Source organism: Diceros bicornis, chromosome 35, assembly GCF_020826845.1.
Source record: "Diceros bicornis minor isolate mBicDic1 chromosome 35, mDicBic1.mat.cur, whole genome shotgun sequence".
Classification (NCBI taxonomy): Eukaryota; Metazoa; Chordata; class Mammalia; order Perissodactyla; family Rhinocerotidae; genus Diceros; species Diceros bicornis.
The window spans coordinates 25,835,647-25,979,825 of NC_080774.1; the positions used below are offsets into that span (position 1 = coordinate 25,835,647).

The following is a 144,179-nucleotide window of genomic DNA, read 5'->3' on the forward strand; positions in this document are numbered from 1 at the left end:
CTGGGCCTGTTTACCTTTTATTTGCATGTTTGCTAGTATCACCTCTAACTAGGGCCTAGGACTCAGGTCGGGGACAGTGACCTAGAGAATGCAGCCTCATCCTCCCAAAGGGAGCCTCTGTCAAACCGCCTCAAATAAAGTTCCCTCTGCCCTGGGGACAGAGCCCGTGATGGGCTAGGGCAGAGCATGGACAGAGAAGCCAGCTGGGTCTGGCTCAAGGAAAATAGCTGATGCAGAGCTCTGTCTGTCCCTAACATTTACTGAACACCTACTATGTGCCAGGCTCAGGTCTAGGGCTCAGGATACAGCACGGACAGGCAGGGTGCCCATCCTCATGGGGCTGACACCGTACAGGAGAGAGGGTCAACAAGTTGATAAGAATAAGGCATATTATGGTGTGTGACAAGAGGTGACATTGGCAAGAAAGAATGGACAAAAGGAAGCTGTTAGAGGTTTTTAAGCATGGAAGATTTAGAACCTGATTTCAGCTTTAGCAGAAAAAGTCCAGCTTCTCCAAAGATGATGGAATAGGAGGCAGAGTGAAGGCAGGGGGCCCAGTTAGGAGATGGTGGCATAATGCACATAAAAGAATGAAGTCTCAGGCGAGTGCTGCTGCAGTTGAGACAAAAGGAATGTGGGAGAGAAGGACTAGATGGGAGAGGGTGTCGGGTTGAGAACTCAAGCCCATCCCTGCGATGGAAACGTTAACAGCCTCCCAGTCTGGTTAAAGGGTGTCACGGGAACGCTCTCCTCTCCAGACAGCACACGGGACTCGTGGGACCCATCGCTGTCCTTCACTCCTATTCCCTGAGATTTATTTGAATGTCACTTTTCACATGGTGAGAGAGAGCTGGTTACTTGCTATTGAGTGAAAGCACTTGGGGTCCTGGACAGAGTATTTTAGAGCATACGGGATGCACTTACATACTGAAAGAGATGTTTGTATCTAATTAAAGCACAGGTTCAAAATCCCTAGAGTTACTTCGGAAAATAAGAGATGAGGTGTCAGTATGAGCAGCCTCTGGTTTGGGAGTACAGGGGAGTGAAGGCTGATGCTTGGCACAGGCAAGATGCTACTGAGGTGTCATTATGGGCTAGGACACTTGTGGCTACCCCAGCATTGGGTGCAGGGGCAATAAAGGTTGATTGAAAAGCTTGAGAGCAGTGGAAAGGCAGGATTCTGTGTCTATGCGAGGGAAGGAGAATCCAGCCTCCACCCAGGCTTTCTTATCCACCTCCCTCTTTGCCACCCTGCTCCCTCCTTTCCAGGGCAGTTTTCCCAGGTAGTGGTGCCTCTGCTGTTCATATGGCTTGAGGAGGCTACACCATCCCAAAGACTCTGTGCTGAAATTCTTTGATTTGTTTTGTAGAATCAGCTATGTGTACCCTGCTCCTAACCCACTCACTGACTCGTCTCCCTTTGTACCAAAAGTAGTCTGTCTGCAAGATGGAGCATAGGAGCCTGGGGTTAGAGAAGCAAGGAGACGTGTGATGACTCACACCATTGAGGCATCCTCAAGAACAGTGTTAGAAATAATTCTCTCTCTCTCTCTCGCTCTCTCTCTCTCTCTCTCTCTAAATGTGTCTGTGTGTTCAGTAGCTGTCTCTTTGTCCAAATTAAGATGATTTGAGATTAGAGAGACATTTGGAACATAATCCTAAACAGAATACCAGAACTATGGAAGGTAATTTTGAGATGCCCAGAAAAAGCATGTTAGAAATACTTAGAAAGGGATGATTAGGCACATGTGTGTGGTGATGGGTTGTAATTAGTATTTGGGTGGTGAACATGATGTAACCTATGCAGAAATAGAAGTATAATGATGTACGCCTGAAATTTATACACTGTTATAAACCAATGTTACCACAATAAAAAAATAAATTAATTTAAAAAAAAAGAAAAGAAATACTTAGAATCTTAATATCTGTGGATATTAAATTCTAATGCTACTAGAAAATAATTGTTGGCATTGACTGAGCACTTATAATATGCTAATACATTTATATGCATCATGTTATTTCATTTTCATAACAACACTTGAAAGTAGGTACTATTCTTAATCCCATTTTATGAGTAGGGAAACAGAATCCACTTTTGTAAAGACAGAGCCAGTCCTGTCCCCAAAATGAGCCCCAATCATACAAGATGCTCTGCAGTAATTTGAGAAAGACCTTGCACTATAATGAACATCAGGGATGGCCAACAGGCATCCTAAAGGCAGTGCCTTGGTATCCCACTCCTTTGGCAGTTACCCCACACTTTACCGCACTCTTCTCCACTCTGCCGAGATTTGGCCTCATGGTTTTCAACTCAGTGCTTCAGCAAGACCCTGCAATTTTTATTTATAATTGTCCCAAATGAATAAGTCTGTTTTTCATCCTTTAACTTCATCTATATATATAAGGTTATTGAAGGATATTTTATGATATACACTGTGGAGTGAGAAAAGGACACCTCAGAATGGTGAGTACATAATAAACCCCCTTTTGTAAATATGTCATGTGTGCACAAAAAAAATTTTCTGCAACAATGTGTCTCATTCTCTTGGGTTAAAATTTAAGGTACCGTTTGGTGATAATATCTGTAATTTTTTAATACAAACTTATTCTATTGCATAATTAAAAGTAAAAAAAAAAATCCCTTAAAGACATTCTGAGATGGGAGGACTAATAATATTCAGTCAAGAAGTACACAATTGGTGAAATGCTTCTGAAGCAACCAGTTTCTACCCTTGTTCTGTGGCATGGCTCATTCCATGATAAAAAGAATGAGTATTTAGGTTTTAAGCAGACCACTGTAGGACCTCTCCTGAAGGTCAAAATGCCACCAAGACTAGAAATCTGTGAATTTTCACACCATGCTCAGGCTTACAAAAGGAAGAGAATGAGAAGGTATCTGGGAGCTTGGTAAAAGAGAACTGGGGACAGTCTGTAAAACGAGAGAATAATCAGGCATCCAAAAGAAAAAGAGAAAGTAAAACCATCTTTATTTGCAAATGACGTGATCTTATACACAGAAAATCCCAAAGAATCCACGAAAAAATATTAGAGCAAATAGCAATTGCAGCAAAAGTTGCAGGATACAAAATCAACATGCAAAAATCAGTTGTAATTCTATATACTAGTGTCTTGACATGAGTACAGCCATGTTTGGCCACTCCATTGACCTATAGCCACCAGCACAAAAAGAAATATAAAAACTGCTTTCTGCGTGGTGGGAACTGGCCCTTCTCCCACGGAGATAGTTGCAATGCGTAAAAATTTCAAGGCCCTTCAGGTGCCGCAGCCTGGGGCAGACTGGCCATCTGTGCTGGGCTGGGACGATAACCAGGGTAAACAATGCACATACACAACTGCCAGGCTGGGATGATAGCCAGGAGACTCAGTGCACGTATGCCACTGATAACGGTTTGTGCATGGGAACACTGAATGCATGCTCTGTAAAAGCTTTGTAACTGCTTACTCTGGGAATTATTGATGCTATAAAAAACTGCTGGAAACCGAGGCCTGGTGAGAGTTCCACCTGTGGAAGGGACACCTTGCCCAGAACGTGTGATTCCCACCCAGCCGTGTCAATTGAAAGGACTCTCCCGGCAGTGGGGCGTGGATGTTGTGAGTAATTGATTTGCTGTGAATAATTGATTTGATGTGTTCTCTTTTCAGTCAACCTGGTGTTTCTCATTCCGGTTGATTTGTGTCATTTCCCTTCAGTCGACGTGGATGTTTTCCCTTTCCAATCGATCTGATGTTTTTCCCTCTCATTATATGATCTATTCCAATATGCTGCTATCTCAGTCAATGTGGATGTTTTCCCTTTCCAGTCGAGCTGATGTTTTTCCCTCTTATTATTTGACTTATTTGGATCTGTTTGCGGACTATTGCCTTTACTATCCTCTATATAATAAAATACACCTTCAGTCCATTTGTTTGGAGTGGAAAGTTTCTTTTACATCTCCGATTGAATCCCCTGAACCTCTCATAACAACTAGCAATAGGCAATCAAAAAGAATATTAAGAAAAAAATTCCATTTACAATAGCATAAAAAGTAATAAAATACTTAGGAAATAAATTTAACCAATAAAGTGCAAGACTTGTACCCTGAAAACTGAAAAGCACTGCTGAAAGCAATTCAAGAAGACCTAAATAAATGGAAAGATATCCCCTGTTCATGGATTGGAAGACATAAAATAGTTAAGATTGCAATACTACCCAAAGTGATCTACAGATTCAATGCAATGCCTATCAAAATCCCAATGGTCTTTTTTGCAAAAAATGCAAAAGCTGATTTTTAAATCCTTATGGAATTGCAAGGGACCCTGAATAGCCAAAATAATCTTGAAAAGTAAGAACAAAAGTGGAGTTCTCACACTTCCTAATTTCAAAACTTACTACAAATCTACAGTAATCAAAATAGTTTGGCACTGGCACAAGGATAAACACGGAGATCAATGGAATAATATTGAGAGTCCAGAAATAAACTCCACACATCTTTGGTTAATTGATTTTCCATAAGGTTCACAAGAACATACAATGTAAAAAGAAGGGTTGTCAGAGGTTGGGAGAAAGGGTAAATAGTGAATGACTGCTTAAAGAGTATAGGTTCCATATTGTATGATTTGTTGAAGGGACTCTTCAACAAATGGTGCTGAAACAACTGGATGTCCACATCCCAACCTCTGACAACCACTAATCGGTTTTTGACTCTATGAGCTGGCCTGTTGAAGTTATGTAGGATGAATAAGTCTAGAGATTTAATTTACAACATGATGACTATAGTTCATAATACTGAATTATTGTTATAATAATTACTGGAAATTTGCCAAAAAAGTAGATTTCACGTGCCTTAGTACAAAAAAATGGTAATTATGTGAGATGATATGTTAATAGCTTGACATTAGTAATCATTTCACTCTGTATATATATATCAAATCATCATGTCATACACCTTAAATATACACAATTTAAAATAAAAAATCACAGAAGGTCACCAGGGAACACCAATGCCCAGGTCCACAGGCCCTGAGTAGATGTGCACCTGGCCCATGGTTACTGTTGTGTGACATCACAATAGCTGTTTCCTTTTCAAGTAACTAAATGTGCTGGCCTGGGGCGATTATTTGCATACATAATTTCTTCTGTAGGGTTTAGGGACCTATAACTCCTGGCAGGCCAGAAAGTTGTAAGGGTTGCAGAAGAAATACCTCTTTGGGAGTGTCTACACCACTGCCTGGCCTTGGCTCTTCCTCACCCTCCTCACTCACTGCACAGGTCAGAGAGAGACTCTCTGAGCTTTGATAGCAGAGAACTGTGGAGATATTTTCTGTCCCATCATTGTCCATGACTGTTCCATGACATTTCTGTCTCTATCATTGCTTGCAGGATTCACTTCCCAGGCTGAGGTGATTCAGGAAACTTCATTGACCACAACTCCTGGAGGGACAGTCACACTGACCTGTGGCTCCAATGCAGGGGCTGTCACCACCACTAACTACGCAGACTGGGTCCAACAGAAGCCAAACCAGGTTCCCCGAGGTCTGATTGGTGACAACACCTATAGAGACCCAAGTGTCCCTGAGAGATTTTCTGGCTCCCTCCTTGGAGGCAAGGCTGCCCTCACCATCAAAGAAGCCCAGCCTGAAGATGCAGCCTTTTACTACTGTGCTCTCTGGTTCACCAATCGCTACCACAGTGACAGAGCTCAACAAAGAAGTGAGACACAAACCTCCTGGCTCAGCTTAGTGCCCTGCCCAAGCCCTTTCCTCTTCTTAGTTCAGAGGCTGGTTCCCGGCTTGGGCCTAAGGACAGTCAATGATCATGACTCAGAAAAAGTAAGTCACACTTAGTTTTTGAGCTTCAAGGTTATAACTGCTAAACAAGAAAAATTACATCTCATTCCCTTTCTCTCTGTGGGTTGCTGGCACTGTTCTCTTCCAATAATAATAATTTCTCCCTTCTTCCTTAGTAAGAAGAACTCAGTAATGCCTGCTTTGACACACAGAACTGTGGCTACATCTCCCCATCTCCCTAGCTGTGGGTGGGGATGTGACAAAGTCCTAGTAAACAAAGTATAATCTAAACTTGGTGTAGAATTTGTAGAAGGCTTCTTTTAAAAGACAGGATAGCTCTGCTTTGGTATATCTGTATAAGTTCCTACTAGACAGAACCTTATGCAGATATCAACTACAAATTGTTGACAAAATATTAAAAAGCAACTATCGAAACAACTTGGACAGTGAAGAAAAGCAGAAAGATCCTGGATGGAAATTGATACTTTGAAGAAGGGTATGGTGAAATAGAGTTTTCCAAGTTTTATGGCTTTTAGACTGAAGTCAGTATGAATTGGCATGGCTAAAGTTCCTAAAGAAAACCCACAGTCTATCTGGTTTGTTTTGTTTTGTTTTGTTTTGCTGAGGAAGACTGGCCCTGGGCTGACATCCATGCCCATCTCGCTCTACTTTATATGTGGGACGCCTGCCACAGCATGGCTTGATAAGCGATGCATAGGTCTGCGCTCGGGATCTGAACCCACGAACCCCGGGCCGCCAAAAAGGAGCACACAAACTCAACCACTACACCATCAGGCCAGGCCCCACAGTCTATCTGTTTTGAAGAAGCAATCCACAGAGTTCAGAGAAACCACAGCCACTGGGAAGGAAGGAGGGAATCCTATAGAGAAGAGAGCCACAGAGGGGAAACTTGAAATTTGTGTATAATTTCTGCCTAAATCTCTGAAGCAGGCATGTGGGTGGTAGATCCCGAGAAGTGTAAATAAGAACAAAAGGACTGACTGAGATTTGAGCTTCCTACCATCCAAGAGACAGAGTTTCCAGTGTGAAACCAACCAAACTATTATCTGCTTTAAAAATCAAAATTACTTAAAAGAAATACAACAAAATCCAAAATCAATACAATATAACATTCATAAAGTTCCAAATACAATATCAAATTATTCAGCATCAAAGAAACATGAAAATGTGTCTATTTCTTATGAGCAAAGACACTCAAGAGACAAATTTTGAGATGACCTACATGTTGAAATAAGCAAAGAAAATATTTAAAGAAGCTACTATATCAAATAAAATAATGTTCCTTAATTGTAACAGGACTTTTCGCGTCATAGTAGAATTTCCCCATGTCCTCTTATTTGTTTTTTATCTAGTTACAATCTGTCTCCTCCAGCACTTCTGACACTCTGCTCTGTCTCTTCCAGATACTCTATCGTTCTTTCCACCTCTAGCTGCACAGTCCCCTGAGATGTGGTGCTGTTTTCTCTGTCTACTCATGGCTCACTTTCCAGACTTGGGGCTCCTTGAACAATGGGCATTTTGAGCATGGTGAGAGGTGCAGGATTCCCAACCCTGGGGATCAGCAGTGAATGAGCTGGCAGGTCAGTAGCGCTCTGTTGAGCCCAGGCAGAAAAGCCTCTGGACCACATGGACTCCTCTGCTGCAAATGCAGTAGCTCAAAGAGCCTCAAGGATGTGGAGGCCTCAGTCCCACCTCCATAGGACACCAGAAGATCTACCACAGTCTGGCACCAACTTTCTTCTTGGAGAAGAGGAGAGTACATAGATCTACACGTACAAAACTTTGCCAGAAGCCCCCATTTTCTGATACTCGTTCTTTTATGTATCCTGCTTGTCCCCAAGCTCACCTCATACTCAGAAGGAAAAGAGCTCTGTCTGTGCTCTTCCTCCAGGAACCTGGTGTATGAACATGACAATGTGTCACTCAGTTCTCTCCTTCAGAACCAATACTCTCTTTCCTCCAGCTTCCAGGAGTGTTGGCGGCTGATGGCTCACAGACAAATTTTAGAGGCCCATCATATCAATGAGGTTTCCAGGGGGCCAGTAGTCTGTGACATGACAGGACATGGCCTCCAGAGTAAGACAAATTATTGCATCCCACAATTCCCACCCTTATGAGAGACTCACACACTTAACTGGCCTCTTCATCTTCTGTCAACGCATATTTCACTGTTGGAAATACTGCTCTACCAGATTAGGAGGCACTAAGACATAGAGGCTACTAAGCTTAAGGTGGCCCAGAGCAGACAACGGCTCCGAAGCTATGAGGCACACAGCCCTGCCATTTGAGTCCTATGACCCAGCTGACACAGATACACATACACACTCACATGAAGTATTTGGCCAGCCCTAATAGAAAAATCACAATGCAGTCTTCTAGTTTTCTGGAGAAGCAGAAAACTAAACACTATTCAGAAATAAATTCTGAAATGCTACTGGGCCCTGGTAGAGATCCAGCATCTGACCATGTGATGATTAACTGTCTATGTGGCAAGGTATCCACATTGGAGTAAAGAAGAAAGAGGCAGTGATTCATTCAGGCCTCCCCTTCCCAACATTCCTCCAGCCAGTTCCTACCTCGGACATCAAAGGCACTGAATTTGACCTACTGGAGAACTAAAAACTCCAGACCTGAGGGAACAGGGGTTGTGAACAGGGAAAGACATACCAGAGTGCATCTTTCCATCTGTGATATGCTCACTATGGACACCAGAGGGGGCTGTGAGCTAGGGCCTGGGAAAGCAAGTTCAGCTGTGAAACGGCCCCCCAGGCCCTGGGTCCCACTAACACATGGTCACTGATGTGGAACAACCCAGTAGCTGTCACCTGACCATGTTGCTGAGTATCCCTGAGATGGGAGCTCATTTGCATGAAATTCTCACCCCCACAGGGTGATAGGAGTTATAATGAGAGCTGTGGAGGCTATCTCTGTCCTGAGGGGTCTTGAACAGCACAGCACTGGGGTGTCTACACCATAGCCTGGGCGCCACTCCTGCTCACACTTCTGGCTCACTGCACAGGTTAGGAGGCACTTTTTGGGCTGGGGGGGTGGGGAGAGGAGAGGCCACACTGCACTTTCATGCCCCTGCCCTTTCTCCTGATCTCTGATCTCTCACCTGTTTTCAGGGGCCACTTCACAGGCTGTGGTGACTCAGGAATCTTCACTGACGGCAACTCCTGGGGGGACAGTCACACTTACCTGTGGCTCCAGTACTGGGGCTGTCACCACCAGTAACTATGCCAGCTGGGTCCAACAGAAGCCCTACGAGGGACTCCAGGGTTCAATAGGTGGTATCAGCAACCGAGTCTCAGGGGTCCCTGCCCGATTGTCTGGCTCCCTGCTTGGGAACAAGGCTGCCCTCACCATCATGGGGGCCCAGCCCGAAGATGAGGCCGAGTATTACTGTGCTCTGTGGTTCAGCAACCGTTTCCACAGTGACAGATGCAGGTGGGGAAGTGAGACACAAACCCCCGGGCTCAGCCTCACACTCTGCTCCTCAGTGTTTCTTTTGTGTGTGTGAAGAGCTGAACACAAGGCCTAGGACGTGTGTCTGGCATGTGAGAGGGACATGCGTCTTTCTGAGCTAGTGGGCAGAGTGTGGTAGACAACCACAAAGACAGTCCCCAGTGACCCCCACCTCCTGGTATTCATGCCCTTGTGTGATCCCCTCCCTTGAGTGTGGCCTGTAGTGAGTGACAGGGGTAGTGAGTTTGAGGATTTCAGGCTGACCAAAGAAAAGATATGTCCACAAGATGGCAGTAGCCCACAAGGAACTTTTTTTGGGGGTACTTAGACAGGTTAGGTAAGAGGGCAAGTCCCTCACAGCTGTAAACCTTCTAAAAACAGTGGCTCAGGGCCAACATCCAGAAGAGGGCAGAGAACTCCCAGGTGAGAAGTGAATCAGAAAAGGGCTTCCATGTCTAGACGTCACTCAGCAGCACAGCCAGAAATCTCTGGGTCAGAGAGCTACGAAGACATGCAGTTTGGGATCTTTTATAGCCCAGGGTTTTTCTCACTTATGGCTTGCAGATGTTGAGTGCAGTTTCACAGGGTACGCAAAGCAGGCAGCCTCTAAATTGCTAAAAGTACGCTTACTTGGTCTGTATTTAAAGCAATTGGATGTGTAAACATTTGATTTGGGTACAGACGGGCTTGAGCTAATGGCTCAAGCCTGCTGTGAAGAAATAAACAACATAGTGGGCCAATATGCAGAGGCCACGTTTAACCCACTTATATAACAACTGGATTCTAACAAGCAGAACACAGAAGTAATGGGATTTCACCTCAGAAAGCAGGTTACAAAAAGATAGTGGTCTCGCTTGGCTGCTTTCTCTTTGATTGCTTATCCTGGGGGTAGCAAGACACCCTGCCTGACGCAACCCCGTGGAGAAGCCCACATGGTGAGGACCCAAGGCCTGCCAATAGCCATGTGAGAAAGCAGATCCAACTGCTCCAGCCAAGCCTTCAAATGTACGTGGACCCTTACTGACAGCTCACCTACAACTAAATGAGAGACCTGGAGCCAGGGGCACGCAGCTAAGCAACCCCTTGAGACCTAACTCACAGAAACTATGAGAAAATAAATGTTTATTGTTTTAAGACATTGAGTTTGGGGATCATTTGTCATGCAGCAATAGATAATTAATAAAGAGATTCACTGATTAAAGTCTACAAGGACAGTTCGATTGTGGAGAGGGAGACTGAGGCACTGCAGGGGCACATGGAGCACCTCCATGGGGACACACTGGAGCCTCTGCTAGGCTGTGTCAAATGACAGGCTCATGATCATGAGGACAAGGAACTCCCTGGCCTCAGGACAGATGTGTTCTTCAGCACCTCTGTGAGTGTGCATGGCAGTGACCTGGGGACATGTCTTCAATAAGATATGGACAGAAGATGAAGTTTTCCTGGCTTTTTCAGCTTAGAAAAAGGAGAAGCATTCACATTTTTACATAGGACAATGGTTTTCAGCAACAATTTAGCCTATTGAGTGCGTAGCTTGCAATTGTTATAAAGGTATTAAAACGGGGAGATCAGTCAAAGAGTCTGACCTCATGGGGCACCAGACTAAAAGAGAGGTAGACAGGTGCTAAAGCCCTTGGTGGGGAATGTGTAATACTCAGTAAAAAAAACACCATATATATATGGTCTGATGGTCTGTGCTTTGAGTTGCCACAGTTCCCACCTCCCTAACACACACGTACACACACACATTTCTTGTTCCAGGATCCTGACTGAGCTGAGAACTTCTCCCTTCCCATAGCATTGTCCTTTCTTTTGTATTACCAGGGTCTGGCATTTGAGTTATGCTGACTTCCAATAATGAACTGAGGAACTTCCTATCTTTTTCTCTCCACTAGACATACTTAGTTTATTTGAGAGTGATTTCTTCTACCCGTGTGTGTGTGTAGTCTGAATACATATACGTGTTCTGGTACATATTTGGGCTCATAAGAGAAATAGATATTTGCATCCTGACTTATTTGCTTATTAGCACACTGACACTGTTTACATTCTCACTAAATATTCTTCAAACATAGAGTTTTCAACACTATATCAAATGGATGCACTCCAATGTATTTAAATAGTCCCTTAATCACCATTAAGGATAGATAATCCTTAGTGTGTAGATAATCTTCCATTTTACGCTAATGTAAGAAAAAAAGCCTCTTGGGGCCGGCCCAGTGGCACAAGTGATTAAGTACTTGCGCTCCGCTGCGGCGGCCCAGGGTTCGCTGGTTTGGATCCCGGGCATGCCCCGACGCACTGCTTGGCAAGCCATGCTGTGGCAGTGTCCCATATAAATTGGAGGAAGATGGGCATGGATGTTAGCCCAGGGCCAGTCTTCCTCAGCAAAAAAAAAAAGGAGGATTGGCAGATATTAGCTCAGGGTCGATCTTCCTCAAACAAACAAACAAACAAAAAAAACCTCTAATAACTGAAGATGTTTATCATCCTTATCAATCTATTCATTTGAGAAATATTTATTGAGGACATAACTAATAATTATGCCAGGAAAATCAGTACAAACAAGAGTGTCCCTGGTTAACTGGGGCATATAGTCATCCAATGCATATGTGTTGGGTTTTTCCTATTAATTTTATTTTTTAATTTTAGACAGGTTTATTGAAATGCATTTTACATATAATAAAATACACTCTTTTTATGTGATCATAAAAAGTTTAGCCAATTTTAACAAATGTGTCTGGTTATATAACCACACCACAACCAAGATACACAACATTCACCCCAAAATGTGTCCCTGTTCCGCTTTGCAGTATCACCTTCCCTAAGTCCCCAGCAACCACTGATCTGTTTTCTGTTGCTACAGTTTTGCCTTTTCTAGAATATCGTCTAAATAGAATCATAGAGCCTGTTGTATCGGACTTCTTACCACAATGTTTCTGATATTCATCTGTCTTGTCATATGTGTATCAATATTTTTTCCTGAATATAATTCCATTACATGGATGTACTACCATTTGTTTATCCAGTCACACTGATGAACATTTGAGTTGTTCCCAGTTTGGGGTTATTACGCGGAAAACTGCTTGGAAAAACACATGTTTTTGTGGACATGTTTTTATTACGCCAAGGTAAATATCTCGGAGTGAGATTGCTGGGTCATTTTTTGTATTCCTACCAATAACGCAATGACGGTTCTAGTTGCCCCCCATCCTTGATATGGTCAGTCTTTCAAATTTTAGCCATTCTAGTGGTGTAGAGTGGTATCTCATTCCGGTTTTAATTTGCAATTTGAATTTATCAATATCTTCATCTTCCGCTAAGTAAAGCAAGCACTTCAGCAAGCTCTCAGTCCTTTTTGATTCCACTCCCAGTGCCTAACCCCACAGCATCTTTACTCCACAGCTATCTTTCATTATTTTAGGTCCAGGTTGACATGAATGATTTTTTTTATTCCTTCTTCCTCCCTTTCTTCTTCCCTTCCTCTCTCTCCCCCCTTTTCCTCCTTCCTTCCTTCTTACTTTTTGCCCTTGCTTCTTTAGATAATAAATCTGTAGGAATTGATCCTTAATTCCCACATCTCTTGTCCATCTTCACTTACTGGTCTAGTTCAACAAGTATTTATTCAATACCCACTATGAGTTAGGCCACTTTCTAGGTGCCAAGGATACAGACGAATAAGCGCATGGATAATACATTCTAAGAGGGAGAAACAGACCAGAAAGATAAATTGTGTAGTATGTTAGAAGGTAAAAAGTGCTGTGCATAAAAATAAAGCATAAGAATAAGGAATGCCATGGGGGGATACAATTTTAAATAATCTGGTCAGTATTTGTGGTCAGTATCTGTGGTTAGAGGTCACACTAAGATGATATTTGTACAAAAATTTGAGGAGGTGGGGGAGCAAGCTATGCAGGGCACTAAGGACCAAACTGTGAGTCTTTTAGGGCAACAAATTCTCTTAATAGTTTGTTACATTATTCTTCCATGTATCTTTGAGAACATTACACTTATTTTAAATCTTGATATTTAATTAATTCTGATTCATGTTGTTAAAATGTTCATGACTTATTACAGTGTGTGCAGTTCTGTAGGTATCTGTTTCCTTTTGTGATCATTCCACAGGGATGTCAGCTATTCAGATTAAAAAGGTATAAGAAGGCACTAAAGCTCAAAACTTAGCCTGAGTGACTACTGTGAATTTAAGCAAGGAGGAGTGATCTGCCCAGGAATAGAGCCCAGGCTTTATAGTGCAAGAGAGTCCACCCTCTTCTGTTGCTTTGCCCCACCTAGGTGACTATAGGCCCCACCCCCAATCTCCCTTTATTTCCTCCAGAGATTGATGTTTACAACTTGGTTCTTTTTTTCTTGTAAATTTAGGGCCTAGAAGGGGATGGGGAGTGAAGGAAGAAATACTCAAAAGACTGCCTGCTGTGCTGTTGACTCCCTTGGCCCTATTGTTAGGCTGTAAAGTCAGTTTGGCCTGAGCTGGAGTTTTTTTTGTTTTGTTTTTGTTCTTAATCTCTCAGTGGTGAAAACATAGGCAGCAGTCCAGCCAGGGCAGCAAGGAGGAGAGAAAAGAGCCCAACTCCAAAGCTCTTTGGCCAACTCCTGCCCTCACCAAGAAGCCTGGTCCTCTAGTCCTCTGTACCAAGATGCTGCTTTCCACATCTAAACAGGTCTCTGCTGCACTGATTTTCACCTGGTCCTCCTTCCCTTTTTTTTTTTTAACATTATTTCCACAGATTGGTGTTTGCCCCTCTTTTCTGAGGTTTCTCCATGGATGAGTTGGGAGGTGTGGTTTGCTGTTCTACTTCAGCCTCTCCTGTTCATGCTTCAGACCTCTGCAGAAGGACTTCCCTTTCCATTACCTGCTGACGTGCTCTGGTTAATGCCAGGAAGGATCTTCTAATTGCCAGCTTCACAGGTGCAGTTTACTTTTCACCTGATTGCTCCTTCGCCAGCAGTTAAAAGTACTGGCATCTTCTTTCCTTTTTTTTTTTTTTTTGTGACGAAGATCAGCCCTGAGCTAACATCCATGCTAATCCTCCTCTTTTTGCTGAAGAAGACTGGCTCTGAGCTAACATCTATTGCCAATCCTCCTCCTTTTTTCCCCCCAAAGCCTCAGTAGATAGTTGTATGTCATAGTTGCACATCCTTCTAGTTGCCGTATGTAGGACGCGGCCTCAGCATGGCCGGAGAAGCGGTGCATGGGTGCGCGCCCGGAATCCGAACCCGGGCCGCCAGTAGCGCAGTGCGCGCACTTAACCGCTAAACCATGGGGCCGGCTCTGGCATCTTCCTTCTTGAAAATATCTTTTCCTGTAAGTCGCATGAGAGGACTCTTCTGTCTTTCTCTCTGAACTATCAGCTTCACTCTCCTTTTCCTTTCCTTCTATCCAGGCCCCTCCAATCCATAATTCATCTAGAGTGTTTTCATAAACTACAAGTATGCTCCTGACCCTTTTCCCTTCAAAAGTCACACACACCATTGTGGGAGATCAAAATTGGCCACTGTAGGGGAAGAGGGAGAATGCCCCTCTGCCCTTTCCCTTAAGGTTCTTATGGCTGGCCAAATAATTAAAAGACAGGTTAGCAGGAGAAAATAATACCAAGTTTAATAACTTGTATACATGGGAGAAAGCAGGGACACTGCGTTTCTCAACACAATAGCAGAAATTCTCGTCTTAAATACCATCTTCAGCTAGACAAAGGAGGATGTTGGGGGTGGGCGGTGTCAGTTACAGATTACCACTAAAGCACTGTAAACAAGGGTAAGGTTATTATGCAGATTTAAGGCCTCACCTTCCACATTGATAAGTTTCTAGAAATGAGGTCATCCCCCCTCTTCCCAATACAGAAAGGGAGATACCTTTACAAATGGAGATTTCTCTTATAAATGTAAATGTTTGTTTGGCAACTCCTCGCAGGGCCATCCAGAGAATGTGGCCAGAGAGACAGAACTTCCAATAAAATGGGCTTGTTGGTGCCTTTTCTATTGTAACATCTATTTTACATTATATTACAGCCATCAGATAGAAAATCTGTTGCAGGAAGGAGTTACTATGTCAAATTCTTTAGGCCGTTAGTGGGGGAAGTCAAATGTCCGTCAGAGAAAACAATCAAGGTAAAGAGATAGATTTCAGGGTGGCCAAATCTTGATCTCCCACACCACCCTGAAATATGTCTCTTTACCTTGATTATTTTCTCTGATGGACATTTGACCTCCCCCACTAACTGCCTAAAGAAATTTAACTCTTGGTATGGACAGACTGGCAGGGTCCTCACTAAGCCCATTGTTTTCAAAGTTCTGTTTACCAAATATTTACATTTGTAAAGGTATCTCCCTCTGTGTGCTAGGAAGAGGGGGGATGACCTTATCTGTGGAAACTCGTATCAGTACAGAAGGAGAAGACTTAAATCTACATACTCTTGTTTATTGTGCTTTTCTGGTAATCTCCCATAACTGACTCCCCCCACCCCCAACATCCTTCTTCTTTAGCTGAAGATAATATTTAAGATGAGAATCTCTGCCATTTTGTTGAAACTCACTTTCCCTGGTTTCTCCCATGTATACATGTTATTAAACTTGGTATTATTTTCTCCTGCTAACCTGTCTTTTAATTATTTGGCCAGCCATAAGAACCTTAAGGGAAAGGGCAGAGGGGGATTCTCCCTCATCTCCAACACCATCTAAAGCACCAAGTCCAGGGCCAGCCCCGTGGCTTAGTGGTTAAGTGCGCGCGCTCCGCTGCTGGCGGCCCGGGTTCGGATCCTGGGCGCGCACGGACGCACCGCTTCTCCGGCCATGCTGAGGCCACGTCCCACATGCAGTGACTAAAAGGATGTGCAGCCATGACATACAACTATCTACTGGGGTTTTGGGGGAAAAATAAATAAAAATTAAAAAATAAATAAATAAATAAAAAATAAAACATCAAGTCCAAACTCCTAATTGAGACATTCTCAGCCCGTCTCAGTTTCTGTGACCCAAATTCTCAGCCCCACCCTGCGGTCCAGCCAAGTCAAGTCACTTTAATTATTTGGATAACACTTTTCTTTCTTATCTCTAATCCTTTTGTAGGATGATCTCTCATCTAGAAGGCACCATTCAACCGACCTCCCCGCAGCACCCCAACTATGTCTATCTCCATGCTGGTCTTTCCCAAAGGTCAAATTTCGTTCAGATTTTACCTCCTCTAGCAAGTTTTCTTTGACCTCTCCAGGCATATTTACCCCACTTACTCATGTATTACAATAACATATTTTCTGACCTATATTTTTTTTCCAGTCTTTTTTCTCAAGGAGACTCTAAATTCCAAGAGAGCAGAATTTTTCATCTTGTGTTTAATAAGTCGTAATGATTTTATAAAGTTGAATGAATAGATGGATGACTATTTAAATCCTTTAGTTTCCAAAAGCTCTATCATATCAGTGTCGCCATGACTGGAATCATCCTGACGTACCCCAGAAAAATCCAAACAATCATAAGCTCTTATTGCAGAGATGCTCCAGAGGTGGTTGTGCTGCTAGACTGTAAACCTCTTCATAACAGGAGCTGTTGCCATTCTGCTCTCTGATATATTCTTCCTTGTAGCTAGAATGCCTCCTATAAAGGAGCCGATGAGCTTTCGTTGAATGAGTGACCTCAGGCATGAATGTATGCTTGAATGGCAGGTTCCACCCTCAGGGTGCACCCAATTGTTCCGTTTTAGTGGGCAGCTCTGCCCACAAGAGTGAAAAAAAATCCAGGACTAGGCTCTCCCTGAGCCTTAAGGAAGAACATTTCTTTTGTGCCATGGTCAAAATATCTTATAAGGCCAGTGTTTTAAAAAGGCCTCATCAGAATTGACAGTAGTCAGAGCGTGTGAGTATCTGTATTTCTGTCACTGTCAGCAATAAACACGTGTTTCTTTTGTGATAAAACAATTTTGACAAAAGTATAGAGATGGAGACCACACTAGTGGTTGCCAAGGGACAAGGATGGAAGGGGGTGCACATGTAAAGGGGTAGTATGAGGTGATTCCTTAGTCATGCTGGAACAGTTCTATATCTTGATTGCGGTGGTGGTTATGCAGATCTAGACATGGGATAAAATTGCCTTGAACTATACACACACAAATGAATGCATGTAAAATATGGTGAAAAGTGGATAAGGTCTGTGGCCTAGATAACAATACTGTACCAATGTCAATTTCCTGGTTTTATATTGTGCTATATATATAAGATGTTACCATTGTGGAAAGCTGGATGAAGGATTCTGTGTACTATTTTTGCAACTTCCTGTGAGTCTATGATATTTTAAAATACACTTTTTTAAACAAGTGTTTTTCTGGAAAATATAACCCACAATTTGGAAATACAACAAAAAGATAATTGTATGACCCTGGAATGTGACACTAGAGATTTTTTTTAAATAGTCCCATCTGACCTTATCAGAATTTGTAACTTTATCTAAGAATTGATTATGGCCCAGATATTTTACAACTGGTGAATTTAGGTTAACATGTAGAAAACAGATTAGAAGTAAAGTAGAAAAGATAATCTCAAGGGCTATAGTTTTAGGATTTTTAACCAGTTTTGTATTTAATTTAGCAAATCTACTTTAGCTATTTATTTCAACATTTTTCCCCACTGATTATATAAATTCCACTTCCTTATGTCCTTACTGAATCAGCTTTGCCATTCTGTTTGCTCCTTCATTAATGGGATACATAAATGTGGCATGTGCTCACTATTTATATGATAATTATGTTTTCAATAATATGAGAATTATGCTTTGACAGTACTTGGAGATACAACTGAAATGTGCTCAACTCATGAAGAATCACTCAACTCAAGAACAACGTGACAAGTGTACTTTCAAGATCCTTTATATTTCTCTGAACGTCATGATTCATGAAGTTTTTATTGAGACATGGAAAATAGCATTCATTTTCAGAGCTTGTACATGTCAAAGACTGACGGTGTATCTAACACATACCTACTGTTCACACAGAAATATATGTATCCTCTCACAGAAGTGGCAGCTTGGGCTGTCATAGTTTAATGACTTATTGCTACATAAAAAGTAAAATGTATGTTACTGGAAACTTCCTTCTTGAAAAGCCATCAAAATGTAGCAAGCAAAATCTGTGAAACATTTTTTATATTAGAGACCAATTTCACCTAATATGCTTCATCATGGTGAATCCTGAAATAAATCAGAAATTTAATTTTGCTTCAGGAAAAAAGCCCATAAAAATTAGAAAAGAAGTAAAATTGTCTCAATATTTTAAGATATTAAACATCTCCAAATTGGTATAAACATTCAAATCAATCTTAATAAAAATTCCAGTGGGTTGGCAGAAATTATTAAATAATTTTAAAATTATATGGAAACATAAAGGACCCATAATAGCCCTGGTAATCTTGAAACTTCCTATAAAGCTACAGTAATTAAGAGCATGTGGTACTGGTGTAAGGATAGACAAATAGAGCAACAGAACATAACAGAGTTTAAAAATAATCCAACACTTTATACCGACCGTATCGTATACTTGAAATTTGCCAAAAGAGTAGAATTTAAGTGTTCTCAACATACACACACAAACACACACACTAAAAGGTAACTATGTGAAATGATGAATGTGTTAATGAACTTTAATTGCGGCAATCATTTCACAATGTATACATATATCAAATCATCATGCTGTATACTTTAAATATATATAATTTTGTCAATTATACCTCAATAAAGCTGAGAAAATAAACAAATAAATGAACACATTTACAGTCACTTGATTTTCAACAAAGGTATCAATGAAATTCAATGGGAAAAAGTCTTTTTAAAAATGGTACTTGAAAAACAGGATATTTGTATTGAGGGGAAAATGGATCTTTGACTCCCTACCTCAGACCATACACAAAATTAATTCAAAATATAGATCCAAATGTGAAAGCCAAAACAAAAAGCTGCTAGAAAAAAATAAAGAAAGAAAGAACAAGAGAATATTTTCACAACCTTGGCATAGATAAGGCAGAAAGATAACAAGGATACAAGAAAAAATTGATAAATTGGACTTCATAAAAAATAAAAGCTACTGCTCATCAAACAATACCAGTAAGAAAGTGAAAGGCAAGCTATAAATTGTAGGGGAAAAAATCAAAAGAATTAAAACAATGTTTGTTAGTTGAATGAAAGAATGGATGACCACTCACTCTTCCTATTTCCCATCACCATTCACATTCTCTTGAAGAAACCCCCAGGAGGCATTGTGCATTCCCTTGGAGGTAAGCACGGTTTGACAAACTCAGAGCTTCAAATGTAAGGGATTCTGGACTCACCAGCCCATGTGAAAGGTTGCCTCATCAGGCAAACTTGTCTCCTAGCAAGGGAGCTACTATCTGAGCAGATTTGCACAATGCACCACACACATATTCCTCACCCAGGGCATTCAGGAGGGAATAAAAGAGCCAGTCAAGAGCTCAGCATCAGCTGTGGTGGCCCGTGGATCCTTGGGACATCCGCTTCATAGCCTGGATTCCTCTCCTCCTCCCCCTCCTCCCACTACTCACTCACTTCCAGGTTCATGCAGATTTCAGAGACTGGTCTTTGGAGTCATCCCCCTGCTCTCATTCCTCATTCGTAAAATGTATGTGCTTTTGGGTTCAGGGGCCGGTTCTCAGCCTGTAGTGACTCAGGAGTACTCACTGACTGTGTTCCCAGGAAGGACAGTCACTCTCACCTGTGCCTTCAGCACTGGAGTGGTCACCAATGATCACTATCCATCCTGGTTCCAGAGGCAATCTGGCCAAGTCCCCAGAACACTGACTTACAATACATACAACAAAAACTCATAGATCCCCACCCAGTTCTCAGGCTCCCTCCTTGGGACAAAGCTGCCCTCACCTTCTCAGGGGCCTAGCCTAAGGATGATGAGGCTGAGAACTACTGCTGGCTTGTTTGTTTATACAAGTAGTATGAGTTAACAATTCTGAATTCATGTAATGTGCTTTCTAGAACTGAGAAAATAAGAACATATATTGTAGTTAATAGGAGCTAGTGTTCTCACTCAAAGAGAAGGGAGATATAATATGGAAAAGCAGCCTAGAATGAATCCAGGAGTGTCGGAAATAAGTAGGAGGTATCAATATAAACCCTTTTAATAGATATGGAAATCTATATGTATAATGTATATACAGTATATATGAGAACCCAAAGAGAGGGTTCTTTTACAAGATCAAGCACTGGATATAAATATCTGTATATAAAGAATATGTCATTACCACTAGGAAGTGAATGCAGATAGTACAACATGAAAAGGGTGTTTCAAAGCTTCTCTTGAGCATGTAGGCTCTTCCAAACAAAGGAAGTTCTAGTTACAGCTTTATCCCGGAAACAACACCAGACAAGTCCAGAGAATATCTCAAGCATAGCATAATGGCTGGTTTACTAAATTAAACTACTGGCTGCAAACATTACTCTTACCTGTGTTCATGTAACTTTGTCATGTAACTTTGCAGTTCTTCCTATAGGACTATGCCTTCCATCCTCCTTGACTTTGGTCTTGGCCATGTGCTCCCTTGAGCAATGGGATGTTTTTGCACCAATTAGTTGGTCCACTTTTGCTGCTTTTATTACCTAAAAGACCTTGTCCTGGGTAGTTTCTGGCCCTTCAGTCTGGGCTTCAACACAAACACATATGTGAGTGATAAAAGCTTATATTTGTGGTTGTTTGTTATGTAGCAATATATGACTGATACACTTGACATAACGCAGACACTGGATATTGCTCTAGTGAGTGAACACATGCTGGCTTGTATGTTTAAATAGCAGAGGGCAGTCATTAATTTTACCAACTCAGCTAAGAGGAAGATTCATATTTGGTGCAGTTTCTCTGCTTCCAAGAGCAGTGGAAGAGTCTAGGACTAGGATAGTGAGCACAAGCAGTTGAACAACCCTCCTTTTATGCTGCCCTTGCAGCATTCTAACAGGCCAAGAAACTTGGAGATGCCTCATTGGAGGTGACTGGGAGTGATAAGAGGCTGGGCTATATGGGTGATTTAATGTCTATATTTATATATGATCCTTTTTTTTTTTTTACCATTATATGTATCATTCTATTGTCTAAAATGGATATGTTAAATTAGAAATAACTGCTATAATTATTTTATTTTTTTGTGAGGAAGATCAGCCCTGAGCTAACATCCATGCCAATCCTCCTCTTTTTGCTGAGGAAGACTGGCCCTGGGCTAACATCTGTGCCTATCTTCCTCCACTTTATATGGGACACCGCCACAGCATGGCCTGACAAGCGGTGCCTCGGTGCGCGCCCGGGGTCCAAACCCGGGCCGCCAGCAGCAGAGCTCATGCACTTAACGGCTATACCATGGGGCCAGCCCATGCTATAATTAAAACATTTAATAACATTTAAATTTTAAATTAAAGATTAAAAATGTATATATTCTCCAAAGTCCTATCAGTCAAAGAAAACTAAAGAAATTTACAGGTGAGAATTGAATTGCTATAGAAAAGAAAACTTTAAGAGAAAAATAAAGGAATGAATATTTATAATCCCCAAACATTGCATATGTGTTTTCTCTACTCTTATTCAGCCATTTTGCCAAATTTTTAATATGTCTCCAATTTATTTGCTCTTTTATCTCCTTATGTTTTCCAGTTCTCTTTATCACATGGAGCCCCTATTTTTAAATTTTTCAACAACAAAGTGTTAGGGGAAAATTAATAATTGTTTAATCTAAAACCCTCATTTTTATAGCTATATGTCTTGGGCTCAAACGTTTATCCATCTATCCATCCACTCAAGCAGCAACTCATCCACTCAACCAGCAAACATTTATTAAGGGCCAGTTCTGGGTAATACATTGTACAGTAGTCCCCCCTTATCCATGGGGGATACGTTTCAAGACCCCCAGTGGATGCCTGAAATTGTGGATTGTACCAAACCCTATATGTACTATGTTTTTTCCTATACATACATATCTATGATAAAGTTTAATTTATATATAGGCATAGTAATAAATTAACAACAATAACTAATAAGAAAATAGAACAGGTATAACAATATACTGTAAGAAAAGTTATGAGAATGTGGTCTCTCTCTCAAAATATGTCCTTGTACTGTACTCACCCTTCTTCTTGTGATGATGTGAGATGACACAGTGTCTAAGAGATGAGATGAAGTGAGAGGAATGACGAAGGCATTGCGATGTACCATTAGGCTACTACTGACCTTGTAAGGATACATCAGAAGGATCATCTGCTGCAGGTGAATTTTCCATTTAATATTTTTGGACTGTGGTTGATTGCAAGTAACTGAAGCCACAGAAGGCGGAACCGCAGATAAGGGAAAACTACTATTTTAGGTTAGTCTAGGAAGGTGAAAATACAAAGACAAATAAGAGAGGTTCCTTCTGTCAAGGAGATCACCTTCAAAGATATTAGAAATAAAGTATAAACTCATATGCTAATTACTATTACAAAGAATTAACAAGGCTTTTTGAAAACTCAACTGATAAAGTAACCACCCTTTTTCTGGGAAAATCAAGGTAGAGTCCACCTAGGCAGGACATGCATCTGGGGAGTCTCAGAACAGGAGGGGTAAGCAGATGTGGAGGGAGTAAGGGCATCTCCAGTAGAAGGACTGTGTGTTGGCTATATAATGCATGTTTGTGTCTCCCCACAAATTCATATATTGAACCCTAACCCCTAATGTGATGGTATTTGGAGATGGGCTTTTGGGAAATAATTAGGTTTAGGTAAGAGTGGAGCCGGCATGATGGGATTAATGTCCTTATAAGAAGAGAAAGTGACTAGAGCTCTCTCTCTGCCATGTGAGAATACAGCTAGAGGCAGCCATCTATAAGCCAGGAAGCGTGCCCTCAAATCTGCCAGCACCTTGATCTTGGACTTCCCAGACTCCAGAACTCTAAGAAATAAATGTCTGTTGTTTAAGTCACCCAGTCTATGGTAATTTGTTATAAGCAGCCTGAGTTGACTAAGACAGAAATTGGTACTGAGAAGTGGAGTACTGCTGTAACAAATACCTAAAAATGTGTAAGTGGCTTTGGAACTGGGTTATGGATAGAGGCTGGAAGAGTTTTGAAGTGCACGCTACAAAAAGCCAATATTGCCTTAAGGGACTGTTAAAAGTGATTCTAGTGAGGGCTTAGGAAAAAAAGAAGGTAGGTAAGAGACAATTTCCATCTTCTTAGAGAATACATGATCATGTACAGAATGTTGGTAGAAATATGGACAGTAAAGGCCATTCTAATGAGGTCTCAGAGGGAAATGAAGAATATGTTAGTGGACAATGGAGAAAAGATAATCCTTGTTATAAGGTGAACTTGGCTGAATTGTGTTTGTGTGCTAGTGTTTTGTAGAAGATAGAATTTGTGAGGACGAAATTGGATATTTAGCTGAGGAGATTTCTAAGCAAACTATTGAAGCCAAAACTTGGTTCCTCCTGATTGCTTATGGTAAAATAAGAAAAGAGAGAAATAAATTGAACAAGCACTTGTTAAGCAAAAAGGAACCAGAACTTAAAGATCTGGAAAGTTTTCAGCCTATCCATATTGCAAAAAATGAGAAACCATGTTCTTAAGAGAACACTAAGGGTGTGGCAAAGCAAACACTCGATAAGATTAGTATCACTGACTTAATCAGCCCACCCCAGCAGGAACACTGCCAGCTGGAACTGAAGGGTATGGAGATAGGATGGAATAAAGAAGGCTATTGGACTTTTAGATCCTACAGGACTGAACAGGCACTATTCTTCAAGACGAGGGAAAAAGGACCCCAAAGGCAATTCAGAGATCATCAAGGCTACCACCTCTGAATTATTTTCAAACCTTAAAATCTAATGGGATTTGCCTTGCTATGCTTTGGACTTTAGATGTTCCTTCTCTTCTATTTCTCCCTTTTGGAATGGGAATATCTATCCTATGCCTGTCCCACCATTGTATTTCAGAAATACAAAACTTCTTTGGTTTCACAGGTTCACATCTAGAGAGGAATCTGCCTCAGAATGAATTGTGCCTCAAATCTCACACGTCTGATTTAGATGATATATAGATAAAACTTTGGACTTTAGACTTTAAAATTGATGTTGGAATGAGTTAAGACTTTTAGGGCTATTGGGATGGAATGAATATATTTTGCATATGAGAAGAACATGAATTTTGGGGGGCCAGGACGGCATGTTTGCATCTACCAAAAATTCATATGTTGAAACCCTAACCCCTGAAGTTCTGGCATTTGGAGGTGGGGTTTTTGGGAGTTAATTAGATTTAGATGAGATCGTGAGGGTGGAACCCCCATGAAGGAATTAATGTCCTTATAAGAAATAAGAGAATAGGACTAGAGTTCTCTCTCTTCTCTGCTATATGAAGATACAGTGAGAAGGTGGCCATCTACAAGCTAAGAAGAGTGCCCTCACCAAGAACCAAATCTGCCTGCACCTGGATCTTGGACTTCCCAGCTTCCAGACTGTGAGAAATAAATATTCATTGTTTAAACCACTCAGTCTTTGGTATTTTTGTTATAGTAGCTGGAAATGACTAAGACCGTTTGGCATGCAAAAGGACAAGCAGCTGTGAAAGGGCTACCAATGACCCTGGGCCATAGAGGAAAGATGTGGGCACCACTGACTTGTTCATGATAAGGAATGAATTGCTTCTTTTTCTTGACTGCTCCTCTATGCTCTCCCAAACTTTCCTTTTAAGTTAAATAACATTGAAAAGGAAAGGTGAGTATAATATAACAAAAGTAATAAATGGCCAATGTAAAAATTGTTTAAAACAAACCACCCATGACATACAACTATCTACTGGGGCTTTGGGGAAAAGAAAGGAGGAGGATTGGCAATAGATGTTAGCTCTGGGCCGGTCTTCCTCAGCAAAAAAAAGAGGAGGATTAGCATGGATGTTAGCTCAGGGCTGATCTTCCTCACAAAAAAAAGAAAAAAAAAACCACCCATAGTCTCACAGCTTAGAGGTAACCATTGCACATATTTTGACAACATATACCTCTCCAGGTTTTTGTGTGTTTGCTTGTTTCTATGTGAGATGTTAGTTGGGCTGGGGCAGGGGGAGGGGTTAGGGAGAAAGTAAGGAAGGGAGAAGGGTCAAACTGCAATATATCTCATAATCCAGTCTTCCATTTAGTAACACACAGTCAACATCTCTGCATGTTTTCAAGTATTCTTCACCTATTTAGATCATTACTTATTCATAGTATTGTAGGGATTTTATGTGTTTTCTCTATTACAAACTGCACATTGTTGAACTTCTTTCAAACTACTTCTATTCCTATAACAACAGTCATTTCTTTTGTAAAAACTCCTAAATTTCTAGCTCAAACCAAGTAAGCAACATTTTGTGCAGATCTCATTCTCTTACCACAGAGCTATGGGCAGAAATTAAAAGCAAATAATTATAATAAATTAGAATAAACAATAAGCACCTCCCAGATTTTTCAAGTCACAAAATCATTTCCTGCTTTGTACTTAAAGTTGAAATCCCTCCAAAGTGCATAAAGGCTCATCAATCCTTTCTAGGATGCCTTTTTTACTGATGTGGCCAACTGACCTGCTGACAGTAGTATAGTATAGAGGTCTGCTAAAACAGAAGGGCCTATAATCCCCAAACCAGGATGTCACACTCACACATAGCAAAAGCTACTGAGGCAAAGAACTTACACAAAGCCTCATCATAGGCTCTGGTGTCTCCTACCAAGGAACAGCACTAGGAGGCACTGTCGTCCTAAATCAGGACAGTTTGTGCATCCCAGCTTTTAAATGCTCCAGATTTCCCTTTCTTGTCTAGGTACCTCAGAGCCTAACATCTGTGCTGGACTGGCACAGTCAGTTTTTGGTTATGTGTCTGTATTTTCTATTTAAAATGCTCTAGGAGCCGGCCCCGTGGCACAGTGGTTGAGTGCACGCACTCCGCTGCTGGCGGCCCGGGTTCGGATCCCAGGCATGCACCGATGCACCGCTTGTCAGGCCATGCTGTCGCCACGTCCCATATGGAGTGGAGGAAGATGGGCAAGGATGTCAGCTCAGGGCTAGTCTTCCTCAGCAAAAAGAGGAGGATTTGCATGGATGTTAGCTCAGGGCCAATCTTCTTCACACACACACAAAATAAATAAAATAAAATGCTCTAAATTATGCGCCTGCCCGGTGGCGTAGTGGTTAAGTTCACGCGCTCTGCTTTGGCGGCCCAGGATTCTCTGGTGTGGATCACTGGGTGTGGACCTACACACTGCTCATCAAGCCATGCTCTGGCAGCATCCGACATACAAAATAGAGGAAGATTGGTACAGATGTTAGCTCAGGGTCAATCTTCCTCACCAAAAAAAAAAAAAGCTCTAAATTATTAAAATAATTATCATTTTAAACCAGAGGTTTATTCAACTTGAGATTCAAAGTAAACAACTTCAAGTCAGATGGTCATGAATATAATTTCTTTACTCACTCAAAATACTCAGATTAACAATTAAGACCAAGTAACACCAAAACTGAATACAGACAATGAAGTGGATTGTCAATAATAACTACAGAAAGAAGTACAAATGGCAATGAGCAAAGAAGAAAAAAGCAATGAATGTGGGTTGGTCTGAGAAATACAGCGGAAATATCAGAAAATAAGTTTAGGGGCCGCCCCATGGCATAGCGGTTAAGTGTGTGCACTCCGCTGCTGGCAGCCCGGATTCAGATCGCTGGCGTGCACCAATGCCCTGTTTGTCAGGCCATGCTGTGGTGGCATCCCATATAAAGTGGAGGAAGATGGGCACAGATGTTAGCCCAGGGCCAGTCTTCCTCAGCAAAAAGAGGAGGATTGGCAGATGTTAGCTCAGGGCTGACCTTCCTCACAAAAAAAAAAAGAAGTTTTTTAAAAATATAAAAAAATAGATAAATAAATAAGTTTTCTTTTTTGTGTGTGTGAGGAAGATCAGCCCTGAGCTAACATCCATGCTAATCCTCCTCTTTGCTGAGGAAGACTGGCCCTGGGCTAACATTTATTGCCAACCCTCCTCCTTTTTTTCCCCAAAGCCCCAGTAGATAGTTCTATGTCATAGTTGCACATCCTTCTAGTTGCTGTATGTGGGACGCAGCCTCAGCATGGCCGGAGAAGCGGCGCATCGGTGCGTGCCCGGGATCCGAACCCGGGCCGCCAGTAGCAGAGTGCGCGCACTTAACCGCTCAGCCACTGGGCCGGGCCCAGAAAATAAGTTTAAGCAAGAGTAATTTGCTAAATTAATGAGGGGTACCTCACATCCTTGGCCCAAAGAAGCCACAAGGAGGTGCTGTGGATCTTCTCAGAGGCCTGAAGGAAGTTTCAAGTGGTTCAATTTAATGGACACTGGGCACTTGTTCAATGGTCCCCCTGAAAGGTTACAGCAGCTGTTTCCTCCCATGGGGCAAACCAAGAGCTCATAGCCACCCCACACCTCCCCTGGACAATGGAGCTGCTTCCTGGGCCAAGGACCCAGAACGGGGGGGAGGGGAAAGGGGTAGTAAAAGGATGATGGTTAAGGGCTTAGATTTGCATAATGTATCACACAAACACCCAACCTTGACTGAAAGAGGTGAGGCGGTATAAAAGACTCATTAGAGAGTCCAACACTAACTGTGGAGCCAATGGGTCCTTAGAACATCTGCACCACGGCCTGGACTCCTCTCCTCTTCCTTCCCCTCCTCAGTCACTGGCCAGGTTCATGGAAATTTCAGAGATCAGTATTTGAAGTGATTCTCTCTGTCTTTCTCCTCATTCCCACTGGTATCTTGTGTTTTTTGTTTCAGGGACCTGTTCTCAGACTATGGTTACTCAGGAGTCCTCACTGACCAGAAGAACAGTCACTCTCACCTGCAGCTCTAGCACTGGAGTGGTCACCAAGGGTAACTATCCATAATGGAGCCAGAGGAAGCCTGACCAAATTCCAAGGACATTGATTTATAACACAAAAAACAGACAGTCATGGATCCCTGCTCACTTCTCAGGCTCCTCCTGGGAGCAAAGCTGCCTTCACCCTCTCAGGGGCACAGCCCAAGGACAAGGCTGAGTACTAATGTTTGCTGGCATATCCTAGTGCTTGGAACAGTGAGAGACCCAGATGAGTAATGAAGGCATGAATCTACCTGGGCTGAGCCTGGGTCTACATATGATCACCTAAATTGGGTATCAAATGGATAGACATTTTAACTCTCAAGGCAAGCTAAATGTTAGCAACTCATAGGGGGAAAAAAGTCAGGGAAAGGAGGCTAGAATGATTCAGTGAATGTTTTGGGAGAAGACGGGTCTAGGAAAAACAGAATCCAAATATTTTGCCAATCCATAGGGAATAGAAGCTGCACTAGATCAAGAGTTTATGATAAAATATTTTTTCCAAAGAAAGCATCTCTTGAAGATGTAGTTCAGACTGCTAGTAGCAAAGAAAACAAGCTCCTCGTTTTATATAAGTAAAGTTTTCTAAACAATGCAAGTTTACTGCATAAAATATGGAAAAAGCACTACCTACCCTGTACAGACCAAAATAGTTCAAAAGTTGGATTACTAAGGAAGTTACTATTACATATTTTCTCCACAGTTCAGATCACAACATATACACAAATTTGTAACGTGCTACTTTTACTTCATATTAATCTCTTTAAAATATATGTGTATATTATGCAGCTATTAAATGAAAGTACCAGTGTTCAATTTTCAAGCATTTAAATTATTTCCACTTTCTATAAGTAAACTAAAATCTTGAATTTTCTTGTATGCTAAATTTTTTTATACATAAACATTCATTCTGTGAGTTTTTATTGAATTTATAAAAGCTATCTATGAAAGAATATGATATTACTGATTTTTAATTCATATTTTGAAATAACTTCCAGAAAGGCTTATACTAATTGACACTCCTTTCATCACACTTTCACTGGTGTAGACATAATTTCTAGAATATTCATTAATAAGATACCACTGTTTTAATTTCCGTGTTTGCCATTAAGATTCAGAATTTTGTATTTATTTATTAACTAGCTATAATTTTTTTATGAAATAGCCAGGTTTTGTCTTCTTTACAATAATTTTATAACAGTGCATCAAAGATTTTTCTTAGTAATCTCTAGAAACACTTCAGAAAAGATTTTTTCTAATTACCCCTTTCATAATTTTAGGCAACGATTTTGCCAGCTTATATGCCATAAAACATTGTGAGCATGTTACATTGTCAAAAAAAAAAAAAAGCAAGTTGAAGAAAACTGTGTATAAATCAGTTATCTAAAAAAAAAAATACTAAAAAAAAATAAATTATCTGAAAGGCTAAAAAACAATCTGAGAAAAGTTGTTATACTTTTTTTTATTTTGAACAATGTGAATATATTATGTATTCAAAGTTTTTAAATTAATGTACTTACTTCTAAAAGAATCTCATCTCAGACTTGTCAGTGTCAGCCACAATGGCCCACTACAGAGTGTGAAAGTAACACTATGACCCTTAACTCGGTTTTATCTGCATTCCTTGTAAAGCATCATAAAAACGTCTAAAGTTCCATTCTCCCTGTGGTAGCCTCCAAGACAGCCCCCAAGGATTCCCCAACCCCTGGTATTCCCACTCATATGCGGTCCACTTACATATTATATCAAGGTTGGTCTGTATAACCAATAGTATACAACAGAAGTGATGGTATTTCACTTTCAAGGCTTGGTTGCAGCTTCTTCCTTACTCTCTCTTGGACCATTCACTCTGCTAGAAGCCAGCTGACATGTCATAAGGAGCATGTGACAAGGGACTGAGGCCTTCTGCCAAGAGCCGTGTAAATTTAGAAGTTGATTGTCTTCACCCGTTCAAGCTGCTATAACAAAATACCACAGATTGGGTAGTTTATAAAACAACAGAAATTTATTACTCACAGTTCTGGAAGGCTGGAAGTCCAAGATCAGGGTGCCAGCATGGTCGGGTGAGGGACCTCTTCCAAATCACAAACTTCTCATTGTATCCTCACATGGTGGAAGGGGCTAGGGAGCTCTGTGGAATTTCTTTTATAAAAGCACCAATCCCACTCATGAGGCTCCACTCTCAGGACCAAACCACCTCCCAAAGGCCCCAACTACTAATACCATCACTTTTGGGGGTTAGGATTTACACATGAATTTGGGGGGACACAAACATTCAGACCACAGCACTGACCCTGCAGCCCCAGTCAAGCCTTCAGAAGACTGGAACTCCAGCCAATATCTTAATTGCCACCTCATGAAGGCAGCTGAGCCAGAACCACTCAGCTAAGCCAATTCCAAATTCTTGACTCTTGAAAACCATAAAATACGTTTGTTTTAAACTGATAAGTTTGGGGTAATATTTTATACTGAAAGAGATAACTAATACAGATTTTAGTAGCTGGAAGGGGAGTGATGCTGTAACAACTACCTGAAATAGGGGAGTGGTTTTGGAACAGGGCAAAAGCTGAAAGGACTTGGAGGAGACTGTTAGTGCAAGCCTTAGTAAAAAACAACAAAACACTTCGAGAAGGTTCCAGTGTGAGGAAGTGAGGAACATGTTATTAGAAAATTGAGAAAGGGGTTATGTAGTGGCAGAAAGTTTAGTAACAGTATCACCTGCAGTTATATAAAGTAGAAAATGTATCTAATCAGTTGAAAGTCGTGTACCTAATTGAGTTACCCAGCTAAGGAGATTTCCAGCCAGCGGGCTGAAAGTGCTGCGTAGGTTCTTGTTGCTTATAGTACAATGTGAAAGAAAATTTAAAAAGCTAAGAGAAGAACTGTTAAGCAAAAAAGCCAGAACTTGCTGGTTTTGAAACTTTCTAGCCTCTTCATATGGCAAAATATGCTAAAATTAATGGCTACCAAGCAAAGAATATACCCAGGGCACTGAAGAAATGTGGTCTAAAGATGAAAGTGTGACTATAAAATTCTTTGTTAAGGCTCAGAATCAAAGGTGATGCTTCAGAGCACCATTCAGTCAGGCCAAGGCTCTGTAAAGAGTTTAAGTGTGTGCCTCAGAGATTGCCTCACACAACAGGGCTTCTAAGAAGCTTAATGGTGTTTGTTCCTTAGCTATCTCAGCAGAAAACTAAGACAGAGAAGGCCTTATCTTGAAGACATGTGTAGTTGCGGCTTTGGAGTGGAGTTTTTTGGTGTGAACATCAATAAGATTAACAGGAGACACATGAAGTTTTTAGGAGAATATATTTGAAGAAATGCCACTAGCTTGGACTGAAAGGACCAGAGAGAGTACAAAATGAAAAGAGAACTTTGGACTTCTACCTTCTACAAACAGGAAGCAGGCTGAGAAAACTATTTTGCTATAACTATGCGCTACCTTTCAAAAAAAAAAAGCAGAATCAAGAACCCAGAGATCAAAGCCAAGAGAATTTCTAGGCCTTGAGTCCTCATCAGTGAACTGCCAACATGCACCTGGTGGGATTTCAGAATCGCTACTGACTAGTGACTCCCATCTCCCTTCCGGCTTTTGAACAGGCGTGTCTATGAAGATTATCCTGTCTTTCCCACCACTGTATGTTCTGTGTGGATGTAGGCAGGCAAATAACTCATCTCTTTTGTTCACAGGTCTTCAAATCTAGAGGAACTGTACTTGAGATACCGCACATAAGGACCACCACCCAAGGATCTGATTCACATCTGGACCTAACATAGATGATGAGATTCTGGATTTCAAGTTAATGCTGTAGAGGATGAAACTTTTGGAGGTCTTGGGAGGAGATGATTGTATTTTGCACATAGGAGGTACGTAAATAATTTGTGGCTTGAGTACGTACCCTGGTGGTCTTAAATTATGTTCCAAATTCTTCCCTTCAGCTTAATTACCCTCCCCTTGATATGTGGGCTGGACTTAGCAGCTCACTTCTGATGAATAGAATATTGTGGAAATGACAGACTGAAACGTCTGAGACCAAGTCACAAAAGGCATTGCAGCCTCCTTGCTCGCTCTCTTGGCTCACTTGCTCTAGAAGCCAGCTAGTCATGTCTTGAGAACAGTCAGGTAGCCCAGCAGACAAGCCCACATGAAAGAACTGAGGCTTTCTCCCAACAGCCAGCAATAGAACTGGAGTTTTCCTGTCAAGAGCCAAGTGAGTGAGCCATCCTGGAAGCAAATCCTCCAGCCCCAGTTAAGCCTTCAGGTAACTGCAACATCATGAAACCCTGAGCCAGAACATCCCACCTGTGTTGCTCCTGGATTCCCAAATCTCAGAAACAGTGTGGGATAATAAATGTTTTTTTAAGCTGTTAGTTTTGTGATAATTTGTTATGCAACAGAAAACTAAAACACTCCCAACTTTGGGCTGTCTTTAGTCCAGAGGCTCTGCCCGTTTAGTCCAGTTTTAGCAAGAACCCTGCTGGGTCAGTTTAGGAAAATCTCCCACCCTTGATATTTGATCAAATTCCTTATGGCCCACCCTCAATATCTTATCACTCTGGCCTGCCTTCAGCAATAATCCTGTCAAGTCAGTTTAGCCAGAATCCACCTTACTCTGATGATGTTTCCTCTTAGTAATTTTCCATCCACTGACACTCACCCTGCTTCCTTGGCTATAAATCCCAATTTTGTCCTTGCTGGAGTCAGACTGAAGCTCAGTATCTCCCCCCTATTACAAAACTCCATTGTAGTAGTCCCCCTCTTGAATAAAGTTTTCCTTACCATCTTTAACAAGCATCATGAGCAATTTTTCTTTAACATTTCCAAGTTTTGTTACTAGGAATTACTCTCAAATGAATATTTTCATACCTTTACCTTTTATACTATATTTATTTTGGAGGGATAAATTTCTGGAATTAAAACACTTCATATTCTTACCATACAAACAAAAAACATCCTTTCTTTAATAAATCATGTAGTAATTTGAAAAGGATGTGTATATAAATAGACACGTCAGTGTATACACACACACATACCCTCACAGCTCCAAGGAAAACTTAATTACTCAGTAAACTATAAATTAAGACTAAAACATTCAGCCTACAAATTTTTAAATCTTTGGAATTATCTTACCAAAAAAAGTGTAAGAGAATGAAAACTTTAATAAAAATGAAAATATGCATCAAAATATTTAAGATTCAGACAAAACTGTAAACAAAGGTAGGCAAAGTCTTAAATCCTTTGTTAAAGAAAAAATAAAGCTTTTAAAATAAAAGGTCATAAAAAAGAACAATCTTAAAGAAAGTAGGAGGTATATCATGAATCTAGACAAAAATAGAGAACAAAAACAAAACTAGTTGGGCTAATAAATCAAGGGTTGCTTCTTGGAAAAAGTAAATCAGAAACTTTGATACAATTGCTGCAAATCTAATGAGGGGAAGAGGAAACATTTCAACATTAGAAAAGAGAAAGGAAATGAGATTCTGAGCAGAGAGGATAATACTCAACCCCAAGTGGAACTATTTTTGCTTCAGGAAAGTTTCTAATAAAAAATTTGTGAATGGGGCCGGCCCTGTTGCATACTGGTTAAGTGCACGTGCTCCGCTGCTGGCAGTCCGGGTTCGGATCCCGGGCGCGCACCGATGCACCGCTTGTCAGGCCATGCTGTGGCAGCATCCCACATAAAGTGAAAGATGATCAGCACGGATGTTAGCTCAGGGCCAGTCTTCCTCAGCAAAAAGAGGAGGATTGGCATGGATGTTAGCTCAGGGCTGATCTTCCTCACACATACACAAACACATTAAATTAATTAATTAATTAAAAAAAAAAATTTTGTGAATACAGCCAAGCAAAATAAGGAAAGAATAAATGATTGTCTCAATAGATGTTGTAAACTATCCAATAAAACTAAACAATAATTCTCTTTAAAGATTCTAAAGACAGAAATAGAAATTCAGGCTCGGCCCCATGGCTCAGCAGTTAAGTGCTCGCGCTCCGCTACTGGTGGCCTGGGTTCACATCCAGGGTGTACACCAACGCACCGCTTATCTGGCCACGCTGCGGCGGCGCCCCACATATAGCAACTAGCAGAATGCGCGACTACGCCATACAGCTATCTACTGGGGCTTTGGGGAGAAAAAGGGGGAAAAAAAAAAAAGGAGGAGGATTGGCAATAGATGTTAGCCCAGGGCCAGTCTTCCTCAGCAAAAAGAGGAGGATCAGCATGGATGTTAGCCCAGGGCTGATCTTCCTCAAAAAAAAAAAAAAAAAAATAGAAATTCATTAAACAATATACTCATTATCTTCAATGATAAAGCAGTTCTCATTAAAACCAAAAATAAGAAAGCCTATTTACATATCATTGTTTATAAGTTCTGGCCAAGATGATAAAATTAAAAATAAATACAACTGGCAGGAAGGCAAAGAGCACAGTAGTACTAAATAAAAATCAGCTAAAACTAAAAACATGCCATGTTATTGGTGAAAAGACAATACAGCAAAAAAGTTTTTTCAAAAAACATTTTATTAGTATAATTGCTATTTTACTTACAATTTCTGGCAACATTAATAAAATAATAAATTTTATCTGAAAGAACAAGCAAGCAAAATAGACAAGGGAATTCACAATGGGCAATAACAAAATAGTAATCTTGGCACATATTTAATATATTTGTAAACAAAACAAAGTGACATCGCTTTAAAAAAATATAGAGGTATCAATAGAAAAACAGAGAAAGCTCTGGAAAGAACTCAACTCACTACATTAATTTTCTTTTGGTTGCAGGCACAGAAATTGACTCAAGCTAGCTCAATTCTAAGACAGAGGCAAAGCCCTTGATGATTACCTCTTCCCAGCTTTTTGTGAAAAGCTACAAAAAAACTAGATTGGAGAGGGAAGAAAGGAATGGGGAGACTTAAAGTGCCTTGAAGGAGAAAGAGAAAAAAACGGTGAGGAAGTGGAGATTTCATTGTCAGTGTCATATTAAGAATACTGGTGAAGTTCAATACACCAAAGGAAGTGTCAAACAATTAAGCGAGGTAGCAAGCCATGCAGGCCTAGGAGAAGAGCATCCTAAGAAAGAGAACAGCAGTTGCAAAGTCTTTCAATCGGGAAGAAATGTGATTTGTTTGAGGAAAAGCAAGGCCAGTGTGTCAAAAATAGTGCAACAGTAGGGAAAATGGTAGAGCAGAATGGCAGAGAATGGAAAAAAGGAGGTAGACAGGGGCCATATCACTGGAACCTGGTAGTTGGCAATAAATAACAATTTGCACTCCTTAGGAGCATACTTTAGTGAAACAGCAAACAATAGTAATGGTGTTGATAATAATAAGCAACCACAAAAACAAAGAACTAAAACATTTCATATGTTTACTACAGAAACACAATAAGGGAAATAAACATGCAGAAGTCTGCAGATCTATTTATACAAAAGTTTCCACCTGAGACCAGAACAAGTGGAACACACACACACACTCTCATTCTCTCTCTCCACACCTAAAGAAAGGGGTTCAGGCTACATTTTAGCAAAGTGCCTTGGCCCAAGCAATCTAACTGAAAAGGTCTAGTAAAATATTCCAAGTGCAAATCAATCAATCAAACATTGAGCAAACAAATACAACAGAATCTACACTCAGGAAATCATCTAAAACACAGACAATATACTCACAACTACTTTGTTATCTGTAGTCCTTCCTCCCCAATTCTCAAAGGGATGCTAAGTCCTTGATGACTCTCACTTCCCAACTTTTTGTGAAAGCTTAGGGAATTTAACTTAGATTGAGGAGGGAAGAAAGGAGTGAGGAGAGGTAAGGTGCCTTTAAGGAGGAGGAGAAACCAAGAGAAAAAAGGAGAGATTTCTCCTGGCTTAGGTCTACAGCCAGGATCCCAGATCTCCTTCAGTAGTGCACAGAGGCTGCTAGGTACCTGGGTCAAAGGTGGAGGAAGGATGGCACTAGAACATGCCAAGGGAGACTTAACCTTGGGAACCCACAGAAGCAGCTAAGGCCGCTGATGTTCAGGAACCAATACTCTGAGGGTACTCCACAGTTCTGTGAAAGAGCGCTTGGAGACAGCAAGGGAAAAAGGCTTCTCCATAGTACTGTCACAGATTCAATACTTCAATCGATTAGATGAAGGTTAGAAACTCTAAGACCTAATACTTACTGAAATAAATGGTATATTTCTTACACATTAGAGTGTGTCAACTAAGACCCAAACTCAATATTAGTTTGATAAAATGAAAAATTATACACTCAACAAGAGAATAACTGTTACAAACTGTAATATATTTGCTGCAAGGCAAGATACAAACTTGCAAACTTCACATGTTCAACTTGGGTAAAATGCATGTACTTGGAAAACATAAGGAAAAGCTCTATAAAGGGTTTAATTTTAGTCAGTCCCCCTGGGCTACTTTCATCCACTGTACCTACTGTTCCTGGACAATGCCCACTCCAGCTTAACAGTAAGAGAACTAAATTTAGTTAGTTCTGGACAGATATCATTTGTTTGCCCTTTTTCAGTTAAAACTATGGGTGCAGTACAAGTCAAACTATAGATGTCAGGGCTTCTTTCCCTTGGGAAACTTTACTTGCTTTATTGCTGCAGCTAAGAGGAATATGGCTAGTTGCTTCTGATTAAAGGCCGAGCCTAAAGGGAGAAGGGAGGGAACAAATCGAATTCCTCTTTGAATCACTCAACAGGAGCTGGACTGGCACCAGGCCCATTCTATTAATTACCTCTGCTTCGCCGTCTGAAGCCAATGATACACAATGGTTGCTTGATGTCTGAAGAGGCCCCTCGCCAAACACAGGCATTTTATTTAGATGGTTTTGCTTCTTTGGATGTTCTTGGGCTAGGTAAAGACACTCAAGACAGCATTCCTTCTGCCTAGGTTCCAAAACTGGACTGAACGTATACCTCTCCCTCAAATGGGACAAGCAGTCACTGCTCTGCATTGACTAATCTCCCAGTTTCTGGTTCCCACTCATGCGACAGCTTTCAGAGACAGGTTATTTTAGACCGACACAACAGAGGCACTTCTGGGAGTTCAGCAACAAACGGGACCATGCCACAGCAATGCCATTCCAGTCTGACTACAGTTAATATTGAAATCTTCAAGGCATGGAAAAAGTTGAAAATAAAAATAAGTACTTAAAAACTCTAAAGATTCTATACATAGAAGAGCTTTCAAATTTACCAGTAACATGAAATACCAAAATAATAAATAGGTTCCCACTTTTTTTCCTGTCTCTCTCTCTCTCTCTCTCTCTCTCTCACACTCACTCACACACACACACACACACACACGCAACACCTTTTATGTGTTAAGCCAGATAGTTACATAAAAATCAGGTAATATATTTTTAAATAACAGCTCAAAATTCATAAATCAGGTAATATATTTTTAAATAGCTCAAAATTCACATCATTCATATTGAAATAATTCATACTGAAAATAATATTGTATTTCATGAATTTAAAAATACTCAAATTATCCATTGGTCTATTTTTGATACTATTTAATAATGTATGATTTGTATTTTTTTTTTTGTTTTTATGAGTTTTTTACTTTGATTGAAATACTTGCTTTGGATTTACTGAAACTAAATTAACGGGGGTTTTTTGAAATTCTAACCTTAGATCTAGGGGGTGATGGTTCAGTTTCAGATGTGCTCACAGTAACGGATGCTACTTCCACTGATCCTGGTTGAAGAGGTTCCAGTGACACCTGAATAACCACCTTTGTCTCAGGAGGCAATCCTTCTAGTTGCTTAGGTTTCTTAAACATTTGATGACACTGGGTCTTGTGCTCCATTTTTTCCTTGAAAGTTAAAAACTGTAGCCTGCACTTGGAACACTGGTGAACGCTCTTTTCCCAGTGTCCTCTATAGTGACACATGTATGGTGTTGCAGTTTTGAAAATTTTGAGACAAAACGGACAAAGCAAATTCTTAGTGTTTTCATGGCATGTTCTGAAGTGTGTTTCCACATCAGCAAAGGCCGACGATCTGTAATTGCAAACCTGGCACACATAGGGCATTTCTCCAGGTTTATGATTGTCCTTCATGTGCTGTAAGAGAACCTGATCTGTTTCAAACGACAATTCACAAATTTTACAGACAGCAGAGGGCTCCTGGGTAGTGTGTACACTTTCAATGTGACATTGCAGCTGGAAGGGAGTGGGAAACTGCCGATGGCAGTGCTGGCAGGTGGTGTGGTTTTCCCAGCTGTCACCCCTCTGCTTCTCAAGTTCTAAATGGTGCTTCATGTGGTTCATAAACTTGACATTTTTTAGAACTTTCAAGCAGCTGAGGCATTTAAAGGTTGTATGCGTCTTCTGTTCTGGCTGCCCGTCTCCTTCATGCTGTCCGTAGTAAAAGTCATGAAGTAACACGATCAGATTTCCTTTCTTGGGATCAACAGTCTTGTTTTCACTTGCTAGACTCAAAAAGTCTTTTTCTTCCAGTCTATCTTCCCTAACAGGATTTATAGGCTTGAAATGGACACTGTCCTTTGGAAAAGCTGTTGGAAAAGGTGCTCCATTCTGAACATAGCTTAACGAGGTATGAACACCGTTTGAGGGTGTGCTTTGCTGAGTAGTCATTGTATGAAAGATACCTGAAGGGGACAAAGCTGAAGAATGTCCCCGGATGATTCCATCACTGAGTTTAGGCCTTTTGGAATTTACGCTGTTTACTTCAGAGGTGGAATGTCGCTTTGACACACAAAGATTTTTCTTCATACCTCCTACAGAAAGTGCTGTTCCTACTGGATGCTGCAATGAACTTGTGAATGTGTTCAAAGCAGAACATAACTCTGAAGAGCTATGAGGCACAACTTGTGATGAATTATTTTTATAATTAGGTTTAGACAAAGGCTCAATAATTATAGGACTATCTGTTGATCTTGATTCAGATTCTGAAAGTGGCAAGACAGTTACTTCTGATGTAGGGGTTACCTGACTTATAGGCTGCAACTTCTGAGCATTATCTTTTCTAAGGTGACCATACTTTTTTCTCCTTGAACATGAACCTGGGGTGACTCTGTTCAAAATGTTTGAAACGACTGGTTTTGATTTTGAAGTCACTCCAACAAAGATCAGCTCAGCATCTTCATTTACATGTTCCACCCCAACAAAGATCAGCTCAGCATCTTCATCATCTACTTGTTTGGTTTCTTCTACACTCTTCCGTGGTTCTGGCTCTTGTTCTTCCTCACATAACATACATGGTTGTTCCATTTTCTATTTTTTTTTTTTATTCTTGAAGGGTGTGGCCACAAGTCCCAATGCTTCCTTTATATAAACTGCCACCTAAGTACAAACACACTACACATCAGTAAGTACAGAAAAATATATTCTGTTATTCAGAAAAATGCGTTACCATACTTAATTCTCTCCAAAATGCTAAGGTAGTTATAAACATCTGTATTTTACAGATAAAGACACTGAGACTCAAAAAGGATAAATGACAGCTTAAAATCTGTGATTACAAGTCTATGGGACTCTAGACTCATAGCCTTGCCCAATGCTTATGATGATCTCTTCCATCAAAAAAGAAAAGAAAAAACTCCAACTACTAATCACCAGGCAAAATCATATGTAAAGGACAAGTATTTTTACAAAGGCACCATTGTGCAGTGTTTAGAAACATGGGCTTTGGGGTTAGGGAAGATTAAGCTGGAATTTTAAGTCGGCCACACACCAGCTTCATCTTCTTGGCAAGTTTATAAGTTTTAAATGTGTTTCTGTATCTTCAAGGTAAAAATTCTTATTTCTTAGACTTAGGGTAACAGCTCTTTTTAAAAAGCACCAACTATTTGGGGCCAGCCCGGTGGCACAGGCAGTTAAGTGCACGCACTCCACTGCGGTGGCCTGGGGTTTGCCGGTTCAGATCCTGGGCGTGCACTGACGCACTGCTTGGCAAACCATGCTGTGGCGGCGTCCCACATAAAGTAGAGGAAGATGGGCACAGATGTTAGCCCAGGGCCAGTCTTCCTCAGCGAAAAAGAGGAGGATTGGCAGATGTTAGCACAGGGCTGATCGCCTCACCAAAAAAAAAAAAAAAAAAAAAAAGCACCAACGATTCAACAGTAGCTTGTTCTGTAGTAGAACTGGAGGAAAATTTATATTAAATGCACATATCTTAATTGATTCATAATACTAATTTCATAAATATTAATATATTATTGAAAAGAAGTATCAAATCCAAAGAATAGAGTAAGAGTACCTACACATAGTGAACAAATAGCATAATTCAGCGTCAAGTGCTTCGCACATGCCTAGCAAATTGGGAATGAACTCTTGATAATATCATCCTAACTTAAGGCCTTAATTATAATCCATTCACTGATGTCTCCTGAAGTTCTCCTTCCAATCCTGACTTCCCCACTGAATTTAAATCCAACAGTGCTTCCTCCCTCAATTGACCTCAGTCTCTTCCCCACACGGCGGGCAAAGTGATTCTGTTAAAACAAATCAGATTATGTCACTGCTCAGCTCAAAACCCTCCAATAGCTTTCTGGTTCACTCGGTAAAAGATCAAGTCCTTCCAAAGCCTACCTATAAGGCCAAGCTTCCAACCCTACACACCACCCTGCAGTGATCTCATACTCTTCTCCCTCATCTACTTCACTCTAACCATACTAACCTCCTTTCTATTTCTTGAACACACTAAACACTTTACCTTGCTTGGGGCCCTTGTATTTGCTGTCCCTCTAATATGAATGCTCATCAACAAGATACCTGCATGGCTGGCCCCTCACCACCTCCGGGGCTCTGTTCCAAGTCATCTTCTCAGAGAGGTTCTCAAATAGTCCAACCAACTTCTAATTCATATTCTCGATCTCTCTTCCTTTCTCTTTCACCTTCAAGCCCTTATTACCATCTAACATTATAAACTTTATTTACTTATCTTGATTCTTTTCTATTGTCTATCCAGTAAAATGTCAACTCCAAAGGACAAGAATGATCTTTTTGCTGACTCCTGTATCTCAGCACAAAGAACAGCACCTGGCACAGCAATAGGAACCCAACAAATACAGAATTTGTTAACCTAATAAATAGTAGCTCTCATTAATAAGAACCTTTATTTGTAGAGCAGATTGCGCTCCATTAATGTCACATTTTCTATGAATTACTCTGAGAACCTTGTCCATATCAGAAATTCTGTAGGCCAAAATAAAGGATTTAAAGCTGCTAACCTTTTACAAACATTTTTGAATATAACCCACGGTAAAAAAAAAAAAAAAAAAAAAAAAATTTATATGGAGTCTCACCACACAAATATATAAAAAATAACTTCCTTTACTACATGGGATGCATATTCCAATATTTTCTAGTTCATTTTTCTTAAATTGACCATGACCCACAAAATCAATTATGACATATCAATGGGTCACTACCAGTGGTTTGAAAACACTGGTTTTTAGGCTAGCAAAATGTAAGCAGTTTAAACTACAGTTCATAACTCACCAATTTCTGAAAAGATAGTGTCAGAATTCACTGTAGCCCAATTGGACCCTTCAAATCAGCATAAGCCAACCTATAAAAATTAAACTGGCATCAAATACGTGCCATGCACTTCTCAATTCAATGAGCATATCAATATATAATTTTGGAACATACAGATATTTAATTCTGAAAATGTGTGTACTGACTTGGAAGTAATTTAAAAAAGAAATATAATATTAAGCATAATAAAAATTACTTATTCTTTTCCTCTTTTATTCTACAACTATATTTTGCTTGCCCAACAGTGGTCCAACACTACTAAGCACTGAGTAGAAAATAGTGAATGCATGAAGCTTACAGTCTCATGTGTCATGAACAGATTTACCACTTCTTAAAACTAAGATCAAGTACATAATTATGAGATAAGTAATGCAAGAAAATATATGAGGCAAATTTGAAAACACTGCTCTTCGGAGTCAACGAAAAGTGGTTTGGTCTGTTTATATATAACTTCAATCATCTAACTCCAGGACGATGCCACTTAGTCCAGTGTTTCTCACCCTAAGCACTAATGACATGTTTGGATCAGATAATTCTTTGTTGTAGGAGGTTATCAGGTACATTTAAGATGTTTAGCAGCATTGCTGGAATCTACCCACTAGATGCCAGTAGCAATCCCCTAGATGTGGCAATCAAAAATGTTCTATGAGGGGCCAGCCTGGTGGTGTAGTGGTTAAGTTCCTGCACTCCGCTTCGGTGGCCCGGGGTTCACAGGTTTGGATCCCGGGCACGGACCTTCACACCACTCATCACGCCACGCTGTGGTGGCGACTCATACACAAAACAGAGGAAGATGGGCACAGATGTTAGCTCATGGCCAATCTCCCTCACTGAAAAAAAAGTTCTATGAAAGAACTTCTGCCATAATCCAACCTTCTCAGAATCACTTCCGCATTTCTAGTAACCACTTTCTAGATAATTCTACATATATGTGCTCATATTCTCTCTAAAGAAATAATTCTAAATCAAAATTATTAATATTCTCCCTGAAATCATAAAAATCAGAATAAAATTAAATTAAAAAATTAAAAATAAAATAAAAATCATAATTTGACAATTCATATGACCATCAGAATTACCTGAGGATGGATCTTTAAAGCCTAGAAAAGTGTATGATTTACCTAAAGTTATACGTAGTGTCTGGAAACAGGGTTAGCACTGAAATGCATGATTCCTGAATTCTAGTTCTATGTTCTTCCCACTAGAACTCTGATTTAATGCATGTCTATTTCTTTTCTTTTTTTTGGGGGGGGGGAGGAAGATCAGCCCTGAGCTAACATCCATGCTAATCCTCCTCTTTTTGCTGAGGAAGACCGGCTCTGAGCTAACATTTATTGCCAATCCTCCTCCTTTTCTTTCCCCAAAGCCCCAGTAGATAGTTGTATGTCATAGTTGGACATCCTTCTAGTTGCTGTATGTGGGACGCAGCCTCAGAGTGGCCAGAGAAGTGGTGCGTCGGTGCGTGCCCGGGATCCGAACCCAGGCGGCCAGTAGCGGAGCACGCGCACTTAACCGCTAAGCCACAGGGGCAGCCCAATGCATGCCTATTTCTAATGACAGTGCCATGAACTGTTTAGTCTCTAAGGATCAAAGAGCCTCACTAGATTCGCTTTTACTCTATTTCATAAAAGTTGTTCTAACCTCAACAAACCTCTCATCAAATTAGTCACAGAAACTTTTAAGTGATTCTAAATAACTTTTTAGAGCATTAGTCATTCTAACTACCTTTCATTTCCATTCCTGTGACAGCACCTCCCCCAAACTTCTGGTGTAGGTTAACTGGTTACTTCATGTTTGTACATATGTACTACACTCCAAATTGTTGTCTTGTCTCTCTGTCCTTCAAAATATACTGCATATCACCACTAGATGAATCTTAAAACACCACTATAATTATATGACTCCTCTTTTCCCACATGTTAAATGATCCCTCCAATTCTAGAGAATACATTTTAGGTACGCTATGGACTGAACTGTGTCTTCCCAAAATTCATATATTGAAGCTCTATCCCCCAATGTGATGGTATTTGGAAATGGGACCTTCGGGAAGTAATCAAGTTTAGATAAGGTCCTGAGTGTGGAGCTCTCATGATGGGATTAGTGCCAAGAAGAGACATTAGAGATACTGGTTCCTCTCTATACCACCCCCAGCACCCCCCAACACATGTGAGGACACAGTGAGAAGGCGGTTATCTGCAAGCCAGGAAGAGAGCCCTCACTGGGGAACCAAATCAGCTGGCACCTTCATCTCGGACTTTCCAGCCTTCAAAACCATGAGAAAGGGGCTGGCCCCGTGGCGTAGCAGTTAAGTGTGTGCGCTCTGCTGCTGGCAGCCTGGGTTCAGATCCTGGGCGCACACCGAAGCACCACTTGTCAGGCCATGCTGTGGCGGCGTCCCACATAAAGTGGAGGAAGATGGGCATGGATGTTAGCTCAGGGCCGATCTTCCTCACAAAAAAAAACAAAAACAAAAACAAAACCATGAGACTCCTGTTTTTATTTTTTTTGTGAGGAAGATCGGCCCTGAGCTAACATCTGCCAATCCTCCCCTTTTTTTGCTGAAGAAGACTGGCCCTGGGCTAACGTCCATGTCCGTCTTCCCCCACTTTATATGGGACGCCACCACAGCATGACAAGCGGGGTGCATTGGTGCACTCCTGGGATCCGAACTGGCGAACCCTGGGCTGCCACAGCAGAGCGCATGCACCCAACCGCTTGCACCAGCGGGCCGGCCCCCAATTCCCGTCGTTTTACAAAACTAAAAATAAACTGGGTTCCAGTAAGATTGCTGGACTTGCACCCAACTGATCTTGTTAAGATTTTTAGCTGTTGATCATACTGATTAACTTTCCATCCAACCCATCATTCAAGATGAAAAGTAAGAGCAGAAAAAGAATCAGATATAAAAGCAAGTATGTTAATGAATGAGTTCACTTGGAACAAGAGTAACATTAGACTGTGGGAATTTTCTTATCATTTCTCCTCTAGCGTCCTTATTTTCTACAATTTACCAGACAGAGAAGAACAAATACCATATGATCTCACCTATATGTGGAATCTAAAAAAAAGCAAAACAAAAAAATGCAACTCATAGATACAGAGAACAAACTGGTGGTTGCCAAAGGCAGGGCATGGGAAATGGGCAAAATGGGTAAAGGGAGTCACAAGGTGTTAACTTCCAGTTATAAAATAAATAAGTCATGGGGACATAATGTACAACATGGTGGCTATAGTTAATAATAACGTATTGCATATTTGAAAGTCGCTAAAAGAGTAGATCTTAAAAGTTTTCATTATAAGAAAAAAAGATTTTTTTTTTTTTTTTTTTGGTGAGGAAGATTAGCCCTGAGCTAACATCTGTGCTCATCTTCCTCTATTTTATATGTGGGACACCGACCAGAGCATAGCTTGATAAGCAGTTCGTAGGTCCACACCCAGGATCCAAACCAGCGAACCCTGTGCCACCGAAGCAGAGCACGCAAACTTAACTACTACACCACTGGGCCGGCCCCAGAAAAAAGATTTTTGTAACTATGTATGGTGACGGATGTTAAGTATACTTACCGTGGGGATCATTTCACAATATATACAAACATCAAATCATTATGTTGTCCACCTGAAACTAATGTGTTATATGTCAATTATACCTCTTAATTTAACTTAACTAAAAAAAAAGAAATGAAGTATTGATACATGCTACAAACTGGATAAACCCTGAAAACATGCAAAGTGAAAGAAGCAAGACAGAAAAAATTATATATTGTATGACTTCATCATTTCATAGGAAATATGCAGAGTAAATAAATTCATAGAATCTAAAGACAGATTGGTGGTTGCCAGAGGAAATGAAGAGAAACTGCTTAATGGGTAAAGGGTTTTACTTTGGAAGGATGGAGATGTTTTGGAACTAGAAAGAGGCAGCAGATGTACATCATCATGAATGCTCTAAATACCAGCAAATTGTTCACTTTAAAATGATTGATTTTATGTTATATGAATTTCACATAAATATATTATTTTTAAAAATAAAGAAGGGATATTACTGCCAACCACACAGAAATTAAAAAAAAAAAAAAAATTTAATGGAATACTATGAACAATTCTAGTCCAACAAATTAGATAACCTAGATGAAATGCACAAGTTCCTAGAAAGACACAAACTACCAAACTGACTCAAGACAAAAAAAAAAACAGGGGTGGGCCTGGTGGTGCAGCAGTTAAGTGCGTGCGCTCCACTGCAGCAGCCCCGGGTTCGGATCCTGGGTGCACACCGATGCACCGCTTGTCAAGCCATGCTGTGGCGGCATCCCATATAGAGTGGAGGAAGATGGGCACGGATGTTAGCCCAGGGCCAGTCTTCCTCAGCAAAAAGAGGACTGGCAGATGTTAGCTCAGGGCTGATCTTCCTCACAAAAAAAAAAAGAAAGAAAGAAAACATGAATAAATCCAAAACAAATAAAGAGATTAAGATAGTAATCAAGGGCCGGCCCCATGGCTTGGCGGTTAAGTGCGCGCGCTCCGCTGCTGGTGGCTGGGGTTCGGATCCTATGCGCGCACCAAGGCACCGCTTCTCCGACCATGCTGAGGCTGAGTCCCACATACAGCAACTAGAAGGATGTGCAGCTATGACATACAACTATCTACTGGGGCTTTGGGGGAAAAAAATAAATAAAATCTTAAAAAAAAAAAAAAAAGATAGTAATCAAAAAAAATTCACAAAAGAAAAAGCCAAGATCAGATGACTACCCTGGTGAATTGTATCAAAATGATTATAGAATAATTAACACCAATCCTTTATCAGATCTTCCAGAAATTAGAAGAGGAGAGAAAACTTTCCAGCTCATTCTATGAGGCCAGTATTACTTTGATACCAAAATCAAAGACATCACACACACACAAAAAGAAAACTATAATACTCCTTTATGAATATAGAGACAAAAATCCTCAACAAAATACTACCAAACAAAATCCAACAGGTGGCCGGCCCCGTGGCTTAGTGGTTAAGTGCGCGTGCTCCACTACTGGAGGCCCGGGTTCAGATCCCGGGCATGCACCAATGCACCGCTTCTCCAGTCATGCTTAGGCAGCATCCCACATACAGCAACTAGAAGGATGTGCAACTATGACATACAACATCTACTGGGGCTTTGGGGAGAAAAAGGGGGGGATAAAAGGAGGAGGATTGGCAATAGATGTTAGCTCAGGGCCAGTCTTCCTCAGGAAAAAAAAAAACAATCCAACAACATATAAAAAGGATTATACACCATGACCAAGTGGGATTTATGTAAGGTATGCAAAGTTGGTTCATTATATGAAAATTAATCAACTTTATACCATTTTAAGGGAATAAAGGACAAAAAACACATCTGCCTACAGAAAAAGCACTTGACAAAATTTAGCACCCTTTCATGATTTAAAAAAAAAGAAAAAAACACTGAACACTTAGGAACGGAGGGAACTTTCTCAATCAGCTAAAAGGCATTTGAAAAAGACCAGCAGCAACATCATACTTAATGGTGAAAGACTGAAAGCTTTCCCTCTAAGATCAGGAATAAGACAAGGTGTGCACTTCCACCACTCTGATTCAACATTATACTGGAGGTTCTGTAACCAGGGCAATCAGATAAGAAAAAGAAGTAAAAAAGCATTTGCATTGGAAAGGAAGAAAGAAGCAGAACTATATTGGACAGGGCATGATTTTCTCTATAGAAAATCCCAAAGAATCCACAAACAAGTATTAGAACTAATAAACAAGTTCATAAAGGTTGCAGAAAACAAGCTCAATATAAAAAAATCAATCCTATTTCTATACAGTAGCAATAAGCACTCTGAAAATGAAGTTAAGTAAACAATTCCATTTACACTAGCATGAAAAAGAATAAAATACTTAGGAATAAATTTAACAAAAGAATGCAAGATTTTTATACTGAGAATTGAATTCTACTGAGTACATTGTTGAAGCAATTACAGAAGACTGAAATAAATGTAAAGACATCCCATGTACACCCATTAGAAGATTTAATATTGTTAGACGGCAAGACTCCCAAAACGGATCTATAAAAATTCCCATCTGGCTTTTTCACAGAAATTGAAACTCACGTGGAAACGCAACGGACTCAGAATAGTCAACATAGTCTTGAAAAAGAAGAACAAAACTGAAAGATTTACACTTTCTGATTTCAAAACTCACTACAAAGCTCCAGGAGTCAAGAGTGTGGTATTGGCAAAAGGAGAGAAACATAGACAACGGAATAAAATTCAGAGTCCAGAAATAAACCTATATATTAACGATCAATTGATTTTCAGCAAGATTACCAAAATAATTCAGTGGGGAACAGGTAAGTCTTTTCAACAAATATTGCTGGAACAACTTGCTATCCACATGCAAAAGAATGAAGTTGGACCCCCACTCACACCATATACAACAAGTAACTGAAAAAGGACTGTAGAACTCAATGTAAGAGCTAAAACTATAAAACTCTTTAAAAAAAAATAGGAGTAAATGGTTTCTTAGAGAAGACACCAAAAGAATAAATGACAAAAGAAAAAATAAACAGGATTCTATCAAATTAAAAACTTTTGTCTTTCAAAGGACACCATCATGAAAGTAAAAATACAATCCACAGAATGGAAGAAAATATTTGTAAATCATGTATGTGATAAGGGACTTGTATTCAAAATATATTAAGACCTCTTATAACAGAAGAATGAAAAGATAACTCAATTAAGAAATGAGCAAAAGACTTGAATGGACATTTCTCCAAAGATGATATACAAATGACTGACAAGTATATGAAAAGATGCTCAACACAGTAATCATCAGAGAAATGTGAATCAAAACCACAATGATCTATCACCTCACACACATTAGTATGGCTATTACCAAAAAAAAAACAAAAAATAACCATTGGCAAGGATGTGGAGAAATTGGAATCCTTGTGTGCTGCGGATAGACTGTAAAATGGTGCACTTGCTATGGAAAACAGTATAGAATTCCTCAAAAAATTGAAAATGGAACTACCATATGATCCAGCAATCCCACTTCTGGATATACATCCAAAACAAATGAAAGCAGGGTCTTGAAGAGATATTTGCACACCCACGTTCACAGCAGCACTATTCACAATAACCAGGAGGTGGAAGCAAACCAAATGGCCATCAACTGATGAATGAATTTTAAAAATGTGATATATGCATACAATGGAATATTATTCAGCCATAAAAACAAAATCTTGTCACCTGCTACAACATGTATGAACTTTGAGGGCATTATGCTAAATGAAGTAAGCCAGTCACAAAAAAAACAAATACCGTATGATTCCACTTATATGAAGTATATATAGTAGTCAAAGCAACAGAAAAGAAACAGAAAACAGAATGGTGGATACAGGATCTAGAGGGAGAGTGAAAAGGGGAGTTTGTTGTTTAATGGGATAGGTATAGAGTTTCGATTTTGCAAGACGAAAAGTTCTAGAGATCTGTTTCAAAACAATGTGAATGTACTTAACACTTAAAAATGATAAAATTATATTATGTGTTTTTTACCACAATAAAAAAAATTAATTAAAAAAATGGGCAAAGGATTTGAATAGACATTTCTCCAAAGAAGATATACAAATGGCCAATAAGCACAAGAAATACTGCTCAACATGGATTAGTCATGAGGGAAACGTAAATTAAAATCACAACGAGATACTACTTCACATCCACTTGGTTGGCTATAATCAAAAAGAGGAATAATAACAAGTGTTGCAGAGGATATGAAGAAATCTGAATCCTCACATACTGCTGGTACAATTGCTATAAAATGGTGCAGGCAGCTTGGCAGTACCTCAAAAATTAAATACAGAGTTACCATATGATCCAGAAATTTCACTCCTAGGTATATACGCAAAAGAATTAAAAATATAAGCCCATAGAAAAACTTGCACAACAATGTTCACAGGAGCATTATTCATAAGCCACAAAGTGCAAACAATCCAAATGTCCATTAATTGATGAATGGATAAACAAACTGTGGTATATCCATACAATGGAATATTATTCAGCCAAAAAATGAATAAAGTACTGCTGTAAATGTATGACTTGGATGAACCTTGAAAACATGCTAACTGAATAAAGCAAGACACAAACAGCCACATATTGTATGATTCCTCTTATATAAAATGTCTATAATAGGAAAATCCATAGAGACAGACATAAACTAGTGGTTTCCATGGGCTGAGTGAAAAAAAGGAATGGGGAGTGTACTAGGTTGAATAGTGACCCCCCTGGGGCTGGCCCTGTGGCATAGTGGTTAAGTTCACAAACTCCACTTTGGCGGCCTGGGGTTTGCAAGTTAAGATCCCGGGCACAGACCTACACACCACTTATCCAGCCATGCTGTGGCGGCACCCCACATACAAAAAAGAGGAAGACTGGCACAGATGTTAGCTCAGGGCTAATCTTCCTCACAAAAAAATAAATAAATAGTGACCCCCTCTAATGTCAGATCCTAATCCCTGAAACATGTATATGTCACCTGATTTGGAAAAAGGGTCTTTGTAGACATCACTAAGGATCTTGAGATGGGGAGATTATCCTGGATTATATAAATGGGCTCTAAATGCCATCACAAGTGTCCTTATAAGAGAGGCAGAGGGAGATTTCACACATACATTAGGAGAAAGCAATGTGAAAAGACTAAAGTGACATGGCCACAAGCCAAGGAATGCCAGCCATAAGCTGGAAGAGGCAAGGAATGGATTCTCCCCCTAAAGTGCCAATACCTTGATTTAGACCCAGTGACACTGATTTTGAACTTACTGCCTCCAGATCTGAGAGAGAATAAATTTTGTTTGTTTTAAGCCACTAAGCTTGTAGTAATTTGTTATAGTAGCCACAGGAAACTAATACAAGGAGTGACTGCTAATAGATACAGGGTTTTAGGGTTGATAAAATGTTCTGGAATTAGATAGTGGCAAAGGCTGTACAATTCTGTGAATATACTAAAAATCATTCAGTCTTATGTTCTAAAGAGAAAATTTTATGGTATGTGAATTATATCTCAATTAAAGAAAAAAATGCTGGGGGCCGGCCCTGTGGTGTAGCAGTTAAGTGCGCGCGCTGCGCTACCGGTGGCCCAGGTTTGGACCCCGGGTGCGCACCGATGCACTGCTTGTCAGGCCATGCTGTGGTGGCATCCCACATAAAGTAGAGGAAGATGGGCATGGATGTTAGCCTAGGGCCAGTCTTCCTCAGCAAAAAGACGAGGATAAGCATGGATGTTAGCTCAGGGCTAATCTTTCTCCGAAAAACACAAAAAGAAAAAAGATGCCCAGCAATAGGCTGGTGTGACCCCCACAACCCAACAACTGACACTAAATTTTCAAAGCCCCTAAGCAGACTCCATTCATGTTAACAAGAGTTAGGTGATTAGGATTATGGTAACAATGCAAACTAATCTAGGCAACAAAGAGAATTAAGGTAGTATCAGGTGGTCAATTTATATATTTATAGTGGGAGGCACACATTTCCAGGGATGGAAGAATAACTTGCAGAGTGGACACTTCTCTGATACTAAGGACTAGGAAGACCAAATTAATTATAAGTAGGATTGCTAAATATCCTGATTTGACCAGGGCAATTCCAGTTTAACCTGTCATCCTTATTATTTATTAATAGTGCCACTTTTCACTCTTAAAATTACCCTGATTTGGGTGATTAATTAGTCAATCCAATTATAAGGAATCTGGGGGTTGTAAAGTGGTGAGAGCATATTCCAGGCAGGCCAGATGGGCACCGCCATGAATCTCTGCATAACTTCTATCTCCCTGTTATTGGGAAGCTCCCTGGGTAAAAATCCTGGCAAGACTTCTTCAGAGCATCCATATTTTGTTTTCAAATGTATACAATACTAATGCTTAAGCTAAACTCTCAGAATTGTATTATTCAGTGTTATTCAAATAACTGACTAATTTATATATTTAAGGAAAAGAACGACAAATGGACCCAGGACTATTTGTAGTTTACAAGTATAAGAAGCTTACAACAGGTCGGGGCCAACCCGGTGGCGCAGCGGTTAAGTACCCGTGCTCCACTTTAACGGCCCGGGGTCCGCAGGTTCGGATCCCGGGTGCGGGCTGACACACTGCTTGTCAAGCCATGCTGTGGCAATGTCCCACATAAAGCACAGGAAGATGGGCACAATGTTAGCCCAGGGCCAATCTTCCTCAACAAAAAGAGGAGGACTGGCAACGCATGTTAGCTCAGGGCTAATCTTCCTCACAGGAAAAAAAAAGCTCACAAAGGGTAAGGTTAAAATAGCTTGTACCCGCAATTTATTAACTGTCAAGAAGCCAAAAGATGAAAGTCACTATCATATTTTTTGACATATCAAATTGACCCTAAAATAATATTGCCATGTTAGAACTCCTGGGTCCCAAAAAAAAAAAAAAGGGAGGTGGGAGGAATTTTTTTTTTAAGAAATTAGGGAGAAATTGTTACTCTATGGAAAGATCATCATAAAAGCTTCTATGTGTGGTCATACATACAAGTTTGGTAATGTTTTGATGTTCACTATTTTGGGTGAACTATAACCATAAGACATATTGAATTAGTAGAATTAGAACATATCCCTGTCCACAAAAGACTAAGAAACAGAGAAATGACACAGGAATGGAATGGGAAAGAGTTTGCACAGTTTTGACAGTCTCCTAACCACAGAGAAAGAGGTAAGGAGGAGCATCAAGGAGTTTGTGAGGAATTTGAGCATCAGACCATTCACTTAGTGAACGTTTGGTGAGCTACCATGTGCCAGGTACTGGTCTAGGTACTCGAGATACAGCAGAGATCCAAACAAAGGCCTTTTCTTCAGGGAGCTAACTGATATTCCAGTAGGGGTAATCAGAAAATAAATTTAAAAATATATATATATATAAAATGTTACTACATATAACATAAAATAAATTATATTATATATTAAGTATATATACATTTACATAATTTCAAATGGTTATAAATGCTAGAGAGAAAATAAAGCAGGAAATGGGCCAGGTAGTATGGATGCAGAGTGATATCTGTATGGGATAGTTATAGATATCTTGGGAAGAATACTTCAGCAGAGGGAACAGCAAATACAAAGGCTCTGAGACTGGAGCATGCTTAACACATTTCAGGACTGGTCAAGAGGCTAACATAGGTAAGCCAACGGAAAGTGAGAGAAGTTGGAGATGAGATCAGAATGAGCTTGTTGTGGTGGAGGAGAGCCAAGATCACATAGGTTGATGTAGGCCATTCTAAGTTCTCTGGTTTTTACTCTAAAGAGTGTGATGAGAGGTTACTGGGAGGTTTCAAGTAAGGAGTGATATGACCTGACTTTCATTTCAACAGGATCACTCTGGCTACAGTGTGGAGAAATAGACTTCAGAGAGTAATACTGGAAGCAGGAAGACAAGTTAAGAGGCTACTAAAATAACACAGACAAAGGATGATGGTATTACCAGATAGGGTGGAAAAACAGAGGTAACTAAGAAAGGGTCAGATTCTAGATCAAAATCTTGAAAGTCCACAAGATTTTGTTGATGCATTGGATTTGGGATGTGAAGGAGAGGAGGAGACACACAAGGGATGATGCTGAGCAGCTAAATATACCAGACCAGAACTCAGATAAAGGTCTGGGCTAAATATACAAATTTTGGAGTGTTCAGCACGTAATGTTATTTAAAATAGAAGGTAGATGAGATTACCTAGGGAAAGAAGTCTGAGATCCAAGCCCTGGGGCATTCCTTTGGTTAGAGGTCAGGGAGATGAGAAGGAACCAGAAAAGGATATGAAGAGGGCAAAGTTACTTACAGCCATGGGGGTGTGTTGATGGGGGTGGCGGTTAAGACAAGAACCAAGAAAGAGAAGCATCTGTACTCCAAATCAAAAATCATTTTCAGGGAGGAAGAAATGAACTACTCTGATAAATGCTGCCAATAATTCAAATAAAATAAAAACTAAAAGTTAACCAATGGATTAAGCATTGAGGAATTCATTAGTAACCTTGACAAGAGTGGATTTAAAAGAGAATGGGAGAATTAGAGACAGCAAATACAGACAACTCTGGAGAAATTTTCCTGTAATGACAAGTAAATATCAAATAAACAGAAGGAGGACGTGCAATCAAAAGATGAATTTTTAATGATAGGTCCCATTGCAATCAGTCTGTTTGCTGATGGGAATGATGCAGAGAAAATAGAAAACTTAATTCAGAACAAAGAGGAGACTTGCTGGGACAATATCCTTAATTAACAAGAACTGCTCAAATGGAGTACACAAGGAGAGATTTTGGCCTTAGCCTAGAGCCAAATAATTCACCCATAGTAATAGGACAAATGCCTGAGATCATATGGAGAAGGGTGGGAAAGGTGGGTAAATGGGTGTGGTAGGCAGCCTTCAAGATAGCCCCAAATGAATCCCATCTCCTGGTACTGACACTCTTGTGTAGCCCTCTCCTACACTATCATCACAGGGTTGGCCTGTGGGACTAAGCAAATACAGCAGAAGTGACAGTATGTAACTTCTGAAAGACTCAGTACTTCATCCTGGGTGCAAGCTCTCTGTTTAATCACTCACTCCGGGGGAAGCCAGCTGCCATGACATGAGCAGCCCCATGGAGAGGCCCGGAGTGAGCAACTGAGGCCCCTTGCCAAAAGCTAAGTCAGTGAGCTTGGACTGATGCAACAGAAGTCAAGTCTTCTGAGACTACTGATCCAGCCAAAAGCTTGACTACGACCGACCTCATGAGAGATCCTGAGCCAGAACCACCCAGCTAAGCCACTCCCAGATTCTAGATCATGAGAAACCGTGAGATAATAAACACTTGTTATTTTAAGCTATTAAGTTTTGCCGTAATGTTCTACCCAGCAATAGATAACGAATGAACTATACAATGGATCTCACTGAGCTGTATGCACAAGTTGCTGGGCACAGAACTTACCTATAATTTTGCCTACTGGCATGAAATGAATTCAGATGGACTCCCCTATGCAGTCATATTCAATGCATGAAATAAAGCCCTTAAGGAAAAGGGTATGGAAATGAACAAACTAACCCCATAAAATCATTTTTAACGAATACTCATTAACTTTACACTTTAACACATCACCCAAATCTTAGAGTATGTGTATCACCCCATTTTAGCCTCATAACATGGTAAACGATGTCAGCTTTACATCACTTAAAATCTATAGTGTTCTTACTTTCTTTCTTTTTCCTTTCAAGGGATCTGGTCAAAGAATGTCACCACCACTCTCTCCCTTTTTTTTTTTTTGTGAGGAAGATTGGCCCTGAGCTAACATCTGCCAATCTTCCTCTTTTTTTTTTTTTTTTTGCTGAGGAAGAATGGCCCTGGGCTAACATCCATGCCCATCTTCCTCCACTTTATATGGGACGCCGTGGCTCGACAAGCAGTGCGTCGGGTCGGTGCACGCCCGGGATCCGAACTGAGAACCCGGGCCGCCAAAGCGAAGCTGGCGCACTTAACCGCTTGCGCCACCAGGCAGGCCCCGCCCTCTCCTCTTTTAAGGAAGCAATTTAGAGAATTCCAGAATTATCTAAATCAATGACTGGCCTGAATTTATCATACACATTCAAATTCAGATCATAGACACTCAGGAAACACCGCCTAAATAGTAATGTGATAGCACAGGAGATAATAAGAGCAAAACTCAAAAAAAAAAAAAAAATAGAACTTTGGTCTTTATTACAAAGACCCCTCTCATCTTACCTCAGGTGTGCACTGAAACTTCTAGGAACTTGAGATTTTCGGGGCAGCAGAAGGTCCCACCCTTGAGTCAACCAGAGAGAAGGATTAGGGTTACTTACATGTTCTGCACTATTTTATACCCCACTGCCTACCTGATACTGCCGTTTGGCTGTTTCTCAAGCGTCTCACACTGAACCAGAAAAGAGAACTAAATTCCTTTCCCCCAAACCTGTTCCTCCAATCTACCCTCCTCAGTGAAGACAACTCGTCATCTGCGAAACGCCCACATCAAAAGCCGCGAAATCACCCTTGGTGCTGGCTCTCAGCGGGACTTCATGAGGGTCTAAGGTGCTGAATTCAGAGTCCAGGCGGAGACACAGTAAGCAAGAAAAACAAACAAGGCGCTGCGTAGGGAGGCCAATAAGTGAATTTTAAAAGGCATTCAACGCCTTAAAGGGTCTGGGCCTACAGATGTCCAGCATGGGGGCGGGGCTGGCGTTACACAACTGGCTTAACAGTGTGTAAAGTATTAATCTGCACAAAAGACCACCGCGGGGAGGAGGGGGGAGCCGGGGGGGGGGCTAGGGAGAGCCGAGGCGGGGCGGGGGGCACGGGGAGCCATGATAGGCCCTTCGCCAGGAGGCTGGGCTCTGCCCAGACCTGGGGGAGGGGGGCGCCCCGCGGGGCGGGGGAAGCGGAGGCTGACTGAAAGCGGCGCCGGTTAAGATCAGAGAAGGAAGCCTGTGTGGAAGGGGTCTTAGGACTCGCAAGAGCCGCCTAACCGACCCTCCCTTCAGAGGGCCGCGGCCAAGGGGCAAGCCGCTCGGACAGCGTGGTGTCCGGACCTGCGGGGCTACGGCCATGGAATGCCTCCCATCTCCCCTCAGAGAACGCTGGGGCCGCGCCCCGCTCACATGCTTACCGTCCCTGTCCGCGGCAGTCCTGGAGCTGCGGGCGGCGCACCGGGACCGGTCGCTCCCCGGGCAGAGCCCGAGGCGACGACGCCTCCCCAGGCCCCAGGCGCCGCCGACGCCGCCAACGCCTCCGCACGCGCGCCTGCTGCGACCTGTGATTGGTTGCCAGGTGCGGGAGCGAGGTCGGCGCGGACCCGGGCGCTGCGATCTGATTGGCTGCGAGGCTAGGTCGAGCGCATGCGCGTGCACTGGCGCCCCCTGGCGGCGACTGCTGGGCGTGGAGTCAGGCTGAGAGGGGCAAGAGTAGTAGGGATGACCCTGAGTCTGTGGAAAGGTCTTGGGCGGTCAAGGTTCTGCAGCCAGCCAAGGTTCAGGGCTCAGGGCGGGTCCCAGTCTATCAATGCCCGCTGGAGTCCGGTTCTCATAATCCTCAGGTGTGGGCCCTTTTCCATAAAAGCGCTAGCTGCCTGCTCCATGCTTAAGGAAACTGACCACCCAGTGGGGCCATGACCCCCATCCTCTTGACGTTTCATCTGGGCTAATCCGGTCCAGCCTGCCGCCTGGTTTTGTACAGCTTGCAGCAAGCTAAGAATGAACTTTTTTTTTTTTTGTGAGGAAGATCAGCCCTGAGCTAACATCTGATGCCAACCCTCCTCTTTTCTTTTTTCTTTTCTGAGGAAGACTGGCCCTGAGCTAACATCCGTGCCCATCTTCCTCCACTTTATATGGCACGCCGCCCCAGCATGGCTCCACAAGCAGCACGTAGGTGTGCGCCCGAGATCCGAACCGGGGAACGGGGCCGCTGCAGTGGAGCGTGCGCACTTAACCGCTTGCGCCACCAGGCCGGCCCCTGAACTTACTTTTTTTAATAGCTGGAAAACCACAGAGAGAATATTATTTTATGGCATCTGAAAATTTTATAAAATTCAAATTTCAGTGTCCATAAGTAAAATTTTATTGGATTATGGACATGCCCATTCCTTTAGGTATTGACTATGGCTGCTTTCTTATTACAGCAAAGTTGATTAACTGTCAGAAATCATACTCGCAAAGCCTAAAGTATTTACTATCTGGCCCTTTGCAGAATTTTTTTAATTGCCCAGTTCTGCCAGAAGTCTATCTAAGTAATCTTTTGAAAAGAACAGCTTTTGGTTTGTTAATCTATAATGCTATTTTCTTCTCTATTTCTTTTATTTCTTCCACTCTTTATTATTTCCTTCCTTTTTTTTTTTTTTGGGGGGGGGGAAGATCAGCCCTGAGCTAACATCCATGCCAATCTTCCTCTTTTTGCTGAGGAAGACTGGCCCTGGGCTAACATCTGTGCCCATCTTCCTCCACTTTATATGGGACACTGCCACAGCATGGCTTGACAAGCGGTGCGTCGGTGCACACCTGGGATCCAAACCCAGGCCCCCAGCAACGGAGCCCACACACTTGACAGCTACACCACCCACCGGCCCCTGTTCCTTCTTATCTCTATAGCTTCTGTTGCTTCTCTTTATAATTTTTTGAGATAAATGCTTGGCTCATTTGTTTGTAAACTCTCTTTATTTCTCTTGTATGTAGTGCTATAAATTTACTTTAAGTACCAATTTAACTGTGTCCCACAATTTTTGCTTCATTATATGTTCATTATCATTCAATTCCAAGTATGTCCTAATTTCTCTGGTGATTTTCTTTTAACACAAGGGTTATGTAATATGCTATTTATTTTACAAATTTATGGGATTTTTTAAGCTCTCTCTTTATCAATTTCTCACCTTGTTGCATTATGATCATATCACACAGTCTAAATATTATTGAAGCTTTGCATTTGAAGATATCTGTTCAGTAAAATTTACTATAGTCAAAATGAAGAGAATGTAGATGTACAGAAAATATTTGCAATGTCTAAGGTGTATATGTGTGAAAAGACCTCCTTTAGAATTCCAAATTACTCCAATATCCTTCAGTAAGCTACTATTAACTATGCTCCAGACTTTATGCAAATGTCACTAGTTTTTCCACTAATGTCCTTTTTCTGTTCTAAATTCCCATACAGGATACCACATTGCATTTAGTCATAGTGTGACCTTAGCCGACTCAGGTCTATGACAGTTTCTTAAACTTTCCTTGTCTGTCATGACTTTGACAATTTTAAGGAGTCCTTAAGGGTCTAATATTTTGTAGAATGTCTCTCAGTTTGGGTTTGATGTTTTTCTCATGGTTACACTGGGGATATAGGTTTTTAGAATTATACCACAGAGATAATGTTTCCTTATCACTTCCCATCAGGGATATATTCTCTCAATATGACTTACCACTAGTTTCTCCACTGTAAAGTTACTTTTTCCCCCTTTCTACCTTCTCTTCTTTGGAAACAAAAACACTAAATCCAGCCTAAACTCAGGAAGGGACATGTGGTTTCATGGAAGGGAGAGTGTCTATGAGATACACAAATTATTGAGAGTACACAAATTAGTTGTAATTCATTTGTAAGGAAGATTTGTTTCTTGTACCTTTAAATTTAATTTTAAATTAATCAAAATTAAATAAAATTAAAAATTCATTACCTCAGTCACACTAGCTACATTTCAACAGCTCAGTAGTCACATGTGGCATATTGGACAGAGCAGATACAGAACATTTCCATCACTGCAGAGACTTCTACGGAAAGCAATGACTTAGATCATTATTTTTCCAACCTTCTTTCTCCTCCTCCTCCCCCTTCTTCTAATTCTATAGAGGTCCAATTGATATATAACATTATATTAGTTTCAGGTGTACACCATAATGATTTGATATTTGTATATATTGTGAAATGATCACCACAATAAGTCTAGTTAATATCTGTCACCATAGTTATAAAAATTGTTTTTCTTGTGATGATGACTTTTAAGATTTACTCTCTTAGCAACTTTCAAATATGCAATTGAGTATTATTAACCATAGTCACCATCCTGTACATTACATTCCCATGACTTTAATTTTGTAACTGGAAGTTTGTACCTTTTGACCTCCTTCACCCATTTCACAGACCCCAACCTTTCTTCTTTTCAAATATATGCAATTAAAATATGAATTTCTTCTAAGAATTGCTTTAGTTCTGTTCCATAAATGTATTGTTTTCAGTATCATTCATTTCCAAATATTTTTGTTTTCCACATTGATTTCTCATAGCAGCTACAAGTTATTTAGAACAAGACTCAGGACTAGGGTGAGCCTAGACAACATTAGAGAGGCCTGTGAAAGTGCAGGGATGGCACGTTTGCACTTTAGGCTCCTGCCTCCCTCACCCTAGTCCCAGCCCTGTTTAGAATTATATTGCTTAATTTCCAAACTTTTGGGATTTTTTTCTCTATTGTCTTTGTTATTTATTTGTAGATCAATCCTCCTGCAGTCAGTGGGTAGCTACAAAAAGCCCCAAAGCAAACACCAAAATTGATGATGAACTATTGTACATGAGTTTGAGAACAAGACGAAGATGTCCACTATAACAACTTTGATTCAACAAAGCACCTGGAATAGCCGAGACAATTTTGAACACCAAAGCTAGAGAACTGAAACTCCCAAATAGCTGTATTAGTCAGGGTTCTCCAGAGAAACAGAACTAATAGGATATACACAGAGATAAGAGATTTATTATGAGAATTGGCACATGCAATTATGGAGGCTGAGAAGTCCCACAATATACTGTCTGCAAGAAGTTCTAGAGAACCAGGAAAGCAAGTGGGGTAATTCAGTCAGAATCTGAAGGCATGAGAAACAGGAGCTCTGATGTCCAAGGGCAGAAGTAATGGATGTCCCATCTCATGGAAAGAAGGAAAATTCACCCTTGCTTTTGTTCTATTAGGGCTTTCAGGGGATTGGAGGATTGGATTGGATGATTCCCACCCACACTGATGATTGCTTATCTTATTTACTCAGTCTGATTCAAATGCTAATCTCTTCCAGAAACACCCTCAGGCACACCTAGAAATAATATTTTACTAGCTATCTTGGGCATCCCTTAGCCCACTCAAGTTGCCACATAAAATTAACCATCACACAAACTTAGGCAGAGCTACAATATTTATGATATGATAATTGTAGCATTAGCACAAGAGTAGAGAACTGGACAAAAGGAATTGAATGGAATCAAGACATATATATACAGTCATCTGTATAAGTTTCCACTGTAATACAGTGGTAGAAGAGTGGTCTTTTTAGTAAATGGTGCTGGTTAATTTGCATATGCATATGAAAAAATTAACTTTGATAGCTTGATTTATCACACCATAAACAAAAAAATTAATTTGAGATGGGTCATAGACCTAAATGTGAATAGCTAAACAGTAAAGCTTCTAGAAGAAAACATAGGAGGAATATCTTTATGTCCTTAGTAGACAATAATTTCTTTCTTTTGCTGGGAAAGATTCACTCTGAGCTAGCATCTGTTGCCAATCTTCCTTTTTTTTTCTACCCAAAGCCCCACTACATAGTTGTATATTCTAGTTGTAAATCCTTCTAGTTCTTCTATGTGAGCTGCTGCCACAGCTTGGCTACTGATAGACGAGTGGTGTGGTTCCACACCCGGGAACCAAACCTGGGACTGCTGAAGTTGAGTGTGGCGAACTTTAACCACTAGGCCATGAGGGCTGGCTTAACAATAGTTTCTTAAGTAGGACACACGACGAAGCACCAACCTTAATGTACGTATACGCCCATGAAATAACCATCGAGGTCAAGATACGGGACATTTTCAGTGCCTAGCAGTTCCCTCATGCCCTTCCCAGTTGACAGACAGTGTAATTTAAAAAAAAAAGAAAGAAAGAGGGAGGCAAGACTTGAAGAGGCATTTAATAGAGGATGATAATATTCAAGTGACCAGTAAGCATATGAAAAAAACGTTCTCAACATTATTACTCATCAGGAAAATGCAAATGAAAACTAGTGTGATACCACTACAACTTCAAAAGAATAGCACTAATAAAAAGGACTGACAGTACCAAGTGTTGGATCTGTAGCAATGAAATTCTCAGTATTGTTGGTGGAAATGTAAATTGTTTCAGTCACTTGGAACACGTGTTAGTAGTATCTAAACTGAAAAGCTAAATCTATGCAGTTCCAGAACTTCTCATATATATATATATCCTAGAGAAATGACTGCATATGTCTATGAAAAGACACACATAGGCTCATAGCAACTTTATTCAGAATAGCAAAAGAGGGGCCGGCCCGGTGGCGCAAGCAGTTAAGTGCACGCGCTTCGCTGTGGTGGCCTGGGGTTCGCTGGTTCAGATCCCGGGCACACACCAATGCACCGCTTGTCAAGCCATGCTGTGGCGGTGTCCCATATAAAGTAGAGGAAGATGGGCATGGATGTTAGCCCAGGGCCAGTCTTCCTCAGCAAAAAAAAAAAAAAAAAAAAAAGAGGATTGGCAGATGTTAGCTCAGGGCCAATCTTCCTCACCAAAAAAATAAATAAATAAATAAAATAAAAAATAAAAATAAAAAAATAAAAAAAAGTAGCAAAGGAAAGAGCCTCAAAGTCTATCAATGGTAAAATGGGTGTATAAAACTGCTATATTCATTCAGTGGGATTCTACCCAGCAAATGGAAAAGAATGTGCCATGGCTACACACAAGAATGAATCTCATTTATTTAAAGGAAAACAAAGACAAAAAAACACTATTGTGTTGTTCCGTTTATTTAAAAACTAATCTATGTTGGTAGAGGTCAGAATAGTGGTTACTGTAGGGGGATGGGTTGACTAGGAAAGAACATGAAGACTTCTGAGCTATTTCTTGACAGTAGGAAGCTGGAGAACTCTCACTATAAAATCTGACAATTGCTAACATTGCTTGTTATCATCTACAGCCAAGATGGCCCAGCCTCAATTCTGCCTTTCAGAATTCCTAGAGGTGGGTAGAACATAACTTTTCACCAGAACCTTAGCTGCAGTGACATCTGGAATACTTAAGAGTTGACAGCCATCCTCTTTTTTAGTTTTTACACGTGACAGTTGAGGGTCAGTGTTGATCACAATAACGAATGCTGCACTTCTTGATCCTGGTTGAACTAAATTTTGAATCATAGCCACTGTTTCAGGAGGCAACCCTTCCAATTGCTCTGGATTTTAAAACGGTTGATGATTCTTGGTTTGGTGCTCCATTTTCTCCTTTGAAGTCAAAAACTGTAGCCGGCACTTGGAACACTGAAAGATTCTCTTGTTCCAGTGCCTCCAACAATGATTCCCATAGGGTATCACAGCTTTGAAAATTTTGAGGCAAAACAGACAAAGCAAATTCTTAGTGTTTTCGTGGCATGTTCTGAAGTGTGTTTCCACATCAGCAAAGGCCGACGATCTGTAATTGCAAACCTGGCACACATAGGGCATTTCGCCAGGCTTATGATTGTCCTTCATGTGCTGTAAGAGAACCTGATCTGTTTCAAACGACAATTCACAAATTTTGCAGACAGCAGAGGGCTCCTGGGTAGTGTGTACACTTTCAATGTGACATTGCAGCTGGAATGGGGTGGGAAACTGCCGATGGCAGTGCTGGCAGGTGGTGTGAATTTCCCAGCTGTCACACCTCTGCTTCTCAAGTTCCAAATGGTTCCTCAAGTGATTCATAAACTTAACATTTTTTAGAACTTTCAAGCAGCTGAGGCATTTAAAAGTTGTGTGCGTCTTCTGTTCTGGCTGCCCGTCTCCTTCATGCTGTCCGTAGTAAAAATCATTAAGTAACATGATCAGATTTCCTTTCTTGGTATCAACAGTCTCATTTTGACTTGCTAGACTCAAAAAGTCTGTTTTTTCCAGCCTTTCCACACTATTTGCTGTGTCTGGATCCATAAGATGGAAATGTGCCTTGTCATTTGCATAAGCCCAAGAAAATGATGCTCTGTTCTGAACACGGCTTAGTGAAGATGGGACACCGTCTGAGGGTAAACTCCTGCTCATTGTAGGAGAGATATCTGAAGGGGCCACAGTTGAGTAATATCCCCCTGGGATTCCATCACTGAGTTTAGGTCTCTTAGGATTTCCGTTGTTTATATCACAAGTGGAAAGTCGCTTTGAATCACGAGGACTTTCATCCTTGCCTCCTACGGAATGTACGGCTCCAACTAGACTCTGAGACCATGGGGAGAACAAATTGGAGGAATTGTGAGGCATGACTTGCGGTGAGCTCATTTTATAATCAGCTTTAGGTGAAGGCTCAGAAATAATAGGACTATCTATTGCTCTCCATTCAGATTGAAAAACTGGCGAGATGACCACTGCTTTTGAGGAATGGGTTATGTGATTTGCAGGCTGCCATGCACAAGCAGGATCTTGATTCACGTGGCCTTTCTTTCTTTTTGAATAGGATTCTGGGGTCACTCTGTTCAAAATGTTTGAAATGACTGGTTTTGAATTTGAAATCACTCTGACAAAGAGAATTTCAGCGTCTTCTTTTACATGTTCCACTCCAACAAAGATCAGCTCACCATCTTCATCGTACCTGTCCCTGAGTTTGGATTCTCCTGTGTTCTTCTGTGGTGGGTTTGGCGCTTGTTCCTCCTCACACGACAAGAGGAGATCTATCATTTTACAGCTGCTTTTTGCTTAAAGCGGTCCCTTCAACTTCTAGTGCTTTCTTTGTGTAAATGGCCACCTAAGTGCAACCATGTGACATTAGTCAGTATTTATTTCAAAAGACAAAATCATTGCTTTATTTAATCCTCCCCTGAAACACTGAGATAATTATTAAAATCCTTATTTTACATGTGAGGAAACAGGCTCAAACCACTTAAGTGACGTGTTAGTTCCAAATTTACTTCTCCAGCCCCCCAGGTCTGCCGCAATTGCAAACTGCTCAGCGTGCCCTCTTGCAGGGCCATCAATAGGGTGAAGCAAGCGAGGCATTAGGACACAAGATTTAAGGGCAAGATTTAAGGAGGCATAGATTCCACATCTCAGAGTACCTGCCTCCTTCATTTTTGCACCCTGGGTGTCTCACTGGCCTCCTCCTACTCCCAGATGTACCCTCAGGGATAGCTAAGATTTCTAACCAGTCTTACCAAAACTCAGCTCTAGACAGTCCCCTAAAAAAATTGCTCCTCCTGCAGTGTTCCTTTTCTCAGTAAACTCTTCTAGTCACTCAGGTCACAAACTTTGGAGACGTCCTTTGCCAGTCTTTCCCCCACACCCTACACCCAATCAATTAGCAAACCCTGTCTGCTCCATCTTCCAAAGGTACCCGGAATCTGACCACTCTCTACTACTTCCACTGCCCCCTCCCTGTTCAAAGGCACCATGTTCTCTCCCTGGATCATTGCAGAAGTTTCCAACCTTATACCACCTTTGTCATTTCTCCCTATGGCAGCCCCAAATGCACCTGTTAAAATATGTAGAAGAGCTGGCACGCACTCTCCAATGGCTTCTCATATCACTCAGAAGAAATGCCAGGGAACATAAAATGTCCAAAAGAGCCCTAGACCACCCATCCACGCCCACTGTTTCTCGTCTTTTCTGCCCCTCCCTTTCTCCACTGCAGCCACCGAGCTTCATGTGTCTGGAAGGCACCAGACCCTGTACTTTCTCAGGACTTTTGTTGCTCCCTCTGCCTTGGAGGCTCTTTCCTCAGATATCCCCAACCCAGCTCTTGGCCTTCTTCAGGTCCACAGCTTCTCAGCAAGGCTTCCCTGACCAAGCTATCAAAAATCAGAACCTTTCCCAATGCACATGCTCTCTTCACTCCCAAAGTTACTTTTCAGCTTAGCATTTTTCACTTGCCTAACACCCAATATATAAAATATATTTTGCTTCTTCTCTATCTCCACCCACTAAACTGTAAGCTACTTGAGGGCAGGGACTCGTGTTTCATTTACTGCTGTGTCCTTAGCTTCTACAGCAATGCCTGGCATACTGTCAATGTCAAATCTTTGCTACATAAATAAATAATAGCTGATATTAATATGATCATTTTTGTGTACAACAGCCCAGAATCCACTAATTCCAGGCTTTCCAAGCATTTAGTGAAATTCAAATCTAAATGATTTAACACTATCATGCAAGGGTGAAATTCAGCCAGTATGTAGGGATATGTGTGTGTGTATGTGATTGAATGAAAAGTTTTATAAACTAATATCCTCCCTTACAATGGATATGATGATACCTTTGTCAATGCAAATAACTAATGACCAGTCTATAGATAAGAAAGATAGAGTGATATTTATTGAGCTAATGTGAGCACTAGCCCAGAAACACTCTCTTCCCCAGGGAAGAAAGCACTCCAGGGAAGCATGGTTTACAGCATGGTTATATACCATTTCAGACCAGAGAACATACATCAAGCATGATAGGAATACAATTTTTTTCCCAAAGTCATAAGGAGATGTTTTGCTGCAGTTTTAGCACATACACAGCACGTCAATTTGGCCTTAGATTTCTGGGAAGAAAAGCTTATCTTCAAAGAAGTACTGGTATCAGTGTCAGAGAGAGGGAGACATTACATCCCTATCTTTAAAGAGTGCATTCTTAGCTTTGGGAGAAAATGTTTGAAGCAGATGTACCATGCTTTAGAGAGCATTGTACATTATTTGGTTGGGCCATAAGTCAGGTTCCTCCGGGAAAAAACAAGTTTTAGGTTGAATCAGATTTAAACCAGAATGGCTTCCCGATATAATTCAATATGTGAAAACTTTTTATTATTCTTATTATTTTCATCACCTTCTATGCCATAAATACATTTCATTGATGCTAAGGGACATGCTAATATTTACATTTTACCATTTCTGAAATCAGATTGTACCTCATCAGTAGCATTTCATAGTTTGTTTGGCAGCATATGTTCTTTTTATTTTATAGTGATATCAGAAATAATGTATCTTACATGTAATGGCATCTTAGATTCATCGAAAAATTCTATTTCTTTTCATAAGCTGAATACAGCCCACTGAATTTATTTCACAATTCACTAAGGGGACACTAGCTGCATTTTGGCAAATGGTTTAAGACAGGGACTGGCAAATTGGCACATCCCCTGTTTTTGCATGGCCGGCAAGCTAGGAATGGTTTTCACATTTTTTGGGGTTTTTTTAATTTTCTAAAACATTTATTTTTTTAATTGGGGGAGGGACCCAAAAGAATATTTTGTGACACGTTAAAATTATATGAAATATAAAATTATATTCACAATATAAAATTATATTCAAATTTCAGCGTCCACAAATAAAGTTTTATTGGAACACAGCCGTGATCACTCATTTACAGCTGTTGTCCATGGCTGCTTTTGCATTCCTAGGGCAGAGTCAAACTGTTGCAACAGAGACCACAAGGCGAGGCCCTGTACATAATATTTTATAATAAATATTTATAATAAATATTTACTCTGTAGCCCTTTACAGAAAAAGTTTGTGGACCTATGGTTTAAGAGAACAAAATGGAGAATACCAAATTTCTTAGCTCACCAGTCCCTGAAGTTGTGTGTCCAGATGATTCACTGTGCCTCAATAGTTCCCATTCTGGGCCAAGAAGCTGGGTGAAGCTGGGGAGTCCTTGACTAGTTCCTTGTCTTCACGTCAGGATGAAATTTCTCTAAAGTCCAGGAGGGCTTCTTCCTGTGCCCATGGAACTCTTACCTTGCCCTCTAAAAGGCTTTCTGAGTGAGGCCAGATCAGAAGATCCCACCCCCTTTTAAACTAAAGCCCATTATAATCCAATCTATATCCCCCAAACCGGGCTCCAATCACATTCCGGAACCAGTTTATCCTGATTGGATTTTTGGCTGCTGTCCAGAGTGATTGCTGAAAGCTTTTATCCAAATTGCCAAAGGAAAAAGTGTGGGCAGGGCCTCGGGGCCAGGCCCTGAGGTGCCTTCCTGGGTGGGTCCAGTGGCGAGAGGCCCCCCTCCTCTCTCTGTTGTCCAGAGCCCCACCAGCTTATCTCCAGTTTACCTAAATCTTGAGCTGTTGAGGGTCAGCAGGGACAGGGGAAGGCGGTCCACACAGCTATTCCAACAGAGCTCGGGCTGAGGTAAGGAACCTAAAAGGGCAGATGTCTTCTTCCAGATGCCAGGAGGTTCTCCCCTGATCACTCCAGCTGCAGAGAACAAAAACCTGCTCTCTTCCTGTCCCCAGGGGCAGCCAGGGGGCAGATCTGACTCCCAAGTTGACCAGGTGGTCTGCACTGAAAGACTCAACTCCCATGGGATTCCTGGGTGCCCAAGGCGGGTCCTCACTGGGAGTCTTCACACTTAACCTCAAAAGCTTTTTCTAGATAGGGGCCCACTCCTTTTTTAATCTATTTTTCAGGGGTCAAAGGTCATGCTCTGGCTTGCTCTGGTCACCCTTCACTCTCTCCCCTCCACTGTCCCTCCTCCTCCTTCACTCTCCCTTCCCTCAGCAACTTCTAGATTGAATCTCAGGCTTTCCCTCCCACTGAATTTACAGCCCTTTGCATACAGATTCTTGAGGGAGGGGACGGCTTCAAGCATCCCTGACAGGCAAGAAATATTTGTACTTCCACTCCATCCAATGCAAGCAAGTCACAGAATTAAAACAAAAATTCAGTTTGTTAATTAAACTGTTCCAAAATGCCTTAAACTTACACAATGTTATATGTCAGTTATATCTGACAAGAGATTTTCACATATTGAGGTATATGGGGTAACTGATTTGGCTTGAACTAAAAAGCCTGACTTACGGCCTATCAAGCAGGCATTGTACACCTGCTTAACCATTAAAGTAAAGAATGCGCTCTCATAAGATAAGAATGCGTACTTCCCCTCCTACGCCCTGTTGGTAACACCCAGATTAGTCCCTTTCCTGACATCAGGGTCATGTTGACCTGCTAATTTGCAACTAAATACCTCTTTGAAACTTTGATGAAAATGTATCCTGGGTGTGTTTAACGTATGTTCTTTGTTCTAAAAAGATAGAAGACTACTGAAAACCGTGCTTCTCTGGAACGCTTTCTAAGGCATTCGCAGGTTATAATCCTCATGCTGGCTCATATCTCAATAAAAGTGGAAAAATTAAAAAATAAATAAATGCGTTTCTGTGTAAATGTGATAAGTGACACTCAAGGTGGTATAAAAGTATGTAACAGAGGGTCTTTAACCATTTCTGGGGGCTACAGAAGGGCTGCCTTTGGACCTTTTAAGTAGCCAAGGGCATTTCCTGTTGGACAGCGGGGTTAAATGAAGTGACAAGGTTTGAACAGTAGAAAGTCCTTATGGTGACCACAGGCCTAAGCCATCTGGCCCGGCCGCTCCTGGACCCCCAGGGGCTCCTATTACTTTGCCCTTTGCCACTCTGTTGCAGCCACACTGCACTTCTTACCCCAGAACCTTTGTAGTAGGGAATAAATATTCCTTATGTCTTGAATATTCTTCATCCAAACATCCTCTTGGCTCTTTTCCCACATCCTCCAAGTCTTTGTGGCAAAGCTGCTTCTCCATGGAGCCCACTCTGACCACCCTATTTAAAATGGCCACTTTCCCTCACCTAGAATGCCCTGTCCCCCCTGCCCTGCTATACATGTATCCTGTCTTTTTCCATGCTTTCCACCTCTTCTAACGGCATATGTAATTACTAATTTGTTGTGCTTATTACTTGCCTCCCTTGATGGAACGTAAGCCCCATAAATTAAGCAACCTTTTGTCTGTTTTATTCTCTAATATGTACCTGGAATGTAGCAGGCATTGAGGAATATTTGCTGATTAAATGTATGTAGTGGATTTAGAAATAGATTCAGGGGCCAGCCCCGTGGCTTAGGGGTTGAGTCCGTGTGCTCCGCTACTGGCGGCCCGGGTTCGGATCCTGGGCGCGCACTGACGCATCTCTTGTCCGGCCATGCTGAGGCCGCGTCCCACATATGGCAACTAGCAGGATGTGCAACTACAACATACAACTATCTACTGGGGCTTTGGAGAGAAAAAGGGAAAAAAAGGAGGAAGATTGGTAATAGATGTTAGCTCAGGGCCGGTCTTCCTCAGCAAAAAGAGGAGGATTGGCATGGATGTTAGCTCAGGGCCGATCTTCCTCACAAAAAAAAAAAAAGAAAAGAAAAAGAAATAGATTCAGCCATTAAAGGGATTAGATGCTATTTCATTTTATATGATTTCCCGCTGGTGGCCATGCCAGTAGTTGCCGATGTGTTTTCCAAGCACAGCATTGAAAATTTGAATTTTTATGTTGTCTCCTAATTTTAAAACACTAGAAAGTAATTTGTAAAGTTGTAAAACGTGATGAAGACAAATAAAGCACGTCAGTGTGCTAATGTGGTCTGTGAATTGCCAGTTAGCCACTTCTGGTTGAAAGACATGTAAATGTTATAATTCACCAGTTTCTGACGTGGTCAGTGGTACCAGGGAAGGTGGGATGATGTGGAATGATGGGGTCCTGGACTCTCCATAGAAGCTCCTCTAGTGATTGTAGTAGCTCAATCTCATAGAGTCAGCCCAACTCCCATCTCCCACCCCAAATATTTTAGTGTATCACTTTTGTAAGCCATCTCATCTATGAGGTTTTCATTCTGTTACACCTTAGGATTGCCCGGGGAACTTGTAGAAACACCAGAGCCCAATCCCACTGCCGGCCAATTAGATTAAAACTTAAGGGAATCCCTTTCCAAATCCTCCATGGCCATGTGCCTTCCACCTGAGAAAACACCAGCGGTTGTGGGAGTTCTTCTTTCCACCTCCACTTGACAGGAGAAAGGCTTTCCTTTCACTTTTTCAGATTCTTTTTAGGGTGCATAGCCCAGGGTATAAAATTCTCTGGGGGGATTGGCCCGGTGGTGCATGGGTTACGTGCACACGCTCTGCTTGGGCAGCCTGGGACTCGTAGGTTCGGATCCCGGGCACGTATCGATGCACCACTTGTCAAGCCATGCTGTGGCGGCATCCCATATAAAGTAGAGGAAGATGGGTACAGATATTAGCCCAGTGCCAATCTTCCTTGGCAAAAAGAAGAGGATTGGTGTTGGACATTAGCTCAGGGCTGATCTACCTCACACACACATGAAAAATAGTCTTTAAGGGGCCGACGCGGTGGCGCAGTGGTTAAGTGCGTGTGCTCTGCTTCGGCGGCCCAGGGTTCGCAGGTTCAGATCCTGGGCGCGTACTGACACACGACTTCTCAAGCCATGCTGTGGCGGTGTCCCATATAAAGCAGAGGAAGATGGGCACAGTTGTTAGCCCAGGGCCAATCTTCCTCAGCATAAAGAGGAGGATTGGCATTGGATGCGAGCTCAGGGCTGATCTTCCTCACAAAAAAAAAAATATCCGGGGGCACCAAACAATGGGGCAATTTGAATAGAGATGGGAACAGGAATGCCACCTCTAATGACTGGACAATAATTCTTTTGATTTTTGGCATATAATTCAGAGGACATTCAAATGAGTAATTGAAGCTCCCATAAGAAAACTCCTGTTCTCATCAACTTATTTATTATATATTTCTCACCATTTCCATCCAGAAAAACTAAATGTAGAAATAGAATAGAGGCTGAAGGCTGTCTCATTCTAAAGTGGTGATTCTCAACTAGGGGGAATTTTGCCCCCAAAGGGACTTTTGACAGTGTCTGGAGACATTTTTCTATTGTCATGATTTTTTAAAAATTATTTTTATTTATTTATTTACTTATTCATCTATTTATTTTTATTGAGGTATAATTGGCATACAACATTATATTAGTTTCAGGTGGACAACATAATGATTTGATATTTGTATATATTGTAAAATGATCACCACAGTAAGTCTAGTTGACATCCATTGCCATACATAGTTACAGAATTTTGTGTGTGTGTGATGAGAACTTTGGAGATTTACTCTCTCAGCAACTTTCAAATATGCAATACAGTATTATTAACTACAGTTGCCCTATTGTACATTATATTTCTATGACTGACATTTTATAACTGGAAGTCTGTACCTTCTGACCCCCTTCACCCATTTGCCCATCCCCTACCTCTGCCTCTAGCAACCACCAATCTGTTCTCTGTGTGTCATGGCATTTTGATTATCACTACCAGTATCTAGTGGATAAAGACCAGGGATATGCTAAGCATCCTACAATACGCAGGACAGCCCTCTCGCCACACAGAATTATCCAGCTCAAAATGTTAGTAGTGCCTAGGTCAAGAAACCCTGGTTTTGTCCCACTCCTAGTCTGCATGATGTCCTTGGCAACTTCCTTGTAGGAAGAAGTTAACATTCTTGGCAAAGCACTTAAACAATTATCTGATATACTTTAATGGGACCAAAATTTATTTTCAAAAATTAGTCACTCCTCCCCCTAGATGCCAGTCAAGTTACTAACATCTAATTTTTTCCCTTTCATATTTAGTATAATGATGATGATTACCAACCATTCTATTTTCCTACAAAATGTTCCTAACAAGAGTGAATCTTTGATTTGGCCTTCTTAAAACCTTTGCTTTTGCAACAAGACTGTACTAAAATTTAAGTGCTCATACGTAAATCACCCTGACTTTTTTCTTCTCTTTTTAGAGCAGAATGTTTTGTTTTTTTTCCTTTGGTGAGGAAGATTGACCCTGAGCTCACATCTGCTGCCAATCTTCCCCTTTTTGCTGAGGAAGATTAGCCTTGAGTTAACGTCTCTGCCCATCTTCCTCCATTTTGCATATGGGAAACTGCCACAGCATGGCCTGATGAGCGGTGCACAGGTCTGCACCCGGGATCCGAACCTCCGAACCCCGGGCCGCTGAAGCAGAATGCACGAACTTAACCACTAGGCCATCGGGCCAGCCCCTTTACAGCAGAATTAAGACCTATTTTTCCAATAAGATTTTATTATGTCTGAAAATTACAGACAAAAACTTGTATTTAGATTGTTTTATCAATTATATATTATTAATAATTATAATGATGGCTCAATCTAGAAAAAAAGAGCCTCATGCTTCCAGGAAATTTTTTTTTTAATTTAAATTTCAATTTATAAATATATTTTGGTGAAGAGAAAGATGAGAGGGTAAACAATAAAAGACTTTCAAGCAGAAAATAGATCACATTATATAAAATCTTGTGGGGGTGAAATGTGTGTCCAAATTTCCTCTTATAAGGACACCAGTCAGGTTGAATCTCATCACACACACCCTAATGACCTCATTTTAACTTAATCACCTCTTTAAAGGTCTTATCTCCAAATATGGTTATAGTCTAAGGTACATGGGGTTAGTCAACACACGAATTTGGGGGGCACACCATTAAGCCTTTAATGGGAGTGATTATGACGGCTTCCTTTGCACAGGGTGCTTCACCTAGTGAATGTTGAGCAGGGGCCATCACCATCTGGAGCGGTGGTTTTCCACCCTGGCCATCATTAGAAATATCTGGGAGTGTTTTTTGTTTTTGTTTTTTTTTTGGTGAGGAAGACTGGCTCTGAGCTAACATTTGTGCCCATCTTCCTCTATTTTATATGTGGAACACCTGCCACAGCACGGCTTGATGAGTGGTGCATAGGTTCACACCTGGGATCCGAACCTGCAAACCCTGGGCCACCAAATTGGAGCACATGAACTTAACCACTACACCACCGGGCTGGCCCCTGGGAGCTTTAATAATACAGACTCCTGAGTGTCACCCCTGGAGGTACTGGTTCTGTTGCTTTGGAGTAGAATCCTGCCCATAAACAAGTGCCCATCCTCCCTGATTTTCCAGGAAGCAGCCTGCTCCTACTCCTCCTCTGAACTATTTCCTGGAGACCACTGCTGGTTAGGGCCCCTACTCAACATTCTCTCTGGCCCCAGCTCCTTTTATTTCTCTCCTAGACTGTGAAGGACAGAACCTTAAGGACAGAGTGAGTTTGATTTTCATAGCATCCCAGATGTGAGGGGAAATATCTATGTTCTATTCTTCTACGATAGCTAAGAAAGGGAAGAAAGCAAACTGTAGCTGTACAGCAGAATGGTCTGAAAGCTAATCGCCTGACATACAAAAAGGCCTTAACATGTTAAGTTAGGAAGAAGCAGAGGGCATTAAGTTCAACCTGCTCTGCGGATGCTGGAAAGGTCATCTGCAGATGTTGGGCAGGTTTCCATGGAGAAGGATAAGATGGCTTCTGCAGACAGGGTTGAGAGAAGACAAACTTAGAAGAATTTGGGCCTGTAATAGGTAAAGGAATATGAGTAGAGGGAGGGCTAGGAAGTGGGAGTATATGATTCCTCAGTTCTCTCCACCCCCAGGAACCTCCACAATATGAGCCTTGGGCGTGGGGTCTCCCTGGAGCCAGGGAGAGGAATGTGTGGTCCTGACTTCAGCTAAGCCGGTCGCCATAGGGGCTGCCTCTCACCAGCCAACATTAGAATACTTCTGGGCAGCATACCAGGCTCAGGAAATTACCTGTTCCCACCTTTTCTCCCATAGGCGGCCCCATAGCCAAAGGAGGCCACACAGCACTGTGGTCAAGGAGGCAGCTCCTTCACCTGAGTGATGTCTCTAGGACCTGAGGTCATGACTGTGAGGGTGATATGTGGTCAGCCTGATTATCCACCAACAGGGCTGGGCGTCTCAGACAGTCTGAGAACTTTGTACCCAGGAGGTGATCAGGCCCACAGCACTGAGGGGCTGGTGCCTCCTTACATGCAGACCAAAACCACGTGAAAAGTGGACTCTACTTTATGGCATGGCCCAGGGTGGCACACCTGTTCATGAGCACACTAACCAAGCTAACCTCTGTCCCTACCTCCAACTCCAGGGGAGATCGTGGCTCTCCCATTGTTCTCAGAAGCTTTCTCCCTTCCCTCTCCCTTGGAGAGCTTTATCTCAAGAGATTTGGGCTTTTGTAATCAGGGAAGTGCCTTTGGATTCCTGCTGCTTCTACTCTCAGCTGGAGTAAGAAATCACAGAGGGATGCTTTTGCAGTTTAAACGCAAGGGTGGCGCAGAGAGGGATCAAAATGTACTGGAATAGGGCCGGCCCCGTGGCTTAGCGGTTAAGTGCGCGCGCTCTGCTACTGGCGGCCCAGGTTCGGATCCCGGGCGCGCACCAACGTACCGCTTGTCCAGCCATGCTGAGGCCGCATCCCACATACAGCAACTAGAAGGATGTGCAGCTATGACATACAACTATCTACTGGGGCTTTGGGGGGAAAAAAAAGGAGGAGGATTGGCAATAGATGTTAGCTCAGAGCCGGTCTTCCTCAGCAAAAAGAGGAGGATTAGGATGGATGTTAGCTCAGGGCTGATCTTCCTCACAAAAAAAAAAAAAATGTACTGGAATAAGACACACTAAAAAGTTCACTAACTAATGACTTACAGCACCTACTTAACAAAAGCAGGGAAATGTTAATTTCCAGGATATTCCTAGACAACAAATTACAGTGGCCCATGTTAGCCCCAGCTCCTTTAGACACAAGAAAGGAGGGAGATAGAGGGAGCCCCTAACTCTAATGGGTACCCCTAAGAAAGAGGACTGGAGAACTTGTCACAGCAAAGTGCTCTGATGGGCAAGGTGAATTAGTTAAAAGCCTTAGTGCTGCAAGGTTGGCAGAGAACTAGGCTTTGAGGGAAATGCTCAGTCTTTACCAGGTGGATTAAGGCAAAAACTCCAAGTTACAGATGAATTATACAAGGAGAAAAACTTTAGGTTACATCTAACACTGAAATCCTGAAATCAGATGTGACTCTCTTTGGCAATTGAGAATGGATTCCAGTCAGCTATTTTGTACGAGTATTTGTTAATTTAAAAACAAAACAGGGGGGGCCGGCCCGGTGGCGCAAGCGGTTGGGTGCGCGCTCTCCGCTGCGGCGGCCCGGGGTTCGCTGGTTCGGATCCCGGGCGCGCACCGACGCACTGCTTGGTAAGCCATGCTGTGGCGGTGTCCCATATAAAGTGGAGGAAGATGGGCACAGATGTTAGCCCAGGGCCGTCTTCCTCAGCAAAAAAAAAGAGGAGGATTGGCGGATGTTAGCTCAGGGCTGATCTCCTCACAAAAAAACAAAACAAAACAAAACAAAACAGGGCCGGCCCCGTGGCTTAGTGGTTAAGTGCGCAAGCTCTGCTGCTGGCAGCCCGGGTTCGGATCCCGGGCGCGCACCCACGCACCGCTTCTCCGGCCATGCTGAGGCCGAGTCCCACATACAGCAACTAGAAGGATGTGCAGCTATGACATACAACTATCTACTGGGGCTTTGGGGGAAAATAAATAAATAAATAAAAATTATTTAAAAAAAACAAAATATAGGGCCGGCCCAGTGGTGTAGTGGTTAGTTTGCATGCTCGGCTTTGGCGGCCCGGCATTCATGGGTTCGGATCCTGGGCGCAGACCTACTCACCACTCATCAAGCCATGCTGTGGTGGCGTCCCATATACAGAATAGAGGAAGATGGGCATTGATGTTAGCTCTGGGACAATCTTCCTCACCAAAAAATAAATAAATAAACAAATAAACAAACAAATAGATAAATAAATAAATAAAAATAAAACGTGGAGGATATTAGTGGCATAAAAGTACATTTATATAATAGATTCAGGGTTAATGCATTGTACCTTAAAAACCACTTATCAATTAAAAGTAATACTTATATAGAGTTAAAAATAAAATCAAACAACATGAAAGATTGTTCATCAATGTCGTCTCCCTGCTGCCCCAGACCAGTTACCTGTCTCCATTCCCAGAATAAATGATGTTAAGAATTTCTTGTGTGTCTCTAAATGCATACTCTCCACAACTACAAGCATACACTCCTCCTCCCCCAACTTTTTATATAAGTGGGTGTATATTATTCACATACTATTGATGAAAATAATAAGAATAATAAGAAGTTTTCACATATTGAAGTATATGGGGAAGCCATTCTGGTTTAACCCTGATTCTGCCTAAAACTTGTTTTTCCTGGAGGAAGCTGACTTATGGCTCGCCAAACATGCATTGTACATCTGCTTCAAACATTTGCCCAAAGCAAAGAATGCACTCTTTAAAGATAGGGTTGAATGCCTCCCTTTCTCTGACGACAATATCAGTACTTCTTTGAAGATAAGCTTTTCTTCCCAGAGACCAAGGTCAAGTTGACCTGCTGTATATGTGCTAAACTGCAACAAAACATATTCTTGTGACTTTGGGGGAAAAAATTGTATTCCTGTCATGCTTGATATACTTCTTTGTTCTGAAATGGTATATAACCCTGCTGTAAACCACGCTTCTCCAGAGTGCTTTCTTCTCTGGGAGAGATAACACTTCTGGGCTAGTCTTCAACATTGATTCAATAAATATCACTCTATCTTTCTTGTCTATAAATTGGTTATTGATTATTTGCATTGACACTATGCATTGAAATTGTGTTTTACTAACATAATTTTACTGAATGGTTTTAACATGGATGGGGAGAAATCCATTAGGGAATTTGATGATTATAATCATTTGATTTCAAGTGTTCAGAAGCAATCATGAAGCATCTTATCTTCTGAGGCGTTCGTGGGGAAGTACTGCAAAAGGAGACATGAGATACTTCATGAACACACACCCAAAAGTCAAAGTAACTTATGGATAAATGTCAGAGTATGCTATTTGGGATTACCTGTGTTTTCTGGTTGTATGTTTCTTTTTTTGTGTGTGAGGAAGAGTAGCCCTAAGCTAACATCCAATGACAATCCTCTTTTTTCTGAGGGATATTGGCCCTGGGCTAACATCCGTGCCCATCTTCCTCTACTTTATACGGGACGCTGCCATGGCATGGCTTGACAAGCGGTGCATCAGTTCACGCACGGGATCCAAACCTGTGAACCCGGGCCACCAAAGCGGAGCATGCGCACTTAACCGCTGTACCACCGAGCCGGCCCCTGGTTGTGTGTTTCCATTAGAAAAGATTCCAAGGCTTTTCCAAAAATGGCTCATATTGCCATTAGGTGCCGTGTATCCCCTCAAGAATGACTGAGTCACTTAAAACCTTAGGAACAGGAGATATTATTGGGAGTAATAATATCAATAACAGCAATTAATGTTTATTTAGCACTGATTACGACCAGGCACTATTATTGGAGCTCTATGTCTTTATTCCACTTAATCAAAATTGTGAGAGGGTGTATATATATTATTATTATTATACCTATAGTAGAGATTTTTTTTTCCCCCCAAAGCCCCAGTAGATAGTTGTATGTCATAGCTGTACATCCTTCTAGTTGCTGTATGTGGGACACGGCCTCAGCATGGCCGGAGAAGCGGTCTATCGGCGCGCACCCAGGATCCGAACCCCGGGCTGCCAGCAGCGGAGAGCGCACACTTAACCGCTAAGCCACGGGGCCGGCCCAATATAGTAGAGATTTTACAAAAAATACAGAGATGTTAAGAAACTGATCAAGATCACACAATAAATAGCATCCAAGATTTGAACGTAGGTAGTGGGACTATAGATCCTGAGCTCTTAATCCCACAGGTGCATCTCTCTTTCAACAAAGTCTCAAATGCCTATGGTCTTCCAGACATGATGCCAAGTTCTGGGGCACTTGAGGTAAATGGTAACTACCTCCCTGGATTGCTATGACTATTAAATGAAATAATGCATGCAAAAGGGTTTTTTTCTGTGTGTTTTTTTTTATTTTTTAAATTTTCTTTTTTCTTTTTAATTTTCCCCTAGTTTTACTGAGATATAATTGATACATAACGTTGTAAAAGGCTAAGGTACACAACATGATTTGATATATGTGTATATTGCAAAAGGGTTACCACAATAAGTTTAGCTAACATCCATCACCTCAGCAAAAGGTTTAATGCTATTGTGAAAGCCAGCCTTCAAGATGGCCCCCAATGATGCCCATCTCCTGGTATTCACACCTTTGTATATGCCCTCTCACAATGAACAGAGGACCAGCAGGATATTATGGAATGATGGTGTGTGATTTCCAAGACTAGGTCGTAAAAAATATTCTGCCTTGCTCTCTTGAATCATCTGTTCTTGCGGAAGCCAGCCAGGCACCAGGTCATGAGAACACTTAGGCAGCCCTATGGAAGGTACACGTGGTGAGGAACTGAGGCCTTCTGCCACCAGCCCAGAGAAAGACCCATCTTGGAACAGGATTCTCCAGCCCTAGTCAAATCTGTCAAGTCTTCAGATGAGTAAGACAACATTTTGAGTGGACCTTCATGAGAGACTCTGAGTGAGAAACATCTTGTGAAGCCACAGTAACTGTGAATTTATTGTTGTCTTAAGCCACTAAATTTTGGGGTAATTTGTCTTGTAGCAATAGATAACTAATACAGCTGTCCTTGTTGTGTCTGGTTCTCAATTATTATCACCACCACCACATCGTTACTATTAATATTACCATCACATCAGTACATTGTTGTAGGCAACAAATTTTATGTATTAAACTGTTTATTCCCCCTGCTGAAATAAACTGGCTGTCAGCGGGGGAAAGTGCCACCAGAGTTTTTGAAATGATCTGACAGATTTCAGTAAACATCATGTATTGGTTTGCCAGGGTTGCCATAAGAAAATATCACAGACTGAGTGGATTAAACAACAGAAATTTACTTTCTCATCGTTCCGGATGCTGAAGTCCGAGATCAAGGTGTCAGCAGGGTTGGTTTCTTCTGAGGCCTCTCTCCTTGACTTAGAGATGGCCGCCTTCTTGCTGTGTTTTCATGTGGTCTTCCCACTACGAGTGTTTGGGTCCTAATCTCCTCTTCTTATAAGGACACCAGTCATGTAGGATTAGGGTTCTCACCCATGTGACCTCATTTTACCTTAATTACCACTTTAAAAGCCCTATCTCCAAATATAGTCACATTCTGAGGTTCTAGGGGTTAGGACTTCAACATATGAATTTGGGAGGAAACAATTCAGCCCATCACACATCATAACTGGCATTTAATATAGACTATTCTACTTGAAAAAACTCAGTAATATACCATACATTAGACACTGGCTTAATTTTTCACTTAAGGGTCTATTTATTTATTTATTTATTTTGTGAGGAAGATCAGCCCTGAGCTAACATCCGTGCTAATCCTCCTCTTTTTGCTGAGGAAGACCGGCACTGTGCTAAGATCTGTTGCCAATCCTCCTCCTTTTTTTTTTCCCCAAAGCCCCAGTAGATAGTTGTATGTCATAGCTGCACATCCTTCTAGTTGCTATATGTGGGACGCGGCCTCAGCATGGCCGGAGAAGCAGCGCGTCGGTACGTGCCCAGGATCCAAACCCAGGCCGCCAATAGCGGAGCGCGCGCACTTAACCGCTAGGCCACAGGGCTGGCCCTTTTTTTATCATGATAAAACAAGTCTTTTTATTTTTTTTTGCTAAGGAAGATTCACCCTGAACTAACATCCATTGCCAATCTTCCTCTTTTTTCTTTTCATGTGAGCCACCGCCACAGCATGGTCACTAACAGATGACTGGTGTAGCTTTGTGCCCGGGATCCTAACCCAGGCTACCAAAGCAGAGCACACCAAACTTAATCACTAGGCCACCAGGGCTGGCCTCAAATTCTCTTAAGAAGGCTGAGTTGTGCATCCAGCTTGGTCAACAGGAGTTTGGCTGTTTCTAATACTTGGTTTTCTTCATTCTCAGAGAATGAAATCAATGGTAAGTTATTGAGTATATTCTATATCCAATCTCCATGTAGCAATGAATAAGAAAAAACAATTTCTAGTGCTGAATGCAGCTAAAGAGTGAACTGAAAACTGTTATCTTCCAGTCAAGATCACTGTCTTCCAAGCTGGACACTCAGAGTTCAAGGTTCTGAGCTGTGCTATGCTCCTTGACTTGGTATCTGATAGAGCACTTAGTATGATGATCATCTACAGGGTGCATATGCAACCTGAATGGGCAAAATTCCCTGATAGAGCCTCCATATACTTGTTCCTGGAGACTCTTTCTTTATCAGTGAAGTGGAAATAATACTCAGATTCTGGACACCAATTACATGTGTTGGGGTGGGGAAAATCCCCTTTCTGCCCTTCTTGTGCTCTTATGGCTAATAATAAAATTGACACAAGACCACATTAACAGGAGAAAACCAAGTTTAATACATACATATTGGAGATCATAGAGAAATGATGCTCAAAGAGTGAACAAAGCAGGCAGTATATATGAATATTTTACACAAAGAAACAATAAATTTGTCAGGAATGACAAGACAAAGAAACTTAGATTTGAGGTAGGTAATTAGTGAAGAATTTAAGCAGAGTTTAGGCTTGAGGTAGCAAATTAGCAAGGTTTGTTTATACAGCCTTCTCAGCCTTGAATTCCCTAGCTCTGGTGATAAGGATGCAGAGTGAGTACCTTTTTTCACATGGGAGATTTATTTCCTGCCATCAGTGAGGAACAGAGCCAGGAAGGTCAGAATGTCCTTTTTAAAAAGATAAGTAGGGCCAGCCCCAGTGGTCTTGTGGTTAAGTTCGGCGCGTTCCGCTTCGGTGGCCCAGGTTTGGTTCCCAGGTGCAGATGTACACCACTCGTCTGTCTGTCAGTGGCCACGCCGTGGCAGGGGCTCACATACAAAAAGAGGAAGATTGGCAGTGGATGTTAGCTGAGGGCGAATCTTCCTCAGGAAAAAAAAAGAAAAGAAAAAAAAGGAGGAGAAGTAACTTTAATTCGAAATAATCAATATGCTGTTGTTGGATATTTTGGGGTGGCCTGCCCAACAAATGCATGGGGGCATTTCCTGCACCACCAAGCAATTCTGCAACACCAGTTAGGTGTCCCATGATTCAACTCCATTCTGACATTATCTACCAGGAGATAGCATCAGATTCCACAGGATAAGGGCTCAGTCCAACAAGACTGCCCTCCACTTCAGATGCCAATCTCAAGTCCAGGTATTACTTGTGCTTCTAACCAACTAGATATAAATCAGAGGTTCTCATGAGCCCCTCCTTGGGTTTGATTAGTTTGTTAGAGTGGCTCACAGAATTCAGGAAACCAGTTTTATTCACTAGATTACTGATTTGTTATAAAAGGATATAACTCAGGAAAAGCCAGATGGAAGAAATGCACAGGTCAAGGTATAGAGAAAGGGTGTGGAGCTTCCACGCCTTCTAGGAGCACACCAGTCTCCTCAAATCTCCACATGTTCACCAATCTGGAAGCTCTCTCTCACTCTTTTTTTTTTGGGTGGGGGGAGGAAGATTAGTCCTGAGCTAACATCTGATGCCAATCCTCCTCTGTTTTTTTTGCTGAGGAAGACTGGCCCTGGGCTAACATCCGTGCCCGTCTTCCTCTACTTTATATGGGACGCCACCACAGCATGGCCTGACAAGCGGTGCATCGGTGCGCGCCCGGGATCCCAACCTGTGAACCCCGGGCTGCCGAAGTGGAGCACGCACACTTAACTGCTGCACTGCCAGGCTGGCCCCTCAGAGCACTCTGTTGAACTGTTTTCCCAGGGTTCGAACTCTTCACGCTGATTATTGAATAAACTCCTTCACTACTTTCATCCAGACTCTTTATTTCAGTTGACGTACTCAACAGGAATGCTCTTGGAATTAAATGAGTTTATGTTCAATAAATGGTATCTCTTGTTCCACATTAAAAGTTCTGAAACAGGGAGCTAAAATCTCAGCCTCTCTTCTAATTCCCTGGGCCCTGCTACATAGGTTGTGTTTCTAGAAGTTGCCATAGGACTGTACTAGGAAGCGGAAATGCGTGAGGGGTAACTTCAGGTCAGGCGCTGGCCTATGGAGGCTCATAATCACACCCCATGTTTCAGCCTCTCTATATTCCAATACCAAGGCCTCCATGTCCCTCAGAGTACTGGGAGGGAGGCGACCATATTACCTTATGCTCTAGGTACCCCCAGCACCCAGTGCAGGATTTAGGACATGGAAAATGCTTAATAAACTTGTTTATTTGGCTAATGGCTAATGTTGGGGCCCAGGGCAGGCCACCCCAAAATATCCTACAATAACATATTGATTATTTTGAATTAAAGTTACTTCTCTTTATAAAAAGGGCATTCTGAATCTCCTGTCTCTATTCCCCCTGAGAGCAGGAATAAATCTCCTCTGTGAAAAGTACTCTCCCTGCATCCTTATCACCAAAGCTAGGGAATTCAGGGTGGAGAAGCCTGAATAAACAAACCTTGCTAATTAACTACCTCAAGCACAATCTCTACTTAAATTCCTCACTAATTACCTACCACAAATCCAAGTTTCTTTGTCCTGTCATTCCTCACACATTTTCTTTGTTTCTTTGCGTAAAAGATTTATATATACGGCCTGCTTTGTTCACTCTTTGAGCATCATTTCTCTATGATCTCCAAAATATATATATTAAACTGGGTTTTCCCTGTTAGTCTGGTCTTGTGTAAATTTTATTATTAGTCCAGCCATAAGAACACAAGAAGGGTAGAAAGAGGATTTCCCCCATCCCCACATTAATAAACCTTTTTATATTTGTTATCGTAAGAGTGAATGAAGCAGCACATCTTTCTTCCCTGACCCAGCTTTCTACCTCCTATGGGTTAATGCCCATCAAGTAGAAGAGAAACCCTACTGTGTAGCATGAGCTCCTTGCTCAGTGAGGAAGAAGGTTTGATAGGCAATAGCAGTTGTATGTCAATCAAATCTCATCTCTGTCCAAATCCATTCTCGCCCTTTTAAAGAGATTTCGTGGAAACATTTCGCTATCCTTCAACTAAAATGTGGGCAGAACTGAGCTAAGGAGGAAGCAAGTGGAGCTTATGGATCTTCATCTAGGAGTAAAATGAAGAAGACATGGAGCCATCTCATCAAAGGAAGATATGCTATTGAATAGTCTGTGGGCTAGGATAAAGCTCTGTAGGTGTTTGCAGGGCCATGAGAGTGGGCAGCCGGCAGAGGTCCGGCAGACACCAGGATCTACCCAGCACTGGCGCATCTCGTATGAAACCCACTCTGGCACTTTCAGATCCACGCAGTGCCGACAACCTGCACTTCTGCAGTCTGCAGTTTGCCAAGACACAGATTCAGGGATCCGTGTCCCTGCTCTGACTTTCTTGGGATTGGAAGGTGATTTATTGAAGAAAACATTCTACAAAAGTTCTGTGGGTGATTGCTTTGTTTGCCAGCCCGCTGAGGTCTTGCCTCTTCATCTTATATTAAATTCTGCTTGTCCAAATGCTGGATCCCCTCTCCCTCTTGTTCTTCCTCTTTCTTTCTAAAATAATCTTTCTCTAGCTCTTAGGTGGGCCTGGATCAACCCCTTCCTGCAACAACCCCAGGTTTGTCTCCTGATGCTGAAGTTCTGCTCTCTCTGGGCAGAGGATGAATCCTGAACCAGAATTCAGCTCAGCCTGTGGGGCCTCCCCCTGCTTCGCCAATTTCTCTGTTTTAAGTTTCAGGGCCTAAGACACAAGATCACCAGAAAGACAGGAGATTGGACAGGTGATGAAAATGTGCTTCTCACAGTGACTTCACGTCTGCTGCAGAGCCTGAGCTATTTCTCTCAGAACCTGGTTGTATAGCCCCTCACCTCTTATTATCAGTGAATCCCGTGGACAGTTAGCCATTAATGATTAGGTAGCTAGTGACTAAAATTTTTTCTGATAGTTATTAATTGCAGCTTTTAGTTGTTCACCCCGCATTGTTATCCGTGCTGCTTATTTTTAAAAGTCACGCAGATAGGCAATATATTACCCGACTTCCACTAGGTTCCTCATAGATAACATCCCTGATGCCTGGGTCACCATGGTAATGGGTGCCTGAGTTGTTTTTCAGGAACTAAGAGTCAACCCCAGTCCAGTTCAAGCCAGTCATCACCACCAACCCACCAACTGGGCTTGCGCGGGTGTCTGATAAGTGACTGCCTGATGTCAGGGAGTTAAAAACTCCACCTTCAGATCATGCCAGTGCCACCACTTTGTGAGCGTGTGTCCTATGAAGAGCCACGAAGTTTGACGACACTTGTGCAGATCATCAATCACCTCACTTCTCCTTTTTGCCAATCATCTATCCCCACACTTCAGACCACCCTGACCCTTTACCCCATAAATATCACTGATTCCCTATTTTCAGGGAGGCAGATCTGAGATTTGTTCTCCCATCTCCTCGCTTGGCTGCCTTGTGAATATACCCTTTCTCTGGTGCAAACCCGTCTTGGTGATTGGCTTTTCATGTGACGGGCAAAATGAACCTGGTTCAGTGATAGCAGTAGTAGTAATCTGGGTTTCTAACACTGCTCTGGATTGGGGGTCAAGTCAGCAGTTCTTTTCCGCATTAGGAAATAGTTCATTTGGCATTAGGAAATAGGAAGTAGTTTTAGGAGCATGAGTAGGAGAACTCGCGCTCCTAAAACTACTTCACCTCTTTGTTCTGCCTCAGGCCTTGTTTTGGTTTTATTTCTGCTTCTGCATAATTCCCTGGGCATAGCTGCCTTAGATTGTGCTCTGGCTCTTTTCTATTCAGATTCTTCCCTCTCACACCCATGTCTTCCAGCCACCCTAAATCCAATCTGCCTGTCTCTGTGCTGATCAGGTGGCTCCAGGGTGAATTGTTAATACCAAGCAACATACTGTGTGTGCCATACTCTCCTTGGTTGCTTTCTAATGACCTAGAGACCTCCCCTTCAAAGGGCCACCAGCAGCTACCACCTCCTCATGGCCCTTAAATGGCCATCCTCACTGATGAGGTATCTCTCCAGCCAAACTCAATTTTTCAAAACTTCATTGTCTTGATATCATGCCTCTTTGAATATTTTGATGGCAAAGTCTAAATTCTGAATAAAGAATCTTTTTTTTTTCATGAGGAAGATCAGCCCTGTGCTAACATCTGCCAATCCTCCTCTTTTTTTTTGCTGAGGAAGACTGGCCCTGGGCTAACATCTGTGCCCATCTTCCCCCACTTTATATTGGATGCCGCCACAGCATGGCTTGCCAAGCGGTGCCGTCAGTGCGCGCCCGGGATCCAAACTGGCGAACCCCGGGCCGCCGCAGCGTAACGCGTGCACTTAACCGCTTGCGCCACTGTGCCGGCCCCCTGAATAAAGAATCTTGCCAGATTTCTCTCTCAATTGAGGTCTCTAGGCCAAATAAAGTCCCAACTGTAGGGCAGGGCACCCCACTTTAGAAGATGCAGCATTGACTTCTGTTTTTCTTCCTCTGCTTTGCATCAGGTGGCTCATAATAATCGCTATCCTGGATGGGGTCAGCCATGAGTGGGGAACCCCAACAAGTGCTTTATATAAGTAGCCCCATAGGTGAACATCACCACAATGTTATGAGGTGATCATTACTATCTGTTCTGTGGTTGAAGAACCTGATGCTGAGATGACGTGATGCTTCACCTTCGCTATTCTTCCTAGAGAGCCTGTCCGTTTTGTACACTTTCCCTCAAATTCCAGATGTGCCGGTTCTTTTTTTAGGAAGATTGGCCCTGGGCTAACATCTGTTGCCAATCTTCCTCTTTTTCTTTTTCCTCCCCAAAGTCCCAGTACATAGTTGTATACCCTAGTTGTAGGTACTTCTAGTTCTTCTATGTGGGACGCTGCCTCAGCGTGGCTTGATGAGCAGTGAGTAGGTCTGCACTCAGGATCAGAACTGGTGAACCCCAGGCCGTCAAAGTGTAACACGTGAACTTAACTGCTATGCCACCGGGCCAGCCCCATGTGCTGGTTCTTGTTCTGGAAAATTTCCCAGTAACCTGGGTCTATGTCGGGGATGCTGAGACAGGGTGCACGTCAGGAAAGATGAGATCTTTTCCTGATCCCCTTTTGTTGGGCACACTATTGGTTTCATGGATTTCTGTTTCCTCCTCTTTCAGAAATGGCAAAGTGTGCTCACAAGCTGATGGGCCCATTTCTGGTTCTTTCTTATGGAGCGTAGGGTAGGAGGCTGGAATGGAGGGACAGAGGGTAACTGCTGTGGGAGGAGAGTGGAGAAAGGCCAGCTGCTGTGTCTAGCAAGATAGGAAGTCAATGACACCCAGCAAAGACAGCAGCATGCACACGAGAGGCCAGCACCACAGGAGAGGCAGTGGAGAGAGAATAAGCAGGACTGACCTGCTCACACTCACGAAACATGCAGATACAGCCCTGCCCCTGGGCCTTGACGTGTGCTCTGCTCCCCAGGTGCTTCCCTGGGAGGCCATGCAGTGAGGGAGGCAAGGCAGCCTGGGGCCTGAAGGCAGTGGCATGCGGGCAGCAAGCCCTCTCGCTCACCAGGCAGCCAACTGCCCACTGACCACGGAGTCCCACCCCACAGTGTGACAACTTCCTTTCATTTGGATGGCTTGTCCAGCAGGGGGGCCCTCCACACCCCCAACTCTCAAGTCTGACGTTCTCCTGCTTCCACCTAAATGCTCCCCAGGATCTGGCACGGGTTTGTTCATTATTGGGACCCCAAATCCACTCAAATCTCACTGGCTCGGAGTTGGCTTACCAACTCCTTGATAGGAAGGAAGGGAAATCTGGGGAGAAAGTCATTCTTGCATTGATATTAGTCCCCCCAAAAGGATACCACATTTTTAATGTGGGATACAAATAGTAAACAAACGTTACATGACTATACAGTCTTAGTATTTTGCTAAAAGGAATTTAGATGTTTTTACCGGCCACAACTAGTTGAATTCCACCCCACTGGACCCAGTGGGATGTCAGGCATGGCCTGACATGTGCACAGTGAAGCCTTGTCCTGGCACCATCAAGAGCTAGGGATGGAGGCTTTGGATCCACTGGATCCATAGGGAGGACTGCTCCAGTCCAGGGCCTCAGTGGAGTTAGCAGCGAGGGTCCCTATGAAAAACTTTTACTCCAGTAGTGCTATCAGCTACTTAGCACGTTCCTGAGGATGCACCTTGCGTATGCTGACCAATTGAACAGCCACAAAACTAAGTGAGGAGGTAACAGATGCACCAGAGAGAAGAACCAAATGGAGGGAATGATAAATGGTGCTGTGAACTCCTGGAGCTGAACCTCATCCAGCCTAGTGTTGGGGTGTCATGGATGCTCATGCCTCCTTATTTAATCAGTAACTGGAGACTCCTGAGGTTCAAACTGGAGAATCATGTTAATATATCATAGAGGACACCAGATGGTTGACATTGAGGTTCTTTTTATTTCTGACCATTTCTTTACAACCATCCATGCAGGGTTAACTCCCACATCTACTTCCCAAACCAGAATATCCCCCTAGAAATTCAGATTCATATTTCTAACTCAATAAGACGCATCTCCCCAAAGATCCCATCAACTCCCAACGCAATATCCCCCCACTCTGAATCACTCTTCCTTTTCCCCTGCTCACATTGGGAAGCTATTTGAAATGGTGGCTTCTGTGTTACTTCAAGAGGCACTTATGTCTGGGCTTCAGCATCCAAGTGCCCAGAATAAAGCCTATGATATGTGCACCCAGCTAGGCAGGCAGGTAACAGGGGCACCGAATGGGCTCCGGGTCATAGAAGGTCCTGTCGCCACAGTGAGGACAGGGGTTGGCACTGAACCAGACCATGTTGGGCCGTCCCAGCTCCTGCAGCATCTGCTTCAGCCTGGCGTGGAGATGAGCCAGGATGCCCAGATGGAGGGTGCCGTAGACGTCCTCATAACTCTCCAGGGGGGCGGGGTACAGCACGTGACTCAGCTTGCTCAGCCCGATGGTGTGGCGCAGCAGGTTCTCCAGAACGGCCATGGAGATGGGGTTTCCACAGAAGCTGAAGATCGTGAGCTGGGAGCAGCGGCTCAGGGCAGGCAGGATGGCACTGAACTGGGAGTCCATGATCCCACACTCATCTAAGTCCAGGTCCTGGAGGGTGGCGGAGGCTCTCTCTATTAGAACTTGAAGGGGCTCAGCACTCATACAGGTCAGGCTGACCCCGCTGAGATCCAGGTCCTTCAGCTGACTGACGTTCGGGCATTGGGACAGATGTGTCAGGTCTAATTCCGAAAGCAGGCAGTTAGTTATTGACAGGGTCTCCAAGGGGGTCCTCAGGCACCTAAGGAGAGACAGAGCAGTTAGTTCCGGGGGATGTAGGTGGTGGGTGGAGGGAGGCGAGGATGACTCAGGCTTTCAGGGAAGAGATGCCCATTTCAGCAAAACCCAAAGCCTTCCAGATGACAGTCAACTCCCAAGGATGCATTCAAGTCAGTCCAAGTTTGAGTGGAGTTCCTTCTCCATCCCTTATTTGCGGTGTGACTGAGTCAAGTGAATGAAACCTTAAATGCTCCCTTTGCTCCTCTGTCAGCCAAGCATAACACACTCCTCATAGGTGTTGTGAGTATCAACCAAGGTACCAATGGAAGGTGCTCAGAGGGGAGCCTGACCCCATGTCTCAAGCAGAAAAGGGAATCAGGAAATCTTAGTATTGGCAGGCACGATTGGAAATGCTTTCAACTCAGGGTTCCTTCTGCTGCTGCTTGGACCTCCACTACTGGTATTTCTGTGCCTGAGGCTACCGGGAGATGTGCATAAGGGCTAACTTGGGCAAGGAACGGCAACATCCCGCGGGGGTTGCCAGCCTGCAGAGACTAACCTAGATCACCGTATCATCCACAAACCACCCATCACTTCTCACAATCCTTTACTCCGGTTCCCTCAGCTCCAGAATGATGCATTTCCAACATATTAACTTAGCTGGAGCCTAAAGCAACCCTTTACAGGCAATTTGAGGAAAGTTTGGAGGGAGAGGCTCAAGTTGATAAAGCTGCTGAGCACAAAAGCTTACAATTTGAAACCTCATGTCTGATGGGCTTTCCCTTCGTCAACATCCTCCTCACTTAGTTATTTCTAATCATCTTGACTTAGACATCACTTCCTAATGAAGAATTCCCAAAGCCATCCTCACCAGCCCCAAAGCCACCGTTATGTATACAGATTGCTAGCAAGGGGTCCCTTTTAATGGCATCTGTCCTAGATCATACCTCTAACCTCTATTTGGTGGTTATGTGACAACACACTTGGGTTATGTGATAACGTGCTTGGGTAGAGAGCAGTGACAATGTGTGGAACTTATAGTGACTCATGCACTCTGGCACTGTTGACGGCTGGCACACGGCAAATGCCCATCACTCTTTGCTGAAAAGAAAAGGGGCTTGCCCTGGTCTGCAGAGAAACCTCGCCAATCCTCACCTGAGCAACTGGTCCAGGCGGCCTTCAAGGAAGGAGATCGAGTCCAAATAGAGCTCCTGGAGGTGGTGCAGACTGAGGAACTGCGAGGTGAACTGGCTGACACACTGCTCCTCCTTCACCTGGGCAGTGTGGGAAGACATGTGGATGTGGGACAGAAGGAGCCTGCGCAGACTGCCCATCTGGCCCAGGTGAGGAGCAAACTGACCCAGGGTGGACAGCTTCCAAGTGCAATTCACTTCCAAATCCTGGATAGAGTCTAGCTGCACCATTTTCAGGATCTTCTTAATGTTCTGCATCGGCATTGCAAAAATCTTCAGCTTCTTACAGCACAGATGTAGCAAACCTCTCCTCTGCTTGACTTTCTTAATGAGATAAGTGAGGGACTCGTCAGGGGTGCCTTCCTTGAGGCAAAGGTCTATGAGCACCTCCACTGGAGCCAAGGGCTGCTTCAGCCCCACCCTTGAACCATCCACTTTCTGCCTCTTCCTCATGGGTGGGGCCTCCTCTGGCTCCAAGAAGGAGCATATACCAGTCCTGGTTCCAGACCACACGGTCCAGAAGTTCTGGCGAGCCTTCTTCCGTAAATCCAGCACTTGCAGTTTCCACCTCCTGCGGGGGGAACAAGAGACACACTGAGATGCTTTAAGATCAACAGGGAATAAGACCGCGATCTCAGAATCTAGGCAAGGAGCAGACACCTGACCTGCGCTTTTACTCCACAGCCCAGACAACAGCTGCTCCTTGCACTACTGGGATCTTTCCTGGTCCCCACTTCTTGCACCTTTAAGTGCCAGCGGGAAGGGCTGGGCACATGTGCCTTCAGTCATCTCAATATCTTAATCAGCACTACATGTCCAGGTGCCTCTTCCCGGAGTGACCCCAGCAACGGCCCCAAGGCTTCCCTTTGCTTCCTCACTGGTGCCATCAGAAGCCTCTGGCTAGCCCTTTGGGCCCTGCACCCTCTCTGACCCCAGCTGTATCTTGCTTGGGTTCCCAGGGCCCTACCAGGCTACTGAATCACCCTCACCTGGGGCGAACCTCCTGGGCAAGCAGGACATCGAGTCCATCTAGCGCAGCTTGGAAGGTCTCCTGGTGAGGCTGCTGCTCCCTCATGAGGGCCCCCAGGGGGAGGTAGGCGAAGGGCCAAGCCTGGACCATCGCCTTCAGGATCTCGTTGTGTCCCCCGGCAAAGGCGGCTGTGAACAGCGGCGGAAAGAGCTCCATGGGCAGCTCCTCCAGAGCAGCGATGGCCAAGGCCTCACTCCTGAGCAGGCTCTGACCTGCCAGTTCCAGGAGTCTGCGGGGAGCTCTGATGCTCATCCTGAAGAATCTGCTACGAAATGTATCCTGGGGAGACATCCAGGGAGCAGAGAATCCTTGTTAAGGCCGAGGACAAGCAAGCCCCATCATCTCTCCACCCTTCAGAGGAACCAACTCAAGGCCAAAGTCACTGGTCTGGCAACAGTCAGAGGATCCTCAGTTTACCAGATTCCATTCTCCACTTGGTGGCCACAAAGCCACAGCTCTGCCCCTGCCCGCAGCAGGACAAGCATCTCACCAGGCACCCAGGAGCAGGCGAGATGACCAGTGGCCCCATCCTATATCCACTCACAGCTCCCTGTAATTCCAGCCCCACCATGAAGTGAGTACCCAGCAGCCTGAGGGCTGACCGCACTCTTTTCAGGGAAAAGTTCCGGACTATCACCCAAGGACTGAGAACAAGTGAAATAAGGAGCTCAATGTGGCCCAGCATCGCCTCTTTCTAAGCTCCAACAAATATCCCAGATGGGAGAGATGAAGGAACACGTATATAATGGGTGCTGTTAAGTCATCAAAAAATTTTATTCATTTATTTATTTATTTTGCTGAGGAAGATTCGCCCTGAGCTAACATCTGTTGCCAATCTTCCTCTATTTTGTACGTGAGCTACTGTCACAGCACAGCCACTAATACACGAGTGGTGTAGGTCCGCACCCGGGAACAGAACCCAGGCCACCGAAGTGGAGTGTGCTGAACTTAATCACTAGGCCACCGGCGCTGGCCCTAAAAAAATTTTAAAATGAGAAATCACAAAAGCAACATAACAGTATTATATGGCATGTGGAAGTTGGAGATGAGAAAAACAAAACACTAATTCCAAGATGTCCATTTTATTGCACGTCTCTTCTACAAATATTAGAACAATTATCACTTCATTCAGGGGAACAAAGAGCTCACACTGAGAATAAAGCCTCTGCTCTTAAAAATATTTCATGGAATATTTTTTAAGCTCTTAGTTTTTTTTTAAAAAAAAAACAGTTTTAACTAGTAAAATCAAAAAACCATAAACATTATGAGCTCTAATTACTAGTCACAAACAAAATATTTTAAATGTCATCAAAAAATTACAACTAAATAGATGTCTTTCACTTAAAAAAAAAAAACTCTAGGGCCGGCCCCATGGCTTAGCGGTTAAGTGTGCGCGCTCCGCTGCTGGCGGCCCGGGTTCGGATCCCGGGCGCGCACCGACGCACCGCTTCTCCGGCCATGCTGAGGCCGCGTCCCACATACAGCAACTAGAAGGATGTGCAACTATGACATACAACTATCTACTGGGGCTTTGGGGGAAAAAGATAAATAAATAAAATTATAAAAAAAAAAAAAAAAAAGGGCCGGCCCCGTGGATTGGCGGTTAAGTGCGTGCGCGCTGCTGCTGGCGGCCCGGGTTCGGATCCCAGGCACGCACCGACACACCGCTTCTCTGGCTATGCTGAGGCCGCATCCCACATACAGCAACTACAAGAATGTGCAGCTATGACATACAACTATCTACTGGGGCTTTGGGGGGAAAAATAAATAAATAAAATCTTTAAAAAAAAAAAAACTCTATTTGGTTAAGAAGTATTATAAACACCTCTAAAACGACATAAACCAAAGCAGAAATCAAAATCTTTGGGATTAAGGCAAAACTGCATCTAAAGGCAAAAGTAAAGCCCGCTCATTCATAAGGAAAGACAGCGAAACTCCTAATGCGATCCTAGCCACAGGGTCCATGGAGGCCCTGACTGAGGGCAGTAAGATGGGAGCGTGCTGAGCCTGAGGCTCCTGACTCACCAGTTAGGGGCATGGTGCAGGGAGTCCTTGCTCAGGCCTGGGGAGGACCAGGGCAGTGACTCTAATGATCCAGGCCTCAGGGTCCCTCCTCTGGCTTCTCAGAAGCAATTACAGTCCTTCCTGGCCTCACTTCCCTTTTCAGATCCTAGCTGAAATTTCAATTTCCAAATGAAAGTGAAATCTTATTACTGGCTCTCCATCCAATTAACCCTGACTTGGCTTCTGACCTTCTCCATATAACTGACTGAATCATGTCTATTCATGAAAGGAAAAGAAAAAGTACAGTGTTCAGTTCACCAACCTGAAAGTGCACTTGCCGTGGGAGTTTGGGCCACATCAAAATTTCCCAAATGTTTGAATTAAGGCAGCTTTATTCAGAGAGTAGTGTCATCCCAAAAGAAAAAGAAAGAAACAAGAAAAATTCCTGAGTATCAAATAGTCACTTATACTTTACATTACCTAAAATAGTAAATAACGTGCCCATTCACAGTGGAACAGAGGTACAACTAAGGGACGGTCAGGTCAAACGTACAGTGAAGAGCTGACCAGGAGAAGAGGGCATTGGGCGTCCGTAATAGGACCAAGGGCATTACTCCAGACAAGGTAAAGTAATTCAGACTTTCGATTGGATGGACTTGAACTGAAAGGGCAGTGGCTACAGAAGAGACCAGGGGGAGCCCTTAAACCCAAGGTAATCAGTTGGGTAGGGCAGGGAGGAGATTCCATCTTCCTCCCTCCCTGGAGGTAAAGGGTGTTTCCTCCCAGAAAGTCTGGATCAGCTCAGTAAACTGGATTGAGAAGATTCAGCGCAGGAATGTGGGCTGGAGAGAGGCCAGAACAGTACTGGCGATCAAACCCAGGATATGACTGGTCCAATTCCAAAAGCCAGTGACGGCTGAGAGCTATGGGCTCTTTGGGATCTTGGAGGCAGAGAAAGAAATAATCATGGGCCAAACACATGTATGCTCGTCATCAAGGAGCTGCTACCATGGGACCTTCTCTAGGCTCAGGTGTCCTCTTCCATATCCCGACCTCTCACAGGCAGATCAGGTCCAGGCATTTTCCAGGTGCCTTGACTCCAAACACGACCTCCAAAGGCACATTCCCAAGTATATGTTGATAACTGCTGTTTCCTCAATCTAGGAAACTGATGCAAATGCAGCTTCAAAAAGCCCCTTCTGGCCGCACCCCTAAGCTTCTCAGATACAAGGATTCTGATCACAGCCCCATTAGGCACACGAATAAAACTGCTTTTCTCTCTCTCCATATTAAGCCAGGTGCACAAACACCAGTACCTTTTTCCTCATGAGATTTGAAGCTATGTTTGGCATTTAAGGATATGCCAAGTTAGGGAGGCTGGGCTGGGTCACATATTGGTTCTTCTGAAGTTTCAGAACACAGAAAGAAGCTCTCCACCAAAAGAATTCTCCAGGCTATTCTCTACCCTCTGCATTGTGATGCCCAAACAATTCTTCAATTCCACTGGTGAGGAGGCATTCTCTGAAGGATGTTCTCCATTTTAGTATCTTTCCCAGAGACCACTTTCTCCAGATCTCTACCATCCATATAAGCAGCATTTGCATAAAACAGGGTTAAGCTGGAATGTACACTATGGGCATTTTAACTTCTAGGCAATCATCTTTACCAATCAACTGCAGCAGATTGAGATTTACAACTCAATTGTACATTTACAAAGATAATCGTAAATGTCCCTGATAACTGAGCAGCCAGTGGGCGCAAAAATAGTGCTGGCACTTTTCACCCAGTACCTCAAATAGCCTGCTCAGAAAATCTGAAGTTCACTGTTGATTTTATTTTTAGCCTGGTGAATCTGGGACTCGGCTCCATGCAGGGAGTAACTGGTAGACACCCTCAGGTGAGGGGTTTGGATGGATCTGCCCTACCGAGTGGCTGGACAATCTCAATGCTAGAAAGAGCTGACTGCCAGGCTTCACAAGGACCTCGGGGAAACAGGAAAATTGCAGACGTCCAAGTTTAGGTTTATAGGATCTCAGTATCTAGGAGGTGCAAGGAGGCAGAAGGGACCACTGTCTTCAAATGATCTAAAAATGTGAAGTATGAGTGAGAAAGTCTTCCCTCACGAGGCAAGGGACACTCCTCTGTCCACTCCACGCAGAGCCTGTTTGTCCAGGTGACATGCTGTGGCAATGGAGGCAGGAGCACCAGGAATACATCTGCAGGAAGGGGCATCCTTCCTGCCCAGTATCAAGCCTCGCCCAGGACTCCCAGGGCCCAGGCATCGATTTAAGGGATGTTTCTACCACATCCTGGTCACCTGTTATCCTTATGGTCCTGAGTTGTTGCACAGGCCAGTGCAGCCTCCGAGCTCATCAGGGGGGTGTCCTACCAGCCACACCTTCTTCACTCACAGAATTCCTACTGGGATCCCAAAGCACCTGCCCCCAGGTCCTTATGGGGTCTTCAAAATGCTTCTGTGCTTCAGGTTTTCTTCTGGCCTAAGCTGACTGGGTAGCTCTATTTTTTTTGGTGAGGAAGACTGGCCCTGAGCTAACATCTGTTGCCAAGCTTCCTCTTTTTGCTTGAAACAGATTGTCCCTGGGCTAACATCTGTGACAATCTTCCTCCATTTTGAATGTGGGATGCTGCTACAGCATGGCCTGATAAGCAGTGTGTAGGTCTGCACCCGCGAACCCCAGGTTGCTGAAGTGGAACGCATGAACTTAACCATTACGCCACCTGCCCAGCTGGCAGCTCTCTTTCTGCATCCCTGGCATGTCAGCCCACCTCTCTTGGAGGCTGCGGTGTGGCCACAATGCTGGGGGACAGCCTTCCACTGGTATCAAGAGAAATCAAGGAATTCTATCCAATTCTACTGAGTTATTTTGGAGAACACAAGAAGCCACAAAATGTAGAAGAAAAAAAAAAAAAAGCCCAGCTCCTGTTCTGGATCCAAGAGGCACTGGGGGAATGCTGGAGGATGGCCATTCCAGGGTTCCAGAGTTGGGGCCCAGGGCAGACCACCCCAAAATATCCCACAACAGCATATTGATTATTTCGAATTAAAGTTTTTTAAGAAGCAAAAAACGGCATTCTGACCCTCCTGTCTCTGCTCCCCGAGAGCAGGAAATAAATCTCCTCTGTGAAAAGTACTCTCCCTGCATCCTGATCACTAGAGCTAGGGAATTCAGGGCTGAGAAGCCTGCATAAACAAACCTTGCTAATTTACTACCTCAAGCATAATTTTTGCTTAAATTCCTCACTAATCACCTACCTCAAATCTAAGTTTCTTTCTCCTGTCCTCCTCCTCACAACTTACTGTTTGTGTACTATATATATACTTCCTGCTTTGTTCACTCTTTGAGCGTCATTTCTCTATGATCTCCAATATGTACATATTCAACTGGGTTTTTCTCCTATTTACCTGGTCTTGTGTCAATTTTATTATTAGTCCAGCCATAAGAACACACAACAAGGGGCCGGCCCCATGGCCTCATGGTTAAGTTAGGCACGCTCCACTTCGTCGGCCCAGGTTCAGTTCCCGGGTGTGGACCTACACCACTCATTGGCAACCATGCTGTGGTGGCGACCCACATACAAAACAGAGGAAGACGGGCAAAGATGTTAGCTCAGGGAGAATCTTCCTCAGCAAAACAAAAACAAAAAAAACACACACAAGAAGGGCAGAAACAGGATTTTCCCCACCCCAACAAGAGGAAGGCTCCAATTCCACTGGTCTTCAGAGGGGCCAGGCTGATGGGAGGCCCTGGGGACTGGCCTGATGCAGCAGCTCTCCCCTCTTCAGCTCTCTTGACCCAGCCCTTGAGCAGAGAAGATTCCACCAGGGATCCAGTACATCTTCTTTCCCTCTGCAGTCAGATCTCTCCTTATCCTGAAATATTTTGCCTTTTTAAAAATTAAAGGTCTCTGCTGGCCCTCTCTGCTCTTTCCCGTACTCAACAAGATGTGGTTTCACTTCAAATCCAATAAAAACTAGACCTAACCAACGGATTGTCCCTCTTTCTTCCTCACCAACGAGGACCTGCTTGATATCCAAGTCAACCTGAGCCTGGCGAGTTAATCCTGAAAAAGGTGCTTCTAGAGGCATGGTGGGGTGGGCAGGGTGAGGGCTCACTCCAGGCTGGGTGACACAGAGGGACTGAGGGAAGGAGGCACTGGGCAGGAAATGGCCCAGAGGATCCATGTGGGCCCAGAATGAGGGGGAGGAGAGAACTGACAGCAGAGCAGGTGGCCAGGTCCTCCCTGAAATGCTGGAGACCTGTGTCTGAGACCACTGGGGGCACTGTGGACCTGGACCTGGGGGCTGGGAGTGCCTCCAGGGCCTGCCTTTGTTAGCCCTGGCCAGGTGAGGTGCCAGTGGCTGTACCCCTACTCCCACCCCAAGGGCACAGTCAGGCCAACAGAGAGTCCCGGGAGACAGTGGCAAGCACTGATCCCTGACACAAAGATGAAGGAGAGGTTTAGAGGGAAGGGGAGGGCCCCAGACTTGGCATTTGGTTCTAGAGAACCATATTCCTTGGGGACTTTTGCACTTCAGCCTCATGAGACTCATTAAACCATAGAATTGTGCTTCTGAGGAGAGAAAGAGAGAATGGGGTCTGGTATCACATCCAACTGACCCCAAATCTCCAACTCCAAGCCATAGGAAGGTCATCGTGGCTGAAAGCAAAACCAGGTACACCAGGCTGTCCAGCACTTTTTTCCAGGGGAATTTGTTCCACTGGAGGGAGAGCAATGATCCTCAGGATTCCAGGAGCACTGGCTTCACATTTGACGGGAAAATCCTCTGTGTCATGAGTTGAGGGCTGGCAGGAAGCACTGGGGCAGAGTGGACATGTTCACAGGGGTGTCTCCGGCACAGCAGACCCCCTCCTCTCATACCCAGACTCCTCCTCTATCCTCAATCCTTGGCTTACTCAAAAACATTAACTGAGGGTCTAGAGCACATCAACTGCTATTCTGGGTGACAGGCTGGGACACCCATGGTCTTCCTCTCGGGGTAACTCTGTGGCATAGACCTTGCATTCTATTGAGTAGGCAAACGAAAAACAAGCAAGCTGAAAAATAGATTAATCACAGGCTGACCCTGCTTTGCACGGTAGACTAGGGCCATGAAAACGACTGTGCAAGCTGAAACTGTGCAAGCAGGCTTAACAATCCATAGGCAAAGTTTTTTTTTTGTGAGGAAGATCAGCCCTGAGCTAAGATCCATGCTAATCCTCCTCTTTTTGCTGAGCAAGACCAGCCCTGAGCTAACATCTATTGTCAATCCTCCTCCTTTTTTCCCCTTTTTCTCCCCAAAGCCCCAGTAGATAGCCGCCTCAGCATGGCTGGAGAAGTGGTGCGTCGGTGTGCGCCTGGGATCCGAACCCGGGCCGCCAGTAGCGGAGCGCACGCACTTAACCGCTAAGCCACGGGGCCCGCCCTTCAGGCAAAGTTTTGATTTTTCTGTGGCCACTGAATGTTTTTGTCAAAACATTAGGAATTCTCTATCAGTTATAAATAAATGGATAAAAAAGTAAAACTACTATTTAGCACACTGTGATTTTAAACTTTAAAAATTAAAACTGTTTTGTTTCTTTATAAAAAACTTATCAAAAGCACTTTGAACATTGCCTGTGGTTCTTCTCACCATATAACTTTTGATACAGAGTGAGCATCTTTTCCCTACCTTGGTGAACTGCTTTCCAAATGTGGATAAGCTTCCAACATTTTATCCTTCGTGCTTTCAATGTCATGCCAATCTCTGAGATAGTTCCTTTAGTGTGAAGATTTTTGCCAGCATCACTTCCTCTGGGACATCTGTTTTTTGGTGAGGAAGATTGACCCTAAGCTAATATCTGTTGCCAATCCTCCTCTTTTTGCTGAAGATGATTAGCCCTGAGCTAACACCTGTGCCCATCTTTCTCTGTTTTGTACGTGGGACGCCACCAGAGCACGCCTTGATGAGTGGTGTGTAGGTCCACCCCCAGGATCCAAACTTGCGAACCCTGGGAGCCAAAGCAGAGCGCGCGAACTTAACCACTACACCACTGGGCCAGCCCCAGGGACATCTTCATCCTTTTTGTCACAACCATATTCTTCATTTATACTGCTCTGCGAGATGGCGAATGCGAGCTTGAACCTGGACTCTGAATCACGATGACGAATAAAAATAATTGCTCACATTTGGTATAACTTATGAAATTACCAAAGTATTTCACTTCCCTAGTCTCATTAGCTTCTCTCTTGAGACGGGGGGCTTAGACTGATTTTTCCTTTCCATGTACACTAACTGGGGCTCAAAAGGGTGAGTCACCTGCATCTGAGTCACAGAGCAGGCCATGGGAAGGTGACACAGGAATGAGGCCCCTGGCTCCTGGTCTAGGCCTCCCTGTGGCCGTCACTTGTGCCATCCTGTTGTGGGGAGTGCCTCGAGAAGTAGCTTTAGAATGGGAACATCCCATTCTCTATGTGTGGCAATAGTGGACAAGGTTAGGGACAAGAGCAGAAAGCCTCATTTTGGTGACATCACTCACCACAGTCGGGGGTGCTCAGCAGGTCTGTGCTCAGCTGAGGTCTGTGGGCCCTGCCAGGTCATATAGGAGGACAGGGGGAGGGAGTTTGATATTCCCAGAGAGAAATTCAGAAAGATCTGTGCTGTCTTGAGGCACCTCAGCTCAGCAGCTGGTTTCTCTGGTGCTCCAGGCTCAGAACAACTCCTGGGAAAAAATACCTCTCCACCCTGCACCCCCCTGGCAGGAGCAAGTAAGCAAATTTGCTGATAGGGTATCACCTGCAGGATTTGGGGAGCAGATGTGCATCGAGGACCCTCCACATGTGAGGCAAGGAATAAGAAGGGTGTGGGGAGCCCAGCCCAGCGCTGGGGCTGCAGGAGGCAGAGTTCTGGGGCATCTCCCTCATGGCCTGGGCTCTGCTCTGCTCATCTTCCTTGCTCTCTGCACAGGTGACAGACACTAAGGAGGGAACCTCTGGCAGCCCCAGGGTGACCCTTCTCTCCCTCCACCCCAAACTCCTCTGGAGTCGTGACCTTGACCTCTCCTCTCTGCAGGTCCTCCTCCTCTCAGGGTCTTGGGCCCAGTCTGTCCTGACAAACTCAGTGTCTGTGGTTCTGGGACAAAAGGTCACCACTTCCTGCTCTGGAGACAGTAGTGACACTGGGGGTTATAACTAGGTGTCCAGATACCAACACTCCCAATGCACAAGGACATTCTTGGGCCTCAGGTCCCCGCTCCATTCTCCAGCTCCAAGCCAGGCCACATGGCCTCCCTGACCTCCTATGGCTGTAGCCAGAGGACAAGCTGTGCAGTACTGTTGCTATCTTTCAAGGAGTGTCGTCCCTTACCCCCAGCGATCCAAGCCCATGGGGACATCAGACCAAAACCTCCTTGGGCTTACCCACTCTGTCCCTGCTTGACACCAAACAGGAGTCCAGTCTCTGGGCTCTGATGCCAGCCCTGCTCCTTCACCCCGAGCAGAGGTTCTGAACATAACCATGCCTTCAGGAATGGGAGCCCTAACTCACTACAAATGAATCTTATAAAACGGCAGCAGGACAAACGCTCTCTTGGGGAAATGACTTGAAAAACATAAAGGCTGCTCGTGCGTCTTCCTCTCCACTGTGAGGAGCCTCAGCATGCAGACTCTACCTAACTCCTCGATGGGGGGGGGAGGGGCGCGGGCGACAGGGCTTCTTGGGACAGCCGACACGACGGTTCAGGAGACTAGCTTACCTGAAGTCGTCTTCCTTCCACTCCGCTCTAGCTCAGACTGGCCTCAGGTCCTCCAACACCTGGTTTCCCCGTCTCCTACCGTCTCAGTCACCCGTGTCCACCCACGTCTGAGGGCGAGAACCAAAATGCTCCAAACAGAGAGACTGTGTGTTAACACGTGTATTTCAGAAGCCCTGGGCTCCTGAGAAAATCTCTAAGAACGCTGCCTAGGAAACTGAAAACTGGAGACTTGATCCCTCCCTCACAGAGAGACTCTCCTCTTATCTCCAGAACTGACCACTAATTTCTCATCAGCTGAACCAGAGGACAGTCTGAGTGGCAGACCTTGCGCTTGCTCAAAAGCGACCCTTCCCTCCTGGACATGGACCCCTTTCCTGTAGTCACATTTCTGCCCCCCACACCTCCAGAGGGGCCGGATTTCTAGAGCAGCTAGCCCATTTCAAGTGCAAACCCACCAACTAACGAGATCAAACAATAAACGCAGCCGCCTGAGTTCGAGGAATTATTACGTGTGAAACCCAGGACTGCGGCCGCTTTCACGGAGCGGGCGGCCTGGCTGACCCAAGTCCAGCACGTTATCTCCTTCGGTCTTCACTCCAACTCCCTGTTGTGATAACTCATTTTCAGACGGAAAATAGAGGCGTGGGCGTGGAGGGAGGGTTTACCAGTGACTAGTCCAAGGTCACGCTGCAAGAAAATGGAGGAATCAGGGTTTGAACTCACGTTTTTCCCAGCCCGCGCACCTCGCCACGTGGCCTCCCTGGCGCAGCGTCTGGCAGGAAAAAACCGGGCGCTGACTCAGCAAACTCCGCGGAGCCCACTGGGAAATAGCGGCATCGGACCAATCCTGCTTTCTCTTTCCTTCTAGGGCAAATCTCACGAGAGGCTCAGTTCACGAGTGGGGTCGACTAGAGAGTCCAGAAGGGGTTTGTCTTAATAGGCTGGGAGGGGACGGGGAGAGGGGGAGGGCTGGCGCTTGTGGCCCGGCCCGCTGGACTGCAGGGGGTGAGAGAGTGGGGGCGGGGTGGGATGGGGGATGGGGTGGGGGGGTTGGGAGGATGGAGGTGGACTGGGATGAGGCGTCTCACGGATGGGGCGGGAGAAGGGGGTGGCCTGACTCCCCGACCGCCAACTCAGCCCCCCAACCCCTGGGCCTGCGCTTCAGACGACCCTTTTCTGTCTGTGGCCAGGGCCTGCTCCTCCCGGGTCCTCTGCGAAGGTTCTCGCGCCATGCGCACCTCCCTGGTCTACAAAAGATGTCTCTATCCTTAGGTGGTCCAGTGCCCTCTACCCTGGACCTTACCATTTATGTAACCCCTGGGGCAGAGGAGACCCCAGCCAGGATTCAGTTAGCTTGTCCTCTCGCCAGAGCGTCCTTTCCTCAGTCTCCCCCTCGGATTTGGTTTTCCAGAGCTTTTTCAGAAGCCAGAATTTCCTGCGTTTTGCCCTACTCACCTCCCCCGATCCTTCAGGTGACTTTGGCTTTCGCTAGTCCTAAATGCAGGGCTTCTCCTCTTTTCACCAACAAATCCCTTTGGACAAAGTCACAGCTGGGCCTGAAAACTGCAAATGTGGTCCGGACCTTCCTCAGGAGGGAGCAGGTCAAGGATGCTGAGGAAGGCTGGCCCAGTGGCGCAGCAGTTAAGTGCTTGCACTCTGCTGCGGCAGCCCGGGGTTTGTAGGTTCGAACCCTGGGCGCGCACCGACCTACTGCTTGTTCAGCCATGCTGTGGCGGCATCCCATATAAAGTGGAGGAAGATGGGCAAGGATGTTAGCCCAGGGCCAATCTTCCTCAAGAGGGGGAAAAAAAAAAGGGAGGATTGGCATTGGATGTTTGCTCAGGGCTAGTCCTCCCGGCAAAAAAAAAAAAAAAAGGATGCTGAGGAGAGGTGGCTAGGCACAGCGCCAGGGCCTGGTGTTTGGCCTTTCTCAGAGCTGTGCCCCTTAACCATGGGATCTGTGTCTGGGGCCACTAGGGGGTGCTGGGACCTGGAATCCTGTATGTTTGCAAGGCCTGTGTCAGGTTTTGGTGCTTGCTTCCCGCCAGTCCCTTTAGGGGAGGAAACTCAGGCTTCTGGAGGGATGGCAAGACCCAGATGAGTGAGGGTTCTTTCCAGGTGAAGAGAGAGGGAGGGGTTAAGAGCAAAGCACAGGCCCCACCCCTGTCATTCAAGCTGGCCAGAGGGACCTCCTTGGGGTCTTTTGAAGTTAGCTTCCTCATTCAGTCCTGGGAAGTACTGGGCCTCCTCAAACTTCCTGACTGTGTTTTTCTGAAAAGGGTCCTGGGAATTGAGTCTGGCAGTGTGTCCTTGTCATGCAAGTGACCCTAAATCTTTTACCACAGGCCACAGGCAGGTCGTGGTGGCTGAGAGTAACAGGCGGGCTGTGAGGCTGGCTGTTTTGCATGGATCTACCCTGCCTTTTCCCCAGACATCCCTAGCCTGTGAGCTAACAGAGCTTAAGGTTTCCAGCTACACAGATGAATGAATGATGAATGAATATATAGGTACTCACAAACGAGGTCATTGCATTGATCCCCAGTGGACCTGGGATTGTTAGCTAGAACTGAACTGATTAAAAACTCAATTTTTTCACATTGGAACTGGAGACTCTCTGCCTCCCCCTCCCTCCTTTTCTGGACTCATTCAACACACATTTGTCCTTGAGTGGCTGCTGATGGAACGCTTAAGGACATCAACGAGTCTGGCTCTTCAGGTTTAGAGTGAAAACAACAAAAAAAACCCAAAACAAGAAGTCCATTGTTTTAAAGCAGGAAGTTGTAACTAATTCTCTGAAGAAAACAAAAGGACTGGTATGAAAAGTTACAAAGGCAGATGAACTCCTGCCAGTTGGTCAGGAACCCCTGTCTGAGGCCTGTGCAGGAAGCAGCCGTGGGAGCTTGCAAGGATCCTGTTCTGGGCGTGAGGACAGACTGCACAAATCCTGATAAAGTGCTTGGCCAATTTGAGAATAGAAAGGAGACTGGGGCAGAGGGGAGGGTGATGAAGAGTGCTGGAGAGGGCCGCTGATGGGTCTGTGGGGCTTGAAATGAAAAGGGGATCCATTTGAAGATTGCTCATTGGTATTTTCATTATCTGCTTTCTGTTTTAATGCTCATTGTGATTAATACACTAAAAAGATGATGTCTGTAATATTTGAAAGCAAAATGCATGTCACGTGATTGTTTATAAAATGCAATCCTATTCATGTAAAATTAAACGTGAATATAACGTTCATTTATTCATTGCTTCAAGTAACGCTTACAAATGTTTACCATATTGCTGGGGCTCCACTGGATATAGAGGAGGGAATGAAAGTTACACGGCTCCACTCCCCTGGGATATATGTAATTCACATTTGTGAATTTTTTAGATAAGCAAACTAAAATGTCCAGAAGATGTCCACTAAGATGATAACACTGGGGCCAGCCCCGGTGGCCTAGTGGTTAAATTTGGCATGCTCCACTTCAGCGGCCCTGGTTCGGTTCACCTACACCACTCATCTGTCAGTGGCCATGCTGTCGCAGTGGCTCACATACAAAAAAAGGAAGATTGGCAACATATGTTAGCTCAGGGTGAATCTTGCTCAGCAAAAAAAAAAAATATATATATATGATAACGCTGGTTATGGAAAAGACTTTTCTGTACTTTTTAAAACTTTTAGTATCATAGTTTTTTTCCTTGACTAGAGATGAAAATAGAGCTATTTTTGTTTTAGAAACATGAAAAAATAGAATTATAATGATCACAACTGAGACTTTAAAAATCTTTAATGAGTGAAAAAAGGGCAGGGAACGCATTTGAATGAGCATGTTCTGCTCTGTCTCTGGAGCTGAGAGATGCTGGTTTAGGCTGACCTGTCTGGGGGATGAGATAGAGGAGAACTGAAAGAAGAAAATATTGTTTTCTGTGACCCCCTGCAATAAACCTGAAGCTGAAAGGGCCTGAACTCTCCACCTAACCGTGCTGGGGATAAAAGTCATAGATCGCTTACCAATTCATGGAAACATTTATGTTTGGATTTTCTAGCCAGACTCCTGCCAGGAGGCTGTCAACTTGAATGCTGGCTTAGTTTTTTTCAGGTGAAGACGCTGAGACTAGGAAGGACAAGCCACTGGTCCAAGACAGAGTGGACAAATCAAGAAGGAGTTTGGGGCTGTCAAGTCCTGGTGTGGGTCTCCCTGCCCCCAGGGTGGGGCTGTGCTGCCATGAGACCCGGTGCACAATGGGCCCCTGATTTAATAACATGCCTGAAACGGCCTCTGAACTCCCAATCTGCTGCAGGATTAAGCTGGTGTGGAAGGTCTTGGAGAGAATTTAGGAGGGCTGGTGTGCATCCCAAGGCCATGTGTCCTGATGGGGGGAACCACCATTTTTGAAAATTCTTATGGGGTGGCTATGAATGAGCTCAGAAGGAAAGGCAGGAGCCTTTGGGCAGTGGTCAGCATCCTGTCATCTCAGACTCAGGCTTCCTGCAGAGACTGGGCTTGCAGAGGGCAGGAGGACCCTCCCTTAGTGTGTGACAGGGGAAGGCTAGGAGTGTGGGGAGGAGAACTCACTAGAAGGCCAGGTGCTCACTGAAGAGTGGTGCTTCCCCAGCTTGTGTCCCTCAGATCCAGCCTCAAAGCAACGTTTTGGGAAGAGGACCCACACACACCTTTCCTGGCTAAGACAGAGCGTCTGCACACTCCCCTGGGTGACAAGCCTCAGGGCTTAAAGCTGTGGGAGATCAAGATCTGGCCATCCTGAAATCTATCTCTTTACCTTGGTTGTTTTCTCTGAGGGACATTTGACCTCCCCCACTAACTGCCTAAAGAATTTGACATGGTGGCTCCTTCCCGGAACAGATCTATCATGACGGCTGTAAAGAGAATGTAGGATAGAGGTTACAAGAGAAAAGGCACCAACAAGCCCATTTTACAGGAAGTTCTGTCTCTCTGGCCACATTCTCTGGATGGCCCTGCCAGGAGTTGCCAGACAATCATTTACATTTATAAGAGAAATCTCCATTTGTAAAGGTATCTCCCTCTCTGTTTTGGGAAGAGGGGGGGATGGCCTCATTTCTAGAGGCTTATCAATGTGGAAGGTGAGGCCTTAAATCTGCATAATAACCTTACTCTTGTTTACTGTGCTTTAGTGGTAATCTCCTGTAACTGACTCCCCCACCCCCAAAATCCTCCTTTGTCATTGGCTGAACATGGTATTTAAGATGAGAATTTCTGCTATTGTGTGGAGAAACGCAGTGTCCCTGCTTTCTCCCATGTATACATGTTATTAAACTTGGTATTATTTTCTCCTGCTAATGTGTCTTGTTAATTATTTGGCCAGCCATAAGAACCTTAAGGAAAATGGCAGAGGGAGATTCTCCCTCTTCCCCTGACAAAGCAAAGGAGGAACTAAGAAACTTCAGAGCTCAGGAGCAGCTTTGTGTGGAGGCCCCTCCTGCATCTCAGAACACGGAAAGAGGATGAGAGAGCATTGAGTGTCCTGTTGGAGCATTGGGATCTCAGGAGGTAGAGCTCTGGGCCATCTCCACCATGGCCTTGGCTCCACTCCCCCTCCCCCTCCTCACTCAGGACACAGGCGACAGTCCTCAGAGAAGAGTCATCTGGGTGCCTGGACTGACCCTTCTCCCCGTCCTCCTCAGGTTCATCTGGATCACCCCTCTCTTCATTTCTCCTCCTCTCAGGGTCCTGGGCTCAGTCTGCCCTGACCCAGCTTCCTTCAGTGTCTGGGACTTTGAGACAAACTGTCACCATCTCCTGCACTGGAAGTGAGATAAGTAGCTAGGTAGACATGAGTCGGGGATCATAGTTGGTGACATTGCTGCATCAGTGGAGCATCTTACTGGCATCCAGAGACGAGCAGGGGATCATGGCTGAAGACTTTGCTACATCAGTGAAGTGTCTTGCTGGCATCCCACAAGATGCAGATAAAGGGGAACTGAAACCTGCCTGGTGCCGCCACCGGCGTCTGAGGCCATCAACTGTGACGATAAAAATAATGGGTGCACAAACATCACATACAAAGTCTTCTGCTATATATCTCTAGAGGACATTGACCTTTCTTTAATTTACATACAAATTCCATGTGCGTTAGCCCCCCTTCCACGGGGGATGACTGCCATGACAGTTCCAGAGATTCCCCTAGAAGGTCAAGAACTCCCCCTCCCAACTTGTGGGTGGAGGTAGACCGTTGCTGAACCAAATGGGCTCACCTCCTGGTGAGTTAAATAACACTCTACACCAGTGGAAGTTGTCTCACAAAGTCAAGTGTATTTGCAGCAAATAGGGGGCCATGAGGAATCATTTCCAAACTCATGGCGTCCCTGAACAAAGGGAAGGAGGAACTTTTATTTGGTTGGGGAATGAATATTCAAAAGGGAGAGGCAACTACACTGCAGATTATGGTAATAAGGCTTAATCTTCTCTTGAAGAGATCTTCACACAAAAAATAAGGCGAGGTCATGGGCGCAGTTCCTGTAGGGAGGCTTGGTTAGCTTCAGGGTGGCTACTGGTTGTCTCCTTAACATAACAACAGTTAAATGCTTCCAAATCCACCCTTGAGTTCCTCAGGGCACTAGTCGGTGACAAGACCACTGTTGGCGGATAACCAGATAGTGCTAATTCCCTTCTAAACAGCCCAAATAAAAATAAAACTAACCCAAGGCACGGGGCAGATGCATTCTGTGGCATGGCCCGCTCCTCACTTGGAGTGTATGTGACCTTCTCTCTAATAAATCTTTGCTTGCTTGCTGTTGCCGTTGTGTCGGTGTCTGAATTCTTCTCTTGTGCTGACCAAGAACCTGGGCGATTGGACTCTCCAGTCTGGTTACAGAAGCAGTAGCCACGCTGGAACTTATAACCTTGCCTCCTGGTACCAACGATGCCCTGGGAACTGCCTCCACACTCCTGATAGATGCCATCAGTTCTCTGTCCTCAGGGCTTCCAGCTTGATTCTCAAGCTCCAGGTCTGGCAGCACACCTCCTTGACCATCTCTGGACTCCAGCCTCAGGGCGCCGCTGATTATCACTGTCCTGGACAGCCATAGCATTTACATCCAATGCTCCGAGTCCATGGGGAACTGAGACCAAAACCTGCTAAAGCGCTCGGTGTCTCAGTGGGGCAGTCAGACTGGGATTTCTGCTGTCCTTTCTTTCCTTCTTTTTTTTGGTGAGGAAGATTCACCCTGAGCAAGGGTGGCAGTCTGACAAGGGGTCCCTGGAGAGATCCTTAGGCCTTCCCTGATGCCAGCTGCTCTCTGCTCTTTAGCTCCATTTACGTAACCCCAGGAGTGGATGCCATCCCTGTGGGCATTCAATTAGACTTTCCTCTCTCCAGAGTGCACTCTCTTTGGTCTTTGCTATGGTCTGAATGTTATTGTCCTCCCCAAATTCATATGTTGAAATCCTAACCCCTAAAGATGATGGTATTAGGAGGTGGGGCCTTTGGGAGGTGTTTAAGTCATGAGGGTGGAGCCCGCATAAATGGGATTAGTGTTTTTATAAAAGACACTCCAGAGAGATCCCTCACCCCTTCCACCACCCGAGGACACAGTGAGAAGCTGCCAGCTGTGAATGAGGAAAACGGCTCTCATCTTGGACTCCCCAGCCTCCAGAACTGTCAGAAATAAATCTATTTTGTCATAGCAGCCCGGATGGCCTAAGACTGTCTTCGAAGGCTTGCTCTTCCAAGGCATTTTCAAATCCACAATTTCCGGTCGTTGCTCCAGTCCTCCCCATACCATGTCTAGTTTCACGAGGCATCATGTGTGTAGGCCACCAGGGGGCGCTGTAGGCCCAGACTGGGCTGCTGTTGAGGGGCCACTGGAAGGAAGGCGGGAGGATCTGCAGCTCAGTGAACTCAGCGGGGAGGAGGCTGGAGACATGGGACAGGAAAGCTGGAGGAAGGGGTTTGCTAAGGGGAAATTACAAGTTTGTAAGCAGGATCTTGACATAACCTGAGGTACATTTTCAAGGTCCCTATGTTCGCTGTGTGGGCCTTACATGGTTCTTGGTGGGAGATCTGGCTTGCACCCCAGTGGCGGTCGGCAGCTTTGCGGACATCTTGGAGGTGAAATCAGCAGCCCTTCCTTTTGGAGGGTGCAAATCACGAGGGTAAGTGAGGGGTCAAGGGTACCCCCTAGAACTTCATCTTGACTGCCTGAGATTGGGAAGAACAAGAGGAGAAAGTAGGATAAAATATCTAAGAAGTCTTTTTTGGGCCATGTTAGAGTTGCGATGTCTCTACTGTTGAGTGAAAAAAATCAAGTACAGAATAACACATACAATATAATCCTCTTCAAATAAGATAACAAATATATATAATATTTTATTCATTTCTTCTATTCGATAACTATTTGCCAGTGCTTTCCGTGGACTTTATACTCTGGTGATGCTGGGGAGAGAATCATGAACACAGCGTTAAAATCTGGGCCTTAATGGATTACACCTAATTTATACTTGCAGACGCTTTTTTGGATGCATAATGATGTCTAGAGAATGGTCACTAAAAGAGGAGAACCTGTGAGAATTAAAAAAATAATTTTAATATATTTTATTATATTGGCGTATCTATACATTGGGTTAAAATGTATTAAAAATATTATCATTTCAACAGGTAACCAATATTTTGAAAACCATTCATGAGATTTTACCTTCATTTTTTTGTACTAAGTCTTCTAAATACGATGTATTTTCACAGTTCACCTCAATTCGGATGGACTTTTAATTTTAATCTGATAGGAATTTTAACTTTAATCGGAAATGCTTGGTCTGTATTTAGATTTCATAAAATTTACGGTTGAAAAAGTAGATTCATTCACATACCCAAGTTGTTCCAAACAATAACTGAATTATTATATTTTAAATTTAAATGTAGATTAAATTAAATTAAAAATTTGGCCCCTCAGTGGACTAGATTTGCTTCAAGTGCTTATTCACCATGTGTGGTTAGTGGCTACCGTATTGGAAGTGAGCCTGTGAGCGTCCAGTCTGCATCACAGCATGTAGGACAAGGATGAGTCAGATAGACACAACCCTTGTTTCCAGGGGTGGGCGGGGGTGGTGTTGTTGAGACTGTGGCCCAGGAGGAGACAAGGCTAGCACTCTGTTTACCTCTGTGTGGCAGCTGCAGCCACAATCAGGGCCACAGCACAGAGTCTTTATTTAGGCTCCAGGGTCCCTCACCACAGTCCAGGGGCTCACTAAGTTCTGCACTGAGCAGAGGTCTGGGGGTTCTGCAGGTCTCCAAGGGGAGTGAGAGTTAAGGCTCACTGGTGCACTAAACCGCTCCTGAGATTCCAATTATACTAATAGATGAGAGAATGACTTATTCTATGCACATTTACCATGAACATTTGTTCAGACTGTTATGGAACTTCTTTTTTTAATTTTATTTGTTTATTTATTTTTTGGTGAGGAGATCAGCCCTGAGCTAACATCCATGCCAATCCTCCTCTCTTTTTGCTGAGGAAGACGGGCTCTGAGCTCACGTCTACTGCCAATCCTCCTCCTTTTTTTCCCTTTTTCTCCCCAAAGCCCCAGTAGATAGTTGTATGTCGTAGTTGCACATCCTGCTAGTTGCTGTATGTGGGACACCGCCTCAGCATGGCCAGACAAGCAGTGCGTTGGTGCGCACACGGGATCTGAACCCTGGGCCATCAGTAGTCGAGCGCACGCACTTAACCACTAAGCCGCGGGGCCAGCCCCTGTTATGGAACTTCTGAACGAACCTGGGTTTACACTTCTGGGGTCCTGGGGTCTCAGCTCTTCTCCCTTGAGTAACTTCTGCTTAGTATCTCTGACTCCCTCGGGACCCCACCTCAGATCTACTTCAGAGGTAAACAGATCTCTTAGATAACTCTGGAGGGTCCTACCCTCTGGGGTCTGGAGCCAGAGGGGGCAGTGAAGATGGTCAAGGCTTGGTGAACAGATATACATGAAGTCCCCCCACCCCCGCCCCAACACAAGGCAGCCTGGTGGGATAAATAACCCCACCCAAGGCTACCCTGCCCAGCTAGGGGGTCAGGAGGCGGGTCCAGGCACCTCCACCATGGCTGGGCTCCTCTGCTCCTCACGCCTCTTGATCACTGCACAGGTGAGACCCTGTTGTAGATGCATGGGTGGCCCCTTCTTTTATGCTGGCTCACTTATGGCCTTAGTCCTGAACTTACCAACCTGTCTTTGTTTTCGTTTTCAGGCTCATGGACTCAGTCTACCCTGACTCAACCTCCCTCAGCCTCCAGGGTTCTGGGACAGAAACTCTGGAAGCAGCAGTGACATTGGGGATTATCACGAGGTGTCCTGATACCAATAAGGCCCAAGCACTGCCTTAACTAAACTCCTGATCAATGCTGTTGGTTCTCAGCCTTCTGGGATCTCAGACCATTCCTCTGGCTCTGGGTCCGATGGCTTGGCCTCCCTTACCTTCTCCAGGCTCCAGCCTGAGGACGAGGCAGATTATCACTGTGTGTCGTATATAAGCAGTGGCTCTTGCCACAGTGCTCCCAGTCCACTGGGGAAGTGAGAGCAACCCCTGCCCTGAGCTCACAGAATCCCTCCTTGCTCTCATCCCTGCTTCCCTGTGTGCAGGGACATGTATGCCTCCTCATCTGGAAGGATGGGTTTCTCTGTGAACTCCTCTTCCATCTCATAATGAAGGACAGCAGAAACCCTCTCCAGGGTGGTGGTCTCTGGGAAAACAAGCTCATCACTGCTGGGTGACAAGGCTCAAGGTGTAGATGCCATCCCCGGCATAGAAGACAGGAGCAGGAGACCCAAAGACTCCTGTCTGGTCCAATCCAGATGCTCCCAGCACAAGTTGACAGCTAAATGCCTCCTATACCCCCTGGTCCAGACCGATTTGGTACACCACAAATGACACTGTGTATTCAACTTTGCTTGCACCACAATCTGGTCGAGATGGCCCTTTACTGGGATCATTCTTCTGTAGGTCTGTTGTTAAGGCCTGGTGACTGGAGAAAGTCTTGAAGAGTTTGCAAAGGGAATGAAGAGAAGGGGAACATATGAGATCTTCCCTTTAGGGTCTTTCTTTCCTTTTTTTTTTTTTTTTTTTTTTGTGAGGAAGGTCAGCCCTGAGCTAACATCATGCCAATCCTCCTCTTTTTGCTGAGGAAGACCGGCCCTGAGCTAACATCCATGCTGATCTTTCTCCACTTTACATGGGATGCCGCCACAGCATGGCCCAACAAGCTGTGCATCAGTACTCGCTTGGGATCCGAACCGGGGCCACCAGCAGCGGAGTGTGCGCACTTAACTGTGATGCCATGGGGCCGGCCCCTCTCTTTCCTTTGACAAGACACTCAAGCAGTATTTCATGGGGGCTGAGTTGGGGGAGAATTGGAGGGACAGACCTGTGCTCTGTACCGAATTGCCTTCCCCCAGACCCCGATCTGCTGTCCTCATACCAAGCTTTGTACATTCATTGTCCCCCTTCATCTCGATGAAATCTTTCCCAATTTGTTCCTTTATCCCATCAGTGAAAGGATAGCTGGTGGGTTTGTGTGGTGTGCAAACCTCCTCCAAACTAGGATTCCAGTTATACTACTAGATGAAAGAATGAAGAAATTAATACGTCGACATATGTCCTGAATGTTTGCTCAGCCTCTTGTGGAACTTCTGAAGGAACCTGGGCTTATGCTTCTGGAGTCTTGTGTACTCAGCTCTTCTCCTGTCAGTATTTTCCCACAGTCCAACTCTAGCCATCAGTTGGTGCTTCACACTTCTCATTTCCTCCTCCTAGAGCAGCAGCTGCTTCACAGGGACCAGCAGGGGAGGCTTCCTCTGCCAGGTGGCCTCACATACTGACCATTTGTCCTTTGTCTCTGTAACACCAGTCAGAGGCTGGGCCTGCTATCTTCACGGACATTGAGGAAGGAAAGGGCAGGAGGTTGGAGGTGCCAACCGGGACATCATGGGGATTTCACACCAGCAACCCTTACATGCCTGTGATGGGAAGGATGGAATCCCTTAAAAAAGAACCCCAGTGGGGACAAGTGTGAGAATGCATAAGTGACTTCCTAAGATTTCTTTGATTGTGGAAGGAAGATGTCCTCTTAGATTTACGGTGAGACGTAGTTTATCGGGAAGGAATAAAGAGAGCTCCAGTAGCTAGACTGAGAGCAGGACAGGATTGCAACAGTGGGCATCTCTGGAACTTTCCCTTTCTTGTGAGTTCTCTCTTTGTGGAGACAATAGGGACAAGCAATAGGGACAGCCTTCTAGGTTTCCATGAATACTGAAACTATTTGAAGACAAGGACAGACAGGTCATTTTATAGTGACTTAAAATTTGGTTGCAGATAGCTCCTGTTTCTGGAATATATCAGTGTGCTACTGTGCAAAGCATTCTGAGAACAGCCCCTTAGAGCATTTCCTGTGTGTGTGCCTCAGGAGGATTTAAAGGCTGAGTAATGGCTTCCAAAGATATCCAGGTCCTAATCCCTGGAACCTATAACTGTTAACTTACATGGCAAAAGATACTTTGCAGATATGATTAAGCTCTTGAGATGGGGACTGTGGTGGTTAATTTTATGTGTCAACTTCACTGGCCATGGGGAGCCCGGATTAAACATTATTTCTGGGTATGTTTGTGGGAGTGTTTCCAGATGAGATTAGCATTTGAATTGATGGGCTCAGTAAATCAGGTTGCCCTCCCCCGAGGTGGGTGGGCATCATCCAATCCATTGAGGGCCTGAATATAACAAAAGGTGGAGGAAGGAGGAATTTACTCCTTTTTTTTCCTGTCTCATTGCTGAGCTGGGACACCTCATCTCATCTTCCTCTGTCCACAGACTAGGATTTACACCATCAACTCCTCTGGTTCTCAGGTCTTTGGACTTGGACTGAACTACACCAACAGCTTTCCTGGGTCTCCAGCTTGTAGACTGCAGGATTTCTCAACCTCTATAACCACATAAGCCAATTCTTTATAATCATATATATATATATATGGAGATGTGTGTGTATATATATATATATCCTATTGATTCTTCTCCTCTGGAGAACCTTGACTAGTACAAAGTCAATGGACGTTATCCTGGATTATCTAGTATGCCCTAAATATAATCACAAGTGTCCTTATAAGAGGAAGGCAGAGGCAGATTTGAAGACAGAAAAGGAGACGGAGATGTGACCATAGAGCAGAGACTGGAGTAATGTAGCTACAAGCCAAGGAAGGGCTTCCAGCCTCTGGCAACCAGAAAAGCATGGAAGCAGATTCTCCCCTGGAACCTCCAGAAGAAACCAGACCATCTGACGCTTTGATTTCAGCCCTGTAAGCCTCACCTTGGACTTCAGGCTCCCAGAACTGCAAGAAAATAAATTTCTGTTATTCTAAGCCCTAAGTTTGTGGTAAGTTATAGCAACAGTAGGAACCTAATATAGCTGAGTGTCATACATTTGACACCTTCAAATGCTGTACCCTTTTAATTTGACTGTGCAAGGCTGCCTTTGTGCTAATGCCCTCTCCCTAATAAACCTCAGGCATACAGGGCATTATTTTTGAATACTCTTTAGTATATTCACTTTGGTTTTATAGGTTATAAGTTATGTCTTGCACAGATTATCATTTTGTTTCTTAATTTTCAGGAATTATGCTTCTTATGTCTTGTTTCATGTCTGATTGTGTAGGTACATTATTCTAGAAAAAATAAAATGGATGGTGATTCCTGCATCTTGGAGTGCCTGAAAATCCCCCAGTAACAGGAGATCACAAAAGAGAAACCTTCTGTTTACTTCTTGAGGGAAGCACCCAGCACCTTCTAGTGCTTTCCATGGGATCTCTCCCTTGTGGACCCCAAGCAATTGGGACTGGCCTTGGGGTCCAGCACACATCTGACACACACCTCCAGTCTGGTGAGTCTATAACCTGGTTATTTACACACAGGTATTTTATTGTTGTTATTCCTTTGATGATGTGCTGATTTCAAATTATGCCTAAAACAGCAGGCATATGATCTTTGAAGGCCTTTTTTCCAACTGACCAGGGGTTCACATGGTTAAAAGTTTTTAAATGTGTCATACATTGTAGTGGAAATGCTTTATATGTTTCCCACTCCATGGGACTTCTCGTTCCCAGCCTTTATAGGAGTTCATTGACTGAGAGAAGTGAAAATTTCCTTTTGCTGAAGGGCCAAGGAAGGGGACGCTGTGATGAGTGGCCCAGATCCCATGAAGGGCATGTCAGTCCTACCGCTGGATGTGCAGACAGTCCTTCTCTGCCAGTGCTTCCCCAAATTGACCTCCCAGGAGGGATCTGCCCCTGCAAGGTCACGCCCCTTCCTGGGGCAGCGTGGGTGCAATGATTGGTGGATGCACCAATATACAAGTGAGGCTGTCTTGCTGCAATGTGGAAGCACTGTGAACGGTTGTCTCAGCTCCAGAGCCCCCTGGAGTTGGCTGAGACTGCACCACAGCCCAACTAGGGCAGCTGAAGGCTGAGCCGCTCAGATCTGCCTGCTTGAGGAAACCCGACACAGGGATGCGGCTGACAGCTGCCAGGTGCCATGCTTTCAGGATCTGCCTAGCTTTCTAGCTGAGGGTGTGTGTTTCCCGGGCAGCCGCCTGGCAGTGACTGAGCACGTCCTAGTGCAAGGGCTCACCCATCTGCTGAGCTGGGACTCCTCCATGCTAACCTTTGCTTTGGAGCTCCCCGTGGGGCAGGCTGAGATTTTCTCACTGCTGCTCCTGATTCTGAGGTCCCTGCTCTCCAGCCCTCCTTTCTGGCCCTTCTCCCTTTTCAGGGCTCATATCAGCATTGCTGTCTGAAGTCTCCCCCTGCCTATTCCTACTCTCTCTCCCTTCACCCTTCCCAGGCATTATCCTTCCTCAGTCTCCTGCATGACCCCTTTGACTTGGAGATCCTGGAGTGTCACACACTGGGTCTCATTCTCTGATCCTGCTCCCTCCCACCCCTTGCACAGGGGTTGATGCCAACAGCGCTCCCCAATAAACCTCTATGTGCTCACCTCCACCTTAGCATCTGTTTCCAGGGAGATCTGGCCTGTGACAGATGGTGTCGGGAGGGTGACTAACTAGCCCAATTTGCCTAAGACTGATGGGTTTCTCAGGACAGGGATCTTTCAGTGCTAAAATGGGGCAGTCCTGGGTTACCCAGGACAGGGAGTGCCTGAGAAAGGAGGTACAGAGATGATCGGATTCTGGAGCAATGAAGACCCCAATAAGGGGGGTAGGAGCTCAGTGAACTTCTGCTACAGAGGAGCAATGCAATTGTTTAAACTTTTACCAGGGGTGAACAGGGGTGATTTACCTGTAGGAGGAAATGCAAAAGTGGGACCCTTTTGTACTTCAAATTTGAAAAATTTGAAGAAAAGAGTACTTCTAAGGAATGTAGAGACAATCATACTACTTCAGCTTTTGGAAGAGTGTGGTAGCATTGTTTCTAAGTGCGATAGATGATTTGCAAAAGTTAAAAGGCTGGGAGTGAAAATCAGTGAGGACAAGCTAAGTGTGAAAGCCAGAAAGCCTCTTTGTTGGCTGAAAACCTCTCTTCTGCTGAGACAGAGGTCAGGGAAAGCGGATTCCCAGAACTTAATCTTAAGAGCAGCAGAGCACGGAGAACAGTGAACACTCCCCTGGGCAGCTTTGCTCTGCCTGGTCAGTGCCCTGAATGGATAACAACAGGGTCCTGAGTCCCAAGAAGAGGCCCTGTGGATCCAAGCACACCAAAATCTTAAATCAATAATTCTCTGAATATCCAAGCTTGCAGAAGTGGCCATCTCTCAATCATTAGGGCCCATGCTTACTCTCTCTTTGTTTGAAGATGGTGCAGAAGCTTCTGCCCTATGGGATAATATTCACCACCCCCAGCACCCCTGGAATCTGTCCCTTCCTCCTATGAAGGCTTGTGGGCCAATAAGTAGGATTAACTCACCACAAAACCTGGGCAGGAATGTGCTGGGCCTTCTAGGGAGGATAAGAGCTGCGGAACCAGCCAACAATGTGCGATGGGACCCAGGAGAGTGTTCACGGGATGGATTCTGAAGGTACAGGATCGAGGGGCAGAATCTAAGATTGGATAAGGGGAGTTCTGCTGGAAGCACTCTCAACGGGCAAAGACGCTGAGACAGTCTGCAGGCGGACTGCCAGGATGACCCTTAGAAGGACTGAGAAAGTGATGGCTCCAAACGTGCTGGACCTGTCCCTTGGGTTGACGGTCCTCAGGAGACCCTAGAGGACACAGTGTTTACTCAGTAATAAGGAGTGTGCTGGCAGAGAAGTACCAGCATCATTGAGAAGTTCAGTGGGCAGCTCTCCTCTAGGCCAGGGCCAGTGGGGCACATCTGTGTGTGTCTGTGTAATCTTTCTGCCTCTGTCTCTCACAGGGACACGTGTGATGTAATTTATCACCCACTCGAATAATCCAGGACAATCTTGCTATCCCAAGATCCTTAATCATATTGGCACTGGACCTTTCCCCCAAAATGGTAACAATTATAGGACCTGTAAATGACTACATCTGATATCTCTGGGGCCACAATTCAGCTCTCTACTCCTCACATACAACTCTGTAGAAAAATATAAAAAAAAAATCACATATCTCTTCATGGGTGGAAGACTTTACTCAAGGTAGGTGAACTGTTCTCAGTTCTGACTTTCCCAAGATGGGCGCAAAGTATGATGGTGATGCAAAGGGAGGAACCAGAGACCGAGTGTGTCCAGACAAGACTCCTCCCTGATGGGAGGTCCTTGGAGCTGGACCCTCAGTTGGAGCCCTGTCCTGCATCCCCTTGGCTGCTGAGAAGATAAAATCCTTTTGAGGGTTCCTGGAACCTCCTCAGTCTCTGCTACTCGGTTTTATGCTAGACATTTTGAGATTTCAAAATGTTTTCTCCTTGTCTCATTTCTCTCCTGCATTTCAGGATTGGCTTCAATTTATATCCAACATTCCCCTTACCCCGAATGGAGGTGTACATCCCAAGCAGTGATCCATTGACAAGGGTCCCTGGGTTAAGCCAGTGGTGCTGAGGGGGGAGCATCTGGGTTAAAAGGTGTGACAGGTGACAGATTGCATTCTAGATGGAGCTGCTGGAACTGAGCCAGGAAGCACGGAGTCGATCAGATGGAACATAGGAAGAGGGCGTGGAGGTGGGGGTGGAGCAAATTCTATTAGAGAAGGAGAAGGAGGAAAGGTGGAAGGGAAGCAGAGCAGTGATTCCTGAATCTTCTCTGGTTATCCTTGGGGTTGGGCTCACCATCTGAGCCACCAGGGGGCAGTGAGGGTCTGGGTTTGGGGACTGCAATGGCCCCAAGGCACTGCTGAGGATTTTCCTGGCTGTAGGAGGTTCCAGGAGCTTCTTTCTCCCCAGTCACTCCAAAGAGGACACACTCACATGTCCCTGTCCCCACTCAGTCCCTTCTCTGCACAGGACAGTAAACTCACCAGGCCTCAGTCTCAGACCAAATCTCAGACCACTGCAGTGGCTGGGGACAGAGGGTGTGAGCATCCACCCCAAGGAGAGGTGGAGAGGGAATGCCAGGTCCCCATCCTGCTTTGTCCCTGGGAAGGGAGCTACTGGACATTTTCTCAGAAATATTGGAATCCTCTCCCCAACCTCAGCATTCAGAGCAAGGGGGAGTAAGTCCTCATCCTTCTCTGTAGTCAGAATCGTGTTTTCCAGGCAGGGATAACATGGGAAAGATCAGATCCTATGTCCCTTCCCTCTTCTAAGCCATGGGCCACTGCAGAGAGAGAGCAAGAGAGTGTAAGCAGAGCCCCAAGTGTGACATTTGCTGGGGAGACATATGAGGAACCTGCATCAAAACGTATTTCTATTTGGCGTCCTCTCTCAGACCTGGCTGGGAACATTTTCTAACCTGCCTGAATGTGGTCTGGAGACTCTGGGCAAATGCAGCAGCTCAGCTTCCCCACCCAAGCCCTTTCCTTGGTTCATTCAACAAACAGGCATGATTGAGTAGGGGGTGGGGTACATTCCTGTGTCCTCAGAAAGATCCAGGCATGTGAAGTATGAAGATGTGAGAATTCCAGACAGAGGAGCAGCCTGTGCAAAGACACTGAAGTAGTGGGAATATGACCAATCGAAGGACCAGAAGGAAATCCAGTGGGGCTGAGGAATCATCAACTGGGGCCTGAGAGGAGGGAGATGAGGAGCAGTTGTGGAAAGCACACATTATATGATGACTGAGAGCCCCAGTAAAGAGGTTGGGTATTTTTCTAAATGAAAAGGGAATTTATTTGGGGATTTTCCATAATTTTTACATGAGTTTCAGGGTCAGTCCTGCTTGGAAACTTTACCCCAAACCCATTCCTTTCTAGAAAAATGCACTAGATCAAGCAACCTTCTGTGGATGGAAGAGACTTTACCTCAGGAAGGCACACAGCAATGAGATGAGGTTGTTTCAGTGCCCACAAAGAGCAGAATAGGCAGAAAAGTCCCCTCTTCCCCGTGACACCAAAACCTGCTCTGAGGAGAGGTCCCTGGAGATGGGCCCTCAGGCCAAGTCTGACCCTAGTGCCCTCCCACATTCTCAAACACTGGAATCTACCTCCTACTTTCCATTTGGTCCTTCTCAATCCTACAGAGCTTTCTCTTCCTCAAGCAATATTTTGTCTTTCCACACGTTGAGAAGCCAATCTATCTTCACCTGGTCTCATTTTTCTCATCCAGCCTTCTACTGGGGTTGGTTTATTTCACATAATGTTTCTTCAGTCCTAAGCCCAGAGCTGCCTCACAATCAATAATCCCATGTGAGGCTGTGCTGGGACATGCTAAACTGTCCTGAGGTAAGCACCTGGGCCACCCAGCGTGGGAGGTGACACATTCCATCCTGAAGGAAGTTAATGGACAATGGGAACTGAGCTTAGATGGAATAGAAGGGGTCTGGGGTCCTGGTACTGAGCTGAATGGGGAAGGAGGGAGGAGGGGAGGGTAGCAGAAGAGGGATTTCCAGCTCTCAGCTGTCTTCCCTGGTGCTTGGGTTGTACCATCTGAGGCCACCAGGGGGCAGTGAGCTCCTGAATTTGGGGAAGGGCTTCGCTGTGACTTGTGCTGTCTTGGATGATGTCTCAAGAGCTGCTTCCCTCTGAGCCCCTCTTGTGTCCCCAATGGTGCCCCCAATAAATCATCTTCTAAAAGTGCTAATAAACCAGCCAGGGCTCAGCCTCTGGCCTCAGTCTCAAACTACTGCAGAGACAGAGAGTAGAGTGATGCTTGAAGACCCATCCTAACTGACAGGAATAAGGATTGAGGAGGATATGGGGTCCCCAGCTCTGCCTTTGCTACCAGGATAATGGAGCAATGGGATCTCTATCAGCCAGTCTGGGACCCTGTCCTCACTTGCCCCACACAGCACAGAGGGCAGTCCTGGGATTTCTCACCCAGGAAGCACCATGGCTCCACAACAGGAAAGGTGGCGATACCCCTGGGCTGGATCCATTTTTGCATACTGTCATGGGCTCAGGCTGTCCGTACTCAGAACATGTTAGAGTGTTTTAATTCATGAGTACGTTCTGCTGTTCAGGGATGCAGAAGCATCTAGAATCAAGAGCCAGGTCAGAGGGGATGAGGAGAGGCAGGTGCAGGAAGCAGATTTGCATGGAGGCCCCTCCCTCCTCTGAGGCAGGGGGAGGGGATAAGAGAGGTCTGCAAGCCAGACCCAGGGTTGAGGTCTCAGAAGGCAGTTCTCTTGGGGTGTCTCCACCATGGCCTGGGCTCTCTCCTCCTTACCCTCCTCACTCAGAGCACAGGTGAAGCCTCCGGGGAAGGGACCACAGGGAAATCTAGGCTGATCCTTTGTCTCCTCCTCCTTAGGCTCACCTGGGGCCCAGCACTGAACTCACCAGAGTGTGTTTTTCCTCTTTTCAGGGTCCTGGGCCCAGTCTGCCCTGACTCAGCCTCCCTCTGCATCCGGAGCTTTGGATCAGTCGGTCACCATCTCCTGTGCTGGAAGCAGCAGCGACATTGGGGGTTATAACGATGTCTCCTGGTACCAACGGCACCTGGGGACAGCCCCCAAATTCCTGATTTATGATGTCAGTTCTTGGGTCTCAGGGATCCCTGCTTGCTTCTCTGGCTCCAAGTCTGGCAACACGGCCTCCCTGACCATCTCTGGGATCCAGGCTGAGGACGAGGCTGATTATTACTCTAGCTCATATGTGGGCAGTTACACTTTCCACAGTGGTTCAAGTCCATGGGGAAGTGAGAGCAAAACCTCCTCTGAACTCACTGGAGTCCCTTCACTCCTAAACTCAGGCTTTCATTTTTTTCTTTGTTACTATTTTATTTTGAAATAATTACAAACTTAAATAAAAATTTAAAGAAACCACAAAGAACTCCTGAATAACCCTTTCCCTGATTCACTAATTTTTAACATTCTTCCATATTTGTTTTTCATTATATCTCTATTTCTCATGTCTCTCTCTGTATATATAGGTACGTGTATGTGTATGTATATATGTACATACACATACATAAATATACATACACAACACACACACACACAAAACTTATTCATTTTCTGGATCCTGCGAGAGTAAGTTGTATCCACTAGCACCTAAGCCTTAATACTTGTTTTTTAGATAGAATTCACATTTCGTAAAATTCCTCATTTTAAGGTGTATAATTCAGTGGTTTTTAATACATTCACAGTTCGTGCATCCATTAACACTCTATAATTTCAGAATATTTTCATCCCGCTAAAGAAACTCTCCCATTTCCCTTGTCTCTCAACCCCTCACAACCCTTAATTTACACCTATGTCTATGGATTTGCCCATTCTGGACATTTCACATAGAGGGAATCCTACACTAAGTGGCTCTTTGTGTCTGGCTTTCTTTGCTTGCCATAGTGTTTTCAAGGCTCACCCATATTGAAGCATATAGTATCAGTACTTCATCCCTTCTTATGGCCAAATAATTATTGCTTTGTATGCACATACTTCATGTATTTATCCATTAATTAGTTGATGGACTCTCATTAATCTTTCTGTCTTCTCTGTCACAACCCAAGGGTGAGTGATCCTTTTGGGATCTAGGGCATGAAAATTCTAGGTTCCCATCACGTCACATGACAAAAGAAAAATATCACATTCACTCTCAGGGAAATGTTTAGGAGGCAGCCAAGGCTCCCTTCTCTCACTCTTCGACCCTCCTAAGGATTCCACATCGAGGGCACCTCTCCTTCTTTTGTAGCTATTGTTTGAACAAGTCCTGGAAATGCTGGAGAGGGCAGAGCAGGGTGGAGGGTCTGGGCCTCAGCTTCATCAAGACAAGAGGAGACTTTGTCCCACTACTGGCTCTTTCTTTTCCTTTTCCAGTTTCTTTGTTTAAAGTTTCTGGGTGGATGATCTATCATCTCCAAAATCTAAAAACGCAGATGTTTCACCTTATACTTGCAGTTTCTCATGAAAACTTTCTCCACATCTACTTTTGTTCCGAGTTCTTGTCTATGAAGCTAAGGAAAGGAAAAACATTCAGGTCCATTTCAGTTTATTTTTCTAAATTCCTTTTATTATGACATGCATCATTGCTAAAGAAGAGGGTGTGAAATGAATATTTACAATCTAAGGGAGAATAATAAATGAAAACCACATCGACCCATGGCTACATCTACCCATCCAAAGCCTCTCCATCCATCCCACTCTTCAATTAGTCCCTGTGTTGACATTGGTGTTAATCATTCTATTGCTTTTCTTTACATTCCTTCCCCGCACCTTCCTAGTTTACATCCCCAAACAACATAGTTTGAAACAGTGAGAACTAGCAACAAACCAGCTGAGTGAGGAAAGGATAATGGGTCTATCAGGTGAGGCCCCAGGAGACACTGACCCTAACAGGGGCTCCGGCTCAGTCTTGGGTGGAGCTTCCCTGGGATCTACTGGAGCCCCTCCTGGAGACAGCAGACAAGGCCCCAGAGGAAGAGAAGTGACCGCTAGACTTGGGCATGTGTCCCTACTGGATGTGGGCAGGTCCTGGGTCTCTAGCAGGAAAATTGTCAGGGGATTAGCTGCCCCACATTTTCTCCTACTGAGCTCAGCATGAACTCCAGGAGTAGTCTGAGATCACTTCACTGGGAGGAAGAGAAAGAGGTGATTCTTTGCTGTTGGGGACACTGGAGAATGGCTCATGTCAAGGCAACCCTAGTGCAGACAGGAAAGTACAAATGAGAATCCAGGCCACTCAGACCCGAACATTACAAGATGGTGTCATTGCTGTCAGCACCTGGGGGATATCAGCTTTCTCTTAGATGAGTCTTTCCATCTATTGCCTATCAGGGAAAGGCATCAATGCAGATGACCATTAGAGAGAGGTGGGTAGAGGCTACAGTGCTTGTGTGGAACATGGGGTTCTCATGATGTCCACAGACTCCATTCCGTCTGGCCTCCCTTCATCCAGAGATGTAAGTTTTACCCTCTGTGCAGGGAGGGGTAGTGGGCAGCCTCACTACTACCAGCCTCACTACTAGGAAGATCCACCTGCTTCTGTAACAGCTGCCACTTATTTTAATTTTTTGTTTATATTAACTCATTACTTCCACATTCACAACTGATTGAGAATTAAAAATGGTATTTGAGGTTAAAACTTTTGCAGACTTGGGACTGGGCTTTGTGTGGTCTGTCAGTTAACACATGTCGACATGCATCCTGGCTTCCAAATTTGTGTCGTTGTCTATGTGCCTGTTCCTTTGTCTCTTACAGAAAACTCTGGGATATAACTATAACCTTCAATACAGGTTTAGTGATGTGTAGGAAGAACAGACACATTTGGGTGTTCATTCAATTTCACCCACAATGGCCAGAGTAAGGATCCTCTTGTGACTGGAGTTTGTGTTGTGAGGGTTGGGGAGAGGTAGAGAAACAAACGATGTGACAGATTCCTCAAGGAATAAACTTTAGTTGACATTTTACTAACAAATCAATGGTCAATGAAGCCAAAGAGGGATCTGGAAAGGTGTCCACACAAACAAGAATTGTTTATAATGACCCTTGAGGTGGTTTCTTTCACATTTCTTATGTTTGGGGTTTGTTGAGCTTCTGGAGATGTGGCTTCTTTCTGTCGCTCTGTCTCCTCTCCTTTGGGAACTCCAATTACACGTGTATTAGGTCACTTGAAGTGGCCCCACATTTGCTGATAATATTCCATGTTGTAAAATTCATTTTCCCTCTTTGTTTACCTTGGATTTTCCGTTGCTACGACTTGGACGTCACGAGTTTATTGCTAATGTGCAATCTGCTGTTAATCCTGTTTAGTCGGTTTTCATTTGCAGTTCTTCCACTTTGTACTACATTGTATCTTATACCTCTAGCCTGAAAATTTCTATCTTCCATTCCTTCCAGAAGCTTTGTTCTTATTTCTGGTATCATTATTGAAAAGCTGGTTTGAAGTCTTGATGAGACAACTCCAACATATCTCTCAGATAGGAGTTAAACTCTGTTAATGATCATTTCCATTGTAGTTGACATTTTCCTGGTTCTTCGTATCTTAAGTTATTTTGGATCTTCTCCTGGATAAATCCAATATTCTGTGAAGAAACTACGCGTCTCGTTTAAATCCTATCTTGATATATTTGTGTTAGTTGACTCTGCACAGTTGAGTCTAGGCTGCTTGTTGTATCATTCTTTTTGTGAACTGCGGTTTCTATGTCAGTAAAATTTATAAAATTTTTGACGTGCTATTGGGGTCTGTCCTGAGTGTGAGCTGCACAGTGGCTCATCTGGTATCTAGGTAGTTGTCTTTCCTTAAAATCTTTTCCTAATATCTGTCTTATCATATTAGAATCCATGCAAGTGCAGCTCAGAGGGGAGCCTGGGAATCATAAACAATTTTCTGGATTACTTTCCAAGCTTCTTCCACTCCACAATCTCCACAGTATTTCTACCTTCCTAGCCTTTACTTTTTGATTTTTGTTCAAAACAAATTGTTACTTTAGTTACTGTGCACTGTTAGGCACCTCCTATGATAGGGCTTGTGTCCATGCCAAGTAGTGGAATGACAAAGAGAAACAAATGCAATGGTTTGATTGTCACCTTGTTGGGAAAACAGCTCCTAAGGAGTAAAGACTGTCTTCTTGGCCTCCACTATCACTGCTGCCACCACAGGAGACTTGCCTGGAACCTGGGGCATGGGGAACACGGAGAGAAAAAACAAAAGAAAAGGAAACTGTGAGTATCTTTAATTTGCTCCAAGGATTAGGAGCTCTCTTTCTCATCTTTAGGCCAGAACAAGGGAAATTCTCCTGGGCAGCTCTTTCTGCCTCACGCTGGTGCCCCTTCCAGCCTTCTGCTGCCTTGAGTCCAGGCCATGGGACCCTGAAGGAAAAATGGGAAACTTACCCAGTGTCAGTGAGATTGCAAATCCCAGTGTCTTCCCACTGTCTGCTTGTACGATTAACTTTTCTAGGTACTCAGATATCTCCCCATGAATTCTGCCCAGGTTTTATAGCTGCGTTGGGTGGGGAAAAAGGTAGTGTACACTTTCTACACCTTTTTAAAAAATTTTATTTATTTTTTCCCCCAAAGCCCCAGTAGATAGTTGTATGTCATAGCTGCACATCCTTCTAGTTGCTGTATGTTGGACGCGGCCTCAGCATGGCCGGAGAAGCAGTGCGTCCGTGCACGCCCGGGGTTCCAAACCCCGGCCGCCAGCAGGGGAGCGCGCGCACTTAACCGCTAAGCCACAGGGCCGGCCTCACTTTTTACACGTAAAATGGACCTTGTACCTGATGAAACTATTTTAATTTGAAAAATATTAAATCAGTTTGAACCATTGGTAATAGAAAAACAGAAAGAGGAACAAGAGTTTTAAAAGGCATTTAAGGAAAGAAACAGGAAGAAATTTTTCACAACGGTTTTTCCGTGTTCCAGGGTTTGGGAGGTCATTTTATCTTGGCCTGTGGACATGGCAAGGTGGATGAAAACAAGCAGAAAACACATCTTGGTGACCAGACCAATAAATCAAAGGTAAAATGGAGTGCAATCTTTGGATAATATAAAGTCCATAATAAATATCACTGTTGTGTGTATAGATGTGCCCCATTATCAAACCTGCACTCTCATCTCTCAATAATCTCTTCTTGGCTTACGTTTAAAGGCCAGTGGCCTTTATAGTTTTCATTTCTCATATTGTGAATCAGAAGCTGAGAAAGGATAAGTCACCTAATCAAGAGTGGAAATGGCAGAACAGTGAGAAACAGATTCGGGGTGAGGATTGTGGCTCCGCCCAGTGCTCCTTGTCCCCCCACGGGGCTCCCTCACACCTCTGTACCTGAAGCTCTGTGCTGCATGTAAGTGAGTGGCCTGGAAGCTACCGACCACTTTGCAAAACTCGATGCTGCAGAGGCTTCAGAACAAAGAAGTAGGGGTAGGGAAGTGAAAAGCCTGCAGCTGGGGAGACCCACCACCACCCATCAACTACCATACAGCAGGTGTTTCCCTGGGGGTGGGCAGTGACATTTTCCTAACAGTAAACAGTCCCTGTAGAGGGGTCAGCCAGCAGAAGGCACACAAGGAGTGTCCCAGGCCAGGGATGGTCACAGAAACACAGTCATGTCACAGCAGAGACTCTGAAGGACTGGGAACTCATTTAACATGAGGGACATCAGCTGATCTTTCTCTCCTGTGTAAATCAGATATAAAAAATCCAAGTTCCCACCTTTAGAAAATACATGTCAAAATGTTTGAATATCTTTAGATAAGCTGTCCAGGGACACAGAAGTATCTAGAACCAAGGACCAGGTCAGATGGAGGAGAGGCAGGTGCAAGAAGCAGATTTGCATGGAGGCCCCTCCCTCCTCTGAGGCAGGGGGAGGGGATAAGAGAGGTCTGGGGGAGCCCGGCATCGGGTTGGGGTCTCGGAAGGCAGTGCTCTTGGGGCAACTCCACCATGGCCTGGGCTCTGCTCCTCCTCACCCTCCTCACTCAGGGCACAGGTGAGGCCTCCAAGGAAGGGACCAGGGGAAATCTGGGCTGATCCTTAGTCTTCTCCTCCTCAGGCTCAGCTTGGTCCCAGGACTGAAGTCACCGGAGTGCGTTTTTCCTCTTTTCAGGGTCTTGGGCCCAGTCTTCCCTGACTCATCTCCCTCAGAGATGGTCACCTTCTCCCGTGCTGGAGGCAGCAATGACATTTGAGGTTGTGACCATTTCTCCTGGTCCCAACAACACCCAGGCACAAGCCTCCAAACTCCTGATTCATAAGGTCAATACTCGGACCTCAGGGATCCCTGATCCCTTCTCTGGCTCTGAGTCTGGCAAAAGAGCTTCCCTGACCATCTCTGGGCTCAAGGCTGAGGATGAGGCTGATTATTACTGTGGCTCATATTCCATTGTTGACACTTTCCAAAGTGGTCCAAGTTCATGGGCAAGTGAGATCAAAACTTCTGAACTCCCTTGAATCCCTTCACCCTTAACTCAGTCTTTCTTTTATTTTTTTATTTGTTATTTTTTTATTTTGAAATTATTACAAACTTAAAGATAATTTGAAAACCTAATATAAAAGACTCCTGTATATCCTTTTCCCTGATTCAGCAATTTTTTCCATTTTGCTGTAATTGCTTTTCATTAAAACAACTACTCTCTCTCTGTCTCTATGTGTAATATATACATAATATACACACACTCACGCACACAAGCTTACAGATACATACACATAAGCACACAAACACACACTAAACTTATTCATTTTCTGAACCATTTGACAGTGGGTTGTATCCATCAAGGCCCTAGGCCCTAATACTTTCTGGAGGTATAAATCACATTCCACTACATTCATTATTTTATGTTGTATAATTCAGTGATTTTTAATATTTGTTCAAGTGTGTGCAACATTTAACACTCTCTAAATCCATAACTTTTTTTTAAGAAGTATTAATTATTTTATTTATTTTGTGAGGAAGATCAGCCCTGAGCTAACATCCATGCTAATCCTCCTCTTTTTGCTGAGGCAGACCGGCCCTGAGCTAACGTCTATTGCCAATCCTTCTCCTTTTTCTTTCCGCTTTTCTCCCCAAAGCCCCAGTAGATAGTTGTACGTCATAGTTGCACACCCCTCTAGTTGCTGTATGTGGGACGCCACCTCAACATGGCTGGACAAGTGGTGCGTTGGTGTGCTCCCGGGTTCCGAACCGGGGCCGCCAGTAGCGGAGTGTGCACACTTAACCGCTAAGCCACGGGGCCGGCCCCTAAATCCATAACATTTTAAATCATCCTTAAAAGAAATGCCTCACCCATTAGCAATCACTCCCATTTCCCACTTCCTCAACCCGTGCCAACCATACGTCAGTCTGTGGGTGTGCCTCTTCTGTCCATGTCACATACATAGAATCCTAGAAGATGTGGCCCTTTGTCTCTGGCTTCTTTCACTTATAATCATATTTTCAAGGATCCTCCATGTGGGAACATGTATCTGTACTTCATTTGTTTCTATCACTGGATAATATTCAATTGCACGGATATACCACTGTTCATCTATCCAGCAGTTAATGGACTCATTCGTTTTTGCTGTCTCTTCTTCTGTCACAACCCAAGGCAGAATGATCCTTTTGGGATCCAGGGCATGAAAATCCTACATTGACGTCACTCCTCATGAAAAAATAAAAATATCATACTTAATCTCAGGGAAATCTTTAGGAGGCAGCCAAGTTTACATTCTTCTCTCATTCTTAGAGTCTCCCAAGGATTCCTCGTTGAGGCTCCTCTTTCTTTCCTTTCCACTTGCTGTCTGGACATGCCCTGGATGTGCTGGACAGGGCAGGGAGGGGGTCCGGGATCTGGGCCTCACTTTCATCAGAACAGTATGATATGGTGCTCTGTTAAGCCATTGGCTCTGTCTTTTTCTTTTCCAGATTCTTTGTTCAAGGGTTCTGGCTGACTTTATTTCCACCAACATTCAAAAAACCCACAAAGTCAGTTCTTTCACCTTTTTTTGGTGGTTTCTCATGGAAATTTCTCCACTTTTACATTTTTCTGAGTCATTGTCTAGGTAGTCAAGGAAAGTAAAAGAATTCAGATACCTTTTACTTTATTTTTCTAAATACCATTTATTGTGAAGTGTTTCCTACCTTAAGAGGAGTGCATGAAATGAATATTCACTATTTAAGGAAGAAGAATATATGGAAACCAAAACCACCTACCCAAAGCATATCCATCAATGCTGATCTCCAAGTTGCCAGTATCTGAATTTGAGGTCAATCATTCCATTGCTTTGCGTTCATTCTTTCCAACTATATCTGCATCCCTGTATAATGTAGATTATATTCCTGACACAGTGGTTAGCAAACATGAACAAGCCAAGGAGGGAAAGGACACTGTTTGCACAGATGTGGCCCACAGGAGACATTAGGCATATCAGAGACTCAGGGTCAGTGTCTGGCTGAGCTTCCCTTGGAAATTACCAGAGCTCCTTCTGAGAGTTAGAGCAGAAGTTGGGCCCACAGGTGAAAGACAAGGATCTAAACAGTTAGGCACCATCACTGATGGGGTGTGAGCCTGGTACTGGGCATCCAGAAAGAACCCTGTCAGGGGATTATGTACCCCACATTCTCTGCTTCTCAGATCAGCATGTTCTTCCAGGAGTAGTGTAAGATCACTCTCTGGGAGGAGGAGAGGTGTAATTATTATTCTTGGTTGATGGAGACTCCAGTGCATGATCGTGATCAAGACATGCAGGTAAGATTCTGAGTCAGAGGCAAGCAAACTTCACATCTTTGGGGGTAGAGATGTTCTCATTGCTGCCAGCAACCTAGCAATGTCAGCACCTCAGAAGTAAGCTGGGCTTTCTTGCCTGGCAAGAAACGTCTGAATTAGTGACAATGAGTGGAGGAGGTGGTCCCAGAACCCAGCATTCATGAGGCACAGAGTGTTCTCCTCATGATACCCACAGAGTCCACTCTGCCTAACCTGCCCTCATCCAGAGATGTGGGCTTTATCTTCCAGGAGGAAAACTTAGGTGGAGGAGGGTCTATTTGGCCGTGGTCTACCTGCCTCACTACTGGGAAGGACAGAGAGTCTAGGGACATACTTACTTCTCTAACAGCTCCATTCACCTGTTCTAACTCTAGTGTTCACCTCGCCTATCTCAGCCACACCCACAGACAAGTGAGAATTCCACAGGGATCTCGAGTGGGCTCTGCCTGCTGATTTGGGACTGGTCTCCCTCAGGTCTAAGTCAGGTAACACGTGTCCATCTGCTTCCTGGCCCCTGAGTGTGTGTATCCTTATGCTCCTGTTCCTGACATCCTGGTTTATGAGCACACACTGTAATCCCTCAGGACAGTTTTAGTGGAGTTTCGGGGAGGACACACTCAGCTCTGTGTTCACTCACTTTCAATACGGTGGCCTAAACTGTTACTGCCCAGGCGCATTTTCTCTGCAGTCCCCCAGGCTCTGCAGAAATATGTCTCCTGGGATGTCAGAACCAGGACCCAGCAGTCACATGGGCGGAGTGAGCATTAACCTTGGGATTGGAGTTTGGCTTCTGAGGTTGGGAGAGTAAGTGAGAGAAGGAAATTTGTTGATAGAACATTCAAGGAACCATCCTCTATTGGTGACATTTTACTAACAGCTGAATAGTCACTGAGGAGAAAGAGAGTTCTAGAATGGCTTCTGCTGAAAAAAGAATATTGTTTATAATGAAACTTGGTGTGGTTTTTTCCATGTTTCTTGTGCTTTAAATTCATGGAAGTTTTGGCTCAGTGAGTTACAGTTTTCATTAGACTGGAAAGTGTTTTTACCATTATTTCTTCCTCTGTTTCCTCTCCTTTCATGACTCCAGTTCTATGTGTAATAGGACATTTGATGTTATCACACAACTGACTGATATTTTTGTTTTTGTTCTAACTTTGGGGTTTCCTTCTTTTTCTTTTTTTTTTTGGTGAGGAGGATTGGCACAGAGCTAGCATCTGTTGCCAGTCTTCCTCTTTTATTTGTACGTGGGATGCCGCCACAGCATGGCTTGATGAGCAGTGTGTCAGTCTGCACCAGGGATTTAAACCTGAGAACCTCAGGCCGCTGAAGCAGAGTGTGCCAACTTAACCGCTATGCCACTGGGCTGGCCCCAGGGTTTCCTTTTTTTCGTATGTTTTTTTGATTCGTCTCTATTACTGTGCTTTCAAAGTCCTAATGTTTTCTTTTGTAATCTTCTGTTAATTGCATCCAGCATAGTTTTCGTTTCTCACAGTTCCATTTCATTCTTTTTTGTATCATCAATTTCTTTGTGGAAGACTTCTGTCCATTCATTTCAACAGTGTTCTCTCTTACTTCTAGGATTATTTTTATGATCGTTGCTCTAAAGCCTTGGTCAGATACTTTCAACTGTAGTGTTATCTCTGAGTAATCATGCTTTGAATCTCTTTCCCATGTCAAGTGAGATTTTTATGCTTTTTATAGGTTAAGTGATTTTGTGTTCTATCCTAGACATTTCCAGTACTATACAATGAAGGTCTGGGTCTTCCTCAAGTACTATGATTATATTTTGTATCGAAAGACAATATACCGAGCTGGGCAAAGGCTAGAAATTCCAAATAGACATCTGTGGGTTGTGTTTTCTTTGTCAGTTGAATTACACAACCTTTCCAACGCTATTTGCATCTGTCCTGGACGTTCACCACCTAGTGTCCTAGCTGGGATCTGGGTGGTGTTCTCACCCTTAATTTTGTTCTCTTAGCCATCTAACTGAGAATTCAATACACTCAGGCCCAGTATACAGTTGGGGCTAGTTCTTCATATACTTCTGCAGAGTTGCTTTCCCAAGCTGAGCCCTCTCCACAACCCCTCTAGTACCACCCAGGCCCTGGGCCTTTCCTTTTTGCTCCTCTGTTCAGAAAACCAAGACTTTAGTTACTTTGTGCAGTTGAGCACTTCCTGGGTCTGAGCCCATTACCTGGGTTGGGTAGCAGAAGGACAGAGGAACCAAAGCAATGCTGTCGTCTCAATGTGCCTAAAGAGGACAACAGGAAAAAATTCCTTTTCCCCTATGACAGACAGACATGCCTTGATGAGATGTCCCTGGACCTGTGGCCCTTGGGGACAATCTTGACACCAGTCTCCTTCTTCCTGAAACTCAAACAGTGAGACTCTCTTCCTGCTTTCCAAGGATCCTCTCAATCCTACTGAGCTCACTTTCCTTCAGGCAATAATTCTTCTTCATCATTTTGAGAATCATACCAGTCTATTCCTCTTCCATTTTTTTCATCCAGGCTTCCTACTGGTTTGGTTGATTTTATGTATCATCTAATGTTTCCTCAGCCCTGAGCTGAGAGCTGCATCATGAGCACTAACTCTGTGACAAGGCTGTCCTGAGACAAGCACAGTGGGACCTGAGGGGGAGTGTCTGGGCCACCTGGTGTGGCAGGTGACACATTCCATTCTGGAGGGAGTTATTGGACAAAGGGAAAGGAGTGTAGTGAGGATTAGAAGGGGTCAAGGGGCCCAACTGAGCTGGGAGGAGGCGAGCGGAGCAGAGCAGGGATTTCCAGCTACCACTCAGCTGCCTTCCCTGGTGCTTGGGTTGCACCATCTGTGGCCACCAGTGGGCAGCAGGGGCCTGGGTTTGGGGATGTCATTGCTGTGGTTTATCCTGACCTGTATGAAGTCCCAACATCTGGTTCCTCCTGAGCCCCTGCAAAGGGGGATGAAGTATGTGGTGATCCAAATCTACTGTGCCTCAATTAGTTCTTTTTTTTTATTGTGAAATTTTTATTGTACATTATTGTTTATCAGTCACCATATAAGTGCATCCCTCAGCCCCTTGTGCCCACCCCCCACCCCCTAGCCCCTGGTAACCACCAAACAGTTCTATCTGTCCGTGTCCTCAATTAGTTCTTTGTGAGAAAGGCCAATAGATGTCCCCAGGACTCAGCCTCTGAGCACTGCAGGGTCAGGGAACAGAGAGACAAATGAGGACCCATCCTAACTGAGGAGGATAAGAAGGGAGTGAGGGAGAATGAACAACCTCCAGCTCTGCTGGTGGTGCTTGGGAAGAGAAATGGTTGAATTTCTCCTAATCTCGGCCCTTCTGGACCCGGCCCTCACCTTTGACTCCCACAGCACAAAGAGTTACTACTGGGATTATTAGCAACCACATTGTGATTCCTGCAATAAGAACAACAGGGACATTTCAAGTTTGGCACCATTTCCTGGGCACTATCATGGGCTTATTTTAGAAAATCCATGTCAAAGGATTTTAATCCCTCAGAGTAGCTCTACTGTCCTGGGTGAGGAAGTAACTAGAGTCCAGGGCCAGGTCAGAGGAGGGTGAGGAGAGGCAGGTGCAGGAAGCAGATTTACATGGAGGCCCCTCCATCCTCTGAGAAAGGGGAGGGGATAAGAGAGGTCTCAGGGAGCCAGGCCCAGGGTTGGGTTCTCAGAAGGCAGCACTCTTGAGGTGTCTCCACCATGACCTGGGTTCTGGTCCTCCTCACCCTCCTCACTCAGGGCACAGGTGAGGCCTCCAGGGAAGGGACTGTGGTGACATCTGGGCTGATCCTTTGTCTCCTCCTCCTCAGGCTCAGCTGGAGCCCAAGCACTGAACTCGCCAGAGTGTTATTTTTTGTCTTTTCAGGGTCCTGGCCCCAGTCTGCCCTGATTCAGCCTCCTTCAGTGTCCAGGGCTCTGGGAGGGACAGTCACCATCTCCTGTGCTGAAAGCAGCAGTGACATTGGGGATTATGATGATGTCTCCTGGTCTCAACAGCTCCCTGGCATGGCCCAGATTCCTGATATACTATAGCAGTATTCAGCCCTCAGGGATCCCTGATTGCTTCTCTGGCTCCAAGTCTGGCAACACGGCCTCACTGACCATCTCTGAGCTCCAGTCTGAGGACGAGGCTGATTATTACTGTTGTTCGTACACGAGCAGTGAAACTCACTACAGTGGTCCAAGTTCGTGGAGAAGTGAGATCATAACCTGTCCTGAGCTCTTAGGCTTCCTCCTTGCTCTGAAGATGCTTTTCCACCCTGTTCAGAGGAGCTTCATGTCAAATGGTCTTGGGAACTCAGTTCTCCTTCAGCTCATTTCCCCTCCAGCAATGCAGTAAAAGGAAATGCACTTTCTGATGAACTGCATGGGAAATGAAAATCCATCTTTGTAAGACTTGTCCCCAGAAGACAACCCTTTCCACTTCTTCAATGGCAGGAACAGAGCCACAGGTTGATCTCTGCTCAGTGAAGTTTCACATTTTTAGTGAAACATCCACTTTCAATGCCTTCATCTCCCACACAGGTACAGAGTAGCCTGGGTTCAGATGTCAGGAAATGATGTTTTCTTGTCCAATTCAGTGCCTACCATGCTCCAGTCAGGATGGCCCTCCATGCTGCGTTATTCTTCTGTTCATCTGTTCCGGAAGCAACAGTAACTGAGAAAGGATCTAAAGATGTTGCTGAAGGAATGGGGACAAAGTGAAACATGCTTTTTTTTGTCTCTCACCTTTCACCCATATGCGTGGTTGCTGAGCTTGGAGAATTTGAGTGACAGACTGTCATCTGTAAGAAATGCCCTCCTTTCAGATCCCTGAACCATGTCCTGAATGCAGCCCTGCATGTGGACTGTCTCCTCATTAGGATGGTCTGTTTCCAAAGTGGGTTCTTTGTTCCACAAGGGAAGAAATACCAGGTTGGTCTGTCCCCAATTTTTCTGAGAACCACGTGTACGCCCTTATTCCTGGGCAAACTAGGATGAATACTCACCTCACCTAATAGCTTAACATTCTCAGAATGTTCTCTGTCTTCAATTATTGTCCAATCTTTTTCCACTTAACCTTCCTTTTTCCCAGAGAAAATGGTCAGTCCCTTAATGCTTCAGTTACCTCCTCTTGGAGCAGTGTACACACATTGAGCTGTTGTATTTGATTTGGTAATATTTTCTCCCAGTTGATGGGTTGTCCTTTTGTTTTGTTGATGATTCCTTTTGCTGTGCAGAAGATTTTTAGTCTGATGTAGTCTCATTTGTTTATTTTTTCTTTTGTTTCCCTTGCCTGAGTAGACATGGTATTTGAAAGGATACTGCTAAGACCTATATCAAAGAGTGTACTGTCAATATTTTCTTCTAAGAATTTTATGGTTTCAGGTCTTACATTCAAGTCTTTAATCCATTTTGAGTTAATTTTCATGTATGGTGTAAGATAATGATCTACTTTCATTTTTTTGCATGTGGCTGTCCAGTTTTCTCAACACCATTTATTGAAGAGAATTTCCTTTCTCCATTGTATGTTCTTGGCCCCTTTTCAAAGTTTAGCTGTCCTCAGATGTGTGGTTTTATTTCTGGGCTCTCAATTCCATCCCATCGACCTATGTGTCTGTTTCTTTGTCAGTACCATGCTGTTTTGATTATTATCACTTTGTAGTATATTTTGAATTCAGGGAGTGTGATACCTCCAACTTTGTTGCTTTTTCCTCAGGATCTTTTTGGTTGTTCAGGGTGTTTTGTCGTTCCATACAAATTTTAGGGTTCTTTGTTCTATTTCCATGAAGAATGTCATTGGGATTCTGACTGGGATTGCGTTGAATCTGTATATTGCTGTCGGTGATACAGATAGTTTAACTATGTTTACTCTTCCAATCCATGAGCATGGAATATCTTTCCCTTTCTTTATGTCTTTGATTTCTTTCAATAATGTCTTATAGTTTTCAGTGTATGAGTCTTTCACTTCCTTGGTTAAATTTATTCCTAGGTATTTTATTTTTTTTTGTTGAGATTGTAAATGGGATTTTATTCTTGATTTCTCATTCTGCTAGTTTGTTATTAGTGTATAGAAATGCAACTGATTTTTGTATGTTGATTTTGGACCCTGCAACTTGACTGTAATCATTGATTATTTTTTAATAGTTTTTGGAACAAGGAATGTTCCATGTGCACTTGAGAAGAATATATACTCTGCTCTTTTTGGATGGAATGCTCCCTATGTATGTATTAAATCCACCTGGCCTAGTGTTTCATTTAAGGCTACTGTTTCCTTGTTAACTTTCTGTCTGGATGATCTATCCATTGGTGTAAGTGGGGTGTTAAGGTTCCTACCATTATTGTGTTGCTGGCAATTTCTTTCTTCAGGTCTGTTAATAGTTGCTTTATACACTGTGGTGCTCCTGTGTTAGGTGCATATGTATTAACGTGTTATCTCTTCTTGGTGGAATGTCCCTTTTATCATTATATAATGCCCATGTCTGTCTCTTATCTTTTTTATCTTGAAGTTTGTTTTTTCTTATGTATGTATGACTACACCTGCTTTCTTTTGTTCGCCATTTGCATGGGGTATCATCTTCCATCTCTTCACTCCAAGCCTGAGTGTTTCCAGAGCTTTAGAGCTGAGATGTGTTTCCAGGAGGCAGCATATTGTTGGGTCTTGTTTCTTTTTTTTTTTCTTTTTTTTATTTTTATTGATATTTTAATGGTTTCTAACATTGTGAAATTTTGGGTTGTACATTTTTGTTTGTCCATCACCCCATATATGACTCCCTTCACCCCTTGTGCCCACCCCCCACCCCCCCTTCCCGGGTAACCACAGTCCAGTTTTCTCTGTCCATGTGTTGGTTTATATTCCACATATGAGTGAGATCATACAGTGTTTGTCTTTCTCTTTCTGGCTTATTTCACTTAACATAATACGCTCCAGGCCCATCCATGTTGTTGCAAATGGGACGATTTTGTCTTTTTTTTATGGCTGAGTAGTATTCCATTGTATATATATACCACATTTTCTTAATCCAATCGTCAGTCGAGGGACACTTAGGTTGCTTCCACTTCTTGGCTATGGTGAATAATGCTGCAATGAACATAGGGGTGCATAAGCCTCTTTGGATTGTTGATTTCAGGTGCGTTGGACAGATTCCCAGTAGTGGGATGGCTGGATCATAGGGCATCTCTATTTTTAATTCTTTGAGGAATCTCCATACCGTTTTCCATAGAGGCTGCACCAATTTGCATTCCCACCAGCTGTGTATAAGGGTTCCTGTTTCTCCACATCCTCTCCAACATTTGTTGTTTTTTGTCTTGGTGATTATAGCCATTCTAACGGGCGTGAGGTGGTATCTTAGTGTTGTTTTGATTTGCATTTCCCTGATGATTAGTGATGTTGAGCATCTTTTCATGTGCCTATTGGCCATCTGTAAATCTTCCTTGGAGAAGTGTCTGTTCATTTCCTCTGCCCATTTTTTGATCGGGTTGTTTGTTTTTTTGTTGTTCAATTGTGTGTTTATATATTATGGAGATCAACCCCTTGTCAGATGTATGTTTTGCAAATATTCTCTCCCAGCTGGTTGGTTGTTTGTTCATCTTGATTCTGATTTCATTTGTCTTATAAAAGCTCTTTAGTCTGATAAAGTCCCACTTGTTTATTTTTTCTTTGGTTTCCCTAGTCTGGGTAGGCATGTCATCCGAAAAGATTCCTTTAAACCCAATGTCAAATAGTGTGTTGCCTATATTTTCTTCTATGAGTTTTATAGTTTCAGGTCTCACCTTCAGGTCTTTGATCCATTTTGAGTTAATTTTTGTGAATGGCGATAGCACATGGTCCACTTTCATTCTTTTGCATGTGGATGTCCAGTTTTCCCAACACCATTTATTGAAGAGACTTTCCTTTCTCCATTGCATGTCCTTAGCACCTTTGTCGAAAATTAGCTGTCCGTATATGTGTGGTTTTATTTCTGGGCTTTCAATTCTGTTCCATTGATCTGTGTGTCTGTTTTTGTACCAGTACCATGCTGTTTTGATTACTATTGCTTTGTAGTATGTTTTGAAGTCAGGAATTGTGATGCCTCCTGCTTTGTTCTTTTTCTTTAGGATTTCTTTAGCTATTCGGGGTCTTTTGTTGCCCCATATAAATTTTAGTATTCTTTTTTCTATTTCTGTGAAGAATGTCATTGGGATTCTGATTGGGATTGCATTGAATCTGTAGATTGCTTTAGGTAATATAGACATTTTAACTATGTTTATTCTTCCAATCCACGTGCATGGGATATCTTTCCATTTCTTTATGTCATCGTAGATTTCCCTCAATAATGTCCTGTAGTTCTCATTGTATAGGTCCTTCACCTCCTTGGTAAGATTTATTCCTAGGTATTTTATTCTTTTTGATGCAATTGTAAATGGTATTATCTTTTTGAGCTCTCTTTCTGTTAGTTCATTATTAGCATATAGAAATGCAACTGATTTTTGTAGATTGATTTTGTACCCTGCAACTTTGCTGTAGTTGTTGATTGTTTCTAACAGTTTTCCAACAGATTCTTTAGGGTTTTCTATATATACAATCATGTCATCTGCAAATAGTGAGAGTTTCACTTCTTCGTTACCTATTTGGATTCCTTTTATTCCTTTTTCTTGCCTAATTGCTCTGGCCAAAACCTCCAGTACTATGTTGAACAGGAGTGGTGAGAGTGGGCAGCCCTGCCTCGTTCCTGTTCTCAGAGGAATGGCTTTCAGTCTTTCCCCGTTGAGTATGATGTTAGCTGTGGGTTTGTCATATATGGCCTTTATTATGTTGAGGTACTTTCCTTCTATTCCCATTTTATTGAGAGTTTTTATCATAAATGGATGTTGTATCTTGTCAAATGCCTTCTCTGCGTCTATTGAGATGATCATGTGGTTTTTATTCTTTGTTTTGTTGATGTGATGTATCACGTTGATTGATTTGCGGATGTTGAACCATCCCTGCGTCTCTGGTATAAATCCCACTTGATCATGGTGTATGATCTTTTTAATATATTGTTGTATTCGGTTTGCCAATATTTTGTTGAGGATTTTTGCATCAATGTTCATCAGCGATATTGGCCTGTAATTTTCTTTCTTTGTATTGTCTTTGTCTGGTTTCGGTATCAGGGTGATGTTGGCCTCATAGAATGATTCAGGAAGTGTTCCATCTTCCTCTATTTTTTGGAATAGTTTGAGGAGGATGGGTATTAAATCTTCTTTGAATGTTTGGTAAAATTCACTGGAGAAGCCATCTGGTCCTGGACTTTTATTTTTTGGGAGGTTTTTGATTACTATTTCAATCTCTTTACTTGTGATTGGTCTATTCAGATTCTCCATTTCTTCTTGGTTCAATTTTGGGAGGTTGTATAAGTCTAAGAATTTATCCATTTCTTCTAGATTGTCCAATTTGTTGGCATATAATTTCTCATAGTATTCTCTTATAATCCTCTGTATTTCCATGGTATCCGTTGTAATTTCTCCTCTTTCATTTCTAATTTTATTTACTTGAGCCTTTTCTCTTTTTTTCTTAGTTAGCCTGGCTAAGGGTTTGTCTATTTTGTTTATCTTCTCGAAGAACCAACTCTTTGTTTCATTAATCCTTTCTACTGTTTTTTTGGTCTCAATATCATTTATTTCTGCTCTGATTTTTATTATTTCTCTCCTTCTGCTGGCTTTGGGCTTTGTTTGTTCTTCTTTTTCTAGTTCTGTTAGGTGTAATTTAAGGTTGCCTATTAGGGCTTTTTCTTGTTTGTTAAGGTGGGCTTGTATCGCTATGAGTTTCCCTCTCAGGACCGCTTTTGCTGCATCCCATATGGTTTGATATGGCATGTTATCATTTTCGTTTGTTTCCAGATAGTTTTTGATTTCTCCTTTAATTTCATCAATGATCCATTGGTTGTTCAGTAGCATGTTGTTTAATCTCCACATTTTTGTCACTTTCCCAGTTTTTTTTTCCTGGTTCATTTCCAGTTTCATAGCCTTATGGTCTGAAAAGATGCTTGTTATGATTTCAATCTTCTTAAATTTATTGAGGCTTGCTTTGTTTCCCAACATATGGTCTATCCTAGAGAATGTTCCATGCGTGCTTGAGAAGAATGTGTAGTCAGCTGTTTTTGGGTGGAGTGCTCTGTATATGTCTACTAGGTCCATCTCGTCCAGTTTTTCATTTAAGTCTAATATTTCTTTATTAACTTTTTGTCTGGATGATCTATCCATTGCTGTAAGTGGGGTGTTAAGATCCCCTACTATTATTGTGTTGTTGTTGATGTCTCCTTTTAGGTTTGTTAATAGTTGTTTTATGTACATTGGTGCTCCTATGTTGGGTGCATATATATTTATAAGTGATATGTCTTCTTGATGGAGTGTCCCTTTTATCATTATATATTTCCCTTCTTTGTCTTTCTTAACCTGTTTTATCTTGAAGTCTACTTTGTCTGATATGAGTATGGCAACACCTGCTTTCTTTTGTTTGCCATTAGCTTGGAGTATTGTCTTCCATCCTTTCACTCTGAGCCTGTGCTTGTCTTTAGTGCTAAGATGTGTTTCCTGAAGGCAGCATATTGTTGGGTCTTGCTTTTTAATCCATCCTGCCACTCTGTATCTTTTGATTGGAGAGTTCAATCCATTTACATTTAGGGTAATTATTGATATATGAGGGCTTAATGTTGCTGTTTTGTCACTTATTTTCTGGTTCTTTTGCATTTCCTTTGTTTCTTGTCCCATTTGTTTTGGACTGCCAATTCAGTTTGGTTGTTCTGTCTTATGATTCTTCTAGTTTTCTCTTTGTTTATCATATGTGGTTTTAATTTGATTATTTGTTTAGTGGTTACCTTGAGGTTTGGGCGAAAAATCTTCTGTATGAGATAGTCCATTATCTGATAGCCTCCTATTTCCTTATACTAAGTCAATTCAGTCACTTTCCTCTTCCCCTTCTAAGTTGCTCTTGTTATACCTTATTCTATCTTGTGTTGTGGCTGTGTGTTTACAGTGATGAGGTTAAATTTATTTTTGGTGAATTTCTTCCTTTGATCTTTGAGTTTAGTATTTAAGTGGTTGCTAACCTATTCCGGTAAAGATCAACTATTTTTCTGATTTTGTCTACCTACTTTTCTCCTTACTCCAAGCTTTGTGTTCCCTTTCTCTTCTTGTTTTCAGGGCTGAGGGCCTTCTTGAGTATTTCTTGTAGTGGCGGTCTCGTGGCCATGAACTCCCTTAGCTTTTGTTTATCTGGGAGAGTTACTATTTCTCCATCATATTTGAAGGATATTTTTGCTGGATAGATTATTCTTGGCTGAAAGTTTTTGTCTTTTAGTATTTTGAATATATCATTCCAGTCTCTTCTAGCCTGAAAAGTTTCTGTTGAGAAATACGCTGAGAGCCTGATGGGAGTTCCTTTGTACGTTATTTTTTGTTTTTGTCTAGCTGCCCTTAATATTGTTTCTTTGTCGTTGACCCTGGCTAGCCTTACCACTAGGTGTCGTGGTGAAGGCCTTTGTCTGTTAATATATATAGGAGTCCTGTTGGCTTCGCTTACTGGTATTTCCTGCTCCTTCCCCAGATTTGGGAAATTTTCAGCTATTATTTCCTTGAATAGGCTCTCTGTTCCTCTTTCCCTCTCCTCTCCCTCAGGAATACCTATAATTCTTATGTTACATTTTCTAATAGAGTCCGATATTTCTCGGAGTCTTTCTTCATTTCTTTTTAGTCTTAGTTCTCTCTCTTCTTCCATCTGGAGTATATCTGTATTCCTATCCTCTAAAGTACTAATTCTTTCCTCCATATTGTCAGCTCTGTTCTTTAAAGATTCCAGATTCTCCTTTATCTCCTCCATTGTGTTCTTCATCTCCATCAGCCCTGATAGGTTTTTCTTTATGATTTCAATCTCTTTTGTGAAGAAACTCCTAATCTCATTTAATTGTTTGTCTGTGTTGTCTCGTATTTCGTTGAGTGTTTTTATGATAGCTATTTTGAAATCTCTGTCATTTAGTTTATGGATTTCTGTGTCTTCGGGGTTGATTTCTGGGTGCTTGTCATTTTGTTTCTGGTCTGGTGATTTCATATATTTTTGCATTGTGGTTCTTGTGTTGGTTTTGATTTTCCTCATCCTGGAAGTCTCTGGTTGCAATTTCCACCTGCCGCCACTGTGTGGTGGTAAAGGGCTGTGTAGTCTAAGCCCCCTGCGCTCTGCCCCAGTTTTTCTGCTGCGATCCGCAGTTTTGTTTTGTTTTGTTTTGTTTCTTTTTCCCACTGCGATCCACGGGTCCAGTCCAGTTTATTCAGGTCTGCCTCGGACCGCTAGATCTGGTCGAGCTGCAGAGTCCGTGTTGCGGGGAGGGGGGAGCTCTCTCTTTTGCCCTCTGGGTCCCTGACGTGGGAGGCTTCTCGTTTGCCCCTCTTTATCTGCTCTCTGGGTTGCTCAGATGTTGATGGTAGCCCTGTGGCTCCTCTGAGCCCTCTGTGCGGGAGTTTCCCACTGGCTGAGAGCGCCCGAAGAGCTACAGTTTCCCGCCGAGGGCCGCCCCTCCCCCCTCTCTGGGAGCCGCGCGGACCGGATCGCTGATCTGATGGGGAGGGAGCGGAGTTCTCCTTACCTCTCCCCACTTCCTCCGGGGGCCCAGCACGTTCCGCTCTCAGATGTGCGGCAGTGTGGATCCCTCCGCTCCAGCTTTTGACTGTCTGGGATTCCGTTGTTGGTCTGTGGCTGTTACTTTTGTTGTATTTTGTGGGGGAAGAATTCACGGGAAAGCTCACTCCGCCATGATGCTGACGTCACTCCCCGGGTCTTGTTTCTTAATCCATCCAGCCACTCTGTTTCTTTTGATAGGTGAATTCAATCCATTGACATTCAGAAAGATTATTGATATATGACAGCTTAATACTACCATTTAATCTTTTGTTTTCTGGTTGTTCTATATTTCCATTTTTTTTTTACCTTGTATTTCTGTCTGTCATTTTAGTTTGGTGGTTTTCTGTGATGGTTTCTCATTGTTTATGATTTGTGACTCTGGTCTGATTTTTGTTTTGTGGTTACCATAGGTTTGTACTGAAGATTTCATAGATGAGGTAGTCTTTTTTCTTTTTTCTTTTTCTGTGAGGGAGATCAGCCCTGAGATAACATCCATACTAATCCTTCTCTTTTTTTTTTGTTGAGGAAGACCAGCTCTGAGCTAACATCTATTGTCAATCCTCCTCCTTTTCTTCTTCCCCAAAGCCCCAGTAGATAGTTGTATGTCCTAGTTGCACATCCTTCTAGTTGTTGTATGTGGGATGTGGCCTCAGCATGGCCAGAGAAGCGGTGCGTTGGTGTGCGCTCAGGATCCGAACCCAGGCCGCCAGTAGCGGAGCGTGCGCACCTAACTGCTAAGCCACCAGGCCGGCCCAAGGTAGTCTTTTTTCTGATAGCCTCTTATTTCCATTAGCCTATGCAGGTTCTATCCCTTTCCTTCTCTCCTATGTTTTTGTTGTCACAAATTATTCTTTTTTGTGCTGTGAATTTGTGACCAAATTGAAGTGTTTGTAGTTAATTTTGATGCTTTCTTTCCCTTTAGCCTTTTTGTTATAATTAAGTGTTTACTAACCTATTCTGACATACAGCTGCAATTTTCTGATTCTGTCTGTCTATTAATCTCCTTCCTCAAAACTTTGTAAACCTTTGCCTTTTTGTTTCACGTAGGAGGGCTCCCTTCAACATTTCTTGTAAGGCTGCTCTAGTAGCAATGAACTCGCTCAGCTTTTGTTTATCTGGGAAAGCTTTTATTTCTCTTTCACATCTGAAGGATAATTTCACTAGATAGAGTATTCTTGGCTGTTAGTTTTTTCTTTCAGTATTTTGGATATATCATTCCACTTTCTCCTAGCCTGCAAGGTTTCTGCTGAGAAATCTACTGAAAGCCTAATGGGGGTTCCTTTGTAGGCTATTTTCTTTTCTCTTGCTGCTCTTAATAATTTTTCTTTGTCATTTACTTTTGACAGTTTTAATATTATATGCCTTGGAGAAGGTTTTTTTTTTTTTTACTTTGAGGTAATTAGTAGTCCTATTAGCTGCATGTACTTGCATATCCAGTTCCTTTCCCAGGCTTGGGAAGCTCTCATCTATCATTTCTTTGAATAAGCTCTCTGCTCCTTTCTTCCTCTCCTCTCCCTCTGGGATAGCTATAATCCTTATGCTACTTTTCCTAATTTATTTGGATATTTCTCAAAGAATTTCTTCATTTAAAAAATCTTACTTCTCTCTGCTCCTCCACCTGAATCATTTCTGGCTTTCTAACTTTGAGCTCACTAATTCTGTCTTCCTTATGGTCTGCTCTATTTTTAATACTTTCTACATTATTTTTAATCTCATTAACTGTGTTCTTCATCTCCAGAATTTCTTTTTTTTTTTTTTTGAGCTTTAATCTCTTTGGCAAAGTACTCCTTCTGTTGATTAATTTTATGCCTGGGCCCACTGAACTGTCTTTCTGAGTTTTCTTGTATCTTGTTGAGTTTCTTTATGACAGCTATTTTGAATTCTCTGTCAGTTAGATTGTAATCTTCTGTGACGTCAAGTTTGGTTTCTGGAGAGTTGTCATTCTCTTTCTGTTCTTTTGTGTTACTGTGGTTCTTCACGGTGTTTGATGAATTGATCCTCTGCCAGTGCATTTTTGGTAGTAACCACCTTTTCTTATTTGAGTAAAGCTTTGGTTACTTTGGTTCTGAGCTGCTTCTGGTTGTATTTGAAAGCCTGCACTTTCCACCTTCCACTGCCTCTGCCAGAGGCATAGCCAGTGCCCTCCTTGTGCTGCTTGTGCCTCAGGGATTACTGATGCCTTGCTGCTTATGATATCTCTGCACCTCAGGCCTTGCCCTCAGTGTCACCATGCTGTGAGCAAAACTGCTGCTTCTGGGGTTGCCTGGGTCTCATGTTCCTTCACTGGATCTCCACGGGCTTGAATGCTGCTGCTGCATGCTCCACCTGGGCTGCTGCTCCATGGTTGTCTGAGGGCACTGGTTGCACTGCTGCAAGGGGTGCTGGTTTCAGGGGTGTCGCTCTTGCTGCTGGGGGCCTGGGGCCCAGGGACTTGCATGGAATCCCCACTGCTGGTGGAGGTGGTGCTGGGGTGCCACCACTGGGTGCTGGGTCACTGATTCTGCTGTGGTTCCTGCTGCCTCTGATCACAGGTTTCACCTGCCACCACTTGGGGGGGGCAGGGGCTGTTTTTTTCTGCTCCCACCCTGTCTGCTTACTGTGGCGTGCACTGGGTTGCCCATCACCACCTCCACTCTGCCAAAAGTCACACTGCCAGGCCGCTGCCTCCTTTACTCCTGCTGGCAGTCGTGTGGTCCTGGTCTCTGCTGCCTCTGCTCACAGTCACACAATCTGCTGTGTGGTAATCCATGTCCTGGAGAATCCCACTGGGAGAGGGGGTGAGGGATGTTCCCCCAGTT

General features: G+C 43.5%; 3 protein-coding genes across 8 annotated transcripts; all 3 read right to left on the bottom strand.

Annotated features, from left to right (window-relative positions):
• Window positions 1–34,682: 34,682 nt before the first annotated feature.
• ZNF280B (zinc finger protein 280B) lies at window positions 34,683–66,790 on the bottom strand. 5 transcript variants are annotated; one of them, XM_058531876.1, is made up of 4 exons: window positions 56,324–56,410; window positions 55,423–55,483; window positions 41,634–41,703; window positions 34,683–39,473 (listed from the first exon to the last, which is right to left on the bottom strand). In XM_058531876.1, the coding sequence occupies exon 4, from the start codon at window positions 39,399–39,401 to the stop codon at window positions 37,770–37,772; it is 1,632 nt and encodes a 543-aa protein (XP_058387859.1). In that variant the 5' UTR covers window positions 39,402–39,473; window positions 41,634–41,703; window positions 55,423–55,483; window positions 56,324–56,410; the 3' UTR covers window positions 34,683–37,769. The 5 variants fall into 5 exon arrangements, with proteins under 5 accessions (XP_058387859.1, XP_058387857.1, XP_058387855.1 ...); XM_058531874.1 differs by lacking the exons at window positions 41,634–41,703; window positions 56,324–56,410 and adding an exon at window positions 66,732–66,790; XM_058531872.1 differs by lacking the exon at window positions 41,634–41,703.
• On the bottom strand, window positions 61,963–66,793 carry ZNF280A (zinc finger protein 280A). Its single transcript, XM_058531871.1, is given in 2 exon segments — window positions 61,963–63,934; window positions 66,732–66,793. A coding segment is annotated over 1 exon segment (1,698 nt). The 5' UTR covers window positions 63,868–63,934; window positions 66,732–66,793; the 3' UTR covers window positions 61,963–62,169.
• Window positions 66,794–87,241: 20,448 nt separating this feature from the next.
• On the bottom strand, window positions 87,242–100,985 carry LOC131398371 (melanoma antigen preferentially expressed in tumors-like). 2 transcript variants are annotated; one of them, XM_058531878.1, is made up of 6 exons: window positions 100,808–100,985; window positions 100,085–100,212; window positions 92,653–92,719; window positions 90,286–90,605; window positions 89,259–89,867; window positions 87,242–88,125 (listed from the first exon to the last, which is right to left on the bottom strand). In XM_058531878.1, the coding sequence occupies exons 3-6, from the start codon at window positions 92,686–92,688 to the stop codon at window positions 87,549–87,551; spliced, it is 1,542 nt and encodes a 513-aa protein (XP_058387861.1). In that variant the 5' UTR covers window positions 92,689–92,719; window positions 100,085–100,212; window positions 100,808–100,985; the 3' UTR covers window positions 87,242–87,548. The 2 variants fall into 2 exon arrangements, with proteins under 2 accessions (XP_058387861.1, XP_058387862.1); XM_058531879.1 differs by having other exon boundaries at window positions 100,085–100,985.
• Window positions 100,986–144,179: the final 43,194 nt, after the last annotated feature.

Bases quoted from the DNA above. Each gene is read 5' to 3' on its own strand.
- LOC131398371 (XM_058531878.1), bottom strand. From the start codon at position 92,688: ATGTGGCCCAAACTCCCACGGCAAGTGCACTTTCAG. The intron at 89,868-90,285 runs GTGAGGGTGATT...TTCCCCCCGCAG, and splicing joins GCCCAGGAGGTTCGCCCCAG to GAGGTGGAAACTGCAAGTGC. The intron at 88,126-89,258 runs GTGAGGATTGGC...GTCTCTCCTTAG, and splicing joins CGCCTGGACCAGTTGCTCAG to GTGCCTGAGGACCCCCTTGG.
- ZNF280B (XM_058531874.1), bottom strand. From the start codon at position 39,401: ATGGAACAACCATGTATGTTATGTGAGGAAGAACAAGAGCCAGAACCA.